A 101248-nucleotide genomic window follows, 5' to 3' on the forward strand; every position below is an offset into this window, starting at 1 on the left:
TACACATTCTGACAACATACCTACTGATGGTTCTGCACATTCTGAGATCGGACCAACTGATGGATCTACACACCCTGATGGCGGATTAACTGGTGGTTCTACACACTCTGACAGCATACCTACTGATGGTTCTGCGCATTCTGACAACATACCTACTGATGGTTCTGCACATTCTGACAACATACCTACTGATGGTTCTGCACATTCTGACAGCATACCTACTGATGGTTCTGCACATTCTGACAGCATACCTACTGATGGTTCTGCACATTCTGAGATCGGACCAACTGATGGATCTACACATTCTGACAGCATACCTACTGATGGTTCTGCACATTCTGACAACATACCTACTGATGGTTCTGCACATTCTGACAACATACCTACTGATGGTTCTGCACATTCTGACAGCATACCTACTGATGGTTCTGCACATTCTATGATCGGACCAACTGATGTATCTACACATCCTGATGGCGGATTAACTGGTGGTTCTACACACTCTGACGGCGTACCTACTGATGGTTCTGCACATTCTGACAACATATCTACTGATGGTTCTGCACATTCTGACAGCATACCTACTGATGGTTCTGCGCATTCTGACAACATACCTACTGATCGATCTACACATTCTGACAACATACCTACTGATGGTTCTGCACATTCTGACAGCATACCTACTGATGGATCTACACATTCTGATCGCGGATTTACTGGCGGTTCAACACATTCTAAGGGTGGACTAACCAATGGATCTACACATTCTGATGGTGGGGGTAATGTTGGTACTACACATTCTGATGGTGGGGGTAATGTTGGTACTACACATTCTGATAGTGGGGGTAATGTTGGTACTACACATTCTGATGGTGGGAGTAATGTTGGTACTACACATTCTGATGGTGATATTACTGGTGGTTCTACACATTATGATAGTGATATTACTAGTGGTTCTACACATTCTGATGGTGGATCAACTGATGGATCTACACATTTTGATGGTGCGGGTAATGTTGGAACCACACATTCTGATGGTGATATTACTGGTGGTTCAACACATTCTGTTGGTGGATCAACTGAGGGATCTACACATTCTGATGGTGCGGGTAATGTTGGAACCACACATTCTGATAGTGATATTACTGGTGGTTCTACACACTCTGATGGTGGACTTATTGGCGGTTCTAAACATTCTGATGGTGGATCAACTGATGTTTCTACACCTATTGATCCTGGACAATCTGACCGTTATACACCTCTTGCTGGTGAACCAACTAATGAATCTACTCATCATGATGGCGGACTTACTGGAGGTTCTACACATTTTGAGGGCGTACCTTACGATGGTTCTGCACATGCTGACAACATACCTACTGATGGTTCTGCACATTCTGACAACATACCTACTGATGGTTCTGCACATTCTGAGATCGGACCAACTGATGGATCTACACATCCTGATGGCGGATTAACTGGTGGTTCTACACACTCTGACGGCGTACCTACTGAGGGTTCTGCACATTCTGACAACATACCTACTGATGGTTCTGCACATTCTGACAACATACCTACTGATCGATCTACACATTCTGACAACATACCTACTGATGGTTCTGCACATTCTGAGATCGGACCAACTGATGGATCTACACATCCTGATGGCGGATTAACTGGTGGTTCTACACACTCTGACAGCATACCTACTGATGGTTCTGCGCATTCTGACAACATACCTACTGATGGTTCTGCACATTCTGACAACATACCTGCTGATGGTTCTGCATATTCAGACAGCATACCTACTGATGGTTCTGCACATTCTGACAGCATACCTACTGATGGTTCTGCACATTCTGAGATCGGACCAACTGATGGATCTATACATTCTGACAGCATACCTACTGATGGTTCTGCACATTCTGACAACATACCTACTGATGGTTCTGCACATTCTGACAGCATACCTACTGATGGTTCTGCACATTCTGTGATCGGACCAACTGATGTATCTACACATCCTGATGGCGGATTAACTGGTGGTTCTACACACTCTGACGGCGTACCTACTGATGGTTCTGCATATTCTGACAACATATCTACTGATGGTTCTGCACATTCTGACAGCATACCTACTGATGGTTCTGCGCATTCTGACAACATACCTACTGATCGATCTACACATTCTGACAGCATACCTACTGATGATTCTGCACCTTCTGACAGCATACCTACTGATGGATCTACACATTCTGATCGCGGATTTACTGGCGGTTCAACACATTCTAAGGGTGGACTAACCAATGGATCTACACATTCTGATGGTGGGGGTTATGTTGGTACTACACATTCTGATGGTGGGGGTAATGTTGGTACTACACATTCTGATGTTTGGGGTAATGTTGGTACTACACATTCTGATAGTGGGGGTAATGTTGGTACTACACATTCTGATGGTGATATTACTGGTGGTTCTACACATTATGATGGTGATATTACCGGTGGTTCTACACATTCTGATGGTGGATCAACTGATGGATCTACACATTCTGATGCTGCGGGTAATGTTGGAACCACACATTCTGATGGTGATATTACTGGTGGTTCTACACACTCTGATGTTGGACTTATTGACGGTTCTAAACATTCTGATGGTGGATCAACTGATGTTTCTACACCTGTTGATCATGAACAATCTGACGGTTATACACCTGTTGCTGGTGGACCAACTAATGGATCTACTCATCCTGATGGCGGACTTACTGGAGATTCTACATATTTTGAGGGTGGACTAACTGATGGATCAACATTTTCTAATGATGAAGGTAATGTTAGTAGTACACATCCTGATGGCGGATTAACTGGTGGTTCTACGCACTCTGACGGCGTACCTACTGATAGTTCTGCACATTCTGAGATTGGGCCTACTATTGGTATTACACATTCCGATGGTGGGCCTATCGATGGTTCTGCACATCCGGAGGGTGGGCTAACCGATGGATCTACACATTCTGATGATGGTCCAGCTGTTGGCCCTACGCATTCTAATGGTGGACCAACTGTTGGTTCTTCACATTCTCACGTTGGACTAACTAAAAAAACAACACATTCTGATGGTGGAGCAAATACTGGTTCTACAGAAGACAATGTTATTGAGAGTACCGTCGGTGCATATTTTAATCGAAATGGACAAAGCAACACATTTGCTGATTCTGGGGATATAGCGAACGTGAATGCATCCTCGAATGGCGATCATAGTAAAAGGGAAGAGTACCAATTTCCAAACAGTACAAACAGTACGGGTTATACTCGAAATGACAGTGCTTTCAACAATGCCTTGGGTGGTTTAGGATATGCATTAAACGAAAGTTTGTCATCTGTTGGCGATCAGAGCAACAACAGTGCGGTCAAACAACAGGAACGTTCAGATAATGGTCTTCTAGATGATACTGGTGGACATAGGCTGTTAGGTAATACACCTACAGATACTCCATCAAAGGTAATTGATGGGGCAGATAAACCGATATCTAGTAATATAGATCTAAACGACGCTTCAAATACAGCAACAACTACCGGAAATGCGACTGACGGTTTGTTAACTAGTCATGATAATATTACAAAAGTCGGCGATGGACAAGGAAATACAACTTTTGGATTAGATGGGGCTATCGATGGTGGTGTGACGAGTAACACAAAAAAGAAACGGATCGGTTTTGTGACAGATCTGCCTGATAACCCTACTACTAAACAGAGGACAGATAGTGTAAATATCGTAGGGTCTCATACAAATGCCGGCGAGATTCTAGGCGGAGACCGGTCGGGGGAAAGGAGGAATGACACCATTCAAACAACCAGTAACGCTAGTGACACCTTTGGAATTACAAAACAGCATTCAAACGACACATCTAAAAGTCTTGATTTTGACAATGGGAAAGTTGTGATTAACAATGATCATACTACTAGAAACATACAGAATCCTAAATCAGACGGAGAAAATTCCCCTGAAAATATGAATATAACTTCTGGTGATAGTGAGTACGAGGAATCAATTACCCATAATGCTTCAAGTGACAATAATGGCGCATTGTTTAATAACCTGAGAGCTGATGCGACTAACACTATATTTAAACAGGAAAACAACACTGGTTTATCCCTCAAAAAGCATGATATCAGTAATGAAGGGTCCTTGTTAGAGACTAATATCAATAGGACTACATATCCTACTAATAACAAGAATGAATACCTCTTTAGCGAAGGGAGTAATACTTCTTCTGGACGTGTAAAGATGAACGATAACTCTTTTGGAGATAGATTAGAGAAGGGATTTACCTCTCTTGATGGCAAATTCACGGTACCAAGCAGTGTTCAAAAACGGCTTATGAACCAGAATGACACCAAAACTGTGAATGCTAACGGTAAAGGAAAGGCATTGGCAGGCAAAGGGGTTACCATTGCCACTTTAGGAAGTGATTCCAGTGACACAGAAGGATTGGCTGATGGTAATCATAGTGAAACAAACGCAGGCAATGCTATCGATGATAACAGAAGTAGAACTGATCAAGCAATGGGCAATAGGAAGTTTCATCAAGACAAAGAAAGTACCACTCCGAATGGGTTGTCTATCAACACAGATGAAAGGGTGGACAAACATGAGAAAATATCCGAATCTACATGGAACACACAGTCGAACTATGGAAAGTCTGAGGAGGGAAAGAGAAATGGTGATATGGACGAAAGTAAAATACGTTAACAGATGGAACCGATCCTGTAACAGAAGGATTTAATGTCAGCGATGTCGGGCAAGGATATGAGCGAGGTAGCGTTGATATACTGGGATCACAATTGCACAATTCATCCGATTCTATTTTGCGGAATAAAGGCCCCAATGGTACTGATTTCGGACTCCATCACGTTGACACTTTCTCAGATAAAGATTACGACACAAATGCACAGGAACCATTAGGTAATGCCAAAACACATCAGGAGATCACCCCGGATACCAATCATAACAAGAAAATGATTGTTTTAGATTCTGGCAGAACTATTGAAACAGATATATTGTCCGGTGCTGTTTATGACTCCTCAGACAAACAATATGGATCTGTAACCAACAACAGTGCTTTAAATCCTGTACAAACTGACAATAGTGATAAACCTTTTCATCATGGAAATATATCATCTAATCAGACCCGTGTATCAGGTCCACAAGGCAACGGAAATATATCCACAAATACAGCCGAAGGAATTGTCAACATTGACGGGAATGATGCGAACACATACCAAGCTTCAATGGTGAATGATACCGACATTCCACTCACCAACACAGATGGATCCGTTGTTAGGATAACAAGTGGTGAAAATGTGAAAACTGTCGGAGGCAGTACCGGCTATAATAAATCATTAAGTAGTTTTCATGATCATACACGTGTTCTTAAAGTGAATGACAAAAAGAATGAAACTGTCCATAACACTATTGGACAGTTAAGTAACGTTACTACTGGACAAATGAAGGATTTTGAAACAGACGTGTATAACGATTTAGAATCTCAAAGAGTTCGAGATACGCTTGATAACATAACGGATACAATACCTTCCATCAATGAAAGACTCGGTGATGTCGCGGGCGATTTGAATGAGTCATATCTCAATAAGACAAAAGTACAACATACTTTATATAACATGGAATCCAATTCAACATATGGTAAGGAAACGGGGAATATTGAAACGGAGCATATTCTTACCAACAAAACGCACATTGCCATGAATTCTACCTCAGATCATGCAAGTGGATTGGATACAAACATGGGAAGGGTTAAGAAAGTCAGTAATGGACCTGTCAATGGAACTGGGTACACCGTCGATGAAAGTAGATTAGATAAAAATTCAAGCAATCGGTGGATAGATATTTTCGGTTTTGTGCGCGATAACGTAACTCATTCAGATTCAAACGGCGAAAGCATCCGTCATAACGATAGTAAACTGACTAACACGGAACTACCAAGTAAGTCTTTTCGATATGATGCTAACAGCGCCACAGAAGTACCAAACTCAATCTATAGCGAAACCCATTCTACTGGATACACTGATTTGATAAATAATGGTAACTTAACATCTAATAAAAATGGGTTTGAACAATCATTTACGCAATCATATCCTCGTAACGCTTCAATCGTTGGTACTGCAGCATGGGAGAATAACCTAACAGCTAGTGGGACTAACATTGGGCATGAATACAATACATCTTCATCACTCACAAGTCATGGCCTCAATAACAAACCAATTATTCCAGAAAATGGTAACCTGGCTTCTGATAATGTGACAGATAGCACTTACAAGAAAACTAGCCCAGCGAAAGATGGGATTCAATTAGAAACTAAACCTGCCAATAGATCAATCGCAAAATCTGGTAATGAAATGATACTCCAAGATATTAAAAATGACACGAACTGGACACATTTAGAAGTTAACTCTGCAGACGGTGTCAACGGTTCGATCGGTGACATCGATGACGTTCATGGTGGTAAGTTTTATGATATCGGTCTCCATAACAAGGACATTCGTCAAAGCAATAATACAGAGAGACAAGTGAAAACGTCAATAGACAATGATCAGTCAAGACGAGTAACTAATTTAAATAGTGATCGAGTCCAAAATACAACAACGTCTGTTGGATATGACTCGGAGTCTAGCCAAACTACTGCTGAATATGACAACTCAGGCGATAGATCTGGTAGAAATAACAACCCTAACCATTTATTGCGTAAACAATCGAATATTTTTCCTGGAAACTTTGGAAATAGCAGCAGCAGTCATCACTTTGGTGATTCTAGTTTACAAGGAATGAATTCATACGATAATGTGCAAGACATTAATAATTTTAGTGGAAAGACCAGAAGTGAAACGGAAAATTCCGTGTTCAAAGTTACAACGAATGCCTCGGCCAACACAAATACCGCTGACAGGAATATAACTAATGGTGGTAATAAAGCATATGCCGAAGATACCAACGGTCTTAGTAACATTGATTTAAACAAAAAGTCAGATGGTGACATTAACAATGGCATAGACAAGGGAAATGACCGAATCCCAGAGCAAATTGGTCAACATATTGACAACACTGATTTTATCAAAGATAATACTAGTGAGCGAGGCGTTAATTCAAACAATGAAAGGATCAACAGTGATCGTGGTAAATCAACGGATTTCCTGAACCATGAAGTTAAGTCGAACGCAAATACAGGCCATGGACTGGTTGGTGATAGACCTCAGAACTCGACAGATATCGTCGACCATAACAATAGCATTGATGCAAATACACAGAATAAGACTGTTTATAGTGGAAGAGGTGTAAATGTAACTGAGTTAGATACACAAACAAACGATGGTAGGAATCAGAGTGTCAATGTTGGTGGATCCAATAATGTAACTGAATTAGCGCGTCATAGAGGTGGAATAGATACACTGACAAACGATGGTAAGAATGAGAGTGTCCATGTTGGTGGATCTGAAAATGTAACTAAATTGGCGCGTCATGGAGGTGGAATAGACATACAGACAAACAATAGTTGGGATCAGAGTGTCCATGTTGGTGGATCTGACAATGTAACGGAATTAGCGGGTCATGGAGGTGTATTAGACATACAGTCAAACGATGGCATGGATCAGCGAGTCAATGTTGGTGGATCTGACAAAATAATGGAACTAGCAGATCATGGAGTTGAAATAGGCACACACACCAACGATGGTAGGAATGAGAGTGTCCATGTTGATGGATCTGACAATGTAACTGAATTAGCGCTTCATGGAGGTGTAATAGATACACAGACAAACGATGGTAGGAATGAGAGAGTCCATATTGGTGGATCTGATAATGTAACTAAATTGGCGCGTAACGGAGGTGGAATAGACATACAGTCAACTGATGGCATGAATCAGCGAGTCCATGTTGGTGGATCTGACAAAAAAATGGAATTAGCAGATCATGGAGTTGAAATGGACATCCACACCAACGATGGTAGAAATGAGAGTGTCCATGTAGATGGATCTGACCATGTAACTGAATTAGAGGATCATGGAGGTGGGAAAGATACACAAACAAACGATGGTAGGAATGAAAGTGTCCATGTTGAAGGATCTGAAAATGTAACTAAATTGGCGCGTAACGGAGGTGCGATAGACATACAGCCAAACGATGGCATGAATCAACGAGTCCATGTTGGTGGATCTGATAATGTGACGGAATTAGCGGATCATGGAGGTGGAATAGATGCAAAGACAAACAAAAGTAGGAATCAGAGTGTCCATCTTGGTAGATCTGACAATGTAACTAAATTGGCACGTAACGGAGGTGGAATAGTCATACAGTCAAACCATGGCATGAATCAGCGAGTCCATGTTGGTGGATCTGATAATGTAACTGAATTAGCCGATCATGGTGGTGGAATAGATACACACACCAACGATGGTAGGAATAAGAGTGTCAGTGTTGGTGGATCTGATAATGTAACTGAATTAGCGGATCATGAAGGTGGAATAGATACGCAGACACGCGATGGTGGGAATCAGAGTGTCCATGTTGGTAGATCTGATGATGTAACTGGTGGCTTACATTCTACCACTCAAAATAGCAGTGGTTTTGATAGTTCATCTTATAACAAAGAGCTCATTTCGAAGGGGTTCGCTCAGGCCAATAATAACAGAACCTCAGAAGAGCTTTCTAGATATGATAACCGGGACGTGTCCTCGAGATACAATAATTCCAGCAATAACGATATTGAGTTTGAACATCTGAATCTAACATCCTATTATAGTGAGTATGAGCAATCACGTACACAATCGTCTGAGCCTAACGCTTCGAGTGGTGGTTCTGTACCATTAAACAAGAGCATAACACACCATGTTACTAACCCAAAATATGATCATAGAAACAACATGTCCAATGTCACAAGTAATTACCTCAAAAGTGGACAGATTATCGAAGAAAACAGTCCAAATAATTCACGAAATACAATCATAGAAAATGTCTATGCTAGTATGCACAAGAACAATGATGCATTGATAATTGAGGGTAACACAGAAACGTCAGACATGACTTTCAACAGTTTTAATCAAACTTTAAACAGTAATAAAGATAATGGTATCAATGTAAGATCTTCAAAGAATAACGATACCTTTACTAAACCTGACTTTGCTATAACGCATGGTGACGACTCCATAAGTAAAGCGAGAGATGGAGATGGCTCCCTAAAAAGCAGCACATATGTGTCAACTGACGATCGTCATTTGGAGACTGATAAAAAGCATTTCAGCATCACTGACAAGGTTGACATTATGAACGAAACTATAAGTTCAGATAAAGTTAATACATCTGTGGATATCATAACTCCTGACGAATTTAACGATGGCCGCAATGATAACGGAAGTGTTTCAGGGAGAATAGAGCAATCTGTACGAGCCAGTAGTATTATGTTAACTCAGGTTTCAAGCAGCTCAAACACAGAAGGATTTTCTGCTGTACCAAATGCTGATTCTAACGGAACAGTAAATAATCTGAATATTTCAGAGTTATATAGTAGTAACAATACTATTGAAATTGAACCCGATTCTAACAATAAAAATGATAATGATGGATATGGAATGATGAACGACAAACGTATGGTAAATTCTAAACACTCTGGAAGTTCTACTGACATATCTACAAATGCAAAGACGAACGCAGGAACAACAAGAGACAAATCCGATTTACCAGTGAAACCAAAGGACACCTCAGATATACCTAATGGCATGCATGATTATAGAGAGGGCAGACACGAGGACGAGGTACATTTCCTTCATAAGTCCAGAAATAGATCGAATAACACAGGTGGGCATGGATACACTATTGGCAATGCTGTAAATTTAACCGAAATTTATGATAACTCAGCCGGATATGGGGACACCTTTGGCAGTGTTACAACAGAAGCCCGAGATGACACCATACATGGCAATGATAACGCGGAAAATATTAGTAACATCCAACAATTAAGCAATGACACAACAAAATTTGACAACCATACTAAAACCGACAATGTGAATGAATCAGGAATTAAAACAAAACTAGGCGACAAAGTCGAAGTTGGAAATTATACTAATGATACAGTTAAATTTCATAACCCCGATATCGAAAATACGAGCGTTTAAGTGGCACGCCTGTTAGGAATGGACTTCATCCGAATGAAACAGTTATATACAATGGTAACAACTCTGATAATGTATATTATGGTCTGATTAACACTGATGCTAACAATGATATTGGAAGGGATCAATCCGGCAAAACTTACAAAAGACGTTTATCTGAAACGGGACAGGACTTTTCTCTATCATATCAGCAGTCAACTCCTAGTAAAACATCAAACAAAACATTGGAGAATGAGCGTAATACAGAATATCAAGTACCTCAATTGCCAGACAATACAAACACTGGATCGGGAAAAAAATATAGTGAAAAATATGTTGTACCGAAATATGGATCGTCCACCAGAATTATTGAAGAGGATGTCAATAACTCACGTGTTGGTACGGAAACAAAACGTATAGATGAATTGAATGGCATCGTTCCTGGTCATCAAATATTGCATGAAAACATACACAAGGAAATAAATATTGGTTTTGACACTGACGAAAACCTATACAGCACGATGGACAACAACAAAAGCAGCGTAAGTGAAGATTCATCTACTAACAATGTCTCCGACGGCAGTATATCATCAGACAGTACACTCACTGGTTCACGAGGACTTGATATTATAACCAGCAAAACATCTATCGTATTCAAAGAAATGGTTCCAGCAGGAAATGGAACAGGATCCAATGCTACATATCAAGGCTTAGATCTCAACATATCTGTGCCCTCCAGTCGCCGCAAAGCCTTGCATTTCTCTTCCTACGGTAAAGAAACTTATCCTAACAGGGGTAAAGAAAATGATACCATCAAAAATGAGTATATAACCCAAAGCCGATCTCGTAATATTAGCAAAAATGAAACAGGCAATAGTTACGCTGATAATGATAAGATAAATGTCACTGTCACTAATCCTGACAACACGGTTATGAGCGATATAGCATTGGAACTGACAAACAGTTATGTAGGTGTCAATACTGAAATTACAAGTAATGCTCATTTTATCATGGACGAAACCAATTTACAAAGAGATGGAGATGGCCTAATTGGAACGAGTAACACTAGTACAGCAAGTCGGCAAATACATAAGAATACTACAATAGATGGCACTTAAATGGATCACAAAAGGTTTTAATTAATGATTATACATCAAATGATTCTACTCGTATGGCTGGAATTGCCGCAATAATTGACAACGAACAATTTGTCCATAAGCTGGACCAATCCCATACAGATACTGAAAATATTAGTAGAGAGGCACAAAACACATCAGATATATTACCTGGATTCAATGTTCCAAACCAAGTACAATTTCGTTTAAACGATAACACTAAGGAAATTCAAAATTATGAAAAAGAAACAATGAGCGAAAATAAAACTGAACAGCTCAACAGTTCAGATTATAAGTCACCAAAGAGCATGACCAATGAAGTTTCACTCGATTCAATCGATTTGTTATCAACTAATATAACGAAAACAGACGCACATTACGAAATCGGCGTGTCATCAGCCAGTACCAAAACAAAGGGCTCCTCTGACTTTTTCGAGGTGTCACCAGCTAACACAAATATCAGCGGCTCCGCTTATCTGATAGATGTGTCACCAACCAATACCGAAACGGAATGGTCATCTGATCCAGGTGGTATGTCACCGACCAATACCAAAACTGGGGACCCTAGTGGTATGTCAGCAGCCAATACCAAAACAGGAGGAACATCTGATACCGGTAGTATACTAGCAATCAATGACAAAACAGAATTGTCTTATGATCCCAGTTATATGCCACCAGCCAATATGAAAACGAGAGAGTCATCTGATCATAATGGTATATCGCCGACGTCATTTGATCCTAGTGGTAAGTCACCGTCAGATACAAAAACGGGAGAGTTATATGATCCTAGTGGAATGTCACCAACCAATATTACTACGAAAGGGTCATATTATTCAAGTAATAGGTCACTGACTAATGCCAAAACGGAAAAGTCATCTCATCGTATTGGTATGTCACCGGCCAAAGTTAAAACGGAAGGGTTATCTGATTCTAGTGGTATGTCACCGACCAATACCGAAACAGACTGGTCATTGGTTCATAGTGTTATGTTACCGATCAATACCACAACAAAAGAGTTATCTTATCCTAGTGGTATGTTACCGACCAATACCAAAACAGACGGGTCATCTGATTCTAGTGGTATGTTACGGACCAATACCACAACGGACGGGTCATCTTATTCTAGTGGTATGTTACCGACCAATACCACAACGGACGGGTCATCTGATCCTAGTGGTATGTTACCGACCAATACCACAACGGACGGGTCATCTGATTCTAGTGGTATGTTACGGACCAATACCACAACGGACGGGTCATCTTATTCTAGTGGTATGTTACCGACCAATACCACAACAGACGGGCCATCTGATTCTAGTGGTATGTTACCGACCAAAAAGAAAACAAAAGAGTTATCTTATCCTAGTGGTTTGTTACCGACCAATACTACAACAGACGGGACATCTGATTCTAGTGGTATGTTACCGACCAATACCAAAACAGACGGGTCATCTTATTATAGTGGTATGTTACCGACCAATACCACAACGGAGGGGCAATCTTATTCTAGTGGTAAGTTACCGACCAATACCACAACGGACGGGTTATCTGATTCTACTGGTATGTTACCGACCAATACCACAACAGACGGGTTATCTGATTCTAGTGGTATGTTACCGACCAATACCACAACAGACGGGCCATCTGATCCTAGTGGTATGCCACCGACTAAAAATAAAACAGAAGAGTTATCTGATTCTAGTGGTATGTCACCAACCAATAACAAATTAGGAGAGTTTTCTTATCCTAGTGGTATATTACCGACCATTACCAAAACGGACGGGTCATCTGATCCTAGTGGTATGTTACCGACCAATGCCAAAACGGGAGGGTCATCTGGTTATAGTGGTATGTTACCGACCAATACCACAACAGACGGGTCATCTGATTCTACTGGTAAGTTACCGACCAATACCAAAACCAACGGGTTATCTGATTCTACTGGTATGTTACCGACCAATACCACAACAGACGGGTTATCTGATTCTAGTGGTATGTTACCGATCAATATCAAAACAGAAGGGTCATCTGATTCTACTGGTATGTTACCGACCAATACCACAACAGACGGGTCATCTGATTCTACTGGTATGTTACCGACCAATACCACAACAGACGGGTTATCTGATTATAGTGGTATGTTACCGACCAATACCAAAAGAGAAGGGTCATTGGGTCCTAGTGGTATGTTACCGACCAATTTCAAAACGGGAGAGTCATATGATCCAGGCGATATTTCACAGACCACTATTAAAAGGGGAGGATCATCTGGTTATAGTACTACGTCACCTACAAATGATGGAACGGGAGAGTACTATGATTCTAGGGATGGTTCACTGACTAATGCCAAAAAGGAATTGTCATCACATCCTAGCTATATGCCAAAAAACATCACCAAAACGGGAGGTTTATCTGATCATAATGGTATGTCATCGACCAATGATACCTCGGGAGGATCACCTGATACTAGTCATATGTCAAAGACCAACACCAAAACGAGAGATTCATCCGATCATAGAGGTATGTTACCGACCAATAATACAACGGAAAGCTTATCCTTTCCTAGTGGTATGTCACCCATCACTATTCCCTCAAGAGGGTCATCTGATCTTAGTGGTAGTTCAGCAACCAATGATAAAACAGGAAGGCATTATGATCTTAATCATATGCCTTCAACAACTTCCAAAACAGGAGAGTCATCAGACCCTAACAACAAAACAGGAGAGTCATCTGACCCTAACAACAGAACAGGAGAGTCATCCGACCCTAACAACAAAACAGGAGAGTCATCTGACCCTAACAGCAAAACAGGAGAGTCATCTGACCTTAACAACAGAACAGGAGTGTCGTCCGACCCTAACAACAAAACAGGAGAGGCATCAGACTCTAGCAACAAAACAGGAGTTTCATCTGACCTTAAAAACAAAACAGGAGAGTCATCTGACCTTAACAACAGAACAGGAGAGTCATCTGACCTTAACAACAGAACAGGAGAGTCATCAGACTCTAGCAACAAAACAGGAGTGTCGTCCGACCCTAACAACAAAACAGGAGAGTCATCTGACCTTAACAACAGAACAGGAGAGTCATCTGACCTTAACAACAGAACAGGAGAGTCATCAGACTCTAGCAACAAAACAGGAGAGTCATCTGCCCCTAACAACAAAACTGGAATGTCATCTGACCTTAACAGCAAAACGGAAGGGTCATCTGACACTCCAACTGATAATTTTTTACTATATCATTTATCGAACAGTACACATAATAAGGTTTCCTCTGTTACAATAGGCATGTCATTTGTAGAAACAAACATTCCAGACGGAAATGATACAATGGGTTTGCTGTTAGGAGATACAAACAAAACCGACTCATCTGGTACACTAGGTCCATCAACGACAAATACACGCAACACAGACTCCTCGTTAGGCACGACTTCTGTGAAAACAAACAATACAGACATTCATGTGGCAACAGACCTTCACGCAAGATATACAAATAAAACAGAATCCTCTCATATAACAAACATGTTGACAAATACAAACTTATCTAATCCATTAAATGATTCTTTAATTACACATGGTACATCAGATTTAATCGGTGTGACATCATCAATCCATACAGATGCCTTAGTTATACCTGATGCACGCATTGCGTCATCATCAACGCTTAAAAACAATATACATAAATCTGGTCTAGTCGATACAATCAGCTCTGAAACTGACGGAGAAATGAGAGATTTGAATGACACTTTATTTGTATCGGAAACAGAGAAGTTAACTAAATTTAACAATTCATTAAGAGAGAAAACGCACTTATATTTCTTTGATAGTGATGTTAAAGATGGATCTGGAAGTCTGAATACGTCTAAAGGGCACACAACAACGTCAAATGGAAATATTCGCCACGATAATATTATTGATGATACTGTTATTAATTATACGGGATCAGATTTGGGACAAAACGAGATGAATAATGCAAAATATGCCTTAGGAAGTGTTCCATCGAATCCAATAAAGCAAAAATATAGCACAACTAGCCGACACGTGGGAATGTATAAAACATCTGATGAGGATCGAAATACCACAATTACGTCAATGACATCACATTTAAAGGACCAAAGAAGCAGCTCCATGAATACTTCAAGTGAAATACTAGATGCTGTTAAGGCTGATCCAAGTATTGGTTCTGTTTTAAACTCATCAATCATTGACGTATATGAATTTAACAATACTTCTGTGCGGCCAGGAAGTTTTGAATACAAACGTGATCAACATGGCAACATGAATCGAAATAAAAAGAAAGAAAAAAACACAAACTTTGAAAACAAAAGCGATTTAACTCAAAATAAACTGGAATCTGAAAATATTGTTGATATTGAAAATTCATTTCATGAGGAATCGAAACTGAACAGCGGCATGCTGCAATATCCGAAAGGAGTAACGTATGGTACCACTGATGTAAGTAAAACAATACATTCGGTACAGGACAATAGGGACATAAACAACAATCACAGCCTTACCGACCAATCATTGGGAACGACGCTGTCACCAGCAGGTCAGACTGCACGAGGGAATAACATTGATGAGACTGTTGCTTCTGATCACAGTAATTTCACATTCAGAAATAGCGTTAATATTTCTGAAAATTGGAGTTATAACAATAACACCGATAAGGCCAATGTAAGTGCTGACGTTGATAGCGGTTTCACGAAGAGGACAAATCTATCTATTTCGTTAAACGTCACAAACTACAACAAGACTCAAAGACTTTACATTAAGGGAACCTTTAACGAGAGCACAGATGTGTATACTACAACCCCTATATACAATACCGTCATGACTCCATATGTCAGTAATAGTAAGTACGGTCATGAAATGCATCTAACAATATGCTTGATAACATCATGCAAAATAACAAGAGGGTTCAGTTAATCTCTAATTATGTGAATGTGTTCTCAAATATGAGGATTGTTTAGTCTATTCGCCTAAACTGTATCAGCGCACCTGTCAAACGAGTACGCAATATCAAACATACTTCCCTCCTATTCATTATCCCATTACATCCAATACCAAATTAACATACATAACTCAGATGGTTGCATTCGCAAATGTATTTACATGCTATAGTAAACTATATTGCATATACTTGTAACAACATGTCATGGTATTGTACGCAATAATTTATTTATAACTAATAATCATTAACAAGCTATTTAGATTATACCACAAGATCATTTCAATAATAAATCAACAAAAATCAAGGAAAGACCACGTGCTTACAATATGATCCAAGATGTAAACCAGATGGATACCTGTGGAAACCTCATGGAGAAGAAATATTAGCACAAATAACGAGGATCGTCTGATATTAAATTCATTAGCAGCGGATATTTGGAAACACAGTTGAACAGATGAAAATAATGCTAAATAGGAAAACTAAATTCTTAAATCACCTATCGCTGTGCCCTAAACGACAGCCCCGACGAACTGGAATAGGTGTTAGACACTAAACAGTAAAAAGTAAACATTTAAACACATGAATGCTAACTGAAACTTTTCAATATTGATTTATTTCACTAAAAGAACAACACTAATAACGTACCCAAACAATTTTCGTTCACCAGTTTATAATTACATACGAATACACCTACATACACAATTATATAAGACATTCACTTGAAGGTAAGCTCGCATCATATCTAAAATTACAACGACTCTGCTTGGGATGGTAAGCAATGAACCAATAAAGTGCTTTCTATTAAGGGGTTGTGACTGTGTGTGCAAATATTAAATATGCATACATATTCCTTATAAGGGCTTACTATCATACTCGGAAAGATAGGCAACCATGGTTCTGTGTGCTGAAACAGCTTGGTATACGGCTGTCGGATGTTATCAGGATGGATATACACGAACATGTATTGTTTTGTACGTTTCAGTGTTGGTTAATGTTATTGTTATATTTTCCCAGTAGTTGTTTATTCTTTTCGTTTCATACGCCTTGTATGTCTTATTGTTCTTATTGTTTCAAAATCAATTTCTTATTTTTTCAGCAATATCTACACGTTGTAGTTAATGTATCCTGACATCAACTATACATTGTAGATATTTGTTTGGAGTATCTAGTCATAATAACACAATTTCGTCAGATGTGCAGTATGGACGTTTGTACAATAACAAAAAATAATAAATAAAGATAGATAAAGGAACCCTTCTTTTCTTGTTTAATTTATGTATGTTGTGTTTTGTTTGTGAAGCTAATATCTGCAATGTGCCTGCTTGGCATCAATTTGATTTTGCTGACTATGTTATTCGGAAGTATTACTTGGTGTATGTTTTAAAACCGTTAGCTGCATGCTATTTAATTTAACACTAAAATAGAATACAGTGAAAACGTAATCCCGTAACATAACTATATCGGCAAGGTTTTGTTTTTGCAAAGTAAACGTGTTTAATAAATATTAACTGATGTTCCGTTAATGTTGACAGTATTAATATATAATAATAATTCTAATTGTATCTAACTAACATACATTTCCGTTTTTAATAACCTAATAATTTCTGTGACAAGTTAATGTTTTGCTTTGTATGTTCTATTTAATGTTTGTACGTATTCTCAAAATGCTATACTGGATTGTGTAAAGGATTAATATTTCTAATTCCTTGACATATTTTCTCATTACAGCCCTAGGCCATAACAACAGGTGCACACTGGATGACCCAGAATCATGCGCAATTGAGGCCAACTTGAAGTGTCTTAAAACAAAGCTGACAGAAGACTACAGATGTCAGTGTGACGAAATGGAATTCTGGGATAAGGAACGCTGTACACCACGTACGTATTTTATTATATCTTTCCGATACGTTGACATATATGGTAAATATATATGTCCAGTTCCTATGTCCCCAAACAAAGTTTGGTGACATATTGTTTTTGCTCCGTTTATTATTCCTAATTCTTCCACTTTCTTCCGGCGACGAGGTTTCCGTCGTGTTTCTTGAATATAGTAGGGCGGAACTCAACTAAACTTGACATCAATGCTCTTGTATGACCTGGGGCGCGCAAGAGTATTTCTATTTTTAGATTGTTCGTCTAATCGCTCAGCAGGATTGAGGCCTCTGATTGGTAGAAATTTATATATTGTCTGATTTTGATGAAATTTGGTACATAAGTGAAATATGGCACTACATACACTGTTGTGATACCAGCAACTCTGTTGTTACGACTGCGGGGTCGTTCTGGAGTCATATGTAACGGTGCCTGGTGCAATTAGTATTTTTTGTGTAAGTCCGTTTAATATAAACCCTGTTATTACAATTGATTATACTTTGGTGTGGTACTGATAAAGTTTGCTGGTCTATATAACAATGTATGTAAATTACAAAATGCATTCGATCCACTCAGGGTATAAATAGAGGTTACACAACGAGTGGTTGTTGGATATGGAATTTATTTCACACGAGTAAGTTATTTTTTAAAAGTTACAAAAGACACGAGCTTTAGCGAGTGTTTTTTGCAACTTTTAAAAAATAACTTACGAGTGTGAAATAAATTCCATATCCAACAATTTCGAGTCGTGTGACCTGTTTCTACCACAATAATATCGGCTTGAATCAAAGGGAAACGTGGCCAAGTTTAATTTCGCGTATGCAAATAAAGTGTACCGGTGACGTCCGGGACCCGGTGATGTGACGTCATTAGATTATTGATGACGTCAATAACAATTGCAGCTTGGGTCAAAGTTCACCGTGTTAGCCAATCAAAATGCGTACATAGTTTATACCACGTGTGGTATAAACAGATTGTTAATCAGCAGCTGTAATGATTAACTGATGGTCTGAGAGTTGAATAACACAGGGTATTGTGGTAGAATATGTGTTTTAATATGTAGATAATCAATTTTGCGGGATATATTTGTGCTAAATTTAGAAGAAAAAATGAATCTGTGAAAAGAGATAAACGTTTTCGAATTATTCTTTAATTGATATATACATGTAAACTTTATTTTGGGAATAAAAATGTAACTCCAAATTACAACGCATACATTTATCATTTCTAAGCTTCGGTGTATTACATTATTTCCCCGATTATTCAACAAAGGAAGCATATTTGTTTAATATCACGTGATGTGTACAGTTAGGTAAATCTAAATAAATAACAAATTTGAGTTTGACACTCAATTGTTTATTGTTGAAAATGATAATGCAAAACACGACTCATTAAACTAATTATAGGTGCCGGCTTTGACGAGGACTGTCTTCCTGACTTTTACGAGAGCTGTCGGTATAAACCTGACCTGAAGTGTATCCTTTCTAACAATGGTGAGCGATACACTTGTCAGTGTGGAGAGGACGATAGTGTGTACTGGGACTCTGTTGTCAAGGAATGCAAACCAAGTAAGTAATGTAAAACAATACAGAAAACATTCAAACGCAAATGTGATTCTGATTCATAATCCATAAAACAAGAGCAAAATATAAGGAAAAATATAGATTTGCATAGAAATAGTCGGAAGAAAATCATACGGAGAATACGACCAGTAGTTACTTGAAAGTAAGCGTCCATGAAATAAAAATCAAAGAAAAATAACAGTTACATCTTGATCAGTTCCTTAGTATAATTTAAAACTGAGACAAAGGTACAAAATACTGTTATCATCACATTTGCGCTATTGTTGTATCTTGACATGTAGCGAATTTTAATTTGTAAAAAAATTGCTTTAAATGGCATGACACACTGCTTAAATATGGAGAATTTGTGTTGATTTAGTGTTGTCGATTAACAAAAAAAGCATGGGTATTGTATTTCTCAACAATTAAACATCTATCTATATACATAAAAATATACACATACATCTAAATGGATCATCGACTACCGGTAAATAACGTGTCTGTTACTTTTAGAATGATGAACTATCATTAATTCGTCATTAAATTCTAGACAGAAATTAACAATATCACGCGTTTACGATATTATCGTGTCACATTTTTATATCTATATGCATAACTGTATAATATATCGGTCCATTATTTCTACTGTTACATAAGTCCTAAATTGTACCTTTACAACACGAGATTCGTCATATATGTTGGCATTTGCGTGTTTTTGTTTAGATATGAAGAAATACATATCAATCAATTTCAATATATATTAATTGTTTGTTGCGGTTACAATGCAAATATCATCAGATGACGTTATCCGCTTACGACGTAGTTACGTAGAACAATACGGATATCAGCTCCATTAAATGTATAAAGAAAACAACGCTATATGTAACGGGTTACTGACCCGTAATAATATTTATCATCATGTAGAATACTGGGTGTCTTTGATTGTAGTAGGATACGAGTTTGCCTCTTCTGAAGAGTAGAATTATGTTGATGTAGAATGAAAAATAGTGTTTTCTGTTGTTCTTTATAAAGATTAATTTATTTAAAGGACCAGATCATGATGAACCATGTCAACCCAACCTTCCTAATACATGTAGACACCATCACCAGCTGAAGTGTTTACCCACCGTCTCCTCATCCCTTCACACGTGTCAGTGTGAAAACTCGAATGAAACATACTGGGACTCCAAAGACTCCCTGTGTCTCAAGCGTAAGTGATATGGAATCACTGGATACATTTGAGTATGTTTTATTAGTATTTCACCGTACGGCATTGTATTATTCATTACTCAGAGCAAATCTTTCTCCAAGAGCTGCACCAGTAAATAGTAGCCTCATCACAACAACTCAATTTGGTTTCCAATAATCGTTTCTCTTACATTTTCTCGTACTTAGGAAACCAAAGTCCTCGTATCAATGTAATGTTCTTCATTCAAAGCAGACTCTACTTATTACTTAGTATGAACCGATCATGAATATCATAATATGGCTGATAAGATAAGTCTTACCTAAACAGGCAAGTATTATCATATAAATTAAATGTTCTCTATTACATAGCCAGAATGTAAAAATAGTACATTGATTCAATTCTTTATGTCTATATCGATTGCAGACTTTTTACTTATAATGTGATTTATGTCGTCTTATTTGAATAGGGTTCAAGTATGGCCAGCAATGCAACACCAACGTCACAAACAGTTGTTTATATAGTAACACCCTACAATGCCTTGAATCTGAGGTTACCGGTCAACACATTTGTAGATGTAAAAATGAAACTACACATTTTTGGAACCCAAATACCACGGCATGTCAATTACGTACGTATGGATAAAGTCTGATTTGTTAGACTGTTGATTCTTGATCATATAATGGTCACATTTGATTATGATTTTAAACTCGTTTACTCTTTAGTCTAAATCCTCACACACGTCTGATATAACGAGATTAACAAAAAGACGATTTTTTTCATTACTTTTTGTGGGTTTTTTGGAGTTGGTTTTTTTTATATTATTTTATAAAAGTGCTGTTATATCGTTTACATAATTGGTAACAATTTGCCAGTTTGCAAATGAATGGTGTTGAATAATCTGTCGCAAAGTTACAGTATATATCATTTAACTGTCTGCCTTAAAATCAAAGACAGTGGCGAGTATATAATAAATATCCTAAACAACATACTTATTACTGATACAAATACTTATTACTGATTCAATTGTTATATTCATTTAATTTTTCGTTTTACGTGGTTCAGTCAGGCGATAAATATAATTGAATCTTTACAACATCGGTGTAAACTTGTACCTAAGGTCCTGCGCACGGAGACAATTGTCTGAAAGACTTCATTGACAGCTGCAAGCATAACCAGGAACTGATGTGCCTTATATCGGAGTCAAGTGGCGAATACACCTGTCAATGTGATAACGAAGAAAAGAAATTTTGGAATTCCTTGATGAACCGATGCATAATGAGTGAGTTGTTGAAGAATGATTTAATTATTGAAATAAAAGAAAAAGAAGAAATTAGTAATCAGATCGACTTTTTGTAGCAGTAAATTTGAAATAGTCGCAATATATTTCAATTTAAATACATCCTAAATTCGTATGACCAAAACATCATCATTATTGCAGGACCATCCTTCGGCGATGATTGCAAGCCTAGTTTCGTGGAGAGTTGCATGTTTCCCTCGGAATTAAAATGTAAGAAGGTAGAAGGATCAGATAATTTCACATGCAGATGTTCAAACGAGGATCAGATGTTCTGGAATAGCTTATTTGAAGTCTGTACTAGCAGTAAGTTTTATATGTTTATTCTGATCGAATAGACCCAGTTCCATAAAAGTGACAAAACAATACAATTTTCAGGTTCAACTTTTGAAAGCTGTTTTCGAATGATTTTTAAAACTTCAAAACATTGTCCATTACTGCAAAAGGATAAAAATGATAAATCATTGAATATGTTACGATTAAAGATTAATTACGGGGAAAAGTTTTCAAAAAAAACAGAATGTTGTATAAGGTTATTGATATTTGATTTAAGCACAACAGTAACGTTAAACCATAGCATATATATATATATTGAATTTCAAGATATAATTCTATATCTCTTCAGAACCAGAGTATGGAGAAATGTGTGACGAAGAGTTTCCTAGAAGTTGTCTTCACTCACCCGAGTTGCTGTGTCAGTCACAATCTGGCTTTGGAGAGAGTTATTGCCGGTGCGTTGATGAATATCTAACATACTGGGACCCGACCGCTAGTGTGTGTAAACCACGTAAGTAGGATATCTACAATGTATGTTGAAGATAATTTCAGGTCGTTAATGTAAACTTAGTAACGCCATGGAATTCTTTTATCGTAGTATTGTTGTCGTTTGCTGCATTTTATATTCTTATCTGTTTTTGTTGTCGTGTGTGATAAATGTTCATCATTCAACATTTATTGGTAAACTGTCAATGTGTTTGCTATTGGTGTCTTGCCTCTAGTTTTGATATTGATAAACTCCCGCTATATTTTCACATGCATATCCAATTCTTACTTTAGAAGAGAGATCTGATTAATGTTGGTTAATCAATGACTAATCGTCATCGATACTTTTATAATGTATAATTACAAGAAATGTTTCATTTAGGTTCTTGTTGCGATTCTTATATAAAGACATTGCTTTCACGAAATGTATGCGAAAATCTTGAAACTGTGATTTATGCATGCAAAAAACTAGATAAGAATTGCGTCTATATATATGAATTGTCCTTTGTGTAAGGGTATTAAACACTTTCTTGTTCACGTTGATTCCATAGTGACACGGTTCAGAATGATAAACGGTGCTTAAAGTTCTATTAAAATACAATTGTATTGAAATATTAGTCGTTTGCGCCTCCCTAATAATATTTTGATATTTCTTTCGACCTACTTAGTGTGTTTAGGTCGGCTCTTAGGAATCGGCATTTTAGGCCATTAACATCACTGACTAGTCTTGGACGGACGAAACAGATCCATGGTGCAATTTTTACTAATTTTGGCTCCAATGTAACGTGCCCAAACTTTGTTTTGAAAAGTGAAATATCCTGCGTGTCTTTTGTACAAACCCTGTACATCTATCTGTAAAGCCAAATATCTATTGAACTACCATACAACACATGAGATAACTTTGAATCAAATGGCAATAGGCGTATTTGGAATGTTTACTTTTTTAATCACTGAATCAATTCGGAGAATACATAATCTATATCTCCTTAAGATAGTATATAGATGATTTGTTAAAGTTGCGACACAAGTTATATTAATCACTCTTGATGACCCTGAGAAAAGAGCTCAATCTTGGGGGAAACGAGAGTACTCAGAGAAAACTTACTTAGTCGGGCAGATTATCCCCACCCCGTTTCCATCCCGTTTCGCGTCTGATCGTTGAATTCAACCCCGGCTGCTTAGGTTAAAGGCAACAGAGATATCACTCTGCCTCCCGACCACCCATGCTGTAAAATGTATAGTTTCCTGTTGATATATGATATTTCTTTTTGCGTTAAACAGGTCCGGAATTTGGAAATGTCTGTGATCTGAAAGACAGCTGCAAATTTAACGCGCAATTAAAGTGTGTACAGTCACCAAACATGAATGTTAAAACGTGTCAGTGTGACAACTCGGATGAATATTTCTGGAACAAAAATGATTTGGTATGCTCTAAACGTAAGTAACATTAGTCAGATTCAGTTATACTTTGTTGGTTCACATAGTATAATTTATATATACTGCTATACACAGGCGTTCGTTGGAATTGTTTTCTTCCTTAAATACAATACATGTGTTTGTTATATGACTTTTATCGTTTCAGATTAAAACCTACTCCAGAGCTATTGACATAATGCAATGTTCACCCCGCGCAATAATTACTTTTTATTCAGTTGCCTCGTTCCGCGTAGAAATAGAGGGCATCGCCTGTTATTTTAAAACTACTATATCACAAAGTGAAGAAATCAAGACAAAACACACAACAAATTGGTGTTTACATATTACACTGCTATTACTAAATTAACCATATAATAAAACCATTTTATGGTTTAAATTTATCAACACAAAGAATGTGGAAATCACTTCGACCGTTGTCCTTGGTGATAATCATATTTGTATGGATGATAAATCCTAGTGTGAATCTATTACAAAGTTAACATTTGTATGGTATAACATTTATATGCACCTTGGTAAAAATTACCACGAAATACCGTAACGCATTAAAAAGCTTTCGCGATTGCTGGTTAGGTATTGTACTATAGATGTTCGTTGTGAAGTTGTAAATCGTGTCATGACCATCACAGAAGCTCCAGCTAATCTTGTTTCTAGTTACGTCAGAGGAAGAAGAAAAATTGAGATAAAGTAATGTTTGACTATCAGTAAAGTATTATAAGAATTTCTGTACCGCATTGACTGTATACTATATTATCATAGGTTCCGGCTATGGAGGTAGCTGTCTAGCCAATACATCTCGAAGTTGTCAACACAACAACGAACTACAATGTCTACCTACAGAAACCACTGGTTTCCATTCCTGTCAATGCCCGGGTGATGGCGCAATGTACTGGGATTCTAATATACTCACGTGTAAAACAAGTAAGTCAATTGAGCTACGTAATTGCCAATTGATTTTGAACATTCTTTATCAAATTAGAATTAATAATCATAAAAAATAATGTATCATTAAACAGGAATCATTTGTGCATAGAATTTAAATATAAAATATTGTAGATAATACGACAAGCTATATGTTACTTACATTTCTCAAGATTTGTTATTTATTACATAGAATAGATACTTTATGAAGACATTTCATAAAGAGTGATACACATTTCCATTGAATCTAATACAGACGCCTAGATTGTGCCATGTAATCAAGACGAAAATGTCTTTGTTGATATTACAATTACAGGATGATATTCAGATATAAGGAAATTCGCGATAAATAGTGGCTTTTCAATATATTCCTTACATTAACCACATCTACTTTCCTAGAGTATTTTACTGACTGTTTATGATTTAAACAATAACAATTGGATTGAAATGAAATCAATGCTATTTAAAAAAACTTTATGGTACATATATCAAATGTAACTGACAATGTTCAAATGTCATAAAACGCGTGTATCGTTCGAAATGTATGTTCTATGTGACCTTTAAAGTTACATACTGTGAGATATTGGCTCATTACAAGTGCACTTTGTTATTTGCAATGATGATACTCATTAATCATAATTAATTCCATTTCTAATTTTTCATCTGTGAACTTTCATTGCAAAAATGATTGATAATGTGTTTATGGATAAATTACGTCACACCGCCATTATAAATATTGGTTTTTGTTTTAGAATCAACATTTAACGCTCCTTGTGATGACAACTTCACTGAGAGTTGCAGTTACCACGAACATCTGAAATGTCTGCCGTCAGCGTCTGGTAATAGCACATGTCAATGTGAAAACGAAACGCAGTTGTTTTGGAACCCAGACCTCCATCAGTGTCTCAAAAGTAAGTAATGTCACAACCCAGCTTTAATAGTTTAGTTAACATATACTCTGATGTTCTGTCAAGGTAAAGGAACGGTTTTGCTCCAGGTAGTCATTTTAGTTTGGAAAATGTGATATCGACAATGACATTTAGATATGCATCGCTGTTGTATTAAGTGCATGTACATAAGGAACTAATAACACATCAAATCGAATAAAACATAGTACATGTACACGAAAACAAATTGTTGCATAATCATATTATCATAATTCAAGAAATAAGCGTGTATCTTAATATCAAGCGCAAAGCTGCCATTTTCTTTTAACGATAAGAAGATAAAGACAATGTACTTTTATGGGAAAAGGCAACAATTAAACATTATAATAAAGAGATTATCGGAAATTTCACAACTGATAATATAGAGATGACCGTAGGATTTAATAACAAGGACGACATTTGTTTGCTATATATTATTTAAATGTTGAGATAGAGAATATTCCTGTATCTAAGTTATCATAACCGCAATATCTCATTTTCATTTAGCCAATTAGCTTTCATATATGCGACGATATCAGAAACTACAAGGAGAACATCAGTTTGTAGACAAACTATTAAACGTCTGCCACACCAGGATCGTGTGTGATTTCTAATTCAATTCACAAGAAACTGTACAACGTTGCTGGTATAATTATCTGTGTTTATTAACAGGACCTGGATTCGGACAGAGTTGTAATTCCGCATTCAATGATAGCTGCCAGTACAACCAACATTTACAGTGCACGATGTCCAACACCACTGGTTTGTATGAGTGCCAGTGTTCGGATACAGACGAGCTCTACTGGGACCACACACTGCACATGTGCAAAACAAGTAAATATCAATACCTTTTATATTTAAAAAAAAACATCTTACAAAATAAACGAACCGTGTCAACAGAAAAATGAAATGTATCCATTACTCCATGATATTGCACAGGAAATCACTCATGCATTCATATCTTAAACAGCTATATTAATCTTGCCCATATTCTAATTAACCTTGCCTTTTTTAATGCAATTTAAAACAAGCAAAATTATTATGCATTGTATGTTGAATGTGTTTTTATAAATATTCAAAAAAATATCATTGTCTTAAAACGGGATGTTTTGCTTTCGTAATAAAAGGAATCGGCAGCACTTCAAAAAGTGTTGTTATCAGTATGTACCAGTTGATAAAGAAAATACCAACTAACATTAGCAATTTCTTTATGGAATCACTCCAGGGAGTTATGATTTAATAATGTATTTACCTCAAAAACAATTCGTGTTGGAAAAAACTGAAACATTGTATCAAAACACGTCCACAATTGTTTTTCAAAATATCAGTTTTCCTTTTCATGTCATATGTATATTTCCTTAATACTGTATACGTTGTTTGCACAAACTTGATTATTCTTTTGCTTTGAGCAAATATGTTATATATTGTTTTATAAACCTAATAAATAGCTTCATCAATACTGAAGCATGATCGATGATATTAATATTTAAACAAAACATAACAATGGAACAAATATCTTCTGATGATGAAATACATGTTAAGGCCTATCTTCCACATGTATTAGTAATCTGTAATATCATAGGATGAATACTAGACCGAGTTCGTTACTTGGTGTTATTACCGTGTCCTTATAGGAATACACTATGGAGACAATTGTGACTCAGAACTTCCTGATAGCTGTAAATATGCTTCACAATTGAAGTGTTTGTTGGACAAGGACAATGGTTCATATACCTGTCAATGTGTGGATGAGTCAGTGCTATACTGGGACAGTGATGCAGCCAGATGTCGGGAACGTAAGGACCACTAAAATCAAAATTTACATTTTTATTTGGTATATCAAATGTAAGAAAAGAGTGGAAAGAAAATTGGTTTTCACGTAAATATATATCCATTTACTTTTTTATCGATTGACATTATGCAGATGTTTGAAAGGACTAGAGACTTTTCATATACATTTGTAGCAATCAAATCTTTTGAAGTTTGGCAAAATTGTATTAATTAATTTTCTTTAATATGAATTAACATAGATGTGAATTGAAAAGAACGAAACTGTGCTTTTTACATCAGTCTGTAGCGACGGACAGACAAAATAATGGATATCACTGTAATGACAAAGGTATACCATATATCTTCTTTTTCAATAAATATGTTGAAGGTCCTGGATACGGTAGCAGATGTGATGGCATGTACAGTGAAAGCTGCCAATTTAAAAGACATTTGAAGTGTGCACGAGATGATGGCCTTAACATGTCTATCTGTCAATGCAAGGATGAGTCAACAACGTTTTGGACCAATGAAAGCTCAGCGTGTTATGAGAGTAAGTTTTAAACTACTACAAACATAACAAGAAAGATCCTTGGAATAGTTCACGACACGAATAACGATGAAATGCAAATCATTATTATTTGCGAACATTAAATATGCCGTCTACCAGCACTGACAAGCTCTAAAAAATAACATCTTTATGATAAAGTTACATATATATATCTCATCATAAACTGTGTTTCTTAATCTATAGTCATACGTTATCTTTTCTTACATGTTTTCTACCATCATGTGTCATATCAAACTAGTAATATACGTATGCAATGTAATTTTGGCTTAAAATAATGTTAGCAGAATACAACCTTAAAATGACGTCGCTGTTTTACTGATAGGGAAATACGGAGTAATAGTTTCTGAGAGAGAGAGAGAGAGAGAGAGAGAGAGAGAGAGAGAGAGAGAGAGAGAGAGAGAGAGAGAGAGAGAGAGAAAAGTTAATCAAGTAGCTTTTCACATGGTTTGTGTATAGTTTATTAAATCATAAGGAATAACTTAACAGCGAACCGCTTTGGGGTAGATTTTGAGCACACTCTGGTGTTTCGTGTGTTATAGCTTCAAAGCATGCAAACATATATATTCAAGTTGATCCTTAATTAATGTAATTTTGATGTGAAATTGCAAGGATGATCTAAATTTCCTAAACTGAAACTCTATAACATGTTCGTTAATAGACACACGACGTACTGAAGTGGTATACAGTTCTAAAAATAGATATCTTACCTTTTAAGGACCTGTCTACGGAGGAAAGTGCAGACCAGAGTTCCCAGAGAGTTGTGTCCACAATGAACATCTCACCTGTATACTCGACGAATCAGGACAAGCCACATGTCTGTGTAAAGATGAGGATAAGTCTTATTGGAATACTGTAGACTCCACGTGTAAAATACGTAAGTTTTACATGGTAAAACAACAGAGTATACTAGCTGACATTTGTTGCAATTGACTTACACATATACGAAATATCTTACTAAGTTTCATAATCATGTTGATGACTACATATTTTTCGTATTTTACTGTTGCAACCCTAACGTTACCTTTTTAGAATTTGGTTCAGTGATTTAAAAGATATCGTGTATCTAGGGTGATTCAACATCCTACATTCTAAAATCCAAATCTATACAAACTTACAGCTTAAACGCATTCTTTATTATTATACTGTTTTAAATATTTTCTTGTAGGGCCTGCATATGGTGATTCCTGTGACGCTGAATTTATCAATAGTTGCAAATATAAAGATGAACTACAATGTTTGCCTTCCGGTTCAGCTGGTGGTAATTTCACGTGCCGGTGTCCAGACGAAGAAGCCATGTTTTGGGATTTCCAGACATCATCGTGTAAAACAAGTATGATAATACGTTTTATTATATCTACATGTATTATCATTAAAGTTTAGGTGGAGGTGTATTTGAATAAAATTCGTAACATGAATCCATTAGAAATGTCGTATATCGTTCCTAATCAGTATTAAAACTTGGTATAAATATAGTAAAGCATGTTATTGAGGTGGGAATTCAGTTGTTGGAGTGATTTCGATTGAACCCTTTTCGTTATATCTATTCAGGACAAGACTATGGTTCGCCATGTCTCCAGGACGTACCAGGCAGCTGTCATTATCAAGATCACCTTAAATGTTTAGAAATCGGAGAAAGTGGAAATTATACATGTCGCTGTGAACAAGAAGACAGGGTGTTTTGGAATCCCTATGTCAAAACATGTGAATCAAGTAAGTTATTAGCGTTTCATAAAGCTTATAACTTCGAGATAGTTGTAAGCGCCTTGTTTCCATGTGATTATTTCAGCTGTTAGTATATTTTCTATTCTACTTTATAGCTTATGTCGTAGTTAAATATTTACAAAAGAAACCTGGTGTATTCACTAAATTGTGCGGTACCACTTCTATTTAATTCGTATTTTTTGTTGTTTGTAATTTTGTTATGTGAAACCTTAATTGATTTAATTTTGATCACAGGACCAAAGTATGGCGAGTCCTGTCAGTCAGAATTCCCGTCAAGTTGTCTGTTTAATTCCGACCTCCAGTGTTTGAAATTGGGTGGAAAAGGAAACTCTACATGTCAATGTGCCAACGAAGATGAGACTTTCTGGAATCCTGACGAAAACAAATGCATAACAAGTACATAATTATCTCAAGGATACTTTAGTGAATTCTAATATCATGATATTGAGAATGTTCATGTTTTACCATCTTCTTTAGCATACCAATTTTAAGATAAATAAGTGTTTGAACTTTGGTATATTTTTATGAGAAAATACTTTTTGTTCAGATTCCGATATGAATTAGTAGGCAAATAATTCAGTTGTTCAAAATGGTAAAAATCCTTTAACTGGAAGTATAAATAATATACACTTTACAAACTAATTGAATTATCAGAATGTAGTTCGTAAAAAAAAAGATGGAATGGTTTCTCGAAAAAAATCTATCTATTTCATTTCTCTTGTACTGATAACTATATAATTAATATATTTCATACCGAATTTCCGCTGTGTGTATCTAGGACCGAAATATGGGGAATCCTGTTATCAGAACGGAAGCTGTATACATAACACACATCTGGAATGTGTTCAGTCGGGCGTATCGGGAAAATTCACTTGTCTGTGTGCGGACGAATCGCTGCTGTATTGGGACCGGGTCGTATCTGAATGCAAGTCAAGTAAGTTCTGAACTGACACCTCATGTATCAGTGTCAGATTATTTGATCAACTCAGTCACTAATTAGGGTCCTTTCACTCATTTTGTGTCGCATATTTCATAAAGATAGCAGGCTAATTATTAGCATCAATCATTAATTTTGAGTATTTAAATTAAAACTTCCGTATATGAAAAATTATGCTTTAATACATTAAAACATATCACTTTTTAATAGTCTTTTTTCTAAAAATCGATCATAAGATAAAAGATTTTAATAAAATTGTATAATTATTACCACATGATGAGATCGCTTTTAATCTTCAAAGCATAAAATACCACGTGCTATATTTGACTCCTCCTCCAAGTTGAATTGATAGATCAGTTTTGAAATTAATGTAAAGATTAACTGGTTGGTGTATTATATGCAAAAAGAAATTTTGTTACTATAACAGAAATACATTTCATTTAATATTTTCTGTTTAAAGAAAAAATACTATAATCAATCAATATATATATATACTGTTAAAATGATGAATGGATTGAATCCGGATATTGGTAGCTGTGATTGTCATTAACGACTTTTTAGTCATAAGTTAATGATACCACGCCTAAGGATATTGATAAGTAAACAATGTTGTACATTGTTCTGTACTAAAGCACACCCTAACCTTTCTCATATCAATTATCGAGGATGAAATGTTTGTTTAAGGACCTGAATACGGAAGTGATTGTGACGCTGCCTCCCCTAACAGCTGTAGGTACGAGTCTCAGCTACAATGTGTACCGACCACCAATGATACCACACGGTTTGTCTGTCAGTGTCCGAGTGACCAAACGTACTGGGATTCAACAGTGAAGAAATGTACAACACGTATGTATTTCTGTAGTTATATAAAAGTATCATATGTACGGAAATATTAAAAACAATAACATATTATCGGTATCACTGCTGAAATTTATGTCTTTCGTATAGTTAAATGGATCATTTTTTATGAAACACTTCTCAGATTAGATAATATAATGTGCTAATTGATAATTGATAACTGAGAAAGATTACTTGACTAATTAGTAAAAATTATTATCCTAATCAATTCAGGACCAAACTTTTAATCATGTAGTAGTGCATAATGCGGGATGATAACCAATGGATCAAGTGATTTAACAATGTGTATCTTATTAAGATAAAACAATACATTTTTGTTTCTAAAACATTTGTTTGAATTTAAGATATCAATAAATAGGTTACGATACAAATGATAAAACATTGTCCATCCTGTATATATAATGTATCATAAATTAACCGTAGATGGGCGTAATATGATGACACTAAAATGTTTTATTAACTTCTATGCTTTTCTATATCTGCTACATATTTCAATAGGTGATTTCGTGATTAGTACATCTACATGTATATACATGTTTAATATCACTGACTGCAGTTACTATTCCGCGTGTTACTTATAATGATATAAACATATCACGTTTTCTTAAGACATACCTTACTTCGATGATATAATATGTTAACCTATAAACCCACCAAACAGCTTTTTAAATTATGCGTATATTTTCTGAATATAAACAGATATTGTATCAAATAAAGTGTTTACTATCCAGGTCTTATGTATGGTGGGGTGTGCGACCCAGACTTTCCAGAGAGTTGTAAATATGACCAGGAACTTTCATGTCTGCAATCTGAGTCGGGAAACTACACGTGTCAATGCAATCATGAGAACAGAACATACTGGGACCCTGACCAAACGAAATGCAAACCACGTGAGTAAAACACTACACACATACGTGGTAATGATGTTTTGTTTGGTATCTTAATTAAAATTGTACGTTAAATTATATACCGACGCTTGTAACATTTTCTGTATGTTCATTCGATAGGTTATATATATATAGTCAGTGAGCGATATCTATCCGTTAAGATGCTGTAAAAGTTTCATTTTTCACTTTTTTCTTATTTCTATAATCTGCTGCATACTAACATATTCCGGAATCTGATTTTTCAGGACCATTATATGGCGAGCAGTGTGTCTCGAGGTTCACTGATAGCTGTGCACATAATACCGAATTACAGTGCCTGTTATCTGACATTACCGGAAACAGTACCTGTCAGTGTAAACATGAAAACTCGACTTTCTGGAATCCCGCGGAAGCTGTGTGTAAAACACGTAAGCTCTCTACTTACATGTTCTGGTGATGTGATATCCACATTGGTCATTTTTTTATTGTTTTATTGACACTCATAAGTCTACATCTCGGTAGTATAAGGATGATTTAGTTATTGATTGTGTCGAAATCGTCACTACTTACGGAACTGTTCCCTGGAAACATTCCTATCATATTACATCACCAAACAACAATACATATTTCTACGATAGGCGATATACCTTTGACCATGTACCTGTACGTCTTAATTGTATTTTCATTTACGTAAACATATAATTCATAAATTCAAATCTGGAGAGCTTAATGGCCCTAATTGAATCATTTATTATTGCGGCAAGAAATTAATATGTCTTTAATTATGCTTTAAAGACATAACTGCAAATTATAAATTATGGAGAATAGACATAGTTCTTAAAGTAAAAGGTAACAATGTCTTCCTCAATTTGCTTCATAGAGTGCCATACGTGTATAGTGATTCAAATGAGATTTTGAGGTCGATCAGTCATCGACCTTATACACGGAGGCAGTAATAAAGCATATCCATAGCTACCTGCAACATATGATATACACATGACACAAATATATAGGGAATATTTTAATATAACAAAATAGAAAACTAATGTTGCATAGCAACGGTGACATAAATGCATTATATCTTAAATATACAAATGAGCAGTCAGATTCATAGAGCACCGGAAAACGGTTACAGCGTAAATGGCATAGTGTAATTCTAGATTAATCATCGGTTTATAATTCAAAGATACATTTACCTACACATTTGTATTATACACCGATTATACGCATTTTTGGTTGGAATATTTTTATGAATAATTTAAATTTTCATATCTAGCCCATATGTACTTTATGAAACTATCACACACAAAAACTGGCTGGGTTAAAATAAGTACCTTGGTCATTTTTACAAAGCTCACCTGTCACATTTGTGTTTGATATATTATAGGGTGATTGTGAGCCTCGCGATGCAGGCATTTTTGAATTGTTAGACAGATTTTTTCAATATCTCTTTACGACAAATTTTCAAACAAATATCTACTTACTATTACTATCATATGTTTGTATTTCAGGACCGGAGTACGGAGATACTTGTGACTCGAGTTATCCCGATAGTTGTATATACAAGTCACAATTATCGTGTTTACCGTCTGGAGGGAATGGGTCTTACGCCTGTCAGTGTGTCGATGAGAGGAAATTATATTGGGACATATCGGAGGTCACGTGTAAACAACGTAAGTGTTTTATTATTGACAAAAATGATAATTCATTGTTTTAGTTATTTAATTAATATTAAAGAGTGCTATTTAAAGAGTGTATTTTTCTAAAACTGTTCATAATGTATCGTTGCGTTTATTAGCTGAAACAATTGGAAATTGCTTACTGTCCTCGATATTTCGACAAAAAAATGTACCAGTCTATTTTTAAGATTGAATAAAGTTTTAATTTATAATTTCAAATGGATAACCGCAATGGCGTATATATAGATATGTGTATGAAATCATTACATATACATGAAATATTCATTTGGATATTTAAAGCACATACATTCGTACAACAGTGTCAAATTTGGGTGTTTTACGCGATACAGATAAATGTAAGTGTCTATTCGTTTAGCATTATATGTTGGTACATTTATCATGACATACATCTGCCGCCTCAGGTCCAGGTTACGGGGACGGATGTGACGTAAAGTTTAACGAAAGTTGTGTGTTTAACGAAGAGTTACTGTGTATACCTACCGGAAATACGTCTACCTGTATGTGCCCGGATGAGACACAATCGTTCTGGGACAACAACAACGCAAAGTGTATAACTAGTATGTAAACCAAGCATCTACTTACTAATGAAGTACTTACTAATTTAATATTGTTTGTATGTTGGTATTGTACGACTAACGGTAAGTGGGTAATGAATATCATAAATAAATCAAAATGTCTTTAAAAAATGGTTATGATAACTCGTTTTGTAGACATTCATAGAATTGCTTCTTCACAGTTATTGTAATATTTAATTAGTATTAGTATTATTTACGTATCTAATTGAATTTAACAAATTCCCAGGCGCTATGTATCGTTTTAGATAACCCCTCTTATACACGTTCAAACTTCGTCAGAGTTATTGCGATACTTTTGTATTTAATCAAATTAAATTAACAAATATAGATGCACACCTTACATTAAATGACAATATGTACGATTGAGTTGACAATGGAGAAACGCGAGCTGTAATCGAAATGTAAACAAAAAATAGACTGATCATGTATGTAAGAACTAATATAATCAGCCTAGGATTTTCTGTGGGAAGGTGATCATTCTACAATGTTCTATGAATTAAACAGGACCAAATTACGGTGATGAATGTGACTCCAGCTTCCCTGATAGCTGCTCCGTCAACACACAACTGTCTTGCCTGTCGGTGGAGAATGGAAACGGAACAGTTTGTCAGTGCCGGGACGAAAATTCTACCTACTGGGACGAATCAGTACGACAGTGTAGACAAAGTGAGTTATGTGACGAAATATTCATTGATCCCTGTAGACTAAAGGTGCAGTCTTCAATCGAAGTTACTCCATTAGTATGCTATATCGTTGGTGTCATATTGTATTGAGAAAGGCAGAGCAAACGCTATCGTAATTCTAACTCAAAATCGATACTGCGTGGATAAAAAATATTAGCAAAATATTGATTAATACACCATATGACCAGGTGTTCTGGAAGGTTAAGCGTCTTATATTTCATCGACGACACCCCCATACAAAACTAGGTCACGACGACACCCGTCATACAAAACTAGGTCACGACGACACGCGCCATACCATCCAGATCAAGTCATATCCTCAATACCGCAATATGAATCCATGTGTCCAAACATATAACGAAGAGTTTGAAAATATATAAATAAGTTATGTCCTTTTTTATAGGACCCGAGTATGCAGGCACATGTGACCCACAGATTACGAAAAGCTGCATCCACAAATCACATCTGAAATGTGTTACACTGAAAGGAACAAACACGTCGATATGTCAATGCGCAGAGGAACTTGTGTCTTACTGGGACCCAGCCACTACTGAATGTGTTGAAAGTAAGTCTGAGATAGAAAGGAACATCAGGAAGAAACATACTAATATTGACATATGTTCTTTAACTGAACAATATCCAGCGTGACTAATTACAATTTATTGAAGTGTGATAAAATGTATTTGACCGAAATAAAAAAAAAATGAATAGGCTTACAAAGTTAAAAATTATGTAAGTTATTAATTAAGCGGATAGGCTAACAGTATGTCAGGATGTTAACAGTATGGCATGTGTGAATTGATAAGCAACAAGCTTTACACTGATGTCAGTATATTGCCTTTTAGATATTTCCGTAGACTGATATGTGTCGTTTGTCACATGCATTACTTACATTAAATAGTTTGAATGTTAATTTCTTTAAACTATTCGTTTTAAATTCACATTCCGTCAAGATATACCTGTAGAGATTTTTACTTTGTGTTTTCCTCTAGGACCAGGATATGGCCGGTCATGTACTGGGAAATACCTAGATAGCTGTCAGTTTAATTCTCAACAGAGATGTTTACCTTCTGGTCCACTCGGTAACTACACGTGTCAATGCGAGGATGAAAACACAACATATTGGGATCACACCACCTCAAACTGCCAGAACAGTACGTGCATACTGAACAAGCCGGAAGTTAATATACAAAGGATAGAGAGTTTTATAATTAGTTGTAATGTATGCAAAATTAATATATAAGAACAGTCTATCTATTTCAGTATATGATTACAATACTCTATGATTGAACATTTCACCATGTATACATGACACCCTAGCGAAGTATCTCTCAACATGTGTCCAATACGAACCAATGTCATATGATTACATGAATGAGCATGTTTTATACATATGAAATTTATAACGGGACCAACTTACTTTGAGGAATGTGACATATTTGAGGAATGTCGTTCATATCATGTTAATCTATAAAAAATGATTAGTTCGTCGAAAAGTGAGTATTCGAGTACGAATACGGGTTTAAAAAAAACAGTTTGACTCTATAATCTTTGTTTGTCGTTGAAACATTGCGATAATAACAAAATATATGTATATGTTGTTGTTATATTAAAGTATATATCGGAAACCTTATCAAACAGGGCCGACCTACGGAGCGGGGTGTGATCCTCTATTCCCGGAGAGCTGTGTACATAACTCTGACCTCTCTTGTGTGACGGCACCTCACAACGGAAACACCTCAGTATGTCAGTGTTCTGATGAGGCTACAACCTACTGGGACTCAGAACAAACAAGATGCTTAAATCGTAAGTATCATAATAATATGTATACCTACAATTCATCAATGTTTACGTCATGCAATCTAATACCATTTGTTTTTCGTATCTTTTAACCATATGAGAAAATACAGCAACATGATATCAAACCAATCACCGGATATTTTAACCTAGGTCCCCACTATGGATCCCTGTGTAACTCCGACTTTCCGGGAAGTTGTATGCATAAGACTTTCCTAACGTGTACATCAAACAGAACAACTGGGAACTCAACATGCCAGTGTGATAGTGAGGAAGCCACGTACTGGAACTTAGTCAGCCTGGACTGTAAAACGAGTGGGTATCTCATTTGTTACTGTGTTTAGAGCATTTGATATTTTGTCATTTTTAATTCCTATTCGGTTTTCACATCAACAAGTTCTCAATTCCTTTCATGTCCGAGTCCCGTTTTATGGTTTTGCTTTGTGTGTCTCCTTTTGCTTTTGGCATATTCGGTTGTGTATACTTTGAGTATTTAGAAGGTCTACCGTACAAATGTGTACACTCAACTAATGATATTTTAAGCATTGGAGTTTGTTTGTTAAAAACGATTTTTTTTCAATATACACAAAAGGTAGTGATGCATAATTCAGCAATGGAAAAACTGACAAAGAAATGAAACAAATAACAGACAATTATAATTGTAATACAAAATGGTTGTTGTAGATTTTATTTCGTGGCAGTTTTGGAAAACATCATGTCAGACTAAACACTAAAATACAGTCGCGTCACGAACTGTTACATAAGAAGCAATTGATGGTTTAACGTAAGCTGTTTTTTCAGGACCACAATATAGAGAAATTTGTGACAAAGAGCACGTGGACAGCTGTCAATTCAGCGACGATTTGAGGTGTTTACCATCGGAATCATCAGACAATTTTACCTGTCGCTGTCCAGACATTGAGTTATTGTACTGGGATAATGAACGGCAACAATGCAAAACACGTAAGATGTTTACAAAAACGATATATAACCACAACAATGTTTTGATATCTACTTTAGTTTCAAACAGATAATGTAGAGCGGTAAGGAAATATGTAGAATTATAAATTATAGTTTAATGAATATTCATATATTACAGCAATCTATAACATTGGACCTTGATGCAAAAAAATATCTGAAGTCTTTTAATTATTGAAATTAAAACGAATAACAAAATCAAAAAGTGTTTTACAAACCTGTTTCCTAAATTAATGCAAAAATTTGATTGAACAAATCGGATTCGATACTATGACTGTTGTGATTTTCACAGGACCAGAATATGGTGGGGAGTGTGACATGGGTTTCCCAGATAGCTGCAAACATAAAGCCGAACTTAAGTGTGTCTTATATCAAAATCGATCACTTTGTCAATGCCAGAATGAAAGCGACACGTTTTGGAATCCAGGAACAACAACGTGTGATCAGAGTATGGATTACATCAACTGCTTTATTGCCTTTTGTTGTAGTTTGAATACTATTAATAATTCAATAAACGTACAAAGTGGTTCTTGTATCTTGTCATATTAATTGACAATCGATTCTAATATCATGAAAAACAACGAATGACAATTTAATGATATATTCAAGATACACTGAAATATAGAATGATTAATTCACCGTTTTCAATATCGTTCTCTATGCATACAAGTGCATTTTAATAGGTTTAATCTAAACTAATGGTGTTCTTTTGTAATTAAAATTTAATTTAGATATTTTCTTTAAAAGGACCTAGCTACGGCCAAAACTGTCTACCATATTATAGAGAGAGCTGCAGGTATGGTGACCAACTAAAATGTTTACCATCCGGGTCTTTTGGTAACTATAGTTGCCAATGTGAGAGTGAAAACGTCACCTATTGGGATACAGAACTGACACAATGCAAAGACAGTAAGTGATGTGGCTAATGTTTTATTTGACAACTTACGTACACATTTTATGTGAATATATCTAGTGATATATTTAAAGATGAATTCAAATAAATTAACATATTGTATTGCTGACTTTTTTAATGCAAATTGGTTAACTAACAAAGATCGGAAAACCGGATGTTTTATGCTTATATTTCATTGTTGACTAAACTTGGCATCTTAAAGTGTCCAGACGTTGTTAACTAAGCTTGTCTTAACATGTCCAGAACTGATCAAATTAACTTTTCATCTCAACTTTTCCATTTAACTCTCAACTAATTCAATAACAATTTGTCCAATTCATTAAACAATCATTTGTATACTGTATTGTGATGCAGCGTGTTCATACTGATTTCCGTGTTAATGTAGTGTGTTCAGTGTAAACAGCGTGTAAGGTAGCAATGCATGTCGCATGATATTTAAACTCCATTATTTCATGATCAAATCATATATGAAGCTTTGCATGGTCAGTGAGCAGATATATATTTGTATTAATGTTGTACAATATAAGTACATAGATCAGTTCAAAAAGTTATAACAAAGAGAAAAAAATATATGTGAGTGTTTTCCAATGGAAGTTCTTTCGGTCACAGGTTTAGAGGTGATATATGTTGTGAAATTAAATTCAAATTTTCAAACTTAAATGTTTTCAATGAAAGTTTTCAATGACAATAAAATGTATCGTAAAATAAACTATGATCACTAATAGGGAGACCAGTATTGTTAGTGTTTGAACGAAATTGTAGGCGTATTCGCATTCTCAGTAATTTCAAATAATAAAAACCGACATAACATATATATTATCATATCATTTAGTATTAGCGCTCGCGTTTTAACGAATATGCATTATTCTGTTCAACAAGATAGTTTTACCTGTTTATTTAGCATACTTGTTGCATGTTTCAGTGCACTGTTTCTACAGCTTTCACCCTAAACTGTTATCTTACACGCTGAATATATAACAAACAGATCACGGTTAGTCATGCCATCAAGTTATTGTTATATTCATACATCTTTTTTACAGGGCGGAATCCGGATACTAAAATTAATGCTAATCCTAACACGAGACGATCTGACATGAGGGACGACTTCGATATACACGTGTCACGTGATGCTGCTCTTGCACAATCCAAAATGCTTGCACAATATGTTATACACACGCTAATTAGATGTAATCTTGCACAATTTGTATTTTCTATAGAGCCATAAGTGATATGAATCCGATTAATTTCAGGACCAGAATATGGTGAGAGCTGCGATAGTAACATTCCGGATAGTTGTAATCACAATTCGTATTTAACGTGCCGTTTCATGGTAGAGACAAATACATCAACATGCCAATGTACGGACGAATTCATATCCTTCTGGTACGGTACCACAAATGAATGCAAACAAAGTAAGTATTCTTATTTGTAATATATTTAAAACATATTTATTTATTACATATAGCAGACTGGTTAATCCGTTAGAGGTTATCTAAGAACACTGACATGATGCCAATAATATGCAAATATCTTACATCATTTTTATCATGCATTGCAGAAATATTGCTGTAAAAGTGTCTAATGGAATATTTGTAGACATATGTATTTAATGAAATATATAATATTTATTGTGGGCACCAAGTTTTATAAAAACAATCACGAGGAGAAACGATATATATGACTTAAATACAGTTCAATAACACATACAAAAAAGAACGAATCAATCATTTAGTAAATTTGTATGCATATCGATGAAATAAGCAGGTGTGTGTTGTCTTTATATATATAAATGTCTCACGATCTGACACAATGTTATTAATGATATGTTTATATAACGTTTTGTACTGTACTGGTAGAATGTTTATGCAACCATATATAGGAAATATAGGTTCCCTAACGAGTAGTGATTGTTTATCGTGTTCATCTATCTCTTGTTAGGTAATTTTCGAATTGAAAAGGCACGAGCTTTAATTCTCCCAACGTAGCAACTATATTCTGTGATCGTATCAATCATTAGTAAATTTGTATGCTTATTGATGAAATGAGTAGGTGTGTGATGCCTTTAAACATATCACTGTAAAGATTTATTATCTGACACATAGCTATTAATCACATGTTTAAATAACTTTTTGTAGTTATATGTTACAGTGTTTATGCAAAAATATACAGGAAATGAAAATAAATCATTTTAACTACATCTACCATTCAAAGAGAATAATTAATTTAAGGTCCGTCTGGCTGAGTGTGTAGCGATCAAATTAAATAATCACAAGGTTTTTATTAGAACATTTCTAATTTGACAGGAAGAACATACAGCTTTTTTCGTTTATTATCAAATGATATAATCAAAAGGGTAGTGAAAAACACGATCAAACAATTCATAACATAAGTTATTCATCATGATCATACGGTAGTTATATCTATATTTTATCGATACCCTTTTGTCATTTAGATTAACCGATGTGTAAATTTCAATATAAGACTGATGTAACAATCATTAATACCACACAGTTATATTTTCATTATTATTATTACTAAAGATAGTGACTTCTGAATAATAAGTATCTCAATACAGTATTTATTTATTTATTTGGGTTTATAAAGCTAAACTCCTTATTCCTATGTATGTTTTCCCATACTCTCTTGTCCATTGTTTTGTATTTAGTATTAATTTGTCACATCAATTACCTTAATATAGGACCTGTATATGGCGGAACCTGTGATATCAATTTTCCAAACAGCTGTGAGCACAAAGACCAACTGGAATGTATATTTTCGACATCAACAAATCAATCCGTGTGTCAGTGTTTCAACGAAAGCCAATCGTTCTGGAATACGGAATTAACGCAATGTTTGAAAAGTATGTATCGTCAATCAAATTACTCATCAGGTGTTAAGGTATTTTGATTTTTCAGTGTCATTTCTAGCATACAAAAAATAAGGTGGGTTCACTAAATACCGTATGTGTACTTATGTTGACGTACTTAACTTCGTATGATCGATGTTAACAGATCAGACTCGCGGTGATTTGTCACATTATTGCTACTCATAATAGAAAAGAATAATAGAAAACAACTTGTTTTTACGGCACGAAAAGTACTCGCCACAGCATATAACACAATAACTTAAATTAGCAATATAGAAATAAGTAATGCTTTTTGTGCGAAAATAGCCTAACTAAGATACCTTTTTGAATTATGTTTTTTACACAACAAATTGTATAAAAATAAATGTATGACCTATACAGGGCCAGGGTATGGTGAACCATGTGACAGTACACATGTAGAGAGCTGTTCCTACAATGCAGAACTTGCCTGCCTATACGACCCTTATACTGACACACATATCTGTCAGTGCATGAATGAAAATTCAACCTACTGGGATCCTTCGAATTCTGACTGTAAAGCAAGTACGTAGACTAATGTAATCCTAACATATTTACCTGAATCTATCTATGCTAGACTATCTACATTTATAAAGTGATTGTTATGAAGAAGAGCTGATGACGTATTCACGGCATTGATTGGGTAATACGTATCTTTAAGTAAAAATTGATAAAGTTAATGTTAAATCATTTCACTACACTATTATTGATATAGATTGGAGCCGAAAATGCATACACAATGTATCGTGACCACATACCTATATATTAATCAATAAAAAAGAATCGAAGGTTCATTTTATATAGTTTTTTCCTACACAAGAATACCACATATACATATATAGTGTCTATCAATGATGTTGTGTGTCTTATGTCTATCCTCTTACTCTCAGGGCCAGAATTTGAAGGCGAGTGTGATATTGGCTTTCCAAATAGCTGCAAACACAATGACCACTTGCAGTGTTTACTATCCGAAACAACTGGAAAGCCTACATGTCGCTGTCGGGACGTTGACATTCTATACTGGGATCCTCAATTAACAATATGTGAAACACGTAAGTACGAAGTGAATTAAGTGAATTCATTGAGCCCAATTAGTATCACGAGTAGGGATTACTGTGTACTCGATTAATGACTTCAGTGTGTACTCGACTAATATGAATTCCCCATGATATAAGAAGACTAATAAAACAGATCAGACAGTCGTCTAGCCTACAGACTGTTTTTAATCCGGAGGCTAAGCAAAGATTATTTGATGATAATATAGCTTTCTAGAAAATTGCGATCTCTTTAATGTAAATTTAAAATGATTTATTTAGTAATATGTTTAATCGTTTCTAAAAGCAAGATATTCATTGCAAAAAAATGCCACTGCCAATGTACATGTCTGATCTCTGATAAAATTAGGACGGAAATCCAATGAAATCACCAGTAACTGGGAAAAAACGTCCTAAATAATCTTTACATAAAAGTCTAAATATGTATTCATACAGGACCTCAATATGGTGAACAATGTATACCGGAAATAGCAGGAAGCTGCATTTACAACGACCAACTGAGGTGTGTACAGAATGGAACATCATCTGAATATGTATGTCGCTGTAACGATGAAACAAACCAGTATTGGGACACCGAAGAGCTTAGCTGTAAAAGACGTACGTACTGTATATTACTATAATTGTGTCTTCGGCAAATATGGATTAACATTACATTTCTTTTAGTTTTTCACATTTTTGGTCCCTTGCATCACTGACAAGTCCTAAAAGTACAAATTAGTTCTAAATGTATACGATGTGTTTAGCATGAAGGAAGAGTCCTAGATGAACAAACTAACTGTATGATGTCCTAAGCATCACAAAAGAGTCCTAGAAGGACGGTTTTGATGTTAGAAAAACAATCAAGCGTTGACGTTAAATAAAATTAAGTGACCATAGCTCATTCATTCATGGAATACAACAAAATGGGTTTGCAATCAATGTTAATCACTTTATCAGAGTACGTGCTAGGTTTAAGGAGTTAGTGTTAGGTCTAGGGTAACATTGAAACACAAACAGTACAATGAGCAATTGTAACAATGATGCCAACACCCGTGGAAACATAACAGAAATACAGCAATATTACTAATGATACATTGCTAGCCCGTTTACCGTCCACTTGTTGTCGTTGAGTTGATTTCATAATATTTCCTACAACATTCAGGGCCAGATAACAATGGTGTTTGTGATGCCGCCTTCCCCATGAGCTGTTTACATAATGACCATCTTAAATGTCTCGTGGATGTCAGCACTAATCAATACTCCTGTCGCTGTGAAAATGAGGACGGATTTTACTGGGATAGCAACACGAATATGTGTAAACCAAGTAAGACGTTGGATTATGTTACTCAGTACACATGAGTTTTTGCTACAATTTACTATAAAAGGATTATTTTGATATCCAAAATTTACTTATCACTGTATATAATTATCTTATACACATGTGGATCTCATGTTCTACACGACTTTGATAAAAATTAGGAAGGTTACATGTAGTTCATTCATCTTCTTTGTTTAACATTTGTTTTGATCAATTCTGATGATCTTATCATTTCTGAACTTAATTCGTTTTGCAGGGTCAAGCTATGGCGATGATTGTAATCCGAACATGCCGAGCAACTGTATGGGATACATTGGCGTGGAGTGCCTTCCATCGACATCCCTTACTAATTACTCGTGTATTTGTAATGATGAAGCTAATATGTTCTGGGATTCAAATGCCTTTGAATGTAAAAGAAGTAAGTGAAGAATCATATGTTTAAATATCAGTCTTTCTCGGTACCATTCCAAACATAAAAGATTTTTTACATAAAAAGCGAAGTCATATTATAAAAAAAAGAGGATCGGTTTTGTTTAGTCTGTTATTCTGCTAAATTTCGTACTTTAGCTTAACTGTATAACTTGTACGTCTTGTTTACCCGTTCAATACGATGTTTATCTAGGACCTGAGTTCGGATCGGAGTGTCAGCCAGAGTTCCCCGATAGCTGTTTGAGTAATACCGAACTAAAGTGTCTAATGGACAATGTCATTGGAAAACCTATATGTAGGTGCACCGTGCAGGACAACCAATTCTGGGACGGGGCTGTTCGTCAATGTAAATTAAGTAAGTACATAAAAAACAAACTGTTTTAATGCTGTATTCGCTTGCAGTGTCCATTGTCCACAAACAAATTGAATCTACTTTGTTTTTATACTAAGTAATACTACATTGTATCGTAGATTATATATCATAAATCGTCTTAGATATAAATATCAAACTAGGATTTCCAATGTGACTATTTAGGAGGATGCACTTAGACTCAACATAGGGTATAAATAATTACAAAATAGTTACACTGGTATAATTAATTGCATACTTAAGAGTATAATAGTTGGACTTATCTACTAATTGCAGGGATTAAATACCTTCTTACTGACAACCATTTACATTTGTAGGACCAGATCACGATAGTGCATGTCAACCCGAGCTGCCGGATAGCTGTAAACACAATGAACATCTTAAATGCTTAGATAATGGAAATGGTAAAAATGCTTCCTGCCGCTGTCCGAACGAGAGCCAGCTATACTGGGACTCATCAACTTTCCAGTGTAGGCCAAGTAGGTGTACTGGTTACAGGCAGTTGTGTTTATATCCATGTACCTTGATAAAATAAGTCTAAAACAATTGTATTGGTTGTTTCTCAAGAAATATCAAATGTGTTTATCTGTAAAAATAATATGTAGATTATTAATTTCTTGATGTTAGATTGTTGATATATATGTGTGTATATATAAACGTATGTAAATGCAACCCTTACTTGTGGTGTTTTATTTTTTTTAATTATCTTAATATATGTATGGCATCACATCTAAATAATTTATTACTAGGATCTGGATATGAGCAGTCGTGTAATCCGAATCTGCCTAACAGCTGTAAAAGACAGGCATTATTGAAATGTCTACAAGTAGGGTCATCGAAGGAGTATTCCTGCAGGTGTGAAGATGAAAATATACTATTTTGGGATTCGTATGACACGATCTGCAAAGAAAGTAAGGATTTTTTAGTATATCTCTGATTATAAAAATAATACAGTGTATAACATTATATGCAGGATTATTAATTTCCAGTAAAGTTCTGTTATATCATGGTTGGATTGTGGTATATTTTGTCTTTGAACTGTTAAGATAAAACCTTAATATGTGTGTAGGATTGGAAGTTTTACTCATAACAGATGCATTATTCACTTAAAGTATATGACGGACCATTTTCGGTCATAAAATTTCCGTGAAGTTATTATTCCATTGCAAATAACACAAAACCAACTCCTTGACAGAATTTGGAGTTTATAGCAGGAATTATATGCAGTAAAATTACTTTTTTTCTTTGATAGTTGTTAGTAAGTGTTTTTCCTATATCCATATTTATGCTAAATAGGACCGAAGTATGGAGTCACGTGTGATTCTGGTTTCCCGGGAAGTTGTCAGCCAAAGGCGGAACTCCTATGTGTAACTGGGAGTACAGGTGCTGGTTATAGATGTGAATGTGCTGACGAGAGGACCACGTTTTGGGATCCGGCGGTGTTCCAATGTAAATCAAGTGAGTAACAGCTATCACTACGGACGTGACCGATATAGCTCAAAAGTTATACTCGCAATCACAAAGTCGAAAACAAAGTAACACAGAGAATCTTCTGTGTCATGGATACCTTATATAGCCATGGCGCACATACATACCTAATATTTAATTAGTATTTTACATTGTCATTCAACAGATTATTCCAATTTGTTTACGTTCAAACAATATAACCTTGGTTATAGTAATGTATAAAAAAAAAACGTGTTTTATGGACCATGTTCAGATGTAATTATATTTCATTGTTTTCAAAGCTAATTACAATATTTATCTTGAATTTGAAAGTTCAAAAATCGTCCAGGGAATTAAACTCTGTTTTAATTGTTCCTGTGTTATAGGGCCAAAATACGGACAGACATGTGACGCTAATTATGTCGAGAGCTGTAAACATAACAAACATTTAGTTTGTATACAATCTGATAAAAATGGAAGCTACTCCTGTCTGTGCAAGGACGAGTATAACTATTTCTGGGACGTAGCTGAATCTGCATGTAAATCACGTGAGTATCGATGTTTTTTTATTATGGTAAAGCAGTATTCTTTGGAGTTCATACATGGAAATACATTAAAACTGATAAATAAATGTGGATTTAGGAGAGATAATAATAATTATCATAAGTTAATTAGTCTACAAATACGCTTGAAATTGATTGACGAATTACATCCTCACTATGTGCAATAGACATTAGAATTGAAAGGTTCGATATCACGGATTAGGATACAAATAGAAGCCCACAGAATGTCAAACATATATGTTCAATATCCACAAGCCCAGTAGATGAGGGCGTACGACGTTTCGGTCCCAGGATGAATCAGAATTTTTTTTTCGTTCTTATTTTGAAAACAAAACTATATACAAATTTTAATCTGGAATCCTTTCAGGACCATCTTACGGAGCACAGTGTCAACCTGGTATGCCTGAAAGCTGCATGCACAATAGTCAGCTTGCTTGTATCCAAACGCAATCAGGCAACTACAGTTGTCAGTGTAAAGACGAAGGCGACACCTACTGGGATGATACCAAACAAACATGTCTTTCAAGTAAGCATGGGAGAAAACTCGATGTTAATCCATTTTAAGAGCAATGATTTTGTATGATTTAGTGTGTAAATCATTTATTTCGACACATCTGAATAATTTATTTAATTTATTGCCATAAGCCATTATAGGAGTTATTTCCCTTTCAGCGTCATTTCTTAATGTTGTATGAAATGTTATTGTTTTAAAATTATTTTGATAAAAATACGTTTTGTGGTTTCATTTTTATACGGGTCTCAGCGATGAGGTAGAATGCGGCTGTTCTTTTCCGAAATTATCTGGTCTTATTGTTCTCATTGTATATCTGCAGGAGTCTCAATGTAAATCTACATGAACTAGTTTGGGTTTCGATTATGGTTACGTTTTGATGTCGGTTTTCTTTGTTTTACGTTTTTATAGGACCGCGTTACGGCGAACCATGTGATGCTAAATTTATAGACAGTTGTGCGTTCAATTCCGATCTGCAATGTACCCAGACAATCAATGGAGATCAGATTTGCATGTGTGCAGATGAGAATATCACATTCTGGGATCCAGCATCGTCACAATGCAAACAAAGTAAGAAATAGACCAATGTCAAAAATTTATTCTTAATTCCTCCCTTTTGCATATGAATATGAATATGTTTGAGGTATATATGAGATGTATGTATCATTTTTAGTCAAAAAGAAAATTCAACAGTCTTACCATTTCGGACGATACATGTATCTGTCATCTTAAAAATACAGTTCTCCATTGAAACAGTAATAGTCCTAGCATGCTTATATTACACCTGTATGTTTTGGAAGGACAGTCAGTGACTTAAGATTTTTCCTACTTTCAATAAGTTTGAACTCATCTCAACTTCCGCCAAAGCGTATGTGTATTTGTTTGACCTTTAAAATCTAAAACGATATCAAAGATATTCTTTTACTAAAAGTATTTAAAAAATCATGATAAAGGAAGTTTAGATAAAATTCCTTTTTGACTGAATTTCAAATAAATCTGGTTTCGGTTAAATTTGCCGTTGCCGTCTAGATAATTATTGATGTTGATGTTCTGTCACGTGTCTGTCACTCAGGACCGCATTATGGATCTTCGTGCCAGAGTGATCATCCTGAAAGCTGTCTTTTCAATGAGCAACTTCAGTGTTTGCCTCTAGAAAATGAAAACAAATCCACTTGTCGATGTGAAAATGAGACAGCATTCTACTGGGACCACACTTCAACTGAATGTAAACCACGTGCGTATCTATCTGTAACTGTTGCGTGTTAACGCACAAGGTTTATTTCATCAAAATATCCTCTTTAGCGTTAATTTTCTCCTAGTCTGAAGAGGCTATATCATCTGTCTCTAACTAGTTTAAAATAATCATTATTATTGTTATTATAAAATTTGATAATTGCAACTATGTCTTTCTTGATAACTACTACTATGAGATCACGTTTAACTTTCAGACCATTTTCTTCACTTCATTACGGTTGTCTTTAAGTAATAATTATTTATTCGTGTACTGTTCTTTAATAGGACTTCAGTACGGCTCCGGCTGCAATCCAGATCTTCTGAATAGTTGTGAGCACAAGTCGGATCTTAAATGCTTACCATTAGGTAATACTAGCCGCTACACGTGCCAGTGCGCGGACGAAGACCTGACCTTTTGGGACGATGACACACTTCACTGTTCCACTAGTAAGTCCTTCAGATTGTTGCCAGTTCCATCAGCGAAATACAATGTTATACAGAGATGTGTGTCATATCAGACCTTTTTTGGAGAGTAAAAGTAATTTGCAACATATTACATATATCAAACTAAGACATGCAATAAAAAAAATCATTTCTCCTGATAAAATATGATTGACCTCTTATTGCAATAAAAAAAATCTCATGAGTAAATAGGGACGTGAGCTTGCCCTCTGCTGCACTCTATAAACAAGGATTGAATATACTGCTTCAATTACAGGACCAAAGTATGGTGACGCGTGCGATTCCGGTCATGCTGGCAGCTGCAGGCACAATACAGAGTTGAGATGTCTGCCTTCATCTAATTCCAAAAATTATACATGCCAATGTAAAAATGAAAATGATACTTTCTGGAATAAACAGACTACGTCGTGCCTTTCAAGTAAGTATTTTCGTAACCTTATATTTATTGACATGATTATACATATTCATTGAGAAACAATAATCACAATTTGGTATGGGAGTTAAAAGCAAAGTTTTAAAGTGACAACTTATATAATCCCAGTCACTGTCAATGGGGCCTCTGATTACCTAAATCACATTATACCGTGCATCTTATTGAGAGATCATATCGTATCTTATCTTATTATGCATGGTGTCATTAATTCCAAATATTAATTTAAACGTGTTACCTCAGGGGGCTTATCTTTGATATTATAAAAAAAAATCTAAAATATTCAACATCTTAGCTTTCGGCTTTGACGATAGGATTTGATCTCTACATATGTATTAAGAGTACATGATACTTTGCATTTATTTTGTGAGTTTAAACTTAAACGACATAACGAATAATGTATCAATGTATTGACTAGGACCTTTGTATGGGGACCAATGTAACCCAAACTTACCATACAGCTGTGTACACAATACCCATCTGCAATGTGTACTGGATGGAACATCAGGGAACTACTCATGTCAGTGTGTCAACGAGACGGCTACATTCTGGGAATCGACTGTTTCAGAGTGTGCTTCAAGTAAGACGAGAAATAATCTGTTATCGGAGTGGTATTGTCACTTGTGTGTGAGCTATATTTAGTATTTCCTTTTAAAGATCACTCAAAGAATGAAAGAGCCGTATGCTGTAGTTTTATATTTATCATTTGTACTGCCTAATTAATACATAAACATGACTTTGATGTAGTTTTTTTTATTTGTACTGCCTAGTTCATACATAAAAATGGCTATTCATTAACGTATGAGTTTTGGAATCCGTTGAGAAAGATATGATATGACCCCCACTGTCGTTTTTAATAGTTAAACGGATCCATTAGTTATTATGATTTGTATTTCCCTTGCCGTTTAGGACCAGGAAACAGACGAAGCTGTGATTCTAATTTCCCCGAGAGCTGCCAATTTAATACAGAGCAGAAATGTTTATATTCTAATGAAAGTGGACAGTACGTGTGTCAATGTGCTAACGAAGCGTCCACATACTGGCTGGATGGTGACAACAGATGTGAAACTCGTAAGTTTTAAGATGAGTCAATCTTATGTTTAATATATAAATTGTTTTATAGAAACAAACTTTTTTATACAAAGTTCGGCTTTACTTTCTGAAGACACAACATATTTGTTGTATATTCTAAACGATTTACAATAATATTTTACTATTTAAGTAATAAAGTTATAGTTGGTGATGAACATAAGAAGTTTTTCCTATTTGCAGATTTACGTAAAATTCTTATTTGTTATATCAGATTATCTTTTTATTTGTAGGACCTGAATATGGAAAAGAATGTCTCTATGAATACAGCGATAGCTGTCGACATAATAGTTTCCTTACTTGTTTAGTATCCGAAACGACAGGAAAAGCAGAATGTAAATGTATTAACGAAACAGTAACATTCTGGGAATCAACACAAACTGAATGCAAGCCAAGTATGTATACGACGTAGCACTAATGTTATTTCATTATCAAAACTACTAAATTTGAACAACAATTTTCTTCATACATATACTGAAGCTGTTTTTATCAGAAACCAATTATATGTAACCCTAGTAAATACTAGCCGCAATATACCGCTCGGCTACAGAGATCTTCTCTTTAGCTCTATCGGTTGAGCGTAAGACTAGTAAGCCAGAGGTCCCTGGTTCGATCCCTAGCGGAGGCAGTGATTGAAATTTAATTAATCATGCCCTCCGTTATATTGGTGCCCAACGTGGGGCCAATGTAACAGCGCGCATGATTAATTAAATCGAGCGATATATTGCGGCTAGTATTTACCAGGGTTACATACATGACTGGAAATTGAAAATAATATGGATGAGGATATTTCCATTGAATAATAGATTCGCAATGCATTTTATCAATACATTTATGATTTTAAACAGACGTGATATATGCATTAGTTATATTAAACATCATATGTATATATATGTATTAATCAATATCCTGTCCAGGACCAGAATATGGATCGCCATGTCAAGCAGAGTTCCAAGAAAGCTGTAGGCCTCAGACAGAACTTGAATGCTTACTATCAGAGGAGCAGGGCATCAGCGTGTGCCAGTGTAAAAATGAGACCACCACATTCTGGGAATCTTCAAAACTGGAATGTGATATCCGTAAGTTTAATTTTCTTTTACTTTAATATTAAATATTCAGTACATTTCTTGATATTGAAAGAATGAATAACAGTTTTCTTGTATGTATACAGGACCTTCATACGGAAACGAGTGTTTACCAGAATTTCCGAACAGCTGTGAGCATAAGTCGGAGTTGAAGTGCCTTTATTCAAATCAGTCTCAGAAGTATGTCTGTCAATGTGCAGATGAGGAAACAACGTTTTGGGATCCAACAACTTCAATATGCAAATCCCGTACGTACTGACTTTTACTGCTAGTTTTAGATAGTGAGAGATATGATGTATTTGATACATCGTGCTGTATTTTAGTAGTAATGAGATCAGTATCAACGCCTCCTCATATCAGGTTATACGAAGAAGAGGAAAACAATAGCGCATTGTTTTTGGGCCATTCTATCGACCTCTCGATGATAAGCCTAATTTTAAGAGAGAGTGAAAAATGAAGTTTTCATTTTTAAAGTTTATACAAATTCAATACTGGAGTAAAAATAATAGTTCTTGTATTGTCTGCTAAAGAAGTATAAGGTTTTAAAGATTCAGCTTAAAATAGATATGATAAGGAATAAGGGAAAAAACGCATTGTTTTGCGATGTGTTCGATATAACATCAATTAGTATCAATCTATAACCCTTGTTACATTTCTGTCTGTTAATGCGGTTTTGTCCTGTTTAAGGTTTACGGTTTCCTTCATCTTCAGTTCATCTTTTAATACTTTATCTATCAGTAACAGAAATACCAGCGCTGTAAGTTTAATCATAAATACATGTATATTTACAAATGCAGGGTCACAATATGGTGCCACGTGTGACAAGGACTTTCCGGGGAGCTGCCAACCACAATCTCAGTTGGAATGTCTGAAGTCAGATAGTACAGAGAATTATACTTGCCAATGCCGAAATGAAACCTCAAATTACTGGCATCCTTCTTCTGAGGAATGTAAAACCAGTATGTATAAAGTTTTCTCAAATCTCCTGTACTTTTTTTTTTAACTTTTTAAAACTTTTTTCGAACATAGCTAATATCAGCAGCGTATTTGACTGTCTGTCTCTTCCATCACTTAATACTGTACCGCACTTCCTTAAATCGTTTGTAGTCATGGAATAATACGTTGCTGAATTGAACGGGTACCAAATATGTGGGAAGAGGGGGGGGGGGGGGCGAATTTATAAACAATTGCATTTAAGTGATATCCATTAATGGTCGTAGCTCAGTGTTCCTAGTTCACTATTTCCATTTACAAAAGAAGGGTCCTATTCATTTTTTTGTAATTAGAAACGGAGTACATTTTAAACATGTTATTCCTATCAGATATATACTCTATCATGAAGGATGCATCATTTGAACAACACATGTTTCGATTAATTTTATTTTTACCTGTTTCACAGCTCAAGAAGATTCAAATAAAGAAATATACTTAACAAATATAATTAACCTTTTTATCGTATTCAAAATATTTTTCAGGACCCCAGTATGGCGATCCATGCCTCGGTAACTTAGTGGAAAGCTGTCTTTACAACAATGAATTGAGTTGTCTGTACTCCGAAACATCATCAGAGTATAGATGTCAATGTCACAACGAGACAGCTTCATATTGGAATCCGGCGGAAACAAGATGCGATACAAGTAAACGCTATAGTGATTTTGGGAAATCCTCAATGAGTTTCAACTCAGAAATATTTTGTAGTGTTTTATTTAGGAATCAGTTATCTATCTTATACAAATCGTTGTAGTTGAAAACAATGTTATACGTCAATTACTATATGATCCTTCATGTGAATGAAACCGACAAACAAAATCTTACTTAATCTTATAAATCATTTCACGGCGTGAATATAATCAAAAGGCATAGCGATAGGTTTTTTGAAACGTTCTACGCGAGAAAATAAATTAAACTTGTGATTAAATTCATTGCCTTGAATAAAATCAGAACAATATTCTATTGAATATCATCATCATACTTTAACGTACAATGTAAGAATGTATTTATAGGTACGTCTTCCGTTTTAGTAATGATAACCGGTTGATTATTTTATATTCTAAAAAAAATATCTATATTTGTAGGACATGCTTACGGTTCAGAATGTATCGGAGAATTACCTACGAGTTGCAAGTTCCAAGATGAACTAATGTGTGCGACCACGGAAAACGGAAGTGGAATCTGTCAATGTCGGAACGAAACCAAAACTTTCTGGAATACAGAGATAAACCATTGTACTCCGAGTACGTAAACGCATCAGTAACTACACATACCTGTGTGGTATTTATATTTCCAACAGATCTTAATAGAATACAATTTCAAACTTTTTATATAGTACTTACATGGAGCTCTGCTTATGTTCAAAATTTTAAAATTCGACATTATTTTTTATTTTTTTCTTCTGGAAAAGAATAATGTTGAATGTTTGCTTTTGCTTCGTCAGGAATAAAGCATAAACTGGCAATATGTTCTTAAATAATATGACATGTATTAATAATCACCTATGCTGTACAGAGCTAAATTTCGTTTCCAAGTTTTAGAGATGTATACGTTCTCCTGAATTGGTCAGTTATGCACCATGATAATATGTTGTTGTAGAACGTTATTACATAAACAATTATTATCTTATCAGGACCTCCACATGATGGCCACTGCGACAAATCATTCCCAGATAGTTGTCAACCCGCTAGCCACTTACAGTGTCTCCCAATGGAAGAGGGTGATAACTTCACTTGTCAATGTAGAAACATATCTGTCGACTTCTGGGAAGAGTCAAGTCAGACCTGTATACCACGTGAGTGGAAATGAGAAGTTATAATTAAGATATATGCATAGAAATAAATACAACGATACATCACTGAATTGTTATCTTCCTATGCGTCTCATCCTTGTTTGTGTTTCGCGCTTTTACTTTGCGGTAGTGTGGACCTTATTAGCCAGTATGCATGACACCAATTAAATCACTGGACGCAAATTAAATAACTATGTAACTTCGTTAGCAAATCAAGCGCGAAGAAATGTAAATGATAAAACATTCAAAGATGCAGGTGCGAATGTTTCATCAAATTCGTTGTAAAACAAAAAATAACTAGCATTTGGAATCCCTTATTTTGAACCAATATACAAATACTTCAGTATGCGACTATGGGAATGTCAAATATTATAATACTTTACATCCTTCAATATCATTAAATATTAATAAATTTCTTGTTTTTGATACCTTGTTTGCATTCTGGTTTAGATAAAAAAAAAACTGTTGCAGTTTTCGGGAAATAGATGAATTACTTTATTATATATTATATCATTTATTTTGTGAATATTATTTAGGGCCGTCATACGGCAAGGACTGCGACCCGACATACCTTAACAGTTGCGAACACAACAAAGAACTGACCTGTAGTAAGCACGTGGAATCAGGGCGATATGTGTGTCAATGTGGAAATGAAAATGACATGTTCTGGCACAACATAACATCCACTTGTGATAAACGTAAGTAACGTGTTAAACAATAATGGGGCAAAACATAATCAAAAGTGTGTATGAAATACTATAATAAAAAGTAACAAGCTAAACAATAATTGGGACAAAACATAATTACGAGTGTTAACCAAATAACTGATCGGACATGTCTATCTTTTCATAACGTCAATGTTTGTATATGAATATTTGTTTCCCACTGCGTTCCTGTGACATCTCATATCAATAACGATACATTGATAAACCGGATTTCACCTGGGTTTGCACGGCAGGTGTTATCGTTGAAGCAAGGACACGCCCGACCTCTCGGAACACTTGGTCTTATTCGCGTTGTTTAAGAGTTTAAGGATACCCATGTAAATCTGTGTTCGTTCTCTTTAGATCTAAATTGATTGACTTTGAGTTAGAGTTTCAGGTTTGCTCACATGTTGGTACTATTTGTTGTTTTTTGTACCGTAAATACCGTCATGTATTCCATCTAATAGGGCCATTGTATGGTAACAAATGTTTACCCGAGTTCTCCGAGAGCTGTATTCACAAAGATCAGTTAGTATGTTTACCAGACGATCAAGGAATCTTTACATGTCAATGTATCAACGAAACATCAACATACTGGAGTCCAAACGATGCCTTGTGTGAAGCACGTGAGTAAATCTGTCAAATTTCAATACCTTAAATATAGTTATCAGCCCTAAAATATTATTACTAAAAATCAAGAATTATTAATGGCAAATAAGGGATTCGTGTTCATTTAACCTATTTTTGTTCTACTCTGCTCTTTATGTGTGTGCATTTGTATCTTTTGTTGTCATTCATTGATAAAGAAATTGAAATTAATTGTATATAGTAATATTTCATTTTGTGTTTTGAATGGTAAGGGGAATTGTAAGAGAATTCGGACGATGTTTTATACTTATATGTTGCAATGGATTTGTCTCTCTGTTTTACATTGTTAATACGGACGTTTATATGAATTTGTGGCAATGGATGAGTCACAAATACTCAGCGAGCTTTACCGTATATCATATTATACCTTGCAGGACCTTCGTATGGACAGCAATGCGACAAAAACCTAACAGACAGCTGTTCACACAACTCTCAATTGATATGTGTCGTTAGTGAGGAAGGGGCTGGTAAATGTTTGTGTGAAAACGAGACTGCTGATTACTGGGACAATACAACAAAAACATGTGACAAACGTAAGTTTATATATAGTTAAGTGTCCATGTTCTTTACAAAGAACAAATGGATGTAACATGATAAGAGAAGATGGAACATGGTGTAAAAAAGTTACTAAAACAGAAAAGAAGATGTAATTATGTAATCATTCAAACATTTTTACAAAACAGGAAATAGGTGTATATCTTGGTGTTATACTGAAATAATGTCTTTCTCATAGATGATGATGATGGTGATGATTGTTGCAGGGTATGGATATAACCAACAATGTTTAGAAGGAGAAATCAACAGCTGTGCATTTTCGTCGGAACTTCAATGCTTGATATCGGCCGACGGAACTGGAAATACGTGTCAATGTCAGAATGAAACTTCAACATTCTGGGAGTCAGCTGTGACGAAATGTAAACCAAGTATGTGAATTTCAATTATTTCCATTTTTTATCATATAAACAAGTTTTTCTTTTTCATTGCATTGCTGATACGGGATAATGGAATTGTAATGTTCCCTATTTTGTTTCCGAGATTAACTTATTATTTTATGATAATAACAATAATATTATAATTGATAATATACATAAAATATTTTACAAATGGTAAAAAATACATTTTTATTTACTTCTATTTTTTTCGAAAGGACCAGCCTATGGGGACAATTGTTCCGCATCATACCCAGATAGTTGTCTTTCAAACTCGCAACTAACCTGTTCGTACTCTCAAGAATCTGGAACGTATGTATGTCAATGCTCGAACGAAAACACGACATTTTGGGAACCTTCGATAAAAACCTGTCAAAACCGTGAGTGGAATTATACGTAATGAAGTGTTGTGTCCTCATTGTGTTATGTTGGTATATATCGATATTTATTTTTTTCTTTTTATTGATTTCATTTATTGATTTTTTTAAAAACAAAGATTAAGTGAGGTTAGAACTTGATATGCAGAGGTATACGTTAGAAGGAATGTTAGTTCAAAATAGTACAAGAATGAGGCTAATACGAGATGTTAAGGCACAATTTAAATGTACCTATATCATTTACCAATACTAAAACATTAGTTACTCTCTTATCAAAAGAAACAAAGGAAATAATATGTTGAAGAGTGTAGAAACATGTGATGCCTCTTCATGTCCAAAGACACTGCTCCATCATCTTTGTGCCATTATTTCTGTATTCATTTATAATGTACCCTAGGGCCGAGTTATGGGAACAAGTGTGACGCCAAGTTACCAGACAGTTGCCTGTATAACAGCGATCTAGTGTGTATCGACACTGGAGTTACCGGAAGTCCGATATGTCAGTGTAACAACGAAACATCTACATATTGGGACAGCAGATCTTTACAATGCAAATCAAGTAAGTAAATGGATAATATTAAATATATAAATATGAAATTGAAATACGATAGGATAATATTGTTTTATTCTACGGGGTCTACTTTTTCTCGGGATATGTCTGGAACGGGAGTTACCGTTTCCAATGCAATTTGATATGTCTCGTGCTCGAACTTATAATTAATATCAAACAAGTCAGTAACTTCACATATTATCTGTAGGGCCAACATATGGATCTGGCTGTGATAAAGACGTCCCTGGAAATTGTGAGCACAATGATCAGTTGCGATGTGTTGCAACTGAATCAGGCAAGGGACACATGTGCCAATGCGCAGATGAAAAGAAAACATTCTGGGATCCGATAAATTCCGCTTGTAAAACACGTGAGTACAACTTAACATTATTTATTACTAGTACAAGCTCTTCCAAGATACGTTTCAGAAACTGTTCGGTGGATATACGAATAAAACTAATTGTTTTATTGATATCTAAATAGCAATACCTAACACCAAATGTTGTAGGTATCATTAACGTTAATTAACATACGTTAATACGTACGTTTCATGTGCGCTTTTTGTATTATTTTTGTACACAGTAATATATATGTATTACAATATGCTTGACCAAAATATATATTTTTCCAATTTAGGCAATCACGTTCATGACATATGAAAGATATACGTTCTAAGATGCAAAACGTGTCCGTATCTAATAACGATCTCGATTTTATTTAGGGCCGGAATATGGAGAAACATGTCAGGAAAACCATCAGGACAGTTGCATGTTCAAATCTGACCTGGTTTGTCTACCTTCAACAAAGACCAGAGACTTCATGTGTCAATGTAAAAACGAAACTGTCACGTTCTGGAATCCTGACCAAAAATCATGTAACAAACGTAAGTGGGTTTTTTTCTATTTCCGCGAAAACTATTGTTTCGTGATAAAGCTGTTTGATATCTAAAATAAGACCAAAAACGTATTTGTCATCGGATTAAATAACTGTCAGATGCGGACTACATGTTGAATTGTCAATTTAGAAATTTCTGAAATCAACGGGTTTTTTTGGGGTTTTTTTCACGCTCTGTTTAATAATCATAATCAAATTATGCTCCATAATGTTGTCCAGGACCTGGATATGGCAATAAGTGTACAGCCGGTCTGTTGGAGAGCTGTCTATACAACTCTCAGCTGAAATGTGTAGTATCTCCGGAAACGACACTATCGACATGTCAATGTGAAAATGAGATAGATACCTACTGGGATTTAAAATCAAACACATGCAAAACTCGTACGTATCAATCGTTACATTTGAATTAATTCGGATGAAATTAGAATGTTTATATCATTTTAAAATTAATTAGATCATACATATATTTTTAGTCTATAAATGTTGTGATGCGGATGTAAACATACATCATTAGAACAAGAACAATAAAAAAATAAGAGCAGTGAAATATGAAATACCTAGAGACATCTTTATCGTGCTCTTTTGATAAATGATTAATATAGATAATTTTGTCCACATAAAACAAGGCTGTGCTTTTGTTAAGGTTATATTCCTGGTTCGAATACACCATGTGTCATCAAGTTTCCCTGTTGTTTTAATAAGGCCTGTAATTTGTAAAAGTATCCAATTGAATAACCGTTTTCAGGACCTGTCTATGGCGATGAGTGCGATTCTAAACAAACGGACAGTTGTCGACATAACGCCCAGTTGAAGTGCTTAAAATCCAGGGCGACTGGTCTCTATCAATGCCAGTGTTCCGATGAAGAATCCACATTTTGGGAAGGTGCAACAGAGACGTGTCAAACACGTAAGGGTTATATATCAACATCTAAAATACACATTTATTGGCTCAACTTGGCTAACAATATATATTCAGGAAAAACAAATTAACAAATTGAAAAATAATTACAATCTTTGAATGCATTGAAGCTATTGATTATAACGTTACTGGTTTTTAAGCGGTTTGTTTCATCTTGTAACCTATATCCTTATTTGCAATTGTGTTAGATTTTTTTTCTTTAAAGAGCGTGTAACACTTCATAATATCGTCTTAATTGAATTAGTCCGAAAATGGTAGATTTAAACTTGAACCTATAGAGAGAAAATTATTAGTGTGATAATTACATTATTCATTGAGGGCATTAACCTATTTTATTCATACTCTTGATAAGCATCAACATATTTGGGGTAAACGTTGAACGTTAAACATCAATTTCTATTTAATATTTGAAATATCATTAATCTTAAATCATAGACGAATACCATACGAATATATATGAATAAGGTGTTGATTGATTTGACGATTACAAATTAAAACTAAAATATTTTGATATGGAATTAACTGTTTCTTTTTTTAATAATTAGGACCGGCTTATGAGGAAGCGTGTAAAGCTGAGCTCCCGGACAGTTGTGTACACAAGTCTGAACTCGTGTGTGTCCAAACAACTACTGGAGACTATAAATGTCAATGTAAAAACGAGACCTCAACATTTTGGCAAACGGAAACAACGAAATGTTCAAAACGTATGTAATAGTGAGGCCAATAGAGTAAAATATAGGAATACAATGTATTTTATCAATATATGATGGACATGATTTTGTATTTTTTCTATTACTATTATTCATTTACTATTCGTTTATCCATAAACTTATTCCTGTCTAATAGTTAATGGTCAAATGTCAAAACAAAAGTTGTTTATTTATGCTTAGAAGAATAATTATTTTTATTTTCTTTGGTTTGTAAACCGTTTCAGGAACTTGCTAATGGTAACGTATCCAAATAATATTAACGAATAGCATCGATGTAAATTATAGTTGTAACATTTTCTTTAGCAATGCTGTTGACACAAATTTTACATCATGTTTTTTAGGTCCCGCATATGGAGATGTTTGTGATTCTAAGTTTTTGGATAGTTGTCAACATAACTCGGACTTACAATGTTTGAAATCACCAACAACAAATTATTTTACCTGTCAATGTAAAAACGAGACCAGTTCATTCTGGGACCAGACCATGTCTAATTGTAAACCAAGTAAGATATGTTTCTAAATCTGTAGATCACTATATTTTTTTTTAAAGGGTGTGGTTCAAGATTCTAAAATAGGTTGAATCTAAACGTTGATTGCCATAATTTGTCATAATTACCATAAACGTTTGAAACAAACAGAAAATTCTTCGCACAAAATTGTGAAACATCTGTAGAAATATCTGTTAAGATTTTACTTTCGATGTTTCGATTAACGACAAAACGTATTCCATATTGGAAAACAGCAAAATAAATGACCCCTTTATTTATTTATTCATTCATTCTCTTTTTCAATTCTTAATTTAACGACATTCAACCCTTAAACAAGTTAGTTAATATATATCTATGTTTAAAATAAACCATCTTTGTGGGTGCAGACTTACTTATGCATTCGGAATAGATATGATTGGCACCAGCTGTTTATTGTTCTGATCAATAGTTGTACAGTTAGTAGATATGTTTTAATGCAAGCGCGTGCTGTAATAGATGGGATAACGTATGGTTACTCAAAATTATAAGCAGTTTACCTTATTTCGCAATATAAACTATTTACTAAACAACGTGTTTCTGTTCAGGACCAGGATACGGTAAAAAGTGTCAACCTGGATTCAAAAACAGCTGTGTCTATAACACCCAACTGGAGTGTTCCCCTAAAACACCGGGAGGTGACAGCACGTGTCATTGTAAAGACGAAAATAGTACTTTCTGGGACTCGACCACAAATAACTGCAAAATCAGTAAGACAGTTTATTTACATCATACATGTGTGTAGATAAAGTGTTTATTTTGTTTCTACAGTGTTAGTCTATGGTAACTAACTTGTATACATACTTCAGGGTTTTTGTGTCGTCCTTGCTTTATGTACATACATAAAGCAAGCGTTATTCGTATGATTTACATTTTAATTTAACCCTTTTGTACTTTGGACTCAAGGGGACCAGGTCAGTTTTTTGTCGTGAAACGGTCAATATTCCATTTTTGTCTTCCTATTGTTGATAGTGTTTCGATGAATAAATAGATGACATCGTCAAAAACTATTGCAAAACATGCCACTTTATGTATTTTGGTAACCTGTTATTTTTCCAGGACCAGAATTTGGTGAAACGTGTCAGGCAGAATTTCGTAACAGCTGTAACCACAACGCAGATCTACAGTGTCTTCCTTCGAGTGATGGTTCTGGTAACATATGTCGCTGTAGGGACACTGATACACAGTTCTGGGACCACAGACAGTCAAAGTGTAAACCCAGTAAGTACCGGAGATAATAACTAGTTTCATACCAGAGGTCCTTTGCCATGCAGCATTGTCGTTCAATTCAATCATTCTGGAACGCCTACAATAAATATGGAAGTGAACTAAGGTCGAGACAAAAGCATTACTTCAATACAAGGCAGCCATACTTAAAACAGCTATTTATTTCTCGCTAGACAGTTGTACCGCAAAAAAAAAAAATGAAAACTCTTCTACATACTGGATACATACACTCTAGGATTTGTTATTTTTTTATATTTCAGTGTTATTTATGATAAAACCATTAGTAAATGTATTCTTTATTTGATTTGTTTAGGACCTGCATACGGATCCGACTGCCAGTCTGGATATCTGGAGAGTTGTATGTACAACGAACATCTGAAATGTCGGGAGATGGGTGAACCTAGTAAATACTCATGCCGATGTGTTGATGAGATTCTACTTTTCTGGGATAATACAACAAACTCCTGTCAAATCCGTAAGTTTATAAGAATTCCCCTCCAACAAACTCCTGTCAAATCCGTAAGTTTATAAGAATTAATCACAGATCTAATCTAATCAAGAACATATCAGCCAATTCTTACTTTCTTGCATATTGAATCATATAGTATACGAATTGATATGCACATTTATCCTTTGTGGTTACACATTCATGATATTTTCTTCGCGTGTTTGAAGTAATGTCACTTTGAATTACTGATCATCTTATTTGGAATACAAATACTAAAACAGACTTATTTGTGTCAGATACACTGTTTTTACAACAACAAAATTCCTCCCTTGGTACATGACCATCCGATAAGTTTTTTCCACAAATGTCGATATTCCTCATTTTGATTTGTCTCTACCGTCATACGCCTATGTCTGTTTTAACACAAACTGGAGAGCTAGGAGGGCGTCATCACTTTTAATTTAACCATACTTACTAAAGTAGCGAAAAGGGGCTTATTGACAAATGGTGACTTTTTAATATTTGGTTTGGCTTCGTTTTCCAACATTGTATATAATTTGTATGATCTATATCAAAACATGCAGTATTGTTCCCATATTTTATTCGCAATTTTTATTTTTTAAGTGTTTCAATGTCTAAAATAGTTTAATAAAAAAACTATTATCTTTTCATACAACAGGTCCGACAACCACTACACCACCACCAATTCCAAAAGGTATGTAAAATTGTAATCATCCTAAATATAGATGAAATATGTTTTAAAAACTGAAAATAATCGGAATTAATGCCTCAACAATTTAAGAAAACAATATTAAATCGTTGTTTAAATTAATACTTTACCCATTTTAATGAAGTTTATGCATCAAATGGTTCAGTTTTGGACTTTGGGTTTTCATTTTCGTCCTATCAACAGCCAGGGTCATTTAAGGCCGTGCCATGATTTGGAGGTGAAGGAAAGCCGAAGTACCCCGAATAAAATGTTTAAATAAGTACTTTACCTATTTTTAAAAATTCCATGCATCAACTAATTCAATATATATTTATATAATGATTGTTAAATTTTGAATATATTTTGATCTCATCAATTCACATACGCTTTCTTCCTTTTTCGGACAGCCTTGTTCTTCACGGGTGACGAAGGCGTCCTTGGTGATAGAAGAGTGACATCTAAATGTTACATTGAGAATTTCACTGACTGGGAATCGCTCGTCATATCCAGAAATAATACCAACCTGATCACTTTAACGGCTTCTACCGGAAAACTACAGTCGAACTTTGACAGGTTCGTGAAAGCTAAACCAATGATGAGAGGAAACAAAGCAGGAATTTTCTTCCGGTTTGGTAAACTACAGTGTAAAGATGAAGGGACATACACGTGTGCGGTGGACGGAGAATATGCCCAAACAGCCGAAATTGTTGCAAAAAGTATGTTAAAACAGCATAAGAACCATATAACATGCCATCGCTTGTCCAACGTAATGATTCCAAGTGGGCATCGTTTGCTGACCCGGAATCTCTCATATTTTGACGCAATTTTGTAGTAACCAGTCACATATACCTTCAAAGGTAGAATTTATATAAGTGCAAGATAGCTTCCTTCTGCTAATTAAAGTAAATGATTAACATGAATCTGATAAATGGAAAATATTTTAAGTTTTTTTCTTGTCACCTACCGAAAACAACGATAGATATCGTATGTTATTTTATATATGTATATTTTTTATCAGTTAACAATAATATTTATTTATATTTAGCACCCGCCAAAGGAGTACCCAAACTTTCGTTAGATGGTGAAATTTTTGGAGAGAGACGGACAGTGTTCACTTGCTCTGGAAATCCAGGATATCCCTACGGGAAACTAGGATGGAAAGTTAAATTCAAGGACGAGAATAATTTCAAAGATTTCGTTTTCCACAGTAGTAGAAACGTTGTAACAGACAAGGACTGTGTTCGTCAGGAGGTTGTCAATACCACTTTCCTATTTACAATGAAATGGAACGGTGCCAAACTGCGCTGTCAGGCCGACGGTTCCAGACAATATGCTGAAGTCGATATCTGGCTTATTTCGGGTATGTAATTGTGTTGGTGAACTACAACTTTCTAATCGAATATGGTATAAATGCATATATTGTATGATCAATACTAACGCAGAATTTAACGAATTCGAATGCCTTGCGCGATATCATAACCATTAATTCCATTTTCTATATATTGTCTTATATGACAGGGACTTTGGTTGCGATTATTCACTAATGCGTTAAATATGAGTGAGCCAAAATAGATAGTTTACCTATTTGTAAGGATACACAATCACATCTAGATATAGAACAATACAAAGGAATCGTGCTTACATGAAAGGTCAAGACATACAATTACACTTCAACGTCCGGAAAAAGTTCAAGGTAGATATCGATAAATCGAAACCCAATGAACAAAAATATATATTTGCATGGAGGCCCTTGAAAAAGTACAAGGTTAATAAGCCAAATTGCTAAATTTGTGTCTGTTTATGGGGAACATATCACATGTATAATCATTCCACGTCTTTAACATTGTATAAATACGCTATTTTGTGTATTTTCAACTCGTTGTTTTAATCATGCAAAAGCGATCATATGGATAAACAGTAACGGCTCTTTTATGTGTCACTTGATAGGCTTAACGATTTATTTCCGCAATTAAAACACTTATGACCATTCAAAACACACTGAATCAATTAAATTATATATCAAAATATATTTCAGTAGAATAAGATTCTTTTGATTACGATAGTATGTCAATAAAACGCATTTTCTTGATATTGCAGAAAACATCTGTGACCATGCAGATTTGAATACGAGAATAAAACACCCATATACTCGTAAGAAGTATATTTACTGCTTAGAAGAACGTATCATGAGTGACAATTGCCCCGATGGTCTCTATTTTGACGAAACAAGGAGGGAATGTTTACTAGAGAATCAATCAGCAGGTAGGCTGACAATAATTAAATAGATTTCGTTATAATTTGGTCATATTGATGAGCAAAAATCTTTTAAAATTGTACAATAAGTAGTATGAGACGCCTATCCTCAATTTGTATATTTTCCCTGTATGTAGTGACTATTTATATAGTTAAGTAAGCTATTGACTTGTATGTCTGTTGTAAAATCGTTTGTATCCGACAGTTAACTTATTTAAATACTAGTTTAAGTGTTTCAAATACTATCGTTTGAATACAACAAAATACAAATTCTGCATGGATATTGTAATATTTGTGTTTTTACAGATGCTGAACTCTATTCGTGTGCAGGCAAGGCCCCCGGTGTAGCTATACCTGATAAAGTGGATTGTAAGAAATACTACCTATGTAGTCATGGAGAGAAACATTTACGAGAGTGTCAGCACGGATATTTCTCAATGACTGGACCGCCCTATTGTGTTAATAGATATGCGGAATCATTCTGTGGAACAAGCAAAAATATTTAAAGGTCAATTGATTTGTTATGACTTATTCTGCCAAAGTAATACTAGGATTTTTGTCCTGGGTCATCCTTCATACTCATACATGTATATTAACATTTATAGTATCTTGGCCGAGAAGTCATCATTATCTCATATCTTTAGGTAATAACAGAATAAGGACCCGGATTCATCAACCATAGAAATCAATAACGTCGTTGTCATGGTTTTCATAAAAAAAAAAAACTTATTATTTTTTAATGGATCTTGTTTACTCTTGCATTCACTCCTTACGATTTCCTTGATGTTAAACATTTTTCAAACCTCGCCCGTTACGAATGACGTGATATTTTTTATATTCAAGTTGTGTATATAGATCGTTAAAATGTATTTCATCGTTTTATTTAATTGTATAATATCCAGTTATAATACGTTTTCTTCATATGTCTTAGTTTTTCGTATTTGAAAGTATTTGCTTTGGGTCCTATATTTTTGTTTAGTAACATTTCATTTACTTTGCACAAGCTTGTAGATATCACCCATAGCGTGGATTTACTGGGGTAAATATCGTGTTTCTAATTTCATGTCACGAAGATAATAAAATATGTACAATTTATACATGTTTTTTTTCGATTTTCCTTACATAACCTTTATATTTGATATAGTTGCACTACTTTGATCACAATTTTAATATATACTATATTTCATCCCATATTAAATTGCGTGACAAAGCAGACAAAGTACAAAGGTATGGATCTGGAAACAAGTTGAAATAATCTATAATTCCATTTCCGGTTTTAGAACACTTTGACAAGTATACCTGTCTGAAGACAAACCGATACATATATATCTCACTTACTGCAAAATCCATTAAAACGATATTTTCACACCTTTAATGACACCATTTAGTTCTTCCTAATGAGTTGGTCTATCTCTGAGGAGGATACAAATATTTTCGTCCACATTTGACGACTTTAAATGTTCCGTTACGTCATTACATTATATCCTACAACTCGCAGCAAATGTTATTTTGTGTAAATGGTCATGCATTTTTTGCAGTTACATATGAATGTTAAATTAATAAAAAGGACAAGAAAGTGATGATTTCCCGAATCCTTAAATAATGTATACATAGTAAGCTGTACTCTAAATCTGTAAAAATGTTGTTTATAAAGAAATTGAAATTTCAGCATCTCCGTGCAATAGTATTGAAATATAACTGTTTTCATTAACATTATGATGAAGATACTAACACTTTAACAAAGATGCAATTCAACTCCTCCGAATTATTATCACAATTTTGAAATTGCACAATACATCAACATTCTAAAGAAAGTTTCCAAAAATATTTTGTAGTTTTTTTGTTTGTTTGGTTTGTTTTTCAAAACTGGGCCAATTACCAGTTTGACCTTCCCTATCTAATCCCTATAACCAAATTTCCTCCGGCCTCACCTTAATTCCATGCCGTAGCATGACCACCTTACCACAAGGTATTCATATACAGAGTAAAACTTAAATGGCGATAGCCACCAGAAGGCCCCAATTGGCACCTATCCTTTTATTTACAAAACTATTGTAAACATGAAGGTCTGGTAAGCCCCGTACACAAAATTGTCGACATCTTGAATTTGTTGTCAACATTATTTTGTATTATCTAATGAGAGCATATCCTTAGGATTTCCATATTGAGATGCAATACTGCTCGATTTGATAAGGATCTAACAATAAGGATCTTCGTTAAAAAATATTTTTTTTCTGGTTTAAACACTCATTGGTTACATTCCTTGTAGCAACAAACCATCTTAGCGTTTGGTGTTCAATAATGCTTCTGTAATCTGTATCCAGAACGCGTTATACGTAATAACGACAAATTACAAAACAATGTTAACGAAAACAAAGATTAATGTTCGAAAAGTATAAGATGTGTTAAACCATAGCTTAGCATCTTCTTCGTTATCATCTACATACGTAATGTGAATCGAAATAAAATCAAGGCATTACCATGATAGTATGCAGCCGTTGTTTCGCTGTGAAAGGGCCAAAAAATTGGTAGCAGATGATAAGCCCAACGATGCAATAAATAAACCGCGTCATCATCATCATCATATCAACGAACATCAAAACCGCGGTAATTTCATGCTGCACAATGAAAATGAACAATTTTAGGGGAAGCAGAATTATTACTATCTAGAGAAGGAAAATATACAATTTTGACATTTAAATCACCAGGCTTATCATACAGCAACGTTATTTCGCTTTAACTGCTAGTGTGGTTGTAAGTTAAGATCGAGAAAGGGGCTGGTATTAAGGAGCATGAGTGTTCTAAATTTGAAGATCTTTAGAGAATAATCCGATAGACACAATATTATCGGCTGTGTGAAGTTAGCCGAACATACGACATAGGATATTCAACATTCAAAAAATTCATATCTTGTGTTTTCACTAGCCAACGAGGGAATTTTTTAATGTTAAGCGGCTCGACATACGATATTCATATTTTGAATGTTCAGCGGCTAGACATACGACATACGACATTCAGATCTTGAATGCTCAGCCGCTCAACATAAGACATAAGACATTCAGAATTTTTTTATTTTGAATGTTCAGCGACTTGACATACGACATACGGCATTCAGCCACTGAACATTCAAAATCACTCATCTGATTCAATTTATTTTGGATAATCTTGAGTTAATTATTCTTTACTTTTAATATATGGCCTACTGCGATATATATTTACATTCAGTATGCTTGAAAGCATTGGCAAAAATTGATTTCATTTTTCATAACAACAATAGCCTTATTGCAGTGTGTAGTAATGTCGGGGACCGCGTTACCACGGGTAGTACTCTCCGCCCCCGGATTTTTTCTTCCTCTCATGTTCTTTAAAATAAACACGATCAATGAAATATTTACATCAATCCGATATTGTTATGGTCTTAATGTTCCATAAAGGAAAAACACCTCAAAAATCACTCAGAATAATTGTTGCAAATGGAACTACATTTTGTTTGTGTTGTTGTTATATTTACCATTGTATGGCACTGCCACTATATAACCCTACCAATTCAGTTGCGATTTCACCAGCTTATGAACTGCCAACTGAAATTTGAATTTGAAAATTTCAAAAACAAATCGCACGACAAATAAAAAAATCGCAGATGGTAAATATAAGCATTGAACGGCTTTCAGTTGGCATTCATAGTCAATATGAATGCCAACTGAAAGCCGTTCAATGCTTAAATGAAGGTTGCTAGGACCATGCCAAAAACTGTTTGACACTTTTCTGCGAAAACGGTTGTTCTACCTCCGACGTCACTCCTAGGTAAAAAAAAAAAATTTTAAATGCGTGTTTTTAATTATTGGGTGTTTTAACAGGTATAATAAAAATAATAACCATCAAGTAAATATTAGTAAGGAAATTTCAACAATCATGAGGTCATGCATGTATTAACATTTGCTTCTAGACATATTCCATGAATTCCTTAAATAAACATTCGTGATATAAAACACCTATCTGAAACAAAAGCGTTATTTGTCGTATATGGATCACGGTATGTTCCTTTATCTCTTTCCGTACTTTTTGTTCTTTCCGGATTCCTTACCGGCAGTAGTTATTAGGCTCGCCCCTAGAAGTTTAAACTGCATGTGCATTTTTGGTGTGGTTTTTTTCATATAAAAACACAAAGGTTAGTGTTATCTTTGTACATAATTAAGAAATATTTAACTAAATAAGATCTAGATGTCAGATTTAACACCCTGAAACGTCCTATACACTGATATCTGAAATGCAAATGTAGCAAGCCGCCATATTGTTTACATTAACAACATTTTTAGAAATTATCACCTATTGCTCTAACGCAAAAACAACTGTTTGTTTAAAAAGTTTTGACCACCTTTTATTTGTCACTGCATCAGATGATTGTATATGTCGCGGGTGATGGTTTCAACAAATCAACACTTCAATAACGTCAACTAAGCCTGTCGACTAAAGTCGACAACGAGGAAGAGCTTGAAATTATGTCGACTATAGTCGACAACGGGGAAGAGGGAGCACATTTTTATGTCGACTATAGTCGGCAACGGTACTGAAAGAGACAATTATACTACGTATGCATGTTACTGTAAACTTGGCCCTTATCTATTTGCATATGAGGTACGGAAAATCAACTGTCGTCCTTCATGTCAAGTTCAAGATCGTGACAGAACAATTTACAACTGTACTGGAAAAATTTATAGAGAATTCTTATCACAGCAGAGAGATAGGTAGTAATTTCTCATTGGATTCTACATATACTATCTGACCAATATATCAGTAGTGTGTACTTTGCAGCATTTAAATAGGTCATCTTAATACCATACCATTCCCAAAAATGTATTCGGAAAGTTTTAAATAAAGTAACATTTTAGACGCTCCTCATGCCATAGACTAAATTATTTTCTCTAAAAATTCAATTTAACAAGAACATGGTTATAATGCACTGTACCATAAATTATATATTTGTGAGGATATGGGGTAGGGGGCTGAATTCAGAAATTATTTTACAGTGTCTTAGAGTTTTTTTTAATCACGAAGACTATTCTACTGTAGACGTTTCTGGTTTGAATGCTTTACTGAATATTTAGGATCAAGTAGTTCCCAGTTAATGGCCAGGTCAGGGCGACATTTTATACTGTAAAGCTGTCGGTGTATTGACGATAACGTATCATTTAAGGTTTCCATTCCCATTCAAAAATATATACCTGCTAAAATAGCTGTTATCTACCACATTGATCAAATTCCTTATGCTATCCACGAAAAGTACTTGATTCCTACAGTATATTTGATGTAGGTTTGATGAAGATCGACGAAAATATGACTAAAATTACCCCTGTCAGTCTAACGACGCCGTAACAATTAGCTCAAATGAATTATCCATGTAAATATTTCTTTAATACGAATTCAGTACTACCAAACCAAAATGAACTATTTTAATTTGAATTCTTTAAGAAAACAGTGTAGAATTCCTAAAAAGTTTTGTTTCTTTTTTTTTCTTTTTTTTTCTTTTTTTTTTTTTTTTGCAATCATCATCTTAATATTGCTGTTTAATGGGATTTACGATAGCATTCCTATCAGTAAGTATTACTTACAGCACATCTTTATATTATTGTTTAATGGATTTAAGATATCATTCCTATCAGTAAGTATTACTTACATTACGTTGCTGTATTTACATCAGATTATATCTACAAAGGATTTTGCAAAAACACCAAAGAGAGTAGAACCTCTGCCAAACACAGAGATGGATACAGTGGAAGGAAAAAAAGTGTTCTACGTCTTACAGCTATTCTGTTTTACTAGAACCCTAGTTCTAGTGATCATGCATTGAAGAGACATGTATGTAAAACAGTGAAAATATGTCAACAAGACAGGTACATATGAATTTGAAAATAAATTCTGTTTTCTCTGGAGCATGTAAATATAAACACTCAAAATAAACATTATTATAGCGGAAGTATTAAACCATCACCACAACCTCTCTTATCCACAGTTCATTCAGTGTATTTAGCCGAACATGAGGTGATTATGTCGAGGCCACATCTGATAGGGCATGAATCCAACAAGGACATGGGACCGGGCCACGTGCCATTCAGATGTCTGAATAGATAGTTTTCTACCATGATTTATCACGGTACATGTCCATAATCTAACACAAAGGGGGCAATTACGGAAAATATCTTTGTAAACAGTAAACTTAATATTTTTGTAATATAATTGTGGTCAAACAATTACATTGTTATATCCACTTATCATTAAATCATTTGACTTACTTGTTTACGTCACACGATTATAATTTTTGAGAAATATTGATTGTGGATACTAGTTTAAAACACATGCTATGACTCGTTATACCATTTATGGATATGTACGAGTGCAGAACTAAAGTTATTAAAACTGCTAAGTTAGGATTTGTGTAAGGGGCATATATATCATGTGATGTAATGATACATACATATCACATAGCTAATCATCTGTGTTAGTGTTAGGGCATCATGTGACATACGTGTGTTATATCACAATGAAACCATAAAATCGCTCGGATCACATGATTGTATAATTCCTGAAAAACATACCATTCTTGTAGACATTACCTGCCATAAAGAGAACGGGTTTTTTCTCTGTTGAGATTTAGTTAAACAGCAAAATAAATGTACCAGAGGCGACTGATGTGGGCAATACGAATCGATAGAAATAAATCTGCTACATCAAATGTTATATCTAGGATCTGTCTATGTTATCTTCTTCATTAATACATGTGTCTGTATCTGTCTTATTATCTTACTCAGTTAACCCTCGTCTAAGGCGCTAATACACAGGAAGGGAATGTATTCCATCTGATGATAGAGGAAATGAGCTAGAATAATTTGTATATCCTACTCTATGCTATACGTTTGACTTTGACCAAGTGGATGTCAGGATTGATTAGTGTTATAGGATGTTGTTCCGTCCATCTATGTGTTACTGCGTTTGTCGCCATTAGTTCTCTGGGGCTATGTATAGCCCCGAGAACTATAGCCAGCGGTCGAAAAATGTGCTGCTTTGCACCTTGTAAACAGATTTTTAGCCTAACTGTACATTCATGGCTGTATGTTGCGATGTCAGATTATAGGTATTGTGTAGTTGCTGTGTTGATAGCAATAACAATATTCGATATCAACTGGAATTCTTTTAATTTAAGAAAAAATAAGTTTTAATGTCTATTTTTAGTAACAACGGTGAAACACAAGCTAGACCTCCAACTAGGTGACATCGTTGGGCCGAGATTCAGTGCAATTTGGGTATGTTGGTGTTATCTGGACCATTGACAGTACCAATTAATTTTGTACAGACAAGGCTACAACCGCTAGCTCCCTAATGTATAATTTATACTGAAGGGAAAACACACACGTGCGTCTGTGGTCTACAGTGTAGTGAAGTCCTGTGGACAAATACCTCTGTCTTGGTACATACAAATACAATGCTTTATATCATCAAATACAGAAAGTTATGTAGAGCAAATTTATAATATATGTGACATAAATTTTCAAATAGCAAATTTATTGTATGTGGTTCACATATAATTAGTATCACACATTATATTTAATTCCATACTACGAATATTCCATATAATTTGCATCAGAATCATTGTACATTTTTTATCACACTTAACTTAGAAAGCATAACTTGAAAGGCATATAAATATAAAAATGTTTTTGTGGAATAACATAGTATGATTTGTATACAATAGTTGTATTATAATACGTGTTTACTATAAGTTGTGAGTGAAATATAACAGGAGATATATATACCTTTAATTATTATTTACACCTAGTATAGTTGTCAAGAGAAATATCAGTTAAATGTGCAAATCAACATATATCATGCAAGAATGTAAAGCATAATCTGTCGAAACCAGATTTTCATGGTTGGTAAATGGCAATATATGAAATATGAAGGTTTGCATCAAAATATTGTGACGGGGTTCAAACCACATTCACCGGATTGCGCATATCAACAAGTCAACATCAGAACATCAAAACATACAAAATTGCGCACTATAGTCACCAAATCAGAGATGTATGTACACCTAACATAGAAACACCAGCTGACCAAAACATAATTGTCTCCCACTCTCAGGCCACCTAAAAACCTATTAATCCAAAATTAACTCAATCAACTGCCAGATTACTCTGGATCTTAATCCCACTAGAACTGTTTAAATTCACCTCTAGTTACCTAACACACGATCTACGGCACCCAATCGCCTAGCCAGAAATACCCGCAGCTTATAGCGATGCGCCACCTCGGCGTTCTTAAACAGGAGGCCAAGGGCCACGTAGTTCTCTGGGCATGGTATTAGTATTCAATTCATTGTCAATTTTCTTGCATTTTGGTAATTATAGTTTGTTTGAACGCTGCCGCTTTATAGTTGACCAATGAAGAGGCCATTGTATAGATACTTTTATAATTGAACTTAATTTATTATAATTTCATTTGGGTGCACCTAATGAGTGTCCAGGGAGATATTTTCACGCCGAGGAATTCGTTAATGAAGATTTTTTTTTATATTCTTTTCTCTAACGTACATATTATCCCATTATCTACCATCATGCAAAATCTCACTTCGATCGGACCAGTGCATATTATGAAATTATTTAGTGCATATGCGGGTCAAAATGGCCTTAGAAATCGACAAACCGTCAAACAATTTTGTTTTAATGCGCAATGATGGCTTGTCGTTGCTTCTTTACTCATTTTCTGTAGGTGCATGTAGCTATAAAGGGCATGAGCCCGCTGCCAACATCTCATGATTGTACAAGAGGCCCAGATGACCTTATCACTCACCTGGTTATTTAAGAAATTACATTTTAAATGATTTAAATCAAAAGTTACCTAAAGTGCATATTATCTGTGCATCTAGACACATATTTTGTAAGTATCTTACTAAATGGACCCATTTTGGCCCTTCGGGCCCTTAGGTTGTCGACCCCATTAAATTGAATCAGTCACCTAGGGATGTTATCTTATAATCTTATTATATATAATGATATCCATAGTCAGGAAAGGTGGTATGAAATTCCTTTCCGATTAAAACATGAACGTATTTTGAACATGCAGATACTCAAAATGTCCACCACGATAACGTACAAATACATTAACATCATTTGGACGACGACAGCTATAAAAATAACTATAATCATATATGGTACAAGAAAATAATTTTATGTTGTAATCCTATAATACTGTGATACATCATAACCTTTGTAGCAATCGTTCAAAACAGATCATTCGTTGGTGATCAATTATTGATTTTCTTCAGTTATCGATTTTTGATTGATGATGGAATTTAATCGGTTATTCGGTTACTAATTGACCGAGGATCGGTTGATTGTTAAATTTGGAACTTTAGCTGAGAAAGTCGTAAGGGCTGCACTGTAAAAGAACGTTTACAGTTGCGATGTTGGTTGTACCAGGTCTGCGTACGCAAGTTTTGCACATTAGACATGCTAGTTCGCACATATTAAATTTATCTGCAAGATTCTGAAGGCAGTTATTTGATTTGTTAATCGTGAAGGTTTTCCTAGATGTCGTCAGATCCTCTTTGAAACGGAGTGATAATAAGGATCTGAATTAGATTGGGTCATCACATTAAATGAATAGCACTCACGACAAGATCTCAACATCGATATTTTCAGTAAATTTCAGATTGTGTGTTTTTATCGGAAAGGAATTTCATACCACTTTCCTGAGTATGAATAACATTATATAAAATCGCTCATGTTACAAAGATAACATCCTAGGTGATTGATTCAATTCAATGGGGTCGACAACCTAAGGGCCCGAAGGGCAGTGCCAAAATAGGTCTATTTAGTAATATACTTACAAAATATGGGTCTAGATGCACAGATAATATGCACTTTAGGTAACTTTTGATTTATATCATTTAAATTGTTGTTTCTTAAATAGCCAGATAGGTGAGTGATACAGGTCATCTGGGCCTGTTGTACAATCATGAGATGTTGCAAGGGGCACAATATTAATTCCCATGCCCTATATGGCTACATGTACCTACGAGGAAGGAAAATGAGTAAAGAAGCAACGACAAGCCCTCGTTGCGCATTAAAACAAAATTGTTTAACGACTTGTCGATTTCTATAGCCTATCAATCATTTTGGCTAAGTTTAATGCCCTTCAACGCCTCATCATTTCAATCTAATTAAAATCTAGATGGTCATTCTCACTACGTTACATGAACATCTAACTACATCCAATTAAGGGTCACATCAGGGTGACCTTTTGGATTAGCCAATCAAATGACTACTTCCAGAATCTTGGAAGTGAATTGTATATGTCCGAATTAGCATGACTAAAGTGCATAGCTTGCATAATCTGTCAATGTGTTTCAAGTCATTTCGTCCCACAAATCATATACAATGTAGCTATGGTCATGCTGTGCCGAAATGGTTGTCTTCATATGCATGATGTGAGGAAACGGTTTGCTTCGATGACATCGACAAATTGACAATTAGCCCTGAAAGTAAAATACACACGTCTCAAAGGTCATCAGAACGTGACCCCTTATGGGATATTGTTAGATGACACCCAGAAGGGCACCCCAACCGATCTTATTATACTTACAACAGGCACACCAATCAAGATATTGGACAAAATGCTATACATATTCTCGTAATGTCTGTGTATTTATGTGCTTCTTATCTAGATCTTGGTTGTCTCAATCATTATCATAAGGCAGTGATATGTTTTATGACCATGACTTATCGGTAGAAACTTTCCCATCACCCTATTGGAATGTCCTGTTGAACATAACGATTTATTACATTTTTACCATTGAAATATCGAACATTATTCATTCTATAAAAGTGATATTTTCCACTACTGAAAAATATCAGTTTTTCTGATTTAACCAATCAAAACACTGCCTATAAGCTACAATGACGAAAATTAAAAGCTGACTCGTAGTAAACAGAATATCTAGAAATATCTTCAGTAATACGAAATATATTTCAAGACAGGGGCGAATATTTTGGTATTTTTAATAGCTAAAATATAAGCCCCACTTATGAAATATATTAGATAATATTTAAGATACTGTTCGACATCCTCTATATATTTAGCTACTGGGTTTAGCGCATTTAGTCCGATGAAGTTATGTTTTCACACCTGTATCTTCTAACGGGGTTTATACTTATAATATGAACATGAAATAAGAAAGAAATATAAAATCATCTCCCCGAAAAAATAATATGATTTCATTTCCGAATCCAAGTTGTAAGTTCAAAGTTGAATTACCAATTTAAAATGATGCTATTAATACTATTATTGCTATTGTCTTCTCCGTGATATTGTGAAGTGTCCTCTTCCTGGTATATCTGCCTGTCACTCTATAGAAAGCTACAGCCCAGTTTAGCAAAAGTGCGATAAGAATTGGGCACATGAAAGTATGTCGATTACAAGGGATTGGCCAAAACATGCTGACCACAGGTTGTCGTGATACATGTCACGTGAGTTACAGTATAAAAGCAGCATTGCCCGTGCATTGACAGTCCACTCCTCAACTGTGATTGACCAGGTAGGATATGTATTGAATCATTGGTGGCGGGATTTAAAAGTAGCATGCTATCTTATGATAGTGGGGTAGTGATTCGCACAATTGATATCTATTTTGTTTTCTTTCACTGTATTGTCTGAGTATTGTACTGTTATATTAACAATAATTTCTAAAGGCAACTTAACCGCATCAATTGCATTAAGGATATCATTCAGTTTATCTTGGACGGCCATTAACAATTGCCTGTTGCGGGATTTCTTCGTCTAACCAAACTTGGAGATTTTACTGCCATGTTTTGTAACACTAAAGGAATAAACCATTATGACGTTGTTTATAATGATGTCTATTGAACTGGGGAAATCATTATTTAGCCATTGTGGAGTATAAAAATGAATCTCCAATCTTGAAGGGTCATCAAGATATTATCTTGGTTGGTTTCTCATCTGTTATAAAAAAATAAAATCCACATTAAGATAGACGAATCTTTGAAAGAGTGTTGGGTTCAAAAGCTCTCGGAGGGATGATTACCGATCGTGCAGCAAGATGGACAATTATCTTAGTCTTCTTTATCTTAAGCATTTATGTATTAATATCAAACTAACAGAATTTCACCAAATGTATGAAGAATGTAATGTTCAACAAGCATTTTACTGTAACAAGCATGAACCACTTAAATCATATTTTGCATTCCTGTGGTACACGAAGTCCCGAAAATAATATGTAGAAGGATGTTGCTTAGAAAACTAATTTAGTCGCCTCATGGTACACACATACAATTATGATGTTACTATGCTCTGTCAGTTTGTAATGTTACAAGGTAAATTATTCTACTTAAGGTTTTCATTACAAATATATATAAAATCATTTGAACATCATTTATCATTTCAGAATTCAAAGATGAGGTTTTTAGCTTTATTCTGCTTGGTAGCAGTGAGCTCCGCAGCCGTTATCAGAGGTAACGTTGCATATTATTTCCTCTTTGTGTTGGACGACTTCAGTGGAGTAATAAATATATGGTGTTTTGTTTATATCCGTACCAACTGTTCTGAAATTTGATTATGGTTCTATAGACAAAGGAGGTCTATCAGAGCCTCATGCCTTTTTCGTATCTCTATTGAAACAATTATTTTTTATCATTTCATAGTTATGACTCTATACAATTATAGTAATAACAAGACATCAAAAGTGATTCCCGTTGGTTTTAATGTCAAAACTATTTTTTGTATGCAATAGCAGTTTCTTTCACGAACTTTTACATGGCGATGTGTCGTTATAGTACTCCTATAATTCCCATTTGAATTATCTTATCTTAATATGTATATTGTTGTCGTTAATGCTTATAATGAGTAATACAGTACATATTAATCAGTATTAATGGCTTTATACTAAAGTTAGTGATAATTACGTGTTTTATCAGAAACGTGTAAAGGAAAAGACTTCGTTTTTTCATGTTTTTACGTGTTGGTGAACCTTATCATGATTTAACAATGCTAATGCATTTAATTAACTTGTGAATGATGTTTATTTACTTCCGTAGTGTAATACAATCATGTTTTAATTGTCCTTGCAGAAACCAAACGGTAAGTTTGTTTTATTATATACTGGAATTTCTAGGTAAACTTATCTACCAGGCAGTTCATCACCCGAGTGTAAGACAACTGTGATCTTAGGACAGGAAAAAGTGTAAATTCAATGTTGGTTACCATTCTATTAAGCATTTTTCTGTGGTTATAGCTAATACGATGACAGTAATAAATTTCAATCATTTAGCTGTGGGCAACCACTTAGGTATAATCTATAAGTTTAAGATAACATCACCATATGAATCGAAGACCTTACATTCTGTTCGGACCCTGATCAGAACAGATGCATTTCTTATTTTCTAAATTGTGTTATCTTTAAATTGAAATAAAAAATGATCATATAAAGAAAATAAAAAAATAATCGTGAGATCGTCTTATGACTAGGATAGTCGTACGAGTATAAAATGTAGCGGGACTGGACTGGATCGATCATCGGTGACCAGGTAGCTCAATTGATAGAGCATCCGGCTAGTGTTCGGAGATCCCGGGTTCGAACCCCGGTCTGGCCGCTACATTTTCTCATCTCCTGTTACTAAAAAAAATATAAAATCGTGTGAATGGCTTATCAGTGTAGAATCGTGATCGCTGCTCTTATGAATAGGAGAATCGTGCTATTGTTTCATATTTCAGTAATTTCTGGCACGATCTCGGACAACAATTGACCCATGTCGGTGAACAACTTCTCACAACAGCTGTACAGACCGGCGAGCAGGCTTTACTAACAGGTGCCCTGGGAAAGAGGAGGTAGATATTTTCGAATAATTTATTTAAAAAGGTTTATGGAGTTTCTAAAAGTTCCCATTTTATTAATTCCACTTCTGGATCAACAGTTTCCTATTATGACTTATAATATGCAATATTTGGTGTTGTATCTACATGAACACCCACGTTCCTCTCACGCAGATCATTGAGAAACAAGAAATATGAAAATTCTTTAGACTTTTGAATGTTTTAATGTGGATGAGAAGTTAATGTTAGATATGTTCTACGAATCAAATACACTATGCCTTATATTTTCTCCAGAATTTTAATACCGAAACCAAAATAGTTCACTTCAGTAGCCGTCAACTATAATGATATCTGACTAAGTAGTATCACCACTTCTGACATTAATTTGGGTTTCATGCTTGACATTGCATATTTTACGTGGATTTTAAACTCTTAATGTGCAAATTTGTTTTCCTACAACCAGTTAACAATATAACAATAATAAAGCATGTTTTAAAATACTTTTTCCCCTTAGAGAATGCTTAATCGAAAAATATGTAGTTTTTGCATGAACCAAAACCATGCATACCAGCGATATATTTGGAAAGAAAAAAACAACGAATTTTAACAGGATTGATTTTTTTCATCACGTTTAAGCAATTTTTGGCACGATCTCGGATCCCAGTTGACACACGTCGGTGAACAACTTCTCACAACAGCAGTACAGACCGGCGAGCAGGCTTTATTAGCAGGTGCTCTCGGAAAAAGGAGGTGGGTATCGTCAGCTAACTAAACAAACGTCCTAACAACTGTAATGGTTATATATATCTGACACGAACCCCACATAGCTAGGTGTAGATTTAAAGTTGAGTGTATTTATTGGTTTGAAAACGTCATTTTAACTAAATATCTTAATAAACTTGTATAGCTCTTGTTAAATTCGGACTTGTGGCGAAAGTAAATCCAAAAAACATTTATTTTATTATCACAAAAGGACGCTGGCAGGCAACGAAAAGACTTGTTAGACTAAATAACTCTGTATCCTTTAACTTATACTTTATCAACGTATATTTTGTTCTGTAAGTGATTTCTGGCACGATCTTGGACAACAATTGACCCATGTCGGTGAACAACTTCTCACAACAGCAGTACAGACCGGCGAGCAGGCTTTACTAGCAGGTGCCCTGGGAAAGAGGAGGTAGATATTTTCGAATGATATATTTAAAAAGGATTTTGGGGTTTCTAAAAATTCCCAATTGATTAATTACATTTCTGGATAAACAGTTTCCTATAGTGACTTATAATATGCATCTCCGACACAACTGTCCTCAGAATAGTAGTTTTAAAGTCCCAGCCCTGGAAATCTAATATTAACGAAGGCCCGCTTCCTTTTCATTTAAATCATTTTGAAAGATTGAAATACTAGAGTAAGATGCACTAATTGCTTACATGGTATTACTTATAACCAAGCGAGCCTAGCTCCTTTTGAGAGAATGAAATGTAATCCTATCTGAAAGTGATAAACAAATAAAAAACCGACATGATAAACAAGGATATTTGGTGTTGTATCTACATGAACACCCACGTTCCTCTCACGCAGATCATTGAGAAACAAGAAATATGAAAAGTCTTTAGACTTTTGAATGTTTTAATGTGGATGAGAAGTTAATGTTAGATATGCTCTACGTCTACGAATCAAATACACTATGCCTTATATTTTCTCCAGAATTTTAATACCGAAACCTAAATAGTTTATTTCAGTAGCCGTCAACTATAATGATATCTGACTAAGTAGTATCACCACTTCTGACATTAATTTGGGTTTCATGCTTGACATTGAATATTTTACGTGGATTTTAAACTCTTAATGTGCAAATTTGTTTTCCTACAACCAGTTAACAATATAACAGTAATAAAGCATGTTTTAAAATACTTTTTCCCCTTAGAGAATGCTTAATCGAAAAATATCTAGTTTTTGCATGAACCAAAACCATGCATACCAGCAATATATTTGGAAAGAAAAAAACAACGAATTTTAACAGGATTGATTTTTTTCATCACGTTTAAGCAATTTTTGGCACGATCTCGGATCCCAGTTGACACACGTCGGTGAACAACTTCTCACAACAGCAGTCCAGACCGGCGAGCAGGCTTTATTAGCAGGTGCTCTCGGAAAAAGGAGGTGGGTATTGTCAGCTAACTAAACAAACGTCCTAACAACTGTAATGGGTATCTATATCTGACACGAACCCCACATAGCTAGGTCCAGATTTAAAGTTGAGTGCATTTATTGGTTTGAAAACGTCATTTTAACTAAATATCTTAATAAACTTGTATAGCTCTTGTTTAAATTCGGACTTGTGGCGAAAGTAAATCGAAAACATTTATTTTATTATCACAAAAGGAAGCTGGCACGCAACGAAAAGACTTGTTAGACTAAATAACTCTGTATCCTTTAACTTATACTTTATCAACGTATATTTTGTTCTGTAAGTGATTTCTGGCACGATCTTGGACAACAATTGACCCATGTCGGTGAAACACTTCTCACAACAGCAGTACAGACCGGCGAGCAGGCTTTACTAGCAGGTGCCCTGGGAAAGAGGAGGTAGATATTTTCGAATGATGTATTTAAAAAGTATTTTGGGGTTTCTAAAAATTCCCAATTTATTAATTACATTTCTGGATAAACAGCATCCTATTATGACTTATAATAGGACGTTAAACAAAATAAACCAAACCAAACTAAATCATCAGAATAGTAGTTTTAAAGTCCCAGCGTTGGAAATCTAACATTAACGAAGGCCCGCTTCCTTTTCATTGAAAGCATTTTGAAAGATTGAAATCCTAGAGTAAGATACACTAGTTGCTTACATGGTATTACTGATAACCAAGCGAACCTAGCTCCTTTTGAGAGAATGAAATGTAATCCTATCTGAAAGTGATCAACAACAAAAAACCGACATGATAAACAAGGATATTTGATGTTGTATCTACATGAACACCCACGTTCCTCTCACGCAGATCATTGAGAAACAAGAAATATGAAGTCTTTAGACTTTTAAATGTTTTAATGTGGATGAGAAGTTAATGTTAGATATGCTTTACGTCTACGAATCAAATACACTATGCCTTATATTTTCTCCAGAATTTTAATACCGAAACCAAAATAGTTTATTTCAGTAGCCGTCAACTATAATGATATCTGACTAAGTATTATCACCACTTCTGACATTAATTTGGGTTTCATGCTTGACATTGAATATTTTACGTGGATTTTAAATTCTTAATGTGCAAATTTGTTTTCCTACAGCCAGTTAACAATATAACAGTAATAAAGCATGTTTTAAAATACTTTTTCCCCTCAGAGAATGCTTAATCGAAAAATATGTAGTTTTTGCATTGAACCAAAACCATACATACCAGCAATATATTTGGAAAGAAAAAAAACGAATTTTAACAGGATTTATTTTTTTCATCACGTTTAAGCAATTTTTGGCACGATCTCGGATCCCAGTTGACACACGTCGGTGAACAACTTCTCCAAACAGCAGTCCAGACCGGCGAGCAGGCGTTACTGACTAGTGCCCTGGGAAAGAGGAGGTAGATATTTTCGAATGATTTATTTAAAAAGGTTTTTGGAGTTTCTTAAAGTTCCCAATTTATTAATTCAACTTCTTGATAAACAGTTTCCTATTATGACTTATAATATGCATCTCCGACACAACTGTCCTCCGAATAGTAGTTTTAAAGTCCCAGCCCTGGAAATCTAATATTAACGAAGGCCCGCTTCCTTTTCATTAAAAGCATTTTGAAAGATTGAAATCCTAGAGTAAGATACACTAATTGCTTACATGGTATTACTGATAACCAAGCGAGCCTAGCTCCTTTTGAGAGAATGAAATGTAATCCTATCTGAAAGTGATCAACAAATAAAAACCGACATGATAAACAAGGATATTTGATGTTTTATCTACATGAACACCCACGTTCCTCTCGCGCAGATCATTGAGAAGCAAGAAATGTGAAAACTCTTTAGACTTTTGAATGTTTTAATGTGGATGAGAAGTTAATGTTAGATATGCTATACGTCTACGAATCAAATACACTATGCCTTATATTTTCTACAGAATTTTAATACCGAAACCAAAATAGTTCATTTCAGTAGCCGTCAACTATAATGATATCTGACTAAGTATTATCACCACTTCTGACATTAATTTGGGTTTGATGCTTGGCATTGAATATTTTACGTGGATTATAAACTCTTAATTTGCAAATTTGTTTTCCTACAACCAGTTAACAATATAACAGTAATAAAGCATGTTTTAAAATACTTTTTCCCCTTAGAGAATGCTTAATCGAAAAATATCTAGTTTTTGCATGAACCAAAACCATGCATACCAGCAATATATTTGGAAAGAAAAAAAAACGTTTTTTAACAGGATTGATTTTTTTCATCACGTTTAAGCAATTTTTGGCACGATCTCGGATCCCAGTTGACACACGTCGGTGAACAACTTCTCACAACAGCAGTACAGACCGGCGAGCAGGCTTTATTAGCAGGTGCTCTCGGAAAAAGGAGGTGGGTATCGTCAGCTAACTAAACCAACGTCCTAACAACTGTAATGGGTATCTATATCTGACACGAACCCCACATAGCTAGGTCCAGATTTAAAGTTGAGTGTATTTATTGGTTTGAAAACGTCATTTTAACTAAATATCTTAATAAACTTGTATAGCTCTTGCTTAAATTCGGACTTGTGGCGAAAGTAAATCGAAAACATTTATTTTATTATCACAAAAGGACGCTGGCAGGCAACGAAAAGACTTGTTAGGCTAAATAACTCTGTATCCTTTAACTTATACTTTATCAACGTATATTTTGTTCTGTAAGTGATTTCTGGCACGATCTTGGACAACAATTGACCCATGTCGGTGAAACACTTCTCACAACAGCAGTACAGACCGGCGAGCAGGCTTTACTAGCAGGTGCCCTGGGAAAGAGGAGGTAGATATTTTCGAATGATGTATTTAAAAAGGTTTTTGGGGTTTCTAAAAATTCCCAATTTATTAATTACATTTCTGGATAAACAGTATCCTATTATGACTGATAATATGCATCTCCGACACAACTGTCCTCCGAATAGTAGTTTTAAAGTCCCAGCGCTGGAAATCTAATATTAACGAAGGCCCGCTTCCTTTTCATTTAAAGCATTTTGAAAGATTGAAATACTAGAGTAAGATACACTTGTTGCTTACATGGTATTAATGATAACCAAGCGAGCCTAGCTCCTTTTGAGAGATTGAAATGTAATCCTATCTGAAAGTGATAAACAAATAAAAACCGACATGATAAACAAGGATATTTGATGTTTTATCTACATGAACACCCACGTTCCTCTCACGCAGATCATTGAGAAACAAGAAATGTGAAAAGTCTTTAGACTTTTGAATGTTTTAATGTGGATGAGAAGTTAATGTTAGATATGCTCTACGTCTACGAATCAAATACACTATGCCTTATATTTTCTCCAGAATTTTAATACCGAAACCAAAATAGTTTATTTCAGTAGCCGTCAACTATAATGATATCTGACTAAGTATTATCACCACTTCTGACATTAATTTGGGTTTGATGCTTGACATTGAATATTTTACGTGGATTTTAAATTCTTAATGTGCAAATTTGTTTTCCTACAACCAGTTAACAATATAACAGTAATAAAGCATGTTTTAAAATACTTTTTCCCCTCAGAGAATGCTTAATCGAAAAATATCTAGTTTTTGCATTGAACCAAAACCATGCATACCAGCAATATATTTGGAAAGAAAAAAAACGAATTTTAACAGGATTAATTTTTTTCATCACGTTTAAGCGATTTTTGGCACGATCTCGGATCCCAGTTGACACACGTCGGTGAACAACTTCTCACAACAGTAGTACAGACCGGCGAGCAGGCTTTACTAACAGGTGCCCTGGGAAAGAGGAGGTGAATATCATATTCAATAACACATATGTTGTTTCCCGATTCTTAAACAACAATTGTCAAACTAATACTAGTATAGCTTTTGTAACTTATGCATTTAAGCATATAATTATTTGTCCCCGTTTTACTATGATAAATTTGCCGATATATCATCGCTACATCAAAACCACGTCCATACATTAAACATTTGTTTTATATATTGGTAGTGATTTCTGGCACGATCTTGGACAACAATTGACCCATGTCGGCGAACAACTTCTCACAACAGCAGTACAGACCGGCGAGCAGGCTTTACTAGCAGGTGCCCTGGGAAAGAGGAGGTGAATATCAGATTCAATAACACATATGTTGTTTCCCGATTTTTTAAACAGCACTCGTCTAACTCAAAATAGTTTTTGTAACTTATGTATTTAATCATATAGTAACTTGTCCCCCATTTACCTAGAATAAACATGCTGATATATCATCGCTACATCAAAACCACGTACATACATAAAACATTTGTTTTATATATTGGTAGTAATTTCTGGCACGATCTTGGACAACAATTGACCCATGTCGGCGAACAACTCCTCACAACAGCAGTACAGACCGGCGAGCAGGCTTTACTAGCAGGTGCCCTGGGAAAGAGGAGGTAAGAGTCAAAATACATCGAAATAATCATCTCATCAAGTAACACATACGTCTGCGAAAAATCATCAGAAGCAAAAGTGTTGATGACTTTTCGAAGAAATAAACATTGAATATTAAACAACACGTACAAGAAAAATCTGCTAATCTATATGTATAATTATTGTTTAGATTGAGTCTTTAAAATGGCTTAGAGTATGTTTGTGTTCGATTGAATAGTATCGTTTTTACGAAAGCATACAACTAATTTATCTGTTAAACACAAATGATTATAATGATAATACATTAAACAATAAGCCAAGAAAAAATAGATCTTATTGTAGTAATCATTATTTTACATAAATTATCATAACATTTAATTTTTAGTGATTTCTGGCACGATCTCGGATCTCAATTAACCCATGTCGGCGAACAACTTCTCACACAAGTAGTTCAGACCGGAGAGCAGGCTCTTCTCACCGGTGCTCTTGGAAAGAGGAGGTAGGTGCGAGAGGAACATAAAATAATATATTTATAAGGGTAAGTTTATAATGGTTAAGTTGTTGAATATTTTAATCTATTCCCTCTGAATGACACGAAGCAATAATAAATCATCTGTCAAAGTCGGATATAGTTACATGCATTATTTGCATACATTAAATGAATATTTTACATTTCATCTAAGAGGAATGATTATACTTATCATAGCAAAACAACTCTTGTAAACTATTTTCTTTATGTCTTAATTTGTGGTTTTAGTGATTTCTGGCACGATCTCGGATCTCAATTGACCCATGTCGGCGAACAACTTCTCACACAAGTAGTTCAGACCGGTGAACAGGCTCTTCTCACCAGTGCTCTTGGAAAGAGGAGGTAGGTGCGAGAGGAACATAAAATAATATATTTATAAGGGTTAGTTTATAATGGTTAAGTTGTTGAATATTTTAATCTATTCCCTCTGAATGACACGAAGCCATAAAAAATCATCTGTCAAAGTCGGATATAGTTACATGCATTATTTGCATACACTAAATGAACACTTTACATTTCATCTAAGAGGAATGATTATACTTATCATAGCAAAAAAAACTCTTGCAAACTATTTTCTTTATGTCTTAATTTGTGGTTTTAGTGATTTCTGGCACGATCTCGGATCTCAATTGACCCATGTCGGTGAACAACTTCTTCAAACAGCAGTTACAACAGGAGAACAGGCCCTTCTGACTGGACTTGCTGGTAGGTGTAAAAACAATTATCAATATAACTGATCGTGATTTGGGTTAATACAAGGTATAGTTTCCTGCAAAGCCAAACTATATACAACATAGTTTGCTTCATTGTATATCCAGGTTGTCTGTCACTATTAGTATCTTTACAGGTATGTTAAACAAACTTCATTGTCCAGTAAATGATTCCCGCTATTGATATCAATTTGTTTACTAAATTTCATTGTTTTTTTAGGTTGAAGTCTTTCTACGTCTACGCGTGCTTCAGATTCAAATTGCGGTTTCAATTTGTATTTATGTATCACTATTTATTGAAAATAGACATGTTTTATTATAAACAAATTCTTGTTTTGGATTTCATTTCTTCATTATAATGTAAATACAACGTCTGGAAATTTGAAAGGAAATCATGCAACGGAAATGTTTGACATAGTATCATGACTCCAACAGAAACAGCTTCATACAAAATAACCCGCTTCTGGAGTGCACATTGTCCTACTTTCCTCAATTTTGCCTAATCAGGAGGATAGGGAAACAAAACACGTGTAGGATTAAATTATATAAAGTTATAGGATCAACGACATTCATGTGGAAAATATATGTCCAAGTTTTAAAGAAACGACTCTCAAATTATATAAATAAATTTAAAAAAAACTTAATTGTTTTGTTTTCCATTGTGATAATCGTAATTAAGGAGATAGTGACGATTGCTTTCCGCCAACGTTTTGGCCAAATTATTTACAGTACGCTTCTGAAATGGTACTTATGGGGCTTTAACCTTCATATACTCTTGTGATGTATAGAAAAGTATATCTCAAACTGGACACAAAGAATGACCATATAAAGCCTTTATGAAGTATAGAGTATCTTTTTTTTTTTTTTTTTTTAATTACTTCCATACCACTATAATACCTAAGTTTAACATTCCAAAACCCTTTAAGATCGATTATATTTCGAGCATATTGAAATACTGATTAAAGCATCGATCACATCAAACCGTATTCGTGTTTTTTCCGCAGAAAAGCAGTGGTCATTCATGTCCTCCTTTCTCAGTCTGCATTCCGAAATTCGCTTCAGGACGTCATAATGGTGTGGGCTGAGATAAATTTACACACATAGATTTTCCGTACATACAAGTGTTTACCTTTGCTAGATATATAGATTGATAAAATGGGCATTTGAATTGATTTTTATTGAATGGTAAATTAAACAGGCCGTTGAATCCTTTAATCAGCAATATATTGATTAACTATGGAAGTATATTAACCTCACAGACTGATGCTATCAAAGTTAACTGGCGGACTCCAAAATTTAATTGTTTAAAGCGATGGTTGATTAGTTCCTAGGAAGCTTCTTTTTTTTTTTTAAAGATAACATATTGTTGATTTCAATGTTCCACTGGATATTCCAAATCCCTATTTCTCTTGTTATTTTGATTAATGTAGTTATATGTGAATACAAAATCTTGTGCCGAATTCATGTTTTGTTTTCCGGTGTTCTGAACATGTCAATTCGAACTTGCCTATTTCAAGTAGACCCAATTGCCGCCATCGTTACACGAGTAGGATGCGGATTACTGTTTACGTCAGTACATTAAATACAACCAGCCTCGTCAAGGTAGTACTTTCAGTATCCATATATATGGTTCAACGACAGTAAGATATGTCATGGAATAGTAATAAGTATATTATATACATGACCAATACAATTATATTTAAATTATACTTTCTAAACCAAATTCAAGACCGGACTGAACGATATTCTGTGAGGGCTCGTAAGTAATAGACAGTAATATATATTCTATCTATTAATGGTAAGGTCGAGATTGTGATCGGATCAATGTACTAGTCTTATCAGAACAGATACGATATGTCAGGGTTAAGGCCGCCGCCTTTCGACAAGACGTATCAGGAATTAGAACCCATAGGGAAGACTTTGAAGAAATATTTTAACAAATGCTCTGCAAATATACTTTAGAAAGTAGTAATCTAAGCATTGATATTGATTCCTAGGACTTCCAGAAGAATAAGATTTCTAACAACTGAGGACAACGTCATATTTTGTTTTTGTCTTTAACCAGGGAAATCATGTGTCTTGATAGAAACATCATTATTTTAACATATGACTTAGGATATGTTAAATGTTAACCAAAACTACACAGATGTTTTTATCCATTTAATGAAAAAAGGCCATTTTGAATTAATATGAATCATTAAGGATTTTTTGTTTAAAAAGGTACCCATTTGAATTAATAAATTGAACTTTTGATTAATTGTAATATTGATATATGTTTTAGGCTTTATCCAAGAAGAATATTAAGTCAAATGTGTAAATAAAACATTTTAAATATCAAAAAATGAAGATTTGCTACTTTAAACCAATTAAAAATTAAGTTTGAGTGTCTCGTGCAGAAACAATAACTTCATTAATGTGAAATAAATAAAATCGACAACACAAACTATTACCGGTAAAAGCAATGTGATGACGCTATAAACGTGTTAGTAAGTGAACAAACCGTTCATTGCCAATGTGCTTGAATGTCTCTGTTATCTTAATAGGACATTAAACACTGTCGAATTTAAAAATAGATCTATATACAATAGGGTGAAGTGAACGTCCTATTGACCACCTAGGAATGACAGTACACTGACCTCAGCTGATAAGGTATACCACTAGGACATGGGACCGTACCATATGTGATATCATACAGTTACTGCGGACAGTATACTGGAGGAAATACCACTGATCGATGATCTCTTACAGTGTGTCACTCCATAGTCAAGGTCATTGACATCAAAATACATTTTTGTTATATTTTGATGTTTTGTCGGAGTTTGATATCATTGCTCTTGTGCTTAATTTTGCTTGTTTGTTTGTTTTTTATTTTATGAAAGACTGACATGTGAACGTTCATCGAGTTGATTACAGCCGAGGTAGATCACGTTTTACTTTCCTGAACCTCCTTTCCTTCTCCTTCGAATTTTGTCCGTGACTTCCTATATGATAGAATGTAACCTCTATAACATGAAACCAAGGATGCGCTTTATCATCAACCACTTATCACGACCGTTCCTTAATCGTAAACAACAGTGACAGCTTACAGTCATTCTGTTTGATAAGCCTGATAGTTTCAATTTCCACAATTGTTCAGTTTCCATTTCTAGAAAGTAGCATCCCTTCATCGACCACTGATGGACAAATTAATAACTCAAGATTTCGAGAGATGCCAGTTGATGAAGACCAAAGTAAAGTTTTATTGTCGAATCTATTCTTTTATTGGGACATATTCTTTTTGTCCCCTGCAGAACCGTGGGTTGTTTCTCTTTTGTCTTCTGTTCAGAGGACATTGGAGACCCCAAGAATAAGGTCTACTGTATCTCAATGCATGCTAAAGGCGACTAAAATAGGGCCCCCAAAGTATCAAGGATTTTCTTTTATGTCTTCTGTTTAGGTTACAACTAAAGAGACCAAAGTAGATCTTCTGTCCCCATTGCAAAACTTGTGATCTTTAATCATTCCTTTCATTTCTCATTTCTCTGTCTCTATCTGTGCTTTTCTTACTCTATTGTCTGCTTGACACCGATTCTTATGTTACCCTGTCTGTAGCAAGGACGTTAAACTAGAAACAAACAAACATATTATTTTTACAATATGATGTCAGAAGTGCTGGATGCTTGTTGATATGCCTAGTGGTTTCGTTATAACCATCAAAGTTCTCGTTTCGTTTATAATGTGTCGTGTAAGAGGTGCGCTTCATTGTCTCGTTGTCATGACCAGTGCCGACCGCCTGCAGCACGCATACAACAAAACTACATTCTAAATTTTACAATGATATTGTATAGCACACATAGGTGCGTAGTAGTTTTCTGGTTGTTTACTTAGAAACATGTTCTTTCATATTGCTTAAGAATTTGTAGTTGTAGTCTTAAATAAAATTTCAACATGATAATTGCTTTTGTCGTTCAACCAACTGTACGAAGGGTTGAAAATGATATTAGTCATATGATTTCGTGAACGTTACTGATCTCCTATTTAAAAATATCGTTTGATATTTTGTGTGGTTGTGATTGTTGTGAGTTAATGATATTAGAATTAAACGATTTATTTCATGACCTGATCGGTGTCCCGACACTTTATCACTAGCCCTCCACCACTGGGTTGCGAGTTCGAAACCTACGTGGGGCAGTTGCCAGGTACTGACCGTAGGCCGGTGGTTTTTCTCCAGGTACTCCGGCTTTCCTCCACCATCAAACCTGGCACGTCCTTAAATGATCCTGGCTGTTAATAGGACGTTAAACAAAAACAAACCAAACCAAAACTGATAAAATAACCGAAACAATATGATTATTGAATGTTATAGATATGAAAAAAACAAGCATGATATTGCCTTAAAACGAACAAACCCAATAAAAAAAACCAAGGCGACGTTAGTATTTTCGGCAACCATATTTACCACACAAAAAAATGTTATTTAACAAAACAAACAGCAACTTAAAAACAAAAACTTAAGCACAATCTTAATACAAATTGGACAATTACAAACAAAGATATATTTACGTGGATAATCTGAAATGTACAACATCGAAAACACGAAGTTAAAACGTCGTGTGCCATTTTGTCCCAACTTGCCACTTAAACCAATATTATATCCCCAAATGGTAACATGAATGTAGTCTAAGTTAAATCAGCCTTACATCCCCAAATGGTAACATGAATCTCGTCTTAGTTCAACTAACCTTACATCACCAAATGGAAACCGTGTTACTTTTATAGAACCCGCCAAATCGCCAGGAACACATGAGCACAATGGAAAACGTGTTTGCGAATACTGGACAAGGACCTAATACATTTCTTACAAGAAAAGAGTATGAATGAGTTAACAGTACTTGCCCTAGTCTTCTTCAAATTAGTTGAAATGTGTCGTTCAGCATTTATCGTATTAAGCAAAAATTGTAATATTCTGAGAAACAAGCCATAAGGATTCGAAACGCTACTCCAACTCTGATTCCTGATATAATAATAACGTAGAGTTTTCAAATTATTCGTACAGCAATATTTTGAATTTATTCGTACAGCAATGTATCATAAGGGTTAAGAGCAGGACACAGTTGCCATTACACTTCAAGAAAAAAATCCATTTGAAAGCGTAATTCTTGAAACTTTGCAAATAAAATATCCCACATTGTAAAGAAGTGTCTTACATTCGCACGTAGTTGTTTTTACTAACATATCGATAGTGCACACTGTTCCCAATTGAAATATTTTTCATCAGTCTACTGGTTCCTTCGTCATGTGTACTATAAGAAACAAACACGCAACTATGTAAAATGAAGGATTGACACAATCACACTGATCACACGTTTTCGTGTTATATAGAACGTGAGAGATTCCAGTATAAAAAGCGGCATTTTTCTGGCCAGTCTGTCTACTCTTCTGCACAGAACAGGTAGGAAATATCATTATTGAATCAGTTGTATTCGTCTATGGGATAAGATAAATCATAAAATTCATATCATCTTTAAAACATGTTATTTGTTAACAGGTATATAGAGGTCACACAACGGGTGGTGGTTGTTGTATAAGGTATCACACTCTCGCTAGTTATTTTTCACACGTTACAAAATCAAAATACACCAGTTTTAGCGAGAGTATTTTTTTAATTATTTGTAACTTGAGAAAAATAACTAACGATAATGGACGGAAAAACCATTCCTAACAACCACTCATGAATGAATAGTAGAAGCTATTCTGAGGATGCATAGACATGTTCTGTGTTCTTTTCACATTATCTTGTGGATGTAAGGTTATGACCTAAAGTAAAATGCCGCTATTTAATTTGCAAAAAAAATCGAAAATGTTTGCATATATTACAATTTATTGTTAATTATATCAAATGATGAGTAAGTTTTATATTCTTCAAAACAAAAATTTAAAAACAAAACTATATAACAAGATGAATTATCTCAAAAACAATTGCGGACTTCCTTTCATGTGTCATCAATTCCGTCACTGAGTGAAGCGGCCTCCATGTATGGTATAAACGTTTTGCTTTTTAACAGTCGTAATAATCATTACAAGCCGTGGGAGTTGATTAACAACCACCCATTGTGGTAGAATTAGTTTTTAACGTTTTACATTGAACATGAACGAATATTGTTTTCTTAATATATACTTCAAATTGGTATAAGAAGCATTAGTACAGTGATACCTGGGTTTGTTTTTATTTTATTCCCAACAGGCTTAAAACCATACACTATTGACAATTATTAAGTGGTTAAAAATAACACATATTTCATAAAATTTAATGTTTTGCCTAAATAATTGGAAATATATCCGTCTGCAAAACACTAAGTTAAATTAATATTATAATAGTATCCTATCTATAATTTCATAAAACAAGGTTAGGTTCATATTTGAGTTTTTACTCTGTAACTCCGTGAAACAAATAGACCGGTGGTGACATTTGACTCCTTGAATTGATCACTTTGTTTAACGTTGATAGACTACACTTGGTTCACATTCTCTTCTGTCTGCCCTGAATGTCATCCTCTCTGTCCTGTCTGCCCTGAATGTCATCCTTTCTGTTCTGTCTGCCCTGAATATCATCCTTTTTGTTCTGTCTGCCCTGAATATCATCCTTTCTGTTCTGTCTGCCCAAAACTCATCCTTTCTGTTCTGTCTGCCCTGAATATCATCCTTTCTGTTCTATCTGCCATTAATCCCATATACTAGCGGAAGTTTGGTTTTACTAATATAACCTTTAGACACGTGGTCTAAATTCACTTAAATTTCACACTGAGCTACATCTGAGCACTGAGAAAATATTCCTCAGTTAAGATTTAGTCGACCATGACCCCGCTCAAGGCTGCATGATTTGCAGTAGATTTTTCAAGAAAGTGTGCATCCGGGGTACACTTGTACCATATGAGTTGGTAAATCATTATAAATCGAACATTGGAACAAAACAGGTCTGTTACACAACATGTCTTTTCGAAGCGATTGAACTGCGAAAGGATATCCTTGTTTTAAAGTTATTCACGCAGAGAGAGTCAATGATAAGAAGTCTAAGTTTTATAAACCTGTTACAGAAGCGGCGGAGAGAGTCAATGATAAGAAATTTTGATACTGAAGGTAGGATAGGTCAGAGACAATAGGAAAGGTACGCAATTTAATAGATAAGGAATGGAGTAAGGTCTTCGTTACAATACTTCCGGGTGTTTTCAGCCATAGTTTCCCTTACATTTGATGTCCTAGGTGTAACAGGGTGCTCATGCCTGCCACGGGTTATAGAGAATCCAAAAAGCCATAGTTTGGTTTACACTTTATTCTCCATGTAAAAACCCCTATCCCTTGGACAGGGGTTCCTCTCCCGATAATATTACGGGACTCGTAGACAAAGTATAAATTACGAGCACACAAGCGTTTTTATCCTTTCACAATAATCTGGCAGATAGTCAACAGTCAAGCCGTGCATGTATATACGTCCTCACCCGTGTGTCGCTGATGTGATAGTCCACGGGTGGCGCGGTCCTACAGGTCGGGTACACTCAGTCACGTGACAACATATACATGACATACACGGGCAACACAAGGTACATGTACAAGACGCGGGAAACTGAACATTACGTAAATGTAAGCACAAGACGCGGGAATACAAAACTTTTACAAACCAGACCTGATGCGCATTAAGTAAGTATACCTAATATCTAAAATGACAATTAAAATTCACAAATACAACACTCACACCATCTTTTCAAATATATATGCCACTTTGGCAATTAATATATATATATATACAATAATACATTTATTACAGTAAAACAAAATAACCAACTGCTACATACTTCCCCCCACAGGTCAAATGGCGTCCTCGTCATTTGTCCAGCACCAATGCCAGCACAGCATCAGCCACTTGGGGTGACAGTCCTTTGAACCGATCCGAAGATGCCAGTGACATCAAATACGACACTCTTCGTTGCCAGTCTGGCTCCTGGACGGACATCAAAAAATCTCCAGAGGCATAACGCTCAGGTAGTCTTCTCTGACGTGTTGACCTCCTGAGTTCAACCTCTGGTTCCCGGGGTTGCCTTTCCTCAACGTCTTGAGGCCGACCGTCGTCCTCTGCAACCTCGTCTCTAACTGCATCATGACCGTCGTCATGTTGTTCCTGAATTTCCTCCCTTATCCCAACATCATCCACCTGATTCTCGGTACGGGTTGCTGTACCATCAATTGGTGTTGATATTTCAAGTGTGACTGAATCGTCATCATCCTCCTCCAGTTCCTGCACTTCTGGAACCTCAACCTGTACTGGCGGCATTAAAGATTCCCTGGCTCTAGGAGCACTAGCTCTAGGTCTGGGCACTGGCTTTGGCGGGTGAACTTGGGTATCCCTGTGTATATAACCAATCGGAAGTAGATGGTTCCTATGCAGTGTTCGTTGTCTGCCAACGCCATCCTCCCTCCTCACCCCAAACACTGGTATGTCCAAGTTCGGTCGACTTACTACAACATAGGCACAGTCCTCCCAACGATCAGCAATTTTATGACGGCCATCGAATGCGAGCACCTTCACCAATACTCTGTCACCGATATCAAGTGTGGCTCCTCGCACCCGGTTGTCATAGTTAACCTTCTGTCTTCCCTGAGCATTTTTTACGGACCTAGCCGCTATGTCATATGACTCCTTCAACCGGTTCCGTAATCCCTCGGCATAACTGGTAATGTTCCCTTTTGTGGTATTATCAATATTATCCACTCCAAATGCTACATCCACTGGGAGACGCGGATGTCTACCAAACATCAGGAAGTATGGCGAGTATCCTGATGTTTCGTGCCTCGTGCAATTGTAAGCGTGAGTAAGTGGTCCAACATGACTCTTCCAATCTTTCTTCTGCTCAGATTCCAATGTTCTGATCATGTCTAGCAAGGTGCGGTTGAATCGCTCACATTGGCCGTTGCCGCTAGGATGATAGGATGAAGTCCTAGACTTCTCAATGCCAAGAATGCTACAAACATCCTGCATCACGCGACCCTCAAAGTTAGCACCTTGGTCCGAATGGAATCTCTTTGGCATCCCGTAATGGCATATAAAATGTTGTACCAATGCCTCTGCTGTAGTTCGCGCCGACATGTTCCGTGTTGGAATCGCCTGGGAGTATCTAGTGAAGTGGTCAGTCACTACTAGTATGTACTGATAGTTCCCTTTGGACGGTTCTAATGTAAGAAAATCCATAGCCACCAGTTCCATGGGTTGCGTCGTGACGATATTCACTAACGGAGCTCGAAGAGTGTTCACTGGAGTCTTGGCCCTCGTACAGCGACCGCATACTTTCACCCACTCCTCTACATCCTTGGTTACTCCAGGCCAGTAGAATCGGTCCCGTAGTAACGACAGAGTCCTATCGCGTCCTGGATGACCTAGATCATTATGAATGGCATGTAACACATCACGGCGTAACTTCAGGGGTAGTACAAGCTGCTTAACAGTTTCTCCATTGCTAACCACTTCTCGAAACATAACTCCTCTGTTCAATCGAAGACTGTCGAAACCTTTGCAGAGCGTAACAAAGTCTGGAGAAGCATTCAGAATTCTTCTTGGACGTTCGCCGCGTCTCACATAAGGCATCATCTTCCCAATTATGTTGTCCTTCTCTTGTAACCTTCTCATCTCAGCTGGTGTATAGTTACTACCCTCGACATCTGTTAAATCATCCATCAAATCTGTAGACATGCACATGGTCTCCAAATATGGCGTCGTGTTGACCATAGATTGACAAGCTGCATTAACACACTCTATCGGTATATGTCTGATCTCCTCCTCGCCTCCCGTCTCAAGATCTTGACCTGGATAACGTGAGAGAGCATCAGCATCCATGTTGGTCTTTCCTGGCTTGTACTTAATGTCGAAATCATAAGCAGATAGGGCTGCCAACCATCGATGTCCTGTCGAATCAAGTTTCGCCTTGGAGAGGACATAGGTAAGAGGATTATTATCCGTATAGACTGTGAATCTGTGCTGGTACAGATAGTCCTTGTACTTCTCCGTAACCGCCCACTTCAGCGCCAAAAACTCCAGTTTATGGGCTGGATAATGCTGTTCTGCCTTTGTCAATCCGCGACTGGCATATGCTATAACCCTTGCCTGTCCCGCTTGCTTCTGGTATAACACGGCTCCTAATCCCTGCCGACTTGCATCCGTATGCAGCTCGAACGGTAAACTATAATCTGGATATCCAAGTACAGGGGGTGTAGACAACGCTGATTTTAGCTTGGCAAACGATTCTTCTTCATCTGATCCCCATCTCCAAGCAGATGTTGCTTTCTTAGTAGCCTTGCCCTTGGTGTCCTTAGTATGGGTTGGAGGCAGAAGATTGGTGAGGGGTCTTGCAATCGCTGCGAATCCCTGTACAAATTTCCGGTAGTATCCGGCAAATCCCAGAAATTTCCGTACTTCCTCCGGTGTAGTAGGTTTAGGCCAATCGACGATCTTCTGGATTTTATCTGGATCTGCCTCCACACCATTCTCCGAAACTATATGTCCAACATACTTAACTCGGGTTTTGAAGAAGTTACATTTCTTTGGCGAGAGTTTCAAGTTGCATTCCCTCAATCTGGCAAATACTTGATCCAGTCGTCGCAAGTGCTCCTCATAGTTGTCTGCGAATATTATCAAATCATCCTGATAGATGAGACAGATGCGCAGATGCATGTCACCGAGACAGTCTTCCATGAGGCGCTGATATGTAGCTGGACTGTTAACAAACGGCAATCGGTTGAATTCCCAGAATCCCAAGGGTCCAACAGTGAATGCTGTCCTTTCCTTATGAGCTTCTTTAACCTCCACCTGGTGATACCCAGATTTCATGTCAAGCACCGAAAAGTACTTTGATGCTCCCAAGCAATCCAAAATTTCTTCAATGCGAGGCAAAGCGTAGGAATCCTTAATCGTGCGTTGATTAAGCTGCCTATAGTCGACACACATCCTTAAAGTTCCGTCTTTTTTCCTTACTAATACAACGTTAGATGACCAGGGTGAATGTGATGGTCGTATAATCCCTGCCGAAGCCAACTGTTGTAAATGATCTCTAACCTCGTCCAACATTCCTGGTGGTATGCGCCGATGTCTTTGTTTGAATGGCACATCGTTGTCCAAAACAATGTTGTGTTCAACCCTTGTTGAATGTCCAATATCATTGTCATGATGTGAGAATATGTCTTCATAGCTCCTTATCAGATCCACTCCTTCTGCCAGCTTAGATGGAGATAAAGGTGCCGCTGAAGAGAAGTCAAATATATCCATAATAATCCCTTTTCCAGGCTGTTCTGGCGGCATTTCCTGAACAGCTACCTGGTGTAACTCGCATATGATCGCCTTGGGGTGTACAACCAAAGTCCTACTGGTAACATTGGAAAGTTGCACTTGTACTTCAGTTCCATTAATGTAGTCATACTCCACCATGCCAGGAGTCAAATCCAATAAACTTGAAACAGTAGCAAGCTTGGATGGCTGTAACATGGCACACACCCTGGGGTAGTTCACTCCCTTTTCCACACATCCTCTAATGGTCACAAAACTGTTAGGCTTCATAATTATATTTCTATCCTCGATGCACTTTACCAAACCTAATCGACTATCCTGCCGGGCCATGTCCCGTGCTCGCATGGACATACATCTGAATGTCAAGAACCAAGACGTACTTAGATTGGAATCCTGCAGGAATCTAGTTCCGTACTGTTGTCGACATTGCTCCATAGCTACGGATAGCACGTTGGTTCCAAGTAAAATTGGCACTGATGTGTTGTAATTGCTGTCTGGCACTACAAGCAGCAAACAATCTATCGAGTCACATCCGGTTACTGTTGGTATACTCAACTGTATCTCCACGTATCCTGAGTAAGGTAACATATTTCCATCTGCACATTCTACACTGAGTAAAGTATTCAAAGGCATAATTGGAATATGAGCTAAATGTTTCTGGTAGAAAGCCTCAGAAACCGTTGACACGGTGGAGCCTGTGTCTAATAGTGCTGCGATCTGCTTGCCAAAAACCTGTATCTCTGCCTCATTCGGAGATCCAACCAGTTCTCCAGGAACCTTTTTACCACTACGCTTCATGTAATGGGTCTGTGGTAGATCACAGTCTGTAACTGACCCTACATCGCAGACTGATTGGCGTTTAAACCTTCCCATCGATGATCTATGTTAGCACGACAACCTAGTTGTATATGTCCATACTGTCCACATCTGTAGCATTGGGGCTCATTTCCTCGATACTGTGGTGGTGGAGGATTGCCTCGTTGCTGGGCCAGGGGATGCTGTGGTTGAACTGGATTTGGCTGCTGTGGCTGAAATCTCGCCTGCTGCTGGCCTTGAGTATAATTGGACTGATACCCAGACTGAGATCCTTTTTTCTGGTTACTATGGGAACCTTTACCCTTGTCTGCTTTAGCTCCACTCTGCTTTACTGTAGACTTTTGTTGGGTTTTCTTCATTTCCGCCATATCTGTTGTCAATTGCTGGATAAGTCCCTTCATCTCTTTCAGCTCATCTGTAGCTGCAGCCATATGCGCAACAGGTTTGACCTTATCAGCTGCCTTACCTTGAGTTGTCTCCTCTTCCCGCTGCATCAAATCACGTTCGACTTGGCGTACTGCAATTCTCAGATCATCAAACGGTCTGACAGTATCATACTTGTGACCAGTAACATCTTTGATTTCTCGTCTCAACCCAGTCCAGAACATTGTACGTAGCATTCCCTCTGCATTCCGATCTGGGACATCTCCTTGTTGTACTGCCTTATTCATTATATCCTCAAGTCTGCAACTCCATGTAGACACATCCTCTCCCTCCTTCTGACGAGCACTGAAGAATTTAGCTAACAAGGTTTCGCCCTTTTCAACTGCTCCAAATATGCTGTCCATCTTGGCAACAATCGCCCCTACACTTGCCTTAGGTCCCACATTCATCGCTACCTTACTGGCTCTTCCCTTCAATGACCTCCTCAATGCTGTGGCCACCACTTCCTCTCCATGTGTTACCAGCAAGGACCCCACCTCATATCGCCACACATCATAAGCTGTGTCCTTTTCCTCCCCTGAGAAAACTGAAATCCTCACCGCAGGATTAACTGTCACAGTATGGGCAGGTGCCGGCTGTTCATCAGGATCTTCTTTAATAGCCTTCGTCTTAATCCATTCCTTTACAGTTGCCTCACTAACCTCATCACCTGGATTAAATCCCATCTCTGCGAAGACAGCACCAAGTACTCCTAACTGATCCTGAGTGAATTCCATTATGAATGTTTAAATTCCAAGTAATAAACAAGTAACCAACACACTTACCTGGTGAATATTACAAAGTCAAAAACTTGGATGCCACAGTCAACTATTATATCAATATAGGATAAAGGAAATCAAATTAAATCTGAAATCAATGGGAAAAATCACATGAAATAAATATAACACAACACCAGCATACAA

The 101248-nt window shown here is 35.6% G+C and overlaps 3 protein-coding genes across 14 annotated transcripts; all 3 read left to right on the top strand.

Moving 5' to 3' along the window:
• The first annotated feature begins 11326 nt into the window (after positions 1-11326).
• On the top strand, positions 11327-17960 carry LOC117342672 (mucin-5AC-like). The gene is made up of 2 exons (XM_033904874.1): positions 11327-15727; positions 17955-17960. The coding sequence occupies exons 1-2, from the start codon at positions 11327-11329 to the stop codon at positions 17958-17960; spliced, it is 4407 nt and encodes a 1468-aa protein (XP_033760765.1).
• LOC117342226 lies at positions 17883-67176 on the top strand. Its single transcript, XM_033904282.1, has 77 exons — positions 17883-18104; positions 19505-19666; positions 20709-20870; positions 21316-21477; positions 21967-22128; positions 22288-22449; positions 22769-22930; positions 24187-24342; positions 25099-25260; positions 26013-26171; positions 26859-27020; positions 27821-27982; positions 28345-28506; positions 29240-29398; positions 29690-29854; positions 30073-30234; positions 30481-30642; positions 31025-31180; positions 31868-32029; positions 32773-32931; positions 33174-33335; positions 34419-34580; positions 35009-35164; positions 35687-35848; positions 36269-36430; positions 36858-37019; positions 37507-37671; positions 37816-37977; positions 38464-38625; positions 38933-39088; positions 39388-39549; positions 40804-40965; positions 42252-42413; positions 42801-42962; positions 43328-43489; positions 43928-44089; positions 44634-44795; positions 45046-45207; positions 45412-45573; positions 45906-46067; positions 46338-46499; positions 46885-47046; positions 47421-47582; positions 47965-48123; positions 48520-48678; positions 49181-49342; positions 49627-49788; positions 50060-50221; positions 50652-50813; positions 51143-51304; positions 51556-51717; positions 52240-52401; positions 52494-52655; positions 53205-53366; positions 53883-54044; positions 54483-54641; positions 55031-55192; positions 55726-55887; positions 56361-56519; positions 56916-57074; positions 57303-57464; positions 57689-57850; positions 58245-58406; positions 58606-58767; positions 59119-59280; positions 59511-59672; positions 60037-60198; positions 60756-60914; positions 61262-61423; positions 61993-62154; positions 62504-62665; positions 62985-63146; positions 63799-63834; positions 64236-64544; positions 64874-65188; positions 65926-66090; positions 66388-67176. Exons 1-77 carry the CDS (start codon positions 18071-18073, stop codon positions 66585-66587), a joined length of 12516 nt encoding a protein of 4171 aa, XP_033760173.1. The 5' UTR covers positions 17883-18070; the 3' UTR covers positions 66588-67176.
• Positions 67177-77581: 10405 nt separating this feature from the next.
• Positions 77582-88119, top strand: LOC117342325 (multifunctional-autoprocessing repeats-in-toxin-like). Of its 12 annotated transcripts, XM_033904451.1 has the most exons (18): positions 77582-77671; positions 78539-78605; positions 79221-79230; positions 79864-79977; positions 80599-80712; positions 81026-81139; positions 82010-82123; positions 82436-82549; positions 83431-83544; positions 84413-84526; positions 84839-84952; positions 85821-85934; positions 86138-86251; positions 86452-86565; positions 86928-87041; positions 87300-87413; positions 87673-87776; positions 88002-88119. In XM_033904451.1, exons 1-18 carry the CDS (start codon positions 77597-77599, stop codon positions 88004-88006), a joined length of 1743 nt encoding a protein of 580 aa, XP_033760342.1. In that variant the 5' UTR covers positions 77582-77596; the 3' UTR covers positions 88007-88119. The 12 variants fall into 12 exon arrangements, with proteins under 12 accessions (XP_033760342.1, XP_033760347.1, XP_033760344.1 ...); XM_033904456.1 differs by lacking the exon at positions 87300-87413; XM_033904453.1 differs by lacking the exon at positions 85821-85934.
• Positions 88120-101248: the final 13129 nt, after the last annotated feature.

Source organism: Pecten maximus, chromosome 14 (assembly GCF_902652985.1).
Source record: "Pecten maximus chromosome 14, xPecMax1.1, whole genome shotgun sequence".
In the NCBI taxonomy this organism is placed as follows: domain Eukaryota; kingdom Metazoa; phylum Mollusca; class Bivalvia; order Pectinida; family Pectinidae; genus Pecten; species Pecten maximus.

Excerpts from the sequence above, each read along its gene's own strand:
- LOC117342672 (XM_033904874.1), top strand. The coding sequence starts at position 11,327 with ATGGCTGGAATTGCCGCAATAATTGACAACGAACAATTTGTCCATAAG.
- LOC117342226 (XM_033904282.1), top strand. The coding sequence starts at position 18,071 with ATGGAATTCTGGGATAAGGAACGCTGTACACCAC. Across the intron at positions 27,021-27,820 it reads ACTGCACATGTGCAAAACAA|GAATACACTATGGAGACAAT; the intron begins GTAAATATCAAT and ends GTGTCCTTATAG. Across the intron at positions 55,888-56,360 it reads AACATCCACTTGTGATAAAC|GGCCATTGTATGGTAACAAA; the intron begins GTAAGTAACGTG and ends TCCATCTAATAG.
- LOC117342325 (XM_033904451.1), top strand. The coding sequence starts at position 77,597 with ATGTCACGTGAGTTACAGTATAAAAGCAGCATTGCCCGTGCATTGACA. Across the intron at positions 84,953-85,820 it reads GGTGCCCTGGGAAAGAGGAG|CGATTTTTGGCACGATCTCG; the intron begins GTAGATATTTTC and ends ATCACGTTTAAG. Across the intron at positions 87,414-87,672 it reads AGTGCTCTTGGAAAGAGGAG|TGATTTCTGGCACGATCTCG; the intron begins GTAGGTGCGAGA and ends TTGTGGTTTTAG.